The sequence below is a fragment of the Sinohyriopsis cumingii genome, chromosome 12, assembly GCF_028554795.1.
Source record: "Sinohyriopsis cumingii isolate HCF-2022 chromosome 12, ASM2855479v2, whole genome shotgun sequence".
Lineage (NCBI taxonomy): Eukaryota > Metazoa > Mollusca > Bivalvia > Unionida > Unionidae > Sinohyriopsis > Sinohyriopsis cumingii.
Window position 1 is genome coordinate 33,931,461 of NC_142972.1, and position 144,179 is coordinate 34,075,639.

Genomic DNA, 144,179 nt, shown 5'->3' on the forward strand with positions numbered 1-144,179 from the left:
ATACTTAAGTATAACTGCCTCCGTATTGCATTGCTTAAACGTATCACGTATCCAACGCTTCCTGCATTGCCCAAGTGGATGATGAATGTAGGTTGTCATCCGCCCGCGTACAGGCTGGTTCATACCCCATCTTGGGTCTTAAACCGTATGCCACCTCCGCACCCACTTCCCCACTCATGCGGAGATCATTAAGGTGTATATTGTAGCCATCTGCATGGGGCAGCATCATTCACATTATCAGTTTTTGCTGAATTCTAAAGTTTTATATGTCTTGCTGAGATGGTTAGATGTGTCTATTTCTTTGAGGAAGATTAGTACGGCCTCGTTGGTTAGCTTAGGGTTGGGCTTGTTCTGGTATAATAGCTCAGGAAAATGTTTGCCATGATGTTTCCTTTGCTCTTCAGATGACAACCTTTGCATGTTTTTCATTGTTCATTTACTCCAGATAGTCTAATGATAGTCCTGTGTGACGGAATTTTTTAAGGGCTTTCCACCATGGGGAGCGTGGTTTTGCAGTTGTGTTGATACATGTTCCTGTTTTGGGTGCGCTTTTTGCGGCTGTTGCATTTATTGCTTCTAGGATGTTGGTGTTATGTGTATCGATATCCTCGTCTTATATGTCTGCTATGGTTATGCCGGCAAGTAAGGAATTGAAAGCGTGCCAATCAGCTTTATCTAGTCTCCATCTGGATAGCTTTGATGAGGTGGTTATTGGGTTTGTGCGATTTATGGTAATATGTGTTGTGAAATTGTCGCTATTTAGTGTGGTTTCTCTATTTCCCAATTAGTCATGGTTGCGAAATTGGGAGTGCAGATTGTTAAGTATAGTGCTGATAATGAACAGTCCTCTGGGATAATCCTGGTTTTCGTTCCGTCATTTAGTATGACTTAATTATTTATTGTATACATATTCTTCAATCATTGAGCCTCTCCTGTTCAGGCGATTTCCTCCCCATCGCTTACTATGTGCATTGAAATTGCAACATAGTATATACTCATTTGCTGAGCTTGTTAATTGAGTATAGTTCAGTGGGGAAACAGTATATGGTTTACAAGTGTCCTAAATATTGAAACTTTCAATTGAGATTTGTTCGATGTGGATGAGTATCGCTTGATTCTCTGTGGCTTATGGGTTTTCTGGATCAGCTTGAGAATTTGAATGTTGAACATAAAATGTATTTGGGAGTAGATCGCTGACAAGGATGACTAGACAACCCCCTTTGTTTTCGTTCTCTCTCATAATGAATTTACTGATAGAGTAACCGGGGATTTTGGGAAAGTATTTCGAGTTTTGGTGAATTAAGGTTTCTTGGATCTATTATATCGATTTTTTGATTGGTCTTATTATGTTTCATCATTAATTCTGGTTCATTCCTGTTAAGCCTCTGGCTATTCCATTGCCAAATTAAAGTTTGTTTTTCCTAGTTTTGTCCATTTGTATATATATCTGGGTTATATGTATGAATAGATTATATTCCTCATATCTACTGGATGGAAACAAGGTGTTTCTCCATCAAGTCTAGTAGCAGTTTTAAAAAGGGGAAACATGGTATATGATCATTTTGGGTGAGAGTTGTGATACCTGCCAACAAGTCTTTTAGGAAGGAAATAATGGTGACTTGTGGAATGGTTTTCAAAGTTGATAACGTTGGGTTACTTGCATTGCCTATGCCTTTGTCACTTGCATTGCTTGTCGTTTTATTATTTGTTTTGTATCCATGTTCGTATCTTAATTGGTTGCATACATCCTGTTGTGACTTTATTATGTTATGAGAGTTTGCATTGGTTGTTTTAATGGGGGTTGTTCTACCTGTTTACCATTCCCATTAGCCGTCATGGGGATTGATCCTTTTGTCAGCTGGCTTTAAGAAGTGTGGTTGGGGTTGGGGTTATTTGGCCGAACGGGTACTGTTTACCCTTCCTGCTGTGTGTTTTGGAGGCGGGTTTGAGCTCTGGTCTTTGGGTATGTCACATTCTGTTCCATCACGATTCGTATGATTTCTTTTTCTTTCATGGTGTATATGCAGTTGTCCGAAATGGGGAGTGAGGTTCACTACAATATGCACATGTTTGGCCTTTAAATGTGCAGTTATTGCTATGGCTACTACCACAAGTATCACATCTTCTGAATTTGCATTTATTGGCAAAACGTCCCCACAATTTGCAATTGCTGCATAATTGAGGCTTGTTTATCTAATCTTGAAGAGAGTAGGAGTAGCCATAAAAAGGACAAGCAATGGGGACTGAAATGAACTGTAACATTATTGCAGACAACACAACACATTTAGTCCGTAGTCTAAATGCACTAGATGTATCAGCTCCTTCAGCTATCAACTCTTGAGCGATCTAGTCGTCGCTTTCGGTGTTGCGTTTCACATTGAGCTTAAGAATATTTTTATAGGAATTATTATATTTGGGTCGCTTTGTTTGGTTTGGCATGGTCTTTGTTTGGTTTGTCTTTGTATATGATTCCTTGTCCTTCGTCTTGTTAACGTCTTGTTGTTGCTTGTTCGGGGAACGTTATTATAGTGCGTTAAGCCTACTTAAGTTTATTCTGGTTGGACTGATTTGTTCGATTTCCATGTACATTGACACCTGTCTAAGGTAATGCACCTTACAATAACATAGTTGGTTTTTGGTCTGATCTTTTGGAAGGCAGCTGAGTGACATTTCTTCAGGGTCGACGCAATGCTTTTAGTGCTGAGGTTGATGGTTTTGGAGTTACCTCAAGTGATGAAGACGGTGTGTTCTTTGCTATGGTATGTTCTCTTACTGTGGGTTCGTTTTTTGACGGTCGAGTTGTTCGTTTCCATATTTTGGTCCCTTTCTTCTTTCGTATCATTAGTTTTTTGAGGTCTTGGTTTAAACGTTTCTGAGTTGGAGCATTTAGTTTGTCTTATTGGTTTCATCGGTTTTCGTCTTTTTTCCTTTTGGTATTCCGTTGATTGGATGTTTCCTTTTTCCTTGATATGTTTTCTGGACCGGTGATTTGTTTTTTCTTGGAGGAGGAAGTGCATGTAAGAGGAAGCTTGTTTGTTATTATGTTCCTTGTAACCTAATAGTTCTTCTATATCTATATCCTTTGAGAGTCCTGGAGTTTGACTGGAATGGAATACCTTTGGTGTGGGACTTGCCTGGGCTGGGTTTATTATTGTCCTTGTCCTTGCTCTTGATCTTTGTGTTGTCTTTCATTCTGTTGGGATTATTTTCTTGTTGCTTAGATGGTATCGGAAATGCATGGTTTTCCTCATTATTTGTGCTGCGGCCAGTGTCAAGAACGGATAGACTTTGACGTTGTGCAATTTATTTATTTGCTGATTTTGAAAAATTGGTAGTGGGGGGAGAGGATTGTATGGGAAGGTGGTAAAGGGAATCAGCATTATGGTGGGTATATTATTGGAGATTTAATTGGGCATGATGATGAGTTTAGGTTAGACATTAAATAAGGGATGGGTGTTTAAATTAAATGGGAAAGAGGTTTTCAGGTAAGTCCAGGAGTAATTTATCCTCTCCCATAGTGGTTGATAGCCCAACGTCCGTGATAGGTGGAGTGGAAAGTTCTGAGGCATTCACCTCCAAGGTCGCCATTGTATTGTATTTGAAGGCAATTTGAAGGAGATTTTTCCTCTTCTGTGATAAGTTTATTTGTTTCCAGGCCGCTTAAAGTTGGCATGGATGTTTGGGATGTGGTAACTGCTGGGGTACTCAGGTTTGTTCCTAGAGTGCTTTGTATGGGAGAGGGCATTTATAGGAGTTTCTCGTCAGCCCAAAATTTCCATTCCAGTTTGAAGCAAGACATCTTTGCCTGCTCTCAAGAAGGCTTCTTTGGGACTTTGTCGATGATGACATTTTGGAGAAATTCTTTAACTTGCGTCAAAGCGGCATCTTTCAGGATGTGCAAACCTCGTGTCACCATCAGTTTCAAAACGGGTTCCGCTGAGCGAAACGCAGATTTCAGCATATCTCTTAAACCATGTCCTTGCTGTTGAGCGACTCCTCGGTATACAGGATACATGACTTACAAGTCGCTAGAACATCGTATTCGAAAATGGAATTTCACTTTGACTTTCCCTCTGGAGAATGAAATATTTTGTCCCAGATCTCCTTTCATAGCAATGTTGACACTGTTGAAATAATACGACTTATTGACGGGAAAATAGTGAGGATGTACAAATTCGCGGTGAACGTCATATGTGTTTCTACCTTTCCAGTCATTTGTCGTGGCCGAATCCGCTTTGAAAGGAATGATTCGCAGTAACGGTGAGGATGTGTTTTCTACCACGTTGTACTCCACCACATCCGAGTACACAATGCTCAAATTTAATCCTTGGTTCAGTTCTACAGAGCAACGAAACAACTTCGAAACATTCAAGTTAATTGTGATAGGTGGTATGAGTCGACCCTTGATCATCTTTAGGTCTCCACCAAAAATTCCAAACAATTCAGGACTAAATGGAATGGACAACGTTTTGGCATCCGAACAGTTCATTAGCAAAAGAGTGCCACTTTATGGTACTCGATGGTGATATTTCCTTTCGTTTCGTTCAAGGCTTTGCCAGACAACGCATTGGATTTAAAGGAATCCTTGTCCACCAGATGTTGACCGTAAAAATAATAGCCTGCAGGAAATTTAATCATATAGATGTACCGTGGAGTATTGGGTGACACTGGTCTTTTCATAGAGGATTTTCAGTTTCGTTTACATTCAAGTGGTTTTGCATTTGTCGTTTAGATCTTCGACCTCGAAAGTGTTTGATTTTTGGTGATGTTTTTTAATTGTGTTGGGTGAATCATTTCAACCAAAGCCACTTCCCAATGGGCTTCGTGATCCAATTGGATGGCCTGAGGTAATTTGGCCGTGAAACAGCACAAAGTATTGTGGAGAAACACATCCATGGAACTGTCACTGGGTAAAGTTAATAAAAGATGGTTATTCATAATTCCATTCTTTTGCTGTCCGAGGAGTCACTCAGGTCAGATGAGTCTCCAAAAGATGGTTGTTGTTGTTTTTGTGGTGACTGTTGAGAGGGTGACTGACGTTGGCCACAAGACTCCTATTATTACCTTTAGATTATTTCAAGGAAGGATTGTGCAGAAGGTAACCGATGCAACTGCTCAGTAGAAAGGTCGACAAATGTGTGTGTCCTTATTGCAAACTCAAATTGGCAATAGCAGCACCCAAGACACATTACACCCCAAAGATTTGGCAGAAAAGACGATTTGCGTTTTAGGGGCACATTCTCCACACCACACACACAAGTTTTTTTGTACATCTTGCAGCGAAGACATCGGAGAAGGAATCTTCACTGTTGTTGCTGAAGCTGTGTTGAAGGGCATGATGGTCATTTCCTTTTATAGACGATTAATTGATAAGCGTCGATCCCAGAATCAAAACTGGGAGGATAGCCTTTCCAAAGTACTTTGCCTTCTTTGACTCGACGTTTTCCCACTTTACGGATTCTTTATCGAGAATGCTTTCGATGTCGTATACTTCATCTTCTTTTTTTGGTCACTGGTTATAACTCCGGCAAGTAGAACATTCCTTTTAACACTCCTCCGTTCATGTCTTCCAATTTATAGACGCCAGGATGACGGCCACGCACTCGTTCAGTGACACGAAACAATTCTGTGGTCCATTTGGGTAAGTAACTTTTGTAGATAGTGTGTTTGGTTTTGCCAATGCGCACAAAATCTCCCGTTGTCAACACGACATCTTTCTTGTGGACATCAGTTGTCGGTGACGTGCCAAACAGACGCTCAAAGACTGTCACCTCGTTGTCGGGAGTCACTTCTTCGAGGGAACATCCGATGCTCAGATGGTAGGATTCATTGTACGCTTTGACCAGACATGGTAAGCGTCGATTTGATTGAGAGTGTGTTGATACGTAAAATATGTCAACATGCGTTCTTTCAAGGTACATCGAAAAAACGTTCCACGATGCTGGCTTTAGTTTCGGGATTCTCGGTGGTGAAAAAATGAATGTCTCGCTTCTTCAATTCTTTTTGGAAAGCTTGATTCAGAAATTCAGTGTCTTTGTCGGCTTTTCATCAAAGAGGGTGAAGACCGCATTTTTTCAACACCAGTGTTAAGACTCGCACTAACTCGATTCCAAATTTGCTTCCAAACGCAGAAGCACCACCCAAGGAAAAGACGTCGATGACACAAACCAAATATATGTAGCCACGACTGTTGGCGGCAAATCAGAGACATCGGCCAAATCGGCTAACCATTGATGATCGATACCCTCCACTCGGATGCGACTTCTGGAAAGTTTTCGTCGAATTGGTTTGTGTAAAGTGTATGTGGCTTGTTTTTGTAACCATCATTGCACTTGAGGTAAACGGACACTTTTGAGTCGGGTTTTGGCAGCATGATACAATTTCTGAAATCCTCTGCATCCCGCAGGATGGGCTTGATCGTAGTAAATGCTGCTAACAAATTCTCCATCAGGACTTTCCCTTTCTCTTCAATAAGTCACCCACTCTTCACTAGTGCTACTCTGTATAGGGTGATGTTGTTGTTTGGAAACGGCTTTACGTATCCGACGTGCCACGGGAGCATAAGTTGAGGGTAGTAGTGGTGGGGGCGGTAATGGGACATATTTTGTCTGACTTTCTTTCTCACTTCTGGTTTCCCTTCTTTTTTCCCTTAGACATCATCTTTTTAACCCAAGCTAGTGTTTGGTTAAATGGGGAAGCAGTCCTTTCCTTTTCTTTACTTGTTGCGGTGAATGGGGTGGCTTCTGTGGGGTGACATCATTGTTTGTTCATGAGCACATACACACTGATGACTTGACACATGTCCTTTTATCTGATTTTTGCAGGTGTATTAGAGTAGTTCGATGGGTTTATAACCACTCTATTTGGCGAACTCTTTGACTATGGATTCATATAATCCTCCCCTTTGGTTGCTTCCCGTTTTCTTTAGAAGATTGGGTCTTTTCTTGGGTGAACGATGTTGGGCTAGACGTTTATTTAGATGTGGGGTCAAACGACGACACTGTCCTTTTCCTTTTCCTTTTTTCGGACAGGAGAATGGTTACGGTGGTGTGCACTTGTGGCGGGTGACATGATTTTGCATTCAGGAGTACAAAAATCACTGATACCCATCGTTTTCCCAGGTGTTTTTTATAGTGGAATGCGTCGCCATTGATTGTCGGTCCTTCGTATTATCTTCGTGGCAGGCATCACTAGTCGTTGAGGGGTTCGCAACGGACTAAATTGGGATAGTTCTTGCTTAGATAAATCCAGTAAACTCTGTAACATACCCGATCTCTCTTGGATTTTGATTTTTGGGGAAGGTACATTGTTAGCAGCTGCCTTAGCAGCTAAAGAGAAGGAGGGTGTCACCGCCAGAGGAAAAGTTCCTGGAGGCACGGGTTTCCATTTTTTAATCAAATTAGGAAAGACATTTGTCAAGCTGGGTTTGGCTGGCATCACGATAAACGGGGAAGTGGAAGATCTGAGGTTACTGGAGACACGGTCATCATCGCAGGTCGTAGCTTGGGGATGTAAGGTAGCGTCCTGGTCGCAGTGCCTCTCTTGCGGGCAGAAGCTGATTTATGGGGTCTTTTCTTGGGACTTTTCTTTTTCTGGAGACTTTTGTTTTCTGGGACTGTGACCTAGTCTTGACAAAATTACCTTTAATTCTGGGAACGCTTGGGTCGGTGAGTGACTCGTTGTTTGGATGTGACTTCTGGGGCATTCCATTTTAAGAAGGAGCAAATGATGACACATCCTAGAGAACCACTACCTCTACGTTTCAAAATGATTTACTTTTTGGTTAGAGTATCGATGCCGGGATCTTCCAGTTGCGTCACTGCTACTTTGTTTCTCTCAACAAAGCGTTTGGACTGATGTTGGATGTTGAAGTAATTGACGTGCATTCACCGTAAACCATCGTAAGTCTTCTCTGAGACTGGCGTCTAAGACACGGGTATGTACTTGTGGATTTTTTTTCGTGACTGATCCAGTATAATGCATGACTCAGTTTGACAGGAAGATGATAATGAAATGACCTCATTTTGATGATGTGTGAGACAGACCAAAACTGTCCGAGGTTTTTATAGATTTTTTAAGTCGACTTGTACGTGTACACACCATGCCCTCCCTCTTGGCACCAATGGTGAAACAGATCGGGGATAGTGGGTTTTAAATCCACGAGTAAAAAGACGTGAGGGTTTTTAGTGGAATTGTCGTACGAATGGGTCAGCCAAGTAGTTCCTAGCTGTTTGGCAAACACTTGAAGTTGCGATTTATCACCAGCGCTTTTAAGCAAGACAACGTAATTAGCATTAACACTGATGGTGCGATGGGATTTAGTTTGCTGAAACACATTTAGGGTAATGTAAATGACACTGGTATTACGATGATGCCACTTGTGCTTAGACTACGGTGTAATTTCTTCTTCGTGTTCTCCAAAGATGTCGTTGAAGATGACCTTACGGGTTTGATTGGGGTCAGACACGATCCCGGAATGCCATCAACAAACACGATGGAATCTCACTGCCGTTCTCGCATTAGCTTTTACGCCGATTGCCACTCTTTGTAACACCACATGATACGTTGAGGTGGACGATCCAACAAATGATTTTTATGTTCGATCAAACGTTTGACAAATTCAGTTTTGCCTGAACCACTCGGTCGAGCAGTTGATATGTTAAAGGGATGCCAAGATAAAAGGCATCCCAACTAGCACCATCTAACCTTTCGTCGATGAATTTGAAAAGCGGAGGAAGAGGGAGCAGAGACAGCAGAGGTAACCATAGTAAAGGTGATGTCACTTTTGAAACGAAAACACACAAGCCAAGAGTTTTTATTTTTTTTCAGTACACGTTTATTCCAAATATTTAAGAATTGAACACGAAGGTTTAAAAGCCAAACAGCTAAGTACATCAATAAAATACACATTAAAACAAAGTGGAACATAAACAAGTCACTGAACAACATGTTGTGGTGTCCTAGGGACACTAGGTAATGCTCTTAGAGTCTCTAAACTTGGCACAGTCACACAGGTGTCCTCCCGACATGGCCTTTCGGGGGTGTCGATGTCAGTGATGGTCCTGTCTTGAAAGAGGTGGCTTTCCTCGGTATCGAGTTATTCTTCTGACACTGTGTCTAACACAGGTTTAAAAGTTACCCTTTTCACTGGGCACTTTAAGTTCACGTTTTCCTTTAAATGCATAACACAGATATTTGGCAACGTAAGCCACTTGTTTTGCCCATGCATCGAAGCCAAAACTTTCCCAGCCACGTGCATCTTTCCAGTGGGAGTGTAACCAACAATCTATACACAAATTTTCATAAGCATCCAGAGTTGCTAAAATTTCACAAAGAAACATTTCTTCAAACAGAGGTCGAGAAGAGTTAGTTTATCGTGCTCTTTAATGGAAACACCATCATGTTTTTGTAGTAAGTAATGTTCGTAAAGCATCCACAAGGAATGGGCAGGAAAACGAAATCCCTGAAAGGAAGTCACTAACACACACACCAAACGACGTCTCCAATTCAAATGACACAATTCTCTTTAAAAGTGTTGGTATTCCTCCACTGTCTGAATAATGTCATTGACTTCCTTCTACTTAATTTGTTGTATCACTAATGATAGAGGTCGTGACATGGTAGCAGGGATTTTATACCCTTTTTGTTGGAGGATATAACTGTACTTTCTGCACACAATTGATCGTACTCCAGTGGCGAATCTAAATTGTTTAGTCACTAACGTGCCCACCACACACCGTACAGACGCTTCCTTTTCAACCAAGATTAGAATTTGTAAAAGATTTGTGTAACCCTCTAAGTCTTCCTCTGGATTCTGTTGGCGTAAGGTCCACCTTTTAGTAAATGCAATCAGTAGCAAAACAGTCCTACCGGTCATTGGGTACTTGATCAATGTCTGACCACTGGAACGTCTTCAACATAATCAGTCCTCTTCCAGCATTTAGGTACCAGTGGTTTAAACATTGGTGAGGTAAATGGTGATAAATTCTCGGTAAATGCGTTCTCTCAAGTCCACATGCCAACCACGAATGTTCTCTTGTAAAGTATCCATGGAGAGATTACTTTGGTCCCACTAAAGGTCAGTTGTGACAGTGCGGAGATCATCGAGCATGTTCCAGGTAAGCTGAATCTTTCTGCTCCCACTAGTCAAGCGAGGCACTTGACTTTACCACCTTCGCACAAAGTAGATAATTCCGGCTCTGACTAGGGGTAGGTCCTCCCAGATATTTAGGCCACTTTCCTTGGAAGGTTTTGAATCAACCTTTCAGACAAACGCACATGGAACGAATATTATTCTTTCACAGGTTCTTTTCAATGAGGGTACTGTGAAACGCGAAGTAGTTTGCTCAGACATAGATGACATCCATAGCATGGTAGCCGCATGGTTTCAGTTTGAGGAAGAAATCCAGTAAAGAGTCCACGATGATGAGTGGCATCGCTTTCGCATCCGTCAGGTTTGACACACACATCATCAGTTAGGTGTAGTAGTAGTAGGTTCTATGATGTTGTGTTGAATCGCTGAGGTCACATCGTACGGTATCCGTGCAATCGCAAGGAATAGCACCGGACTCAACTTGAGAATGATTGAATTTGAATTGTCTCTATCTGAAAGGATTGGTCTTTCTCGTTTGGTGTTTGTAGTTACAATGAACTGTTGGCTTTGGACGTTTTCACTTTTTATATGATGACCAATATAGTTATGTTAGTACGACAAAGTGAAGTGATTGGAAGTAGTACTCGCTTCTGGTACGCGATTTGATACAGTTTTTCTAAGGGTCGAATGACGATTTGATGTGTGGGTTAACATACAATATTGTGAGGTTCGTAGGTGGTCACTTTATAATGTTGATCCTCTCCATCTTGCAAGGCTTCTTTCAACACTCAACAGTTCACCACTTGACTGATGCGATGATTTAGAGTCAATCCCTTCACTTTACATTCGCTGTGCACTTCTTGTTGAACTCATTATTCGTAACCGTGATGTTTTGGACCGCCGCTAGCAAAACTTAGACTCTTGTTGTTGGGGTTCTCTTTTGTCCAGGCTTCTAAACGGCGCCCATCGATGACAGTGCGACGGTAACCAAGGCAGTCGATGTAGGTGCAACAGTCCGTGTCAAAATACAACTCAAGATCTCGTAACAGGTGTAAGTCTTCGGACAATTTTAAATGAGCGTGGGCTCTCACGTAGGCTGCAATGATGGCATTTCAAAATTCGTCGGCCTGTACAAAGTCCAGTTCTTCTTCGCGATTGACAAAGACCACGTATTCACGAATGATGTCCAAGTGTATCATGTATTTGTTTTTATCGTGATTCATCTAGAAGTATCGGTAAGGTTCTGTCAAATACTCCGTGTTTTGTAAAGACAGTCGTTCTGCCATTTTCTCCCACAAACATTGTAACATCACTTTGGCAAACGATCGACTTCCTTCGTTTTTCTCATGTGATCTAAAGTGGAATCTTCCTGCTAAAATCATTTCTCTTTAAATTTCTTTTGGTGTTCGGTGGTTTGACACAAAGAAGGATATCCGCTGCCTTCTTATTTCAGTTTCAGAAAGGCATCCACGTTGTCTGCGAAAATGTCTGTCTGAGTCTCGTCAATCTTGCGGTAATGTTCTCTCATGGGAACGTGGTAGCTTTCGAACAATTCTAACAGTTGGCATCCCAGGTTCAGAGCTTTAAACAATTCCACGCCAACCCACACTCCTGTCGAGGACCGTACTTCCTGAATGTGATGCCAAAGATAGTCTTGGTTGCACGTTTCGGCACAAGTACCACACAAGGGAAACATTATTTTTCCTTGGCAATGGTGGGGTAAAAAGGGATGGTGCAAGTCCGTGGGAGGCAAGATTTTATATTTAATCTAACCTTCGCATTCTCGATTATTGTCCAATTTGATGTGTTTCGTCAGCAATTATGAGTGCCCTGCGTAAGTGACAATATTTACACTCGTAAGAATACAGTGAGCTCGTGTCCAGATATTTGATTTCGTCTCCTTTCTCCTCGTTGGTGTAGTACAGCAAACAGGTGGCATTCGTTTGCCCTCCATATAAACTGTTCAGAGGGTTCAAGGGTCTATCAGCCTTTAACTTGGTTTTCAAACGGTGGTCGTGCCAGTGTTCCCACATTTCCATGACTCGGTATCTTTACTGTTCTAACTTTAAGCGGCGTTGAAAATGGTCTCGTACAAGTCTTGCATGGTAATTTATACAAAGATAATGTTTATGTTACGTTGAGGACATCAGTGAAATAAGCAATTGTTACATTCGTACACGATCTTAGGGTTTTCTAAGTCCCGGCCATCAATCCATTTGTACTTCCTTGTCGGATAAGTAATGTAGCCAGCGTAGGGCATTGCGCGACTAACGACTTTTTACAGAATTGTTTTTTATTTAGAACGAATGACAGCCAGGGTCGTCTCGAACATGAATCGTTTGCGGTAAACTAAGGAACACGCTCTGGCAATGGTGCATACTTTTTTCAAAGGATCGATCCTTCCCTGCTCTATCAACAGTTCTCGAACTTTTGTAAAACGTCCACGTTCGATCCACAATACTTTAACATTGCATCAAGTGTAGAAAGCTTCTCGTTGTTCGGTGCGCATGCAATCGGGGTAGTAGTAGTGAGCATCAGGCAAAAGTGGTAGAATGGCATGTTCATTAGATTCGGTATTGAACAAGTGCGGAACATAGCCTTTGCCCATTTCTGTCATTCCAAACATTTTAGGCATTCGGCTCAAAGTCATGGCCAAATAAGTCATCGAATCTTTAAACCGTACCTATCCCACTTGCATATAAATAAGTTTGGCTCCATTTAAAGTGAGTTTAGTACGTTCGGTGCATTGTTTCGTATAGTATTACAGAAGAAACTGTCCTTAATATCCCCAGAAACTGTGAGCCATTACATCCATAACGTTCGATGTCCACTTGAGTCCACGTCTCGTCGATAGGGTCTAAAATCCATTTAGTGAAATCGGTCAGCGTGTTAGGTCAATGAAAGATGCTTTCAGGTCCTCCATGAATCTTGCTGCATGGAGGGTAGCAAGAAAAGATTGGTTCTTGGATGCACTTTTCGCAAGCTCGATGAGCTACGCATAAAATAGAAATGTGAAAACTGGTCTATTGCATGCATTCGAAATCAAAATAGATGAAATCGCATCTCTTATGGTCATCTTCTTCCTCCTCCTCCTGTGGAATTGGTATTGAATGGAACATTCGTGTCCCAACTCCACGATCTGATGACAAATGTGACATCGTTTCTTTCCTGAACATACGTGAGCCTTGGTACTATTGGTACGTATGACTTCGTATGTATCACTTGTCTACAAGGAGGCACAATTTCAGGAGTTGGCAAGTACTTTTCTGGTGTGGACCTTGCGTCTTCAGATGTTGTTGGTAATGGTTGGATTGACAAATTTTCGTTGATAAGCCGGGCAATGCACTCGTTCATGACCTTCGTCAAGACAAGGTTTAGAAGTCAAACATCCCTGGCATTTCGATCCGCAATGCTTGTCTTGCTCTTGATTGTCATAGCCATAGTCTCATTTCTCTCAGTAATAACAGTATCCGAGGAATCGGGTGATACTGGTAATAGGAACGAAATGTTCATCGTGATGATAGACATGAATGCATTTTCCGTCTTTGAAATATTTGCTTCTAAACAACAGAGGTCCACGCACTTCTTGACGATGCACTTTGAGTGTGTACAGTCAAGAAGTCTTGCAATTTTCGCATTTCAGGAATGCCACAGGGTGTGTCTTTGGATATGCCAGTTTGCTGTAACAGGAGTTCTGCTTCTCTTTGTTGTTTGGCACTGTTTACTTATTGAAAAGTTTGCCAGGCTATTTTCAAGTCAGCCGTGTCATTCTTGTCGGCATACGTTCGTCACAACAATGGCACGGGCTAAACACATCTTTCTTTAAGTGTTGTTAATTAGGACGAGGCTCCTTTTAGTGCTACGAAGATCGTGCACCAATAACATCTTTTTGCGTTCGGTCCCTTTGGGAAGAGAAACGTAGGCCATTTACAGTGTCGATTTTCCATCGGTGATGTGAAACTTGTCGTTGAACTGCTGAACGTGTTAAATATTGTCGATGACTTTGGAAGGTGTCAATTCTGATGATATGATAAACTCGATATAAACTGGGTGCTTCAGACTGTCGTGATAAATGGAAAGTGTCAAACCATCGTCTTCGCTGGCTTGACATTGCCGTTTCGTGTGGTTAACAAAGAACCCACAAAGCGATACGTCTAACTTGAATTTATGAATATCACCGTGCGCGTGTAGGCTGTGATTCTAAACTTTCTAGACGAGCGTTTATCCGTCTTTCGAATATGGTAGTAGATTTTAGGTGTCCCTGGTGGTGGTGGTGGTGGTGTTTGGTTTGGCGTAGACTCTCCCGGTGTGGATTCTGGCTCACTCATGTCATCTTCAAAATCGCTATCCTGGATTTGAGCCAAGACTTCAGCTACTCGGCGATAGGTCACCTCTCTGCCTCTTACTTTCTTCTCCTTTCTTAACAAAATGGTGCGACCGTTTCATCTTTATAGCCATATGTCAAATGACTACATTTTAAACGCCACGCTATATATAAATGTAAGGTCAGTATCTTCCCTATATAAAGGGTCAGTGTCTTCCCTATATAAAGGGTCAATGTCTTCTCTCAAAGTATTCATTTCACTCTCAATCCTATCAGAATGATGGAAGAGCCAACACAGATCGATCTTCTGATTAAAGTTATTGTGAGGTGTCATAATAAGGTTTTCTTCAGATAAGCCGACGGAGTACTCCCAGTCCTTTTGAGATAAAAGGCAAGATACTTGCTATATCTGTTGGAAGAAAAGATATTGGTCTTCAGAATGTCCACAACGTCAAAGAAAGACAGGCATTACTAGAGACAAAGGACAAGATGCCTGTTATCATTGTCAAGAGAAAGGACATTGTTCTTCATACCGTCATAAAAAAGAGAATCGACCCAAAAGCCCAAATGGAGTAGATGTAGAGGTGTTCCGAACAGGATTAAGCGGTACCCTTACAAAAAGGAAGAAGAACCCGTATCCGTAAAGGGACGTAAAGTAGACGAGCAAAATGTGAAGAAGAAGAAGAGGAGGAAAAAACTGTGAGAATCAATACATTTTAAAAAATGGAGAGAGTGAAAGGAAAAGAAGAAGAAAAATGAACTTTTTAAAGTGACGTTTTGTGAAATTTGATTGTAATTTGTACCAAAGAATATCAGAAATAAAAACGTAAGTGTCTCTTTGTTTTGATTTTATAATAATAAGGACCTACACTCACGCACTCACACACGTATATCATGGGGCAAATGGTTTTAAGTTTTATTTGATTTTAGCAAACGTTGAGTAGTCTCTTTTTGAGAGAGTTGGTAGTCCTGAAAAGGACCGTTGGGTATTGTTTTTTTGTGTGTTTTTCTTTTTTAAACAAACTCAAGAACGGGAGATAATACGCTTCAACTACCTTTACAATTTGCCTAAGGGCAAGAACTACTTCTTGACCTGCTACCTGCTGTCGATGATTTGGTAGAAATCACTAGTGTTGGTATCTCCGGAGTAGTGGGAGTGTGGACGGGGTTGAACGGTTTGGCTCGGGTAGGTCTCTCTCTTTGGTCGTAATAAAGAAATCTGACACATTTGTTTCAGACTCCTTAACTCTGCCAAAATGTCTAAAAGTACCATGACCGTTTGACTTTCACTGTTCTCCATCTCTCCTAGACCTTGTATCTTCTTTCTCCTGTCGTTTTATTCTGCTCAAGACATGTGGTGAACATGAGTTTGACATTATTTTTCACTCTGATTGTACAAGTACATATTTTCGGACTGTCATCTTCTCGATCGTGACAAACGCATATGGTCTAAGTGCCAAACACACACACGGTGAAGATCGTACCAATTGTAAAATCTCTTAGAAACGATCGAATGGAAAACGAAATCATCATAACCGTTAATTCTTTTCATGAAATGTACCAAGAAAGCGTACCAGCTGCTCACTCTTATCCAAAACTATGTAGAAGACGTAAATGTCGAAGGTATGAGTTTTCTTTTCACAAAAAGATTGCCACTTTACTCGACATGATTGTAGGAGTCATCGAAGTATGCAAGGCCTGGAATTATATTGTACGGGTACTTTCAGTCGAATTTGTCTTTCTTTGAATTGTGAGTCTTCACAAATTTTCTAGCAAAGAAATATTATGACCAATCAATATAGCTACATAAACGGTAATTGTTTCCCTTTAGATAAACTTGTTCTTATCACCTTGAAACGGCCTTGTTTTCAGAGGACTGATAGCAATATCTACTCAGATGTAACTCACGATAATGAAATTTATACAAATTCTGTTTGTGGACATCACGATTGTACATCATTTGTTTTAAAACTTCGTTTACAAATAAAGTTCAACTTAATATTTGATAAACTCTGCACAAAGGCTGAATAATTATTATTGTTTAGAGATAAATCAATCTGAATTCATAAAATAGGTTAGAAATTTAGATTGATATTTTGATAGATGCTGTTAATTTTTGACTCAACGACTAATATGTTTCCTAATAATTTCAGTCAAATATTAAATGAATAATTAACGGCTATTAAACAAGGAAATAAAGCTTATTAATCGAACGATATATAGGTGGATAGATATGCATATTATGATAGAGATATAAAGATTCAGATATATTTGCATATAGCATTTCGAATATAAAATACTGTCATAAACCTTTCTTTTAAGACTACATCTTTATAAAGGAAAGAAAAATACGGAACATCATCTCTTGACAAATTTGTAAATCATGCCAATTTTTTTAATCTATGATATAAAATTTAATCTCTGGGAATGACATCTTATGGGTACATAAGTAAGTCCAACTTATGAAAATATTAATTAGTGCAACCGTAACATCTTCAAATACGTGAATTGACCCAATCTGACGAAGATCTCATATACAATATAATGTATTGGTCAGCATAAACACATGATGTACTCTATTTTGCCGTCAGTTACTGAGACGAAATTGGGATATACCATTGATGTTATATAAATTTGATGTAATGAGAAATATTTAAATCTAATTCTAGAGAAAAGTTTTAAAGACAAACATAATTCGCAATCCCTTTCCCATACTGTTGCAATTATATTAAACAACAAAACATACGCATATTCCGTATGTTTGATGGATGTAACGTAAACAATCGTGACAACGATTTCTTAATTTCGGACTGAATTTAAATTCCTATTGCAATCCAATTAATCCGTGAAAATCATTGAGTGGAATAAAACTTTGTGATTTGAAGAATGTACAGATGAGAGGTAAATATAGAATTAAATGGAACATATTTACAGATTTTTCTCGAACATGTAGAAGACGGGAATATAAAATAAAATTAACATCATGAAAAAAACACTTTTATTTTTGTATACAGTCATGGAATAAGCAACCAATGAAATAGTATTTTCATTTCAAAAGGAAACAGTGATAATTGGAAAAAAGAGTATTATAGATATCATATATGCATGAATATACATTATCTCTGTCACAAACATTGACGTTTCAGTGCATTAGACTCATATGATATATAACTATATAAGGCAAGTCATGACATTAACAGTATGTTTACGTTACTTTACTCTTGTCTGAAAAAGAAAATTTTCAACCAGACTGAAATATTGCATACAGATTGTAAAGTTTATTGGAGCAGATATGCATTCAGAAGATAAAATACCATAGGCTAACCAACACATTACAAAGGAAGTTCGGTTAAATGGCTTTATTTCGATATATATTACCAACCTAATTCATTACAATCTAGACATTATTCTGTTTTCAAAGGCAGCATCATTTCACACAGTATACTTGGTGGCCTATTGAAAAAAGTCGTCTTTTCAAAATAATCTTAGGGATGTAAAGACAAAACAAGTTGGGGATCAAAATAATAAATGGGAAAGAATTTACGAAGATTTAGAATAGACAAAAGGAGCAACAAAGGAATGCAAGAAGGGCGACCCATTCGAAAGGAGAAAAGGGGACTAAAATATATTTTCAGTCGAATTGTAGGAACAAAAGTGTATAATGGGCTAATATGGCAAGACTAAAAACTGGCCAAAGAGTGCGTTAGTTGTCCTTGAGACATATTTTCTTATCGATACAATATTGAAGATTTGTATCAGCATGTAAGTATTGTATATATCCACGCTGTATCGTCCAGTCTTACTATTAACATTTGATGAAAATCCTATTCAACGGTGGTGGGGCTGGACGCAGCGGTCCTAGAGATCCATGTTTACCGGCATCAGCTGCAACGATTTATATAAATAATTATTTTTTTATGCAAAGAAGCATAATTATTGTATCGCTTGCAGTAATGTTATCTATACTTTTGTTAGGTTACAATGGCATTTTCTGTCTTTATTGGATATAAGAGAAATGTGAAAAATATTTGCTTGCAACTTACGAAACTTCTTATAGGAAGTGAATTAGGTATGACTTTCTTAGGAAAATGCACATATATATGTGTATTCGAAATTTTGTTCTTCTTTGTGTAAGCTAAGAAAGTATCGTTTTGAGTATAACTATTCAAGATTGGTACCATGGGTTCATCAAAACGTCTAGTTAAAGGTATATCAGAAAGAAATAGCTAATAGCTGTTCTACGGCAATTAAAAAAGTTAATTTAATACACAACAAATGGTTTCGAGGACCATTTTAACGTGACTTATGATCGAGCAAGACCTTCAACCTAACGTTGCTGTCCAGTATGCTGGACGTTACTTTACATCAGATTTTGTACCACCCGAGAATATTTAGTTAAAAAATAGTTTCGGTAACCAGTGAACTCACTGAGGTCCAACTTACCATTGAAAACATATGGAGTTTCACAGGACATACTCGCAGTCGAATCGGTTACTTTGTTATTCCTATGATCAAAGAATAAAATATTTTTAAATGAAAATTTATAATTACACTGGTAAGTTTATGACCCAGAATACTTCTCCACTAACTGCCGGCCTACCAGCCATATAATGAATGCTATGTAAGTATGTACAAACATGTATCGACGTATGTATGTTTGTATCATATGCCAGGACAAACCATACAATCAATTATTTTTATCATTTGACGACTTAGACATATTAGGTTATATAAAACTTTCTCTATCCATCATATATCTGGCAATCTTTACTGATAAACTTTCAGAGTAGTTTCCTTTACAATTTCCGTTTTCTGAAAACCGTTAATGGAATCGAAAACTTTGGTTCCTACTTACTGATTAGGCAGTGAGTATTTAGTGATAATTTCAATATAATTAGCTATATCCAGTGTTATCAAATTACATTCTCTCTTTGTTCTTGCGTCTCACACAACCAGCAATGACCAAACACGTGGATAGAACTGCAACTGTGAGTAGGATGAATATGGCAATGAACCAAGGGAAAACTAGAAAAGAAGAAACGTATATCTCTCATTATAATACTTTTCTAATGTCTTAAATCTGAAACGTGTCTTCTTGTATATTAACTTCAAACTGTTACTTGGGAAAATGCTAACGACCTGAATTATTCCATTATTAATCGACACGTTTTGTTTAATCTGTAATATTCTTTATAATGGTAGGAAGGTATATATAGGTAATACCACTTTCACTTTGAAACCAGCAATAACTTCTATCGATTATATCGTATTTGACACAAAGTAACACGATATGTATGCATCACAATTCCTATAACAAATTTTACTGCCATGGGGTATAACTTGAAAACAAAATGTAACTTATGCTAAACGGTTACTTCGATCATGCAGCATTCTAACTGACTCATGCGGGATGAAAAGTAAAATACAAACAGCACAACGTAATGAATGTTTCTCTCACTATACCATTTATATTTCATCTCTTAATTATTTAAGTGAGAAATCTTGAAAAAAGAAAGTACGTGAAATATTTTTGAGGGTTGTAGAGATTTAAAACATGACAGTAGAAGGTATAGTATTATATATTTTCTATATCTGTTATATAACAAAATAATTTGAAAATCTATAAATAATTAACATTTCCAGTTGATTTTTAAATACCATATGAGCAGTTTTTCCCGCCAAAACCTTGTAGGCAGTCGCAATTGTAAGAGCCATCGATATTTATGCATTCGCCACTATTTTCACATGGAAAAGTCTCGCATTCGTTGATGTCTGAAATTGTAATAAGTCGGTAAAATTGAGATTCTGCCAAATCGTTTGCATAATGAGACCTTGCCGCTGATATCGTGGCAATGAAGGTTGTATGTGTCATCACAGCATTTAAAATTAGAATATCATTTTCATAGCAGTAGTCGTGAGTAAGCACAGGATAATTGTCTTTCTTTATTCAGCAGTGTTAGCATGACACAATGTTTAATATCGTTAGATATTAACGCATGTGATGAGTTTTCATTACTCAAGCCACACCCTAATCAACCAATAAAAATTACAACCACAAGATATCAAGGTGAGGAATTCTTAAGAATTATCAAATTGCATGCTTATTTTGAAGAACTGACGAAAACGAGAAAATTTTATATGTTAATATAAATGGTCAACATCACACCGAAACATTTTCTGTATTACCTTCTGAGCAGTTCTTTCCTTGCCAACCATTTAGACACGTGCAAAAGTAGGAGCCCATGGTATTGGTACAATTGCCATCATTCTGGCATGGCACACCGTCGCATTCATTTATGTCTGAAAGAAGGTATCTTTAAATGAAATTTCAAACTGTGGCAAGTTTTAAGTAAGCTTTCAAATATATAAATGTGCGAAATGTGTATTTTGCTCATTCTGTAAACATAATTCGCATTCCCCATATAGATTCTATATTCTGAAATAATTAGTAGCAACATGTTTGCATTTAATTCTTTACTGGACTCATAACAACTTTTGTCAATTATCATTCAGAAACATTTGCTGTCAGAAATACAACGCAAACAAAACAAAAGCAAACCCTGAACTATTATTTACTTCAAAAGATATTAATGTACAACATAAATTTGATTTTTTTTTAATAATATTTATTTGATATTAACTTTTAAATTACACTTAAACGAAACATATACATGCAAATTATCTGGGAACTAATTTGAAGTTATGTTCCTAAAAAAACAGAAAGACAATTTCGTCTTTCATGTTGATAATTTATAAAGTACCGTTAGTGCAATTTTTTCCTTCCCAGCCAATGTGGCAGTGGCAAAAATAAGAACCCGGAGTATTCGTACAGTTGCCTCCATTTGCACATGGTGAGCTGTCACATTCGTTAATATCTAAAATTGTAAAGGACAAAAAAGTTTTGCTACAAATATCAGATAAGTGAAATAATCTTCTCCAAAAATGTATGTAAAATTGACCATCAGCTATTCGAGGCTGAACATTAACGCAAAGCAGAACATCTACAACTGATTTTTGTACAATAATATTGTATTTGAGCAAGACGAGAAGACGAGGCTAAATTGGAGCTTTAAAATGCCATCCAATAGACAGCTTTACTTCATTTTAGTGGGATAAATATGTGACGATTATATTAATGTTGGGATCATTTGTTACCTAACTGCTGAAATAAAATGATATTTCAAATGAGTGATAATAAACATTTTGGAAAGACCTGAATCACTAATTAATAAATGAATATGCACAAAAGACTGTAAATGCTAACAAATGATATTGATAAATATACTGCAAGAGTGATGGACAATTACGGAACCTATACTCAAAGACATAATAAGGTAGAAGTTGTTTTAGGGTCATATAATAATATAAATAACATAACATATGCGCTTGGAAACATAGGGCTGCAATGACATACTAATAACAAGAACATATAGTATGGTAAACATTCTATTTTCATGATGCAGACGGGCAAGTTTAAATGGAAAAACAAATTGAAAGCAGATGTATACACATACAAATTCTTTACGAATCTTTGGAGAATGGTAGGTAGTAATATATGTTAAATAACGCTTATCTTAGTACTTGTGTGAATCGAGTGGAGGATGGGTAGATTTGAGACACATTTATGAAAAATTTAGGACGTTGGTACTTTGGAACTGTATACGCACCATCGAAACAATTCCTTCCGGTCCATCCTTCGGCACAGTTGCAAAGGTACGAGCCTATGGTATTCAAACAACTACCACCATTATAGCAAGGCAAGCTGTCGCATTCATTTATGTCTGAAGATAACAATTTATATAAGAAATTACAAAACTTTTACCTCTTCACATTGCATGACATATATGCATGTGTAATAATATATGTAACAATATCACAGATCTGTATGCTTTAATTTATTAAATTAATCATTGCAATTTTACAATATAAAGGGACCTAAATATTGAAGTTGGGTCATTGTCACTCACCGTAATTACTGCAGTTGACAAGATCATTAAGGGCGCAAAATGTTAACATTTCTCTTTGGTAACAAAGCCGTTTGAAATCTTTCTTTTTATTTATATTTTAAAACATCCAAAACATAAATCTGGTATTTCATTTAGATTGGCTAATATCTAAATCAAAACAATTAAACATTAACTTGGGTATAGGGCTAATTAATATTGTACGTGGTAATTTTCGAAAAGCAGTTTCACAATATTAAATCAAAGATTTGCAAAATTTGTAAATGTTAAACCTAGCAATTGTTATTTTGTCACAGCTTATTTTTTTTTATCAATTTCTGTCTTGACTTTAATATTTTTGTCTTTAAATATGGATGTTGGACCTTTGCACACAAAAACATTAATAATAGATCTTAACCTAATTCTGAAGGTAACTTAGTATAGCGTTTGATCGCCATATGTCCATGTTTTAAAAATAATTTCTGAACCGACATGAACATTGAACAATTTGCAAGCATAATTTTATGGTAATGATTTTTTAAAGGCTTTGGTCTACACATATGTTGTTTGCTTAGAAAACAGGACGTTTGGGGTAAAGGCGATTACTGAAAAATGCTAGTAGTATGGATTGGGTCAATTATTGCAAAATGTACGAAAGTATACAAATTCACGAGACCTGTTAGTTATAATCGGGATTTTATGATCTTGTTTATTTTACCTCGCGTTCAGTCAATTAATAACCCATCCATATAGCTGTTTTACTCCGTAAAGACATTAATGGGGGTGCTGGGGAATAATATCATTCAAGGAAATCAAGGTATAACTTAACGATACCTACTTTTCGTCAGGGAAATAAAGCCATATTTAACAATTACACTGAGGTTGCGATATTTTCCTGACTGAAGTTAAGTCATCAACATAAATATTTGGCCCAATAATCACCTACTAAAGAAATGTGAGCTGTCTTTTTCCTGAGTAATTTATCTGAAATGTTAACGTAATTTTATTTGTATCTAGTTGTGTATGTCTAGTTGTGCATTGAAAACTTATTTGATCACGAATCGGAAAATACAGGCATGGAAGAAATGTAGGACATTTTGTATATTTTGTCGACAGCTGACGGGTTTAAGTACATCAAATACCAGTTTTCCTTAACAAAAAGAAGACTAAAAAACACACAATTACCACAACTGAACCAGTATGGTCAAAAGATCTCAACGTCGATTTTTAATGAAACATTTGATATTGAAATATGAAGATATGTTGCAATACAAAACCATTTTGACAGCGGACTCCATCAAATCCATGACGACACGTGCAGGTATATCCGCTTGCAGTGGTAACACAGGTCGCTCCATTCTGACAAGGGCTGCTGGCACAGTCTTTAATATCTAAAATAGACGTAAAATGTTGAACTGATGCATGCTAAACAAACGATTAAATAAATTGTTGATTAGATGTAGAGCCTCGTGTGTTATTGTCATTGAATTATTCTTCATTATGTACGACAGCTTTTAAAACATTTATATGCATACATAGCAATAGGCAAATGTTTCCTCGTAATTTCGTCTGATAAGACAAATGCCATCTAATAAATAATTCTGGTAGACGAAACATGAATGAAATTATCACAGAGACAGGCCACTTCCATGAAAGGTGGCTGTGTATGTTTGTGTGTGTGTGTGTATGAAACTAGTATCTAAGCATGAGTTCTTACGCATTTGTCATTGATTTGTATTAGTTTGTGGATGAATCAAATCATTTACCTTTGCATGTGGTGGAGACTGCAGAATTCACAAATGAGACAAGATTTGCTGGCTGGTTCACATAAAGAAAATACGATGGGTCCGAAGCGACCTGTTGAAGATGGAGACTTGGAGCGCTAATTCCTATCCCTACAGAAACAGAGTGTAACACCTGTTAAATCATTGCTATGATTGATTTTGAATAAAGTTTCGATCTTTTGAACTTTAATTGCAAGAGTAATACTTATTAAGATAAACATACAAACATAAGAATTAAAAATAAAGCATAATTAAAACCATGCTTGCATTATGTTCTCGTTGAAATGAAGCAGCATATTGACATATAAAAAAGTATTTGCATAAAGCAAGCAAAATGAACAATTTTGGCTTTTTGCTTAGGATATCAATAAAGTGTAATCAATCCTATGTAACTATACAATGCACCAAACAGTTCAGGTAAATATTTGCTAATTATGAATTTCCAAAACAGTTTTGAAGAAAAGCGATACAGTTTTTTTTTAAATCCCCACAATTTCTCCTATTGAATGAATGTTACCCTTTTAATACGTCAAACTTCACTGTTAAAATTCCAACATTATTCGAAACAATCAAAATAATTTCTACAATGTGATGACGATTAAACTTGAATAAAGTACATACCTATGACATATAATCTGAGAGATGTGTATGACGACTTAAGGAGTCCAGCGATCGCCAATGTTGCAGATTCATCTCTGGAACCACCGTCCGTAAGTAAAACGACATATTTAACAGAATTTGATCTTGCCGTCCGGTCCAGAACATCCTTTGCACTCTGCAAGCCAGCATCAATGTAATCGATATAACCACTTTGAAATGTAATGCTTTGAACAGCAGATATGATGCTAGATTTATCTGAATATCGAATAAGGTCAAATTCAATTGTAGCTCTGAATGTATTGTGTCCGAATTGGACAACACCAATATGGAAAGCATCTCGGCCAATTATCACCAAATTTGTAAATTCTTGTACAAAGTCAAGTTCATTCTGGAATCCCGCGTTTCCTATGCTTCCCGTTGAATCGAGTACAAATACTACATCTATAGGATCCACCGTGCACGTCCCTGTTTCAAAACATAAATAACTTAATGATGGTTGCACTTCAAGGTCTGACAATAGGCAAAGGTTGTTTTTATATTCTTATTATAATGTAGTCGAAAAGCATGCTAAAGCTTAGCTTGATTTTAATCAAAGTTAGCATCTTTGTTCACTCCAGTCATAGAGAAAATAGCGACATTGGTACGTCCATAAATCTAAACTTCGTTACTATTTATTATTTACATTGAAAGCATTCTATCGACATAAATATATGTTACAGATTTAGCACAACTTTATAATCTAATATTTTGAACAACTAGAAAATGATAAAGATGCTTGACTTACCTGTAGCAGTCCTTTTCGCTATAGCATGATCATCATGTATGACATCACTATGCTGACACAGTTTCCCTGCCCATCCGGGTGGACAATTACAGATAAATCCTCCGGGTACAGTGATACACTCTCCTGCATTTCCACAAGGGCCATATTCACACAGATCAACTGGAAAAGGCGGATAATGTATGTATGTATGTATGTATGTATGTATGTATGTATGTATGTATGCATGCATGCATGTATGTATGTATGTATGTATGTATGTATGTATGTATGCATGCATGCATGTATGTATGTATGTATGTATGTATGTGTGTGTATGTACAAGTGTGTGTATGTATGTATGTATGTATGTATGTATGTGTGTGCGTGTATGCATGCATGCATGCATGCATGTATGTATGTATGTATGTATGTATGTACGGATGTATGTATGTATGTATGTATGTATGTTTAACAAGCCCAAACATACTATGTAATGTCCAAAAGCAAATCAATTGTTTTAAATTACAGTTGTAATGAATGTTACTATCTACTCTGCCGGAAACATTATCATTGTGACTTATCTATTGGGTCATTTTATTCATTTTGACAGCTTTACGTTTGCTTTAGGTCGAAAGGGCAGCGTATTCCCGTCAAAAGTATACAAATGGAAGGCATCCAACATTGAACAAAGTTAAACAATTTGTCAATCTTTGAACAATATGGAATGATAAGAGATGGAATTTACAACTCTTTTATCACAAGACATTACAGAGCGAAAGTCAACAGTAGGATTATAAGTTATGCATCACATACATTTACCGTATTCTTTGATATTGTTTGCTTCTGACTTGTGGTCTTGAGGAGAGGGACGCAGAAATCCATCTGATATTTCAAGGCTTGGAAACTAAAATCAATACCAATCAAATGAAGAATATATTTAGGAACAGCATATAAATATGCAAATAAGAATAATATACATGGCACATTGTAGACGTCAAGGGAACAGGAAATATATATACAATATTGAAATACAAACTCAACTGTTCTTAATCTATATCTGTATAATATTTTACACAAATTATTAAAGTAATGCACATAAAATGTATTGGTATGTGATAGTCGCTTGCCAGAGAAATTTGATTTTTTTGTCACGTCGGTAGATTTTCTTTTAGACGATTGCTTCTCGACGTATTGATTTTATACACCTACGTTTGATTTATCATTGTAAATTAGTTCATATTTATTCGACATATCCACATTTCCTCTGCAATGGTACTCTTGCAAATCATTCCTAAAGACCTCCCAATCTTATCTTTGTTTTTCATATTTATCACCCGCTTATCCCTAACGTTAAGTGCACCTTTTGTGTTTCTTTATGTTGTTGGTTATATACCTACTGACTTTATATTTAACCTAATGCATTAGTCAAAGAAAGAAAACGTGGACCATTATGGAGATACAAAAATGATAAACTATCTATATTCACACATTTTCTGTATCAAATAAATATTCTCTATTGACCCTGTCTTTAATATGGTCAAGATGTCATGCTGTCACAGACATATCCTTATATGATAAATGTTAGATCATTTATGATCGTTAACAGCTGTACTCGGAAATTAAACATGTTTACAGAATTTATATATTTAGATTATTTAAAACAAAGCAATTGTTTTTTAGAAGCTCTGCCCCAAGATAGAGACTTTTGTCTAAGAAACCGTCAAAGCATGATATCATGGGAACTGTTCAGTGACATACCACACCAATAGACGCAAAGATTAATTGTAAAGAATACCAACCCCAAAAACGTCGGAAGATTTATGTATAATTTTTATTTGGGCATTTTAGTCTTTCTTTCTTTCTGGGGTATGATGCCATCTCTTGCGATTGCTTGATAGAGTGGTCTAAACAGAAGATATTAATGTATGTATTTGTTATACAAACTGTAGATATTAGTTATACACCATGTGTGAAGTCTACAAAAGCATGTATATTATTTCATTTCATCTAATTTCTTCAACATTGTTTAAGTTTATAAATTACAGCTATGTATAATTTAATAGTTTCACTCGTGTACCTCATAAATTAGGAAATGTAAGCCTTTGAATTGAAGTATATTGGCTTGCCTATTAAACAAATCAAGAATCTGGTTACAAGATCAATTATCGTCTTGCCTATCACACATAAATCGCGCATTTATATTTGTTGTTGTAAAAACATAATATGGCGTCACATACCTCCTTTGGATAACCAGTTGGTTTCCATGAAGACACTGCTCCCCAAATATGACATCCTAAAAAGATGTCTAGCATGACCAACCAAACAAATATAAATTTCATTCCCATCTGTACCTTTTGCGTCTTCTCGAGAACTATTTTAAAATTAGGTTCAAAGGCCTTCGCGTATATTTATATGAAAGGGCAGATTTATATTTTCACTAACCAATGCAGTGATTGGTTCTTTTTAGAATGCATAACTAGCAAATAACTAGCAAATAGGAGATGAACAAGCATAATAATATATGAGGACTTCCTTCTCCAGATAGGTATCAATATATAAATAGCTATTAGTGATGATCGTGTGTATCAAATACATATACGCTCGTAAGCTGACAAGTACACTAATATAACCTTCACTTATATGCTTCTTAAGAGTAGGCTGTTTCCTTGAGTTCCTATTAGTTGGCTTGTGGATTCATTTACTTAAGAGTGGACATTGTGTATTTTAAGAAGTAAATTTAACTAAAATAATACAAAAAAATGCTCTATTTCCTCAGCTCCAAAACATTATTCTGAACTAAGTAAATACACTGCTTGCGTGTCATCGAGTAAACCAATTTACTTGTTGCATGTCATAATTTATGTTTCAATACTGATTTCTTCAATTAGGCATTATTAATAATAAGTGACATACTACAGATGGGCATGCAAGAAATCATACAAAATATGTGAAACAGAAAACGGAAGCAAATGAAATAAATGCTGATGTAACTGTTATACAAGTTTACTTTAAAAGGTAGGAAGTTGAAATATGGCAGCGAGCAATATAAGAGGTTGATACTACTGAGGGGGTAAACTGAAGCAGATCCTGCATAAACTATTATCAATGCCATTTACTGATTGTTCATTTCATGATCCATATTGATTGTTGTTTTTTTGTGTTTCTCAATTGTCATGTGTCATCGAGCTCTGAACATTTTACGAAGGAAATATTGTGTCAAGAACAACTCGTGCCGATTAAACATCATCGTTATTCTTCTCTACAAATGCTTACCCACTTTGTCTTCATCTTTGCTGTTATCACTTTCTTGACGTTCTTTGTTATCTCTGTATAATCGGGTAGGGTTGAATCTGATTGTAACTGTAGTTGTGAAATTTTGTTGTTGTGTGGAATGATAATATCCATATTCATGACCACGTCTTTAGGTATCAAAATATATACTGTCAGCTGACGAAGAATAATCCAGCTTCACTCTTGAAGTATATATGGACTGTTTAAATCTTACCATAATGTTTCTACCTGAGGCCAAACAACGTTTATCAATCAATAGTTCCCTTGTTACCGTCATATGCCTTGAACAATTGAAAAACAATCTGTGTAACATTGGTTCTACTTGCAACCTTTGTGCCTGAAATGCAGATTATATATCATCTGATCCTTTGATACAACCTCGGAGCATTTTATTCTGCCAGACCTTAAGTATATTACAGGAAAACATATACCCAGCCTGTTGCCTTATCTTTATCTGTCAATGAATTACTCCTGGTATCCGAAATTTTAATTTGAAAAAACAACCATAAATGTCCATGTCCCTTTTGTTTGCAAGTAAATGCTTTCTTGAATTGTCGTTTAGATCACTTTTTACCAGTAATGTATAATAGCATTTTACATATCATTATCTACTATTTGTTATATTTGCTCTTCGTTTATCTACGGTAACGAGTTAGAAGGATGTTAAATTTATTGCAGATCAGATTATGTTACTTCATCCCTGTTCCGTTTGTGACAGGATGAAGCCACTATGACATTATAAAGCGAGGTTTCATTAAAATAATCTGAAATATGTAAACAGATTTACTCACTATGAAATAGTATAATGTGTTAAATTCAAGTAAAAATTACAATACTGGCCATTTTCATTGATTTTTCTCTTAATCTCGCCTGACAGTGTGTTCTGCGTATGTTCAGAGATTCATGACTGTTCATTTTATAATGTCGGTAAGACTGTTAAATAATTTCTATACAAAATAAAAGATAGTTTAGCGTGCAAACATTGCACTCTCTCTGAGTCAACCACTTAGGTAATACTTTAGTTGCAATTGTTAGTGTATACGGTAGACGTATGCATGTAAACAAAAGCTTCTACTGACAAAAGATGATAACTAAAAACGCATATCGGTCAATTCCGTTACCTATTTGTGGCCTGTCATTGACCGGAACCAGTAATGTGGTTGTTGCGAAAACCGAATAGATAAAAATATAGTAGAGATTTCAAACGCTAAACCTAAAAAAGAAAAGAGGACAGCAAACCAAAAAACTGGACATTCCATTTTTTATGTTTCATACGATACCTTTGTAAAAATGAAGAGGAGGTCAGCGGTAAAGATTGTAACATTTATTTGGATTGTACATTGTTCAAATATATTTGCTTACCAACTTTTAATCTACGTTCTGATTTGATGCATCCAATGCTTCAGATCAGCTGGCAAATGTGTTTGATTTATCACGGGTTTTGAATAAATGTTAAACAAGTTCAATGTCTACGTGACGGAAAGGACAAAGTGGCTACTAATAATCTCTAGTTTTGAACAGAAGTCAATTCACAAATATAGTCCTATTAATGACTCAATACTAATATCAACTCAAAGTTGTCATGAAGAAAAAATTGAATTTCTAGTTGTTTTAAAAGTTTCGTCTCTGTACTAGTTTATGAAGTATTTGCCTTAAATTCATAGTATTGAGTCGAAAAAAGCCCACTTCAAGAGAACAAAACGAAGTGAATGCCTTATATATGCAACGCAAGTAACATTTTTGATGACCATAACATGCAAAATCTTCACGTGCAATTGTTAGTTTGTAGTCCTGAAGAAGGCTTTTCTTTAACAGTTTGTAATATATCATCCCGAAAACCCGCATTATATTAACACGTTATGCTGATAAACAACCAGGAAAGGCAACAAATATTCCTTGCATTTTACCTGATCATCAAATAACCCTCAAGCAAAGTCAAAATGTTAATCAGCTTACATTTTTATCGATTAATATCCTCAATCCAAAATAGATATGAGGTATGCTAATACTTTTTTACACTACGGGGGCTCCTTTTTCTTATTGGAGAACGATGGGTCTCAGAGTTGAAATTTTAATCCGTTTTGCAAGTGAGCATGTGTTTTTATGTGTGCATGCTCATGAAATGTCACTTAGCCCTTCAGGCACCAGTCAGAAGAAGCATTTATAACAAATGACAATTATACAGTTTATTTTGAACTTATGGACCAGGTGTATCACCCACCACCGAAGGCAGGGCATAACATTTGAGAGAAAGGAAACAAACAGTAACGGAGAAACGTCCTACGAAATACTGCCAATTTGCTTCTTCGGGAATCTAGAGACAGCGTTTTAATAATGTGTATTTCACCTGAAATTTTATGCTGGTACATTAAAACACGGACTTCAGTATCCATAAATTGAGAGTCGTCAAATCGTCAGTTAAGATCTAATGATAAGATTATTTTATGCTTAAGATTAAACGAGACAGGCTATTTCAATATATTCCGATTTTTATTCTAGCAATGTATAGATGGTTCTCCACCTATACAAATAAGTATCAGTTGATACGGTATACTAGACTTGAATATTTGTTATATACATGCATTTTTTCAGGCATGATGTTAATGGAATGGGACATTGGGGATATATTTCATTAAACAGTGGAATATAAATTAATTCAAAGAGTAGATTCACAAGCAAAAGGCAAACCAAGGCCAGGCGTGTCTACATAAATAACAACAAACCAAAATATGGTGTAAATAATGACATCCAGGCATTAGTAACGCTGCCCTAGCATGTTGTGAAAAGTAAACGGATTATAGAGGTTAAGAAAGAATAAATTATTAAAATTAAACCAAGTGAAGGCATTGGGATAAAATTAGAAATTATTGAGGCAGTGACAATGTTAATACTAGTGGTAACTCTTGGAGAAATTTTGTAAACATATTCTGCCTTGAGAAATTGATAGTATACATGAAATTAACTACAAATGGACATGAGCAGTGTAACATAGAGGAAACGGTGAATATGAACGTCAATTACAATCACTAAACATTAAGCACATATAGCAAACAGAACGCAGAAACTTTTGCAGCGCGCTCTTAAAAGAATAAAGTGTTGGATTTTGTTTAATATCGTTGGGAATGATACTCCACAAAACTGCTGCAGAATGGGTAAAAGCAGTATTGTATAGCGTCTTGTTGAATTTTTAGGCAAATGAGGATTATATTTCGAGATAGACCACAGATTGTGTGAATGAATATAGGAAGCTGGAGACAGAAAATCTTTAATATATCGTTGATTTTCGTTATCAAAAGATAAATGTATGTCACAATAGCTGTAAAGAATTTTATTCTATAATTGAAAAGTAACTACTGTAAATTATTGAATGTATTAAAGGATGAATAGTCTCTTTTGCAATAATTCAAACGGATTATTTTGTTGAGTTTAAGTATTTAATTAGGATTAGTAGCATCAGTTTTGCCTGCTATGGAGCAACCAAAATCAAACAAAGGTAATATGTATCCATTATAAAAACATTTTGACACAGCTTCTGACACATTCAAAGACAATTTATTAAATGAGGCTACTGTGCATGATACTGCAGAACACACGCCTTCTAACGATAAATGCGTGTTAGTAATCACGCTTCGATGTTTTTTTTTTGTATGTTATTTTATTTATTTCTAAGATATCCTCTAATGTTTGCATTATTTGCCTAGATTCTAATGTCATACATTTAATATGACTGAATATTTGTTTTGTTGCTTTAGCACCACAGTATAACAGTATTAACATACGTCTTTGTTTTGTTCAAAATGAAGCATTGTATCATTCGTAACGTATACAAGTTGTGTCTTCCGCAATAATATCATTTTCGGTGGCATTTATATGATGATGTAACTGATCCAACAAAAATGGAATCTCCACTTTTGACATATTGTAAATAAGCTATAACATTGGCTATAGAAATACACCTTTTCCTTCCTGTTAGGTAAGATTCAAACAAAGGAAGCGAATTATGAAAGACTGTGTATGGGTGCGTTTATTTCATTAGTATTTCAAGATCTATTTAATCGAATGCTTTTTAAAAATCGTGGATTTGTCAATGATTCAAGTAGAGGACTGTATACTTTGAGTGAGATTATATATTTGTACAATGTCACTGCAATTACTTTTTCGGTCAATCGTTTAATCATTATCGAGATCATCCATTAACAAACGTTCTAATCTAGTTAGAAGCAACAAATAATTCATTTTCAATTCCGAATTTAGTAAAATTCCAAATGGGACCGTGGGTTATACAAAATAAATATCGGGGATATATTGACAGGAATACTAAAGTGCTTCCTTCTGTTAATAATTATGTTGCAACGATAAGCTGGCTAACGGTGAAATAGTATATTGTCCTTGCAAAAGTTGAAGGGAAAGTTTAAAAGGGATTGAAGAGTGATTTTGGTACAACGAGATTGAGACTTTAAGATTATGTCAGTGTGAGAGCGATGAATAGCTCTTAGCCGTCGACACGAAATAACAGCCTTAACAAACAGAAGTATATCAATAGCCGGACCAACAAGCAATAAAATGACAGCAAGAGTATCTCTCAAATGTGTCTAATTTACTAGAGTAATGATCGACCACCTTCTCAGTGACCAAAATGTGTTTGATAGGGATCAAATGGGTCCTTCCTCATGTTTTCTGAACAAATATTCCAATACAATAAACATGAAAAATATATGTATTGCCATTCCTTTAGCACTGTTCTTTTGTGCTTGTAATAATCTTAAAGTTCAGCTAGAAGTATGATTTGTAGCAGATGATGGCAAACACAGAAATTCCTGTACTAATCGTCCATTTTCTAAAGTAACTGTGGATAATATTTTGCAAGACACTGTGGCTGACACCTATACCATTTTTATCATAAGCACGTACCCTTTAAATCAACGAAAGAGCAATATATACTCCTCCTGTAAGTTTTGGTCAGCAAATAATGCAAACCTTCACTGCAATTGCAATTGTGGCATATTCGACTTTTAATCTCCTCCTAGTATCCCACAGGGAAGCTGCCGAAAATGTATACCTCTATCACAGATAGACACATGATTGCATAAGTGCGTAGTTGGGTACAATCTCTTGCCAGAAGAGATATATATACGGACAGATGGATGAAAGGACGGACGGACTGAAGTTATTGCAACACCCCTGATATAGATATAGAAATAAATGTATAAATTCAACATGATATCAGTTATGTTCACCAATTATTCATGCTCCTCTGGTAGAAACATTATCCTCTCAAACTATTCCTGTTAAAAAAACAATTTGTCTTTATTGGTATGTCATTTATATCAATGTTAATGGTGCGAAATATAAAACAACTTCTGGACATTTATATACAACGAGGTCCCAGGTGGCCGAGTGGTCTAAGGCCCACCCTTTACAGATCATCGACATCTCACCTCTGTCCTCCTGGTTAGAGTCTTGGCTTATCCAACGTAGGAATGTGATAAAGATAGCCAGTAGTTTCCCAAGGGTCTGTGGTTCCTGCAGGGAATTTCCCGGGCTCTTCCTCTAATGCAATATACTGGCTGCCGAACAGACTATCATATGCTGATGAATAGCGTTAAAACCTACAAAGCAAATAAGCAAACATCTATGTACAACCTATAGTTAACAAAAGCAAATACGTAAGACTGAAGAAATCAAACAAATCTCTTTAAACGTCCCTGGACAGTTAAAGGAAGTTCTGAAAAATGCTACCGGTATAGGCTGAGTACACTGTCATAAAAATGCGTTGATGTAAAGGTATATTGTATAAAGTGATCCATGCTACTTTTAACAACTTTAAAAGTTTCCTGTTGGCATGTTTTGAAAATGTATCAGTGTATTGATAAAATAAACAAAGCATACTGTTTTAATTCCATTAATATTGAATAAATAGTTCATATAAAAAATGAGTGAGATAACTACTTATAAATTTCTTTCCAAAACATGACTCATTTTATCATTACTAATAACTGAACAACCACAATAATTTGTTCGAAATAGTGCGGTCTGTTGTATAGATCATATATGTGATAAAATAACAAGGTCCCTTTTCTTCTCTTAAATATTCATCATCAATAAACAATTTATATAAAAGTATGGCTTTGATGTATCATGCCGAAAATATATATAGATGTATATATTACCTTTTAATAATAATTTACGATCTTCATTTTTGGATGTTGTGTATGTATTGGTATTCTGTTTGTGGTTTCTTGTATCGTTTGACCTATGTAAAAGGTTTCAAATCTCATAAATATCTATTCATCAATCACATTTTATAATTGCAATCCATGTTCTGTTTAATTTTAAATATCTTACCATTGTAAAGGTTAATATAGTTTCTTTCTGTTACATCAGAACCGGTATTGCATCCTCATATTCTTTTTCAATAAAGTTAAATTTAGACCTGGTAACAATTTGTTTAAAATATTTTGGTTGTCGCTTCCTATTCATCAGCTTCTTTCCTAACGATGTCTCATTTTATCACCACTTTGTAGTAATTGTTCACGTGAACTTGATCTTATTAGGCTTCTTTGGGTGGCAACTACAATAATTCAGTTTAATATTGGGTTAATCTTTTCATAGTTGTCTCCCTTGATTGGCTTATTTCTTTCGCAGAATTCCCTTCCATATTATTTTCCCTGCGTATTTAGCCTGAGAAGATATTGCTATTCCTTGAGTCTCTGTTCTTGTGTATCTTTGTCTTTTTGCACTAATTATTATATATTTTAAACTGAGATATGAAATATATCAGTGGGAGCAAAATTATATCGCAAATGATGGTTCAACTTTTGTCGCCAAAGAGGTGAATTCACATTCGGAACTACTTTCTCTTTCCATTTAGTTAGTAAATGTACCCTTATGCATGTTATTCAGGCCTATATTTCCATATTTAGGCCTATTTCATTTGTCTTCATCTTTCACATCTCTTCCCATCTACCCCATCTCCCTCTCTCCAAAACATCACCTATGAACAGATCTTAAAATGTGTCAAGAGTGTTAATTCTCCAGTATACATATGCAGTCAATGAGAAGTGATGCCCAAAGATGAACTCCAAAGAACAAAATGTAGACTTCAAATGTTAATTTATTTGAACTACTCTCCACATTCGTTATGCAAATTGTTTGAGGCTGAACTTACATGATCTGTTGCTATTCGATATAATGTCACATATAAAACTACTGTATACTAGTTACACTTAACAACAAACGGTACGCGCTTATAAGAACAAATCTTGATTACAACTACTGATAAAATTGTTCAGGTGGCGATTTTAACTCTCGCCACGATCATAATTATGTCTGAAAATGGTGGAGAAATCCGGCATTGGTTCGAGTTGATTGCGAACGGAAATAAAGCGACGATCGGAATTTAGGTGTAGCAATTCAATTGTTACCGTAATAAACTGCAAGTTTGTCAACACACGTATTAATGCAGATTCAAAACCAAGTCCTTGGACGCATACTCACAGTCATTTTAATCTGTGGTTTAATTATCTTGCGCCCTGAAGTCTGTTGGACCGTTTTGTCATGTTTATATAGGATCTATACCTAAACAATGTTTGCTGCATTAATCGGCACAATAAATATCTCAACAAAGTTTAAAGTCTCTTCTCTTTCGTATGAAAACAGTAATTACTTTGACAAAACTAATTACTTAAGCAATATATATGACATCTAAATTCGCACAAGAGTTCTCTTCTAAAATTATTGTAAAATTTCGGAGTCTTTTTATCGACATAGTTAATTTCAATGACACAAAATGGAATAAAATCCATGCGAATCGAACAGTGATGCCTTACACACACACACACATACACACACATACATACATACATTCATACGTACACATTATATATATATATATATATATATATATATATATATATATATATATATATATATATATATATATATATATATATATATATATATATATATATATATATATATATATATATATATATATATGGGTTTTTGTAGTAGATGTAAGGCAATACGTCGCGAGTGAAGAGGAAACATCCATAATTAGAGAACATTAAAATTACTAAAAGTTCAGAAAGGCAGACTTAAGCGCATCTTTTATTGACACGGGTGTACTTCAAAAAGTCATAACCAGATGTAAGTAGATATTCAAGTTTCTTCATAATTACTGGCCATCTTCCTTTCCTGTTTTCTTAACGTTTTGCACAAATTTCTACACATATTCTTTAACAGATTCTGTTTTTATCTTGTTTCTTTTCTTTATTATCAAATTTTCTCAACTTGTTTTTCACCTTTGAGTTTGGTATTTCCTTGATTACAAGGTAATTTTTTAATTAACTGGCTTCTCATTGTGACTAGTCAAGAAGTTTAATTTTTTATTTACAAAGATCAATATTAGTCCATATATATATATATATATATATATATATATATATATATATATATATATATATATATATATATATATATATATATATAATTTTTGTATTGTCAAAACAAAACAGCGACATAAACTGATTTCGTTGATTCTAATCCTTCCTCTTCAACACAAATCATGTCCTTGTCAAAAATTCCGACAGTTATGAAATCACATATATTTCAAATTTGCGCCTATTTGAAAACTATGCTTCATCTATGTTACTTAGCTACTTCACAATTTTAAGGACTCCTGATCGACTTTGATGGACCTCTAACATTTACTGTTATCTCTGTCTGTCTCTCTCTCTCTCTCTGTCTCTGTCTGTCTGTCTGTCTCTCTCTCTCTCTCTCTTACCATCCGTGCATTGTAAGATTTAAATATTTTTTACATGGTTATATGCAGTTAAAATATATACTGGTAATTTACACTATAGCATAAGGACGGTATGTGAACTCAAACATTTGTGTATGTTGTTAACAAAACACAGGTCTTATAATATTAGGCATGTGATAAATGTTATGTATATGCACAACGCTGATAAAAAGTATCATTCGTTGGTTATACATGGAATGAGGGAATAAGGAATCGCAGCAAATAAATATTCTGTGTTGTAGATTGTAGACAACAATACACTTTAAATTACTTTATATTTGGTAAAATAATAGAATGTAGTTCCGGGAGAATAATTTTCCAATCAAGTTGATAAGAAGCTTGGTCTATAACATTGAACATGATCTATGACATTTATGTGGGCCACCTGGCACTTTCGGATAGTTTATATACGGAAGTCTTCTTAGCTTTTCGATAGTGTATTTACTTTTACTGAATGAAGTATTAATAGCTGTCGTATCGCTGTAAATTTTCTTCAGAAGACCAAATAGAAGTTATATTATCAACGAAGATGTCGGTGTGTAACTGTTTCGCTCTGATGCTAAGATCGACTGTTCGTAAGAGGCACTTACAGTACGGATTAAGTACCGAGGTCTTCTTCGCCCTCATTCCTCTCGAGGGGCATTTACTGAATTGAATTACCTGCATCGAGATCTTCAGTGTTGTCATAGAGATTAAGTGTTTACCTTTTATAATAAATTGTCTTTACAGGACAAAGCAGCTTGATCAGTAGCCAGCAGAAAATATAACATATGTAGGGATATGTTAATAACAGAAGTGATGAAATGGGTTAAAATTCAAAAGATCCTAATAGCCGACCAACCATTGACTTGAAATAGTTGTAGATATTGTCTATATTGTGTTATGAATGGCATCGATTTGACACTCGATAATGGTTAGGCTGCTTTTATCACGTAAAGTCCAATGGTTTACTCGAATATGTATCGTCTATTAGTTTGTGGCCTTGAACTATATCAAACGACGGTCATAATTAATTAGAAGCTGTTTTTGTAACAGAACTGATCATGGTGCGATTCCTTGTAACTTTTCCAAAAATGTTTTTTTTTCCCAAGTATTGAAACATTTAAGAAAAGAAAAGTACTAATACGACTAATAATAATAACAAGTTATCTAATTAATAATTGCTAGTATTGTGTTTGCATTACGCTTCAGACCAAACAAAATAAGAAAATTTGAAATATTTGAATAATTATTATATCAGGAAAAATAAATCAGGTTGTCTATCTATTCTTTCGCTTATGTCTAACAAATTATATTGGTATAAATCAAATAGTTTCTTCCTAATATTGCTTACAAAGTTTTTTTCCAAGAATATCAGAGTTTCCAAATTGTACAAATGTTTAAAGTAATAAAGAGACTTTTAAGACATTTATATGCAAATTCAAATGTTCATACTATATTTCACTTGTCTATTTACAATTATTACTGTTTAATCATCCTAACTAGGTGAATTTTAATTCTAATCGAGGAAACGATGAAAACGTATTTCTGTAATAATTCTAAAATTATAATAAGGCCATCGGCGTAAGCAGTAAAATAGGTTCGCTATTCATTTTGACTTCCTCGGACAGAATTGTGTAATCATGCTAGCGAATTTCTTAAGACAAATGTACTAAAACAGATATATTCCTTATCTGTCACTAACTCATGGATCGACACAGCAACTTTTCTCCGCAACAAACTCCACAAGAATTTAAGGAGATTACATTATAAGAAAATGCCGCAAAATAAACTTAGATCATTATTAGCAACAACATGTGACACACAAATACCTTAACGGTTGGTATTTATGTATTGCAAACTCAGCGAAACACCTTACCGTCATATCCTCTTTCCCATCGCCGATTTCATCATATGTCAGTGATAATGATTATCGTCATGATTTATCGTTATTATTATCATTATTATTATTATTATTATTATTATTATTATTATTATTATTAGATCATTTGATAGGTCACATTATTTTCCATTTGGAGTGGAGTGAAGTGGGGCTTGTTGGACGAATAAGACATAATATAACCACTGTGTAAACAACCACTTGAGGTGAGAACTAATTCTCGATTGATATCTAGGAGTGTGAGTAGTGGTTAGCCCTTAGTAAACTCGCTTATCACAGTTACACTGCAAATCCTAGCAATACCGTGTTATTTGAAAACAACAAAAATGTGTCTATGATTGTTACCCTATGTGATTAACTCCAATTATAATTTAGGATTTGTAGAGCGGTTTTACATGGGTTTTTTTCCTTAACACAATAATAAGACATTTAGAAAGAATATATATATATATATATATATATATATATATATATATATATATATATATATATATATATATATATATATATATATATCGTACCAGCAGTAAAGTTAAATATTAGTATCATTGTTTATTGACAACCAAGCAGCTAACGTAAAATGAATTCAGTATGAGAAGACTCAAAACGCAAAACAAGGTGCATTAGGAAAAACTAAATCAACTTGTCCATGCATACCTTCATTACGACCCAGAATAATGTAGGCATTGGGAAAAACTAAATCAACTTGTCCATGCATACCTTTTATTGTTGAGTTTAATTATAGTAGCGTTCGCACAATTGTGCATGTGCCACCTTTTTCTGACTGCACCACAGCCTGCTAGTTGTTCCTGGGGAAGGGGATGGTGCCACCTCCCCCAGGCTTTTATGGATTCAAGGAACCCTGATAGTTTGGCCTCAATCTGTGGGTCCATAAAGGTCCCTACAGTTGAATGGTTGGCTGTCATTAGTGGGAAGGGGAGCTCGGGAACGGTCCTGCTTGCTTTACATCGCTGGTTTCTTGTTGCATTTGCCTTTTTTTTTTTCGAGATTTTTTTTTTTGAGATTTTTTTTTTTTTCTTCTTCAAAATGTTCTAAAAGGAGGGGGGATGTTCTATGCTGTTTATAGAGGTTCTTAGTAGAAATCATGTATGAAGAGAGATTTTCAAGGTTATTATGGTATTACTAGTCGAGGTGTTTAGGGTATGTTTCCTACGTTATGTTATTTATAAGTGTTTAGATATTGCCTCTTTAAGTTATTTATTAATTGATGTTTTTAGAGATTGAATGTTATTTATACTTTATTTAGCAAGAGACCGGAGTCCTAGCCGATTACACGATTCGTTAAGGACATCTAGGACAGGAATCCTAGCTGATTACTCGGTTCGTTAAGGACATCTAGGACATCCGATTTTGCGGTTTCCTTAGTTTTTTATAGGTGCTTCGTAAGTGAATTATTTATTAATACTTTTATAAAATTGAATGATATGTTATGGTTTTTTATGTGGTGGCTTCTACATTTATTTAGCTAGTTACTGGGTCTTCTGGTTTTGTGGGGATAGTAATTATATTTTGTTCCTAAGTCCTGCTGAGTCTATGAATTGATTTATATTTTTATATGCTGATTGTTTATTTTTATTAGAGTCCATAAGTAACTCTGGGTATGTGTGTGGTAATCCAATCTCTTTTTGGTTTTTGATAAATATTTTCCGAGTGGGTTGGTATTTTGGGCATATATTGAATACGTGGTGTAGATCTTCGGTGGTGTGGCAGTTAAAGCAGTTAATGGTTGCTGGTTTGGGTCCTATAAACCTTCCAAAACTGCTTGCTAGTTTAGTTTTTCCAGTTATTATCCTGTTTATGGTTTTCTGTTCTAAATAGGTACCCTTATGTAGCTGTATGTTCCTTATCTACGTTTTTTGGGGGGTTTCATGGTGATTTTTCCCTTTTGTGGAGGAGTTCCAAAACTCTTGCCATGTTTTGTCTATATATGTTTGTGCGAAGCTTATTGCTTCTGTAGAGCTATAGTTAAGCTTGATAGAGTTTTGATCTCCTAAATTGGTTTTTGCAACTTTGTCTGCTGTTTCGTTGCCAGAGATTCCAATGTGCGACGGTATCCACATGAGCTCGACTAATTGATGTGCTGTGGTGATATCGTCGATTAATTGGCATGCTCTGTCGAGGAATTGTTCCCTAGAGTGTGTATTGCGATTTTGGATCGATTTGATAACGCTTAGGGAATCGCTTATAATGACTGCTTTAGGTATTTGGTTGTCTTTGATCCATTGTAGTGATTCAAGTATAGCCCAGAATTCAGAGGTGTAAATGGAGCAATAGTCAGGTAATCTGGATCCCGTTTGTATATTGAATTCAGGGATGACTATTGCTGCTGTTGTTCTTGGTAGGTTGTTTGTTTTTGATCCATCGGTATATATTTTAACATAGTCCGGGTATTTTTGGTTGATTTCGTTTACCAGTACAGGTTTTAGTAAGTTTTCTTGTCCTTCTTTATTGCCTAATTTGGTAGCTTCAATGTTAATCCTTGGTGGTTTTTGTAACCATGGTGATTTGTTCTGGTCTGTATTGTTTGTTACCTGTTTTTTTAGTAGAGGTATCTTTTCTCTTAGTTCAAGGATTACTTTGCCACTTGGTGTGATAGGTATGATTTTGGGTTTGAAGACAACTTTACACTTATTTATAGCTATTTTGGTGGGATGGTTGTCTGGGTGGCTATCTAATCGAATGGAGTATCGGAGGAGCAGTTCTTGCCTACGTAATTTTAAGGGTAGTTCTCCTGTTAGTGTTTGTAGTTCTTCTAATGATGTTGAGGGGAGTGTTCCTGTGCATAATAGCAAGGCTTTTCTCTGGATAGTGTCAAGTTTTTGTAGTACAGGCTGCTTAGCCGAGTTATATGCTTGGCAACCGTAATCCAGTTTTGATCTAATTAGGCTTTTATATATCGTGAGGAGGGTTTCCTGGTTGGATCCCCAGTCAGTCCCTGTGATGTTCCTGAGTAAATTGAGATCTTTGTTACAATTCTGGGTGAGTTGTTCAATGTGCTGTTTCCATGTGAGGTGGTTGTCAAAGAACATTCCTAGGAATTTTACTACTGTTACGTATTTGATTAATTGATTTTGTATATAGAAGTTTAGATAGACTAGGTTGTTATTTCGTTTGGGGGTGAATATGATTGCCACAGTTTTTTCATGAGACATTTTGAAACCCCATTTGTCCGCCCATCTCCCTATGTTGTTTAGGCTCTGCTGGATTTCTTTAACTACTGTGTTATTGGCAGGATTTCCATTCCTCCATATGCCTCTATCATCTGCAAATTGTGACAAGTTTATTTTTGTGGAGGCTACATTGGGGTCAAGGTCGTTTACCATTAGGTTAAATAGTAACGGACTTATTACACTGCCTTGTGGTGTTCCATTTTCAAGTGAAAATTCTTCCGAATGGGTGTTGCCTATTCTTGTGGTAATTTTCCGGCCTGTGGGGAAATCGCCAATCCAGTTGAACAAGCGTCCAGTTATTCCAAATTGGTTTAATTTGGCCATTAGTCCATTGGTCCATACTAGGTCGAACGCTTTTTCTAGGTCTAAAAAAACCGCTATGAGGTTGCGATCGCTTTTCCTATGTGCGTTAAAGCGAGTTTGATGTCTGTTTCCAATCTGAGAAGTTGGTCAGTTGTGGACCGTTTGTTCCGAAAGCCACATTGATTTATGGAGAGTAGGTTATTGGTTTCTAGGTGGTGTTTTAACCTATTTGCGATTATTGTCTCCATTATTTTGCAAATATTGTTTGTAAGGGAGATGGGTCGGTACGAATTTATGTTGTTGGGATCTTTACCTAGCTTGGGAACTGGTATTACTATGGCCTGTTTCCATTTGGTGGGTAGTTGGCCTTTATCCCATATCCTATTAAAGAGTTTGATTATGGCTATTGTTATATTGATAGGTAGTTTTTTGTAGATAATGTAACCTAACTGATCCTTACCAGGGGATGTTTCGTTTTTGGATCGTAGGGCTATCTTCCATTCATGTACTGTGATGTCGCTATTTAGGTGAGATTCTTTTGTTCCTTGGTCTTGAAACATTTGAGGTTGGGTTCCCTCCATTAGTTTTTTGTGTTCTTGAATGTTGGGGCAGAAAGGGGGTGGACTAGCAATTTTTTTAATAGATACACTAATCTACTATGAAGTAATAGAAGTACCCCCTAACCTAAACATCAATAATAGCATCGAAATAATGTCAGTAATGATAAATATAGGAACCACAAACATTCAAATAATAAACGCATACGACCCGGGGAGACCTGCTGCCCTACCAACCTAATCTCACTAAAGGCAATCACTAATAACAACAACAACAATCTAATGATCTGTGGCGACTTCAACGCACACAGTGAATTATGGGGAGGTAAAAAGAAAGATCAAAGAGGAAAAATGGTTGAAAAATGGATAACTGAGAAAAATCTGGTCATCTGAAATGACGGGTCGAACACTAGATTAAACCCTGAGGATGGCGCTCTCTCAGCCATAGACCTAACCATCACTACCCCAAAATTGGCTCAAATCACAAATTGGTGGGTGGATCAGGAAGATACGTTAGGAAGTGACCATTTTCCCATCACAATGAATACTCAAACAAAAACTCAACACATTCCTAACGAAACCCCACCTAAATGGAGGTACCAACAGGCAGACTGGGACCAATTCCAATTATTACTAGCTAGAGTAAATCCAGATAATTTAGAAAGCCCAAGTATTGACATGTATTATGATAACATAACAGACACAATTTTAGAAGCAGCTAGCCGATGCATAACAAAGACAACTAATATCCAAAATAAAAACACTGTACCATGGTGGACTAAACAGTGCACTATAGCACATAAAGACAAAAAAGGGCCTTAAATAAATATAAAAGCACCAAAAATTCTATCTACTTCCAGCAATATAAAGATAAAGAAAAAGCACTAAAACAAACTATAAAAACTGCTAAAATTAATCTATGGCAAACCTTTTGCTCTAAACTGAGTCTAAAATCAAACTCAAAACAAATATGGGACAAGATAAAAGCCATAAAAGGGAAAGCAACTACCTCAGCCCCAAAAATTAAAAATGCCATAACAAATAAAGATAAGGCAGACCTCCTAGCGAAGCATTTTTCGAACATGAGTAGCAACAATAATCACACCAAAAACTTTCATGCATACCTTCATTACGACCCAGAACAGTGTAGGCATTGGGAAAAACTAAATCAACTTATCCATGCATACCTTCATTACGACCCAGAATAGTCTAGGCATTGGGAAAAACAAAATCAACTTGTCCATGCATACCTTCAATCCTAATTTACATTTTAGCAATGTAACTAGATATAATCAAATAGCAAATTAAAATCAATCTTATTTCAACTTCAGACTGAATACCCTATACATTGTCTTGCCTTTCTCATTTTCGAGGATGTTCCTTGCTTTTCTTAACCTTAATGCTTTCTCATTTTTCTTTTCTATGTAATGTATTAACTTAAAATCAATTTAATTATCAACATATGTATCAGCACTTTTATCTTTGTTATTATTGTCCGCGCCGTTATCATTCCCTTTCCTTTACATTTCTTGTACTTTTTTTATTTTTTATATTGCTCTTCTGTATTTTAGCTATATGCAGTTATATTCATTTGGATAAGGCTTATTAAAATATGCAAGTTCATATGCATCCAAGATACAAAATTCACGTGAAATTGTCATGTTTCCGGTCCCTATGTCTGCAAAGGACAATTGATCAATTATCTCTCTCTCTCTCTCTCTCTCTCTCTCTCTCTCTCTCTCTCTCTCTCGCAGGAATAGTGATGAAAATGCCACTCTTGATGGTACCAGAAACCTAAACCTAGATGATGTTGTAACCCTGAGTCTGCAAATGAGATTGGAGTTGACACAACATACCCCACCCCTTGGCCGACCTAGTATTACATTTTAAGCTCTTGTTATGCTAAGCATACTAATTAAAAGAGCAATACATATTATATGAGTTAACCATACATAATTTGATATTTTGAGCAGAAGTATATTGTTTAGTACTAGCTTGATTATATTCAAGTAAACTGAGCCCACATGACTGAAATCTAACGAAAGTTATTACAATATTTTACAAAAAATAATCTCTAAGGGAGAAAACCCACCTTCCGCTACTACCAATTGCACTGTTCACTACTTGATGATACGAGATCTATTATACTATGGACTAAAACGTTTCAGTGAATTTGTAAGTGCAGTATTCCGTAATGTTATTAAATATTCATGCGTCAATCTTAAGTTGAAGTTTGTCTCGCCCACACTTGCACAACCTATACAAGTTGCCAAATAGAAATATCGTGGTAGGTTCTAACCATAGATAATATTGTTTATTTTTATTCTAATAATTAACGAATTGAAAAATTATTGTAGCCTTTGCAATCAAGTATACTTATGCCTAAAACTATATGAATGTACACGCATTTGTGACGTTAGGTCTGTTCTTTACACAAATCTGTTTGAATCGGTGGTTGGGTGTTCATAAAATGTTATCTTCAGACTTCCATATACCAATGCTTTACCATTTTCAAATTAAAATGGTAGCGTTTTACTGTTGCTAAATATGCTTAGTATTGAAGAAAAGTGTAAGAAATACTTTGTCTTTGTTACTAATTGATGGTCATGGGTTCAAGTAAATTAGATTCAGGTAACGCTGTAGTCGATACAAATTAAGTCGTAAGTTCTTCAAGACAGAGATGCCGATAAGACCAAGTTTTCTTGTCTTAGCATAACTTCATAATAGCTTCCCTTGATTTCGTTGTAACGTTGAACGATATTGTATAATTAGGTGAGAGCTTTATCAGAATACCACTAACAAATCCTTACTTTAAGTATATAAAACTGCTTTCAAAATGAATACGTACAATCATTATTAAGGATAAGCAATTAAACGCACCCTGTTTTCAAAGTTTACACAAAATGTATGGACAAAATGAAAAATGTTCACGCATAAAAACAATTCTGTAAGCAATATTAACATTGATGTACCACTCTATCTTACATATCAAGCAAGAAATTTGGTGAAGAAATCCACTTCATAGAACTCCAGCAGTGGGTTAAGAACATGTATGAAAAAGCAGACGTACATAATTTTTATTGAAGGAGATCAATATCTCAGACCTGATTTGCATTTTGTTTTGCCTACTTTGCGTATGCTGAAAGAGTTAGTTTTATTCTCAGGTACGTGTAGCTTTGTAAAATATATGTAAAGATTGGAAACCAGATTACTCCAAATTCTTCCCTTTTTGTCGACGAAATCAAAAAAGCAGGAAACGAAACTTATTCAACTACATAAAACAAAACAGGCAAACGTTTCCAATGTGTTTATAGATATACGACCAAGGTGACTATAACCGTTTGAGATATAAAACATCAAGGCCGACTAGGATCGATTCAAATATGACAATATTAACAAATATCTAACAACACAAAAGTCAAGACCTAGAATCACGTCCTCTTAAAAATGATGGTCCTCCCTAAAAGGTAAGTTATATTCTTCACCTTTAACGCAACGGTTCAATAATCACTTGAGAAGTTGACAAAGTTAAGCAATTTTATTTCTAATAGAGTAAAACGTACTTCACAAATGCGTGTACATTCAGATAGTTTTAGGCAGCAGTATATATACAAATAGCCATGGTGAATTACAAAAGGTTATATAAACGTTTTCGTCTTGTAGAGTTTATGTCCCCATGTTCCAAGTATCTCTTTTCTGTGTAAGCTGGGTAATGAACTCTTTCATGCACTTTGTTCACTTTTAAAATATCTGCTAGAAATATTAGATTTCCAGTTAATTGGAAAGAAGCAAACGCTTATGCTATTTTTTTGAAGGATAACTATTCCATCATTTCTAACAACAGACCGAGATCTTTTCTCAATACTTTTGGGAAGGTTGAAAAGACTGGACTTTAACATCTATATAATCACTTTTTCTGCAAATAATAGTGTTACTCTATTCAAAAATGGCTTTTTACCCAGATGAGACTGCAGTTATTAATTATAATAACTCTATAATATTTTTTCCAAGCAGCTGATGTCGGTAAAGAAATTTGAGCTGTGTTTTGCTATACACGTTAAACTTTTGATCGCATATTGCATATAAAGACTAATACATAGCCTCAATTCCGACATGGAACAAAATCTCTCAATGAGCAATTAAATTACTCGTAGCCCTATAATCTTCTAAAACCGAATCCCGGACAATTTCTAAGAGAATGATACCTTTCTATTCAACCGTGTTAAGGAAGTCTACTTTCATAAGCATCTAGGAATTTTTCTCTTGAGCGACTGCTTATAGCACAAATAAATAGATTATGTAAAGGCAAGACAGAAACTCATTAAAATTATATATACTTTTTTATAAGATCTGTTCTTGAATGTGGCAATGTGGTTTTGAAAAAAATACAAAATGAGTCAGTCAGAATTGTGACTGGTGCAATTGCCTTTCACCATCTTCCTACGTAGGTACAATCTGTTCACGCACCATATTGTGGATTCAATGAACCAGGAATAGGCATGTGCTCCTTGTCTTTCTGTTTATATGTTCTAACTTTGTGTTAGGCCTGATTCACGATTCAGTTGTCTACCTGATGACTGATATTTGTTTCTGAATGATGCCTGCTACTATGTTGCTTCAGCTTATCTCTGTATAGATCCTGATTAAAGAACTGTTGTATTCTTCATTTGATTTTAGTAATGGTTATAGTATCAGTTTCATCCGTGTGGAAGAGTGATCTAAACTGCTCGCCTTTACCGATTACTGTAATCTCACCTCTGATGGTGTGGGTTCGAGTCCCAGGTGAGACCAATTTCAATATGTGAGAATGCTGCCAGTAGCTTTGCGTGGATCGTTGGTTTTTATTGGGGTTTTCCCGGAGGAAGCGGGACATTTAGACCCCAAGAAATTTCAACCTCAAGGAATTTCCCAAGATATTTTGACCGCAAGTCATTTCAACCCCAGCCATGGGACTATTTGACACCAATCCATGTGTTTTTAAAACAATAACTAGCACATTGCTAATGTTAATACCCACTAATCATACAGTTATTCGGTAATGTATGCAATTAAATTAAAAACAAACCGCTAAATTGCAAACAAAATATGTCATCAGTTAATTATAATTAAAGTTACTTTTATGAAGTCTATCAATGCACGCAAATTTGAATGAAAAGAAAAAGGTATGAAACTTAAACGTATCACACGCTTTAAATTTGTATAAAAGAGCCGACAATTTTCGTTACATACCAATCTTTATCCTAAGCTTTAATGAAGGCGTTTGGTATACCTGTGTGGAAATTTTGGATTAATTTATAGTAAATACAGTTTATATTTTGGTATATTATTAAGTGAATTGTGCTACTTCTGACAATGGTATTTTATCCTTGTGTAAAATGCCATGGGCATGTCAGTCTTAGCCAGCATGCTTTGTCTTGTAATAGATGCGGGAAATCGCATATGCGATACAGGTTAGTGTAATGATTCAATATCTTTTTTATTGTGTCTGTCAGTCTTGCTTTCTTAAATATCTGTTTATCTATTTCTGAATTTCTGAGTTGAACTTACTGAGCAACATAGATGTGTCTTGTATATTCATATATTTTAGATATAAAATGATTATATTCCTTCTTGGTTATCAACTTCATACAGTTAGAGAATTTTTTATTTTTAGAATATAATATAAATTATTAAATATCGAATAAGTTAATGATTAGCAAACAATTCTTGCTAATTTCAATATTTCAGACTGACACCAAAATTGTTTGTAGTAAATGCTAAATAATTATTGTTTGACTTTAAATATATTATATATATTATGTTCTGTAGCTTCAAATGTATTTTATTTCGAAATTAATTATTACAGGACATGAAGTTTGTTGCTAGTCTTCTTATAACGAGTTCCTATGGTACTAGAACTGCAAAGTATTTTTGTTCTTTTGATTAAATATCATAAACGAGCTTACTTCTTTAACCTTTAACATTGTTAATGTTTAGCTCCAGTTTAAATCCCCACAATGTGCATGCAGCGACACATGCTTTTGTATGTAAAACTTGAACGGCTGACACAGTGGTCTTCATTGTATTTGACTGATCTTGTTTATAGAACAAACAGGTCACCGTGTTGCATTATTGTGTGATAACACATAAACACGATAAATTAAGCTGGGGTCGAATTGTCATGCGGTTGAATTGTTCTTGGGGTCGAAATATCCGGGTCTAATTGTCCTTGGGGCTGAAATATCTTGGGGTCAAAATGCTTTGGGGTTGAAATATCTTAGAGCATTTTCCGGGTTCTTCCTCCACCAGTTATACTGAATACCATGTATAGCCTATATTGCGATGACAAATTACGTTAAAGCCAACACTGCAGCAATAACGGTAACATATTCAGCTTCGCAATAGTCCATACCGTCAAGATGATTGTATTGATCATCACCATCATCGTTATCATCAATTTACTTTGACAATATTCATGGTTTGATATAGACAAATCTCTTAAGTGTATTACATTTAAACGTGTACTATGTTATGAATTAAAGTTTAATCTGGTTACAATATGGCCCTTATATATAGTACAACAACTACGACGTCTACGTCTACAATAACTCCCAGCACCGCGTTTAACATTAATTCAACTTAACATATAATTAATGAAATAACCATCGGGAGTTGCAGAAGCAGCAGTAGCTGTAGTGTTGTCATTGATATATCGTACGAATTATAGCGTATGATATAATATTTGCACTGCGGCATATAAGACCACGGTTATGTAATATTCATGTATATGATGCTATGAGCTCTCAGAAAATCATGCATCATGTTGCAGAAATAGCCTCACGATATTGGACTTGTGAAAGGAGAGCTTTGTAATTGCGCAAACAGTATTCAGAGTTTCGTTTGTTTGTTATAAATGCAATAAGGAAGTAGGAATCGTTTAGTTAGCGGCGAATAATTATTTATGGCGTTGACTGTTGATGACAATAACACGCTTTAATCGTAAGCTCTGTTTGCTCCGGCAATCAGAGCTAGTTCCATGTGAATGATACTAAAGTTAAGTTAGCCACGTTCAGTGATCCCTGGGTGTAAAATTAAAGTAAAAGTATTATTTATTGGCGGTTACAGAGCAATCTATAAACATTGGTAAGAGGTATAGCTGGGTCAGTAACATTGGAAAGTGCGTATAACATTATCAGGGTCATCTGGTACATTTGGAAATAGCTAGCAAGAGGGCCACTCTCAACAGGATAAATCTGTGTAGGAATTGGATTTAACGAAAACACTGAAAAACATTTCGTGAATGAGACGTCTATTTATAATGCAATTGAACGATGAATGCGTCTCGCACCATACTCATGGGCTAATTGTCCAATAACGGATTTAACAGAATGATGTGCACCAAGGTAAACAACTGATGCAAGAAAATTACATCATGCCTAACTAGAACAAATCATGACACGTAATTTCAACGTTTTGAATAGATAAAACGTTGTATGTATGTATGTATGTATGTATGTATGTATGTATGTATGTATGTATGTATGTATGTGTTGTGGAATATTTCCGAATCTTCCGATTCCATAGCTCTCGTAGATCGGTCAAGGATCTACCAGGCATAACCCGCTCCTCCCAATTTGCCGAAAGATCCCGCGTGAGCCTTCCTATTCTCTTGTTGACCCATCGGTCCCAAGGCTTTGTTCACTCACTGCAAGTAAACAGATACCGTCCACTGAGTCAACGTCACCATCGACAGCAGCATACGGGTTAAACGAAACCCACGGAGATATACGACTCCCCCATCCAAATTCAGCTAACATATAATAACTACGACGTGTAGTACACGAGATACGGTCAAATACGAATCCAGTAATATATACTACTCATCCGTGCACATGAATTGGCTTTGTTACACATTACATCAAATATATCTTACAACTCTATCACATAAGACCGGAGATAGAAAATAAATTAATTTTATATTTCACGTACCAATGCAACTGAAGTCTGCAACCGTAATGTTGACAGCTTCCTGACAAATGTCATTGCAAAACCTCGCAATATTTCAAGCACTTGCATCACCTAGGTCATATTGTTATTTCAATGATGCACAGGCACTTCTATGTTTCCGGCATATATGATATACAATATTTTGCAGTGTTTTTCTGCTTCCTGAGAATTTATATTTTCATGTAGTTAATATTCAAATTTTCTAGGACCCTATTAGGATTTTTATATGTTCTTGTTATTTCCTCAAGCACTGCTTAGAATATCATCTAAGTTAAATACACGATACATACAATAATGCCAACACCAAAATATTATATCACCAGTAATCTTAATATATTTATTAAACCAAAGTGGGATACATCACATTTGCAAAGAATTCTCTTTCCAAACACTTTAAGTCTGGTAAACGTTTTGGAGGCCTTCTTTCCTTAAGAAAACTAGTTTCTGTCCTACAAACTTTTCAAATGTGTCTTTGGAACGTAATCGTCAAGTTGCATGACTGAGTGAATTAATTAGTTTTCATCCATACCTTTTTAAATGCATGATAAAATGATTGAATGTGTTGAATCTCTAACCATTAGTCTTAATAGTCATTTTAAATTTGTTGCACTATCCATTGCAAAAGAAAGTTCAATGACTGTTCGAAGATTTCGCATGAATGATTTCCCTTAGCGACCATGAGGTACCATAAATCAGTGAGAGGCAGAGCAAGATATTGTATTGCTGTAACTTTACAAAACATAGATACGGATCTAAATGATCAACTAGCATGTATTGTTTTACTGATTATGTGTTGTCGGTGAAGTTTACTATATTAGTATTGATTTTACAAAAATCCAGTTTAATTCCAAAAAGAATAAAACAACGTAAATGAAACCAAGAAGTACATTTAATTGCCGTTCTTAATTCTTCAAAATAATAATGCTAATCACCATGCAATAGTGACATGAATTTTGTTAAAGCTTATTCCCAATTCACCGTAACAGAACAGCTATCTACAGACAAAATATTATGTTGGAATTTTCATTATGATCTAATAACATAGTTGAATCAGCAGCGATTTTTGAAGTGTTTTAAATTGTTTATATTTACACGATTTATATATGAATTGATTTTTAATGCATAACTCTAGAGATATTATGAATAGGTGTGGGAGATGGGTAATCCTGTCTAACTTCATGTGGAGTTTTAACTAAATCTGATAATGATTTATTATTTAGCACAGAAATATGTATATACAAAGACAAAATGTTTGAAACCATTTTAAGCCTGATGGACTAATTTTAAAGATTTCTGTAAATATGGAATTTGATCATCTTCATTTTCCTCAGTCTAATTAAAAATGTCTTTCATGTAACCTCAAATGAATCAACCTTTCAAAACTTCAGACGTGTGTAAATACAAATTGTTCCATTATGAATGTATTTGGCTGTTTTGTCGTTGCCTTCATCTGCATTAAACAACGGCTTAACAATTCAGTAAATAAACCAGATTTAAAATTAATGATAAAACACAGTGAGATGTTATATTGCTTGCACGAAATGTTTATCATCATCAACCTGCAGTGTTTGTACATTACGTCCCGAAGACTTCGGGTCCACTATGTTGTAGAAAAGCATGAAGGGCAAGAAGAGATGTGTGAAGCCTGACAGACTGCGACGTTTCGAGCCTGCACCCAAGGACACCTTGGATTGCTAACGTATTAGGGAGCATCATGATGGTCCTCGAACCCCAACCACCTCCGTAAAACATTACTCATACGATTCATACTGTGATGATTATTTCCCTTGAATTAGAGGTAAAGTTTCCGTTGCTGAATTATCCACAAAGATTGATAAGGTCACAGATGGGTCGCATGTACAGGAAGCTAAAATACAGTTGCTGATCCCGGGACAATTTTTGTCCATACGTTCTAATAGTCTGTATCTAATTGGTCCATATTCAGACAACCAGTTTACGTAACTCCGCCGCCCACCCCCTTATGTCATACCATGGCTTTCAGGCTTGTTAGAAATGGCAGATAATATATCAGTCGGATCTTGATCGTTCGTATCTCTACTCGTTCGTGCAGTACGCCACGATTCCAGTTCCAGACCAGGACATCATACCTCTGGCCGACTGTACCTATTGTCTAGTTCCTTCGGTAAGCCCTTCCGCATACAGGCCGACAGTTCCCTGGTCTTTAGAACCGTATAGGGATCAGTTTGACGTGTCCGTTAGTTTCGTTTCACATTCCTGATGGAAGATTGCAGAGCTGACAGCCGTATATACCATCCATCCGGCCCCTGAGATGACCGTCTAGCAGATAGTCCAGTACACTGGCAAGTGGTTCTCGGCTTGTGACATATTTGAACTTAGAGACGACGGTAATGCCACGTCCATTCCTCCTGTAATGTTCTTAGCTATCTCTGAAGTAACGCGGTATGAAAACAACTTGTACATTAACTTTGAGAACCATACATATGTATGATCGGATTGAGTTTAGTTTTTCAGTTTTCAGGACATGTATCATATGTTGCCGAGTTCTCAATGCCTACTATCACCAACTACGAGCAAAGTCTATAAGTTGAAGGCTTTAGTCGATTTTAAAGACGTATACTAGCATCAGTATTTGATTCAACTGATGCACTTGGTAATGAAAAGGAAACTATCTGACCACTCGTTATATAAAAGCAGAGATCCGATCATTTAAAATGCAGTTCTGTCTGAAAAGACAGCTACAAGCGATCTTTTGTCACTCTAGTATAGAATACAGTTGGATACATTTGCCACTGAACTGCTAGCATTGATAAAAACATTTACAATGTGGATAACAATATTTTTACATTTCACCAAGTTCGTATGTAACACTATGAAAACATCCCCCAATTTAGACCTAGCATCGATAGCCATTTGCGACAGGACGAGATACCAGGCAACGATCATGCATCTGAATCGATGACCAAGATTGCATATGTCATCTAAGCCATTATATCTCTAACGTCCTTTTTCAGCTGCGACGTCGGGTCAAGAGGCTGCGAAATGACTGTATTTGCTTGTCCTCAATCATTCCATAGCACTTCTAAGTTCTGCGTGCTAGTGCTGTGTGCAAGCCGTTAGTACTTAGCGGTCGAATTGAAAAGGTGTGAAACCATCCAGAACATGACCTGTTTCTCCAACTTGACATGCCATCTGTACCTGTGTTTTGGTCAAATCAATCTCATAATCGTCATATAGATATATAGGGCCGAATATAACTCCAAATAAATTGTTTCTACCTCAGTCAAATTTCAATGGGCAACAACCCATTCGGGTCAGGAGGAAATCTAGTAAAGGAGATAAGTAACAAGGTTTCTCGCTCACCAAGGCTCCATAAACAATAGGTGCCTTGCCTCTCGGACAGCCAACAGTTTAGGATGAGACTTCTTCATTTTCGCCAGTATTTGATGTATACTTTGGCAGAAACGGATGAACGATTGCGATTGTTTAGGAAGGGGCATATTCACGCAAATTCCTTCTATTCGCCTACAAATAAAAAGCGACCCGATTTCGAACTGCCAAAGAAAAGCAATCAAATTTCCTGCACTCCAATTCGGTCAAAGTATTAGTTAACTTTATTAACAGCGACATCAGTGTATCTCGAATGTATCTCGACTACATACTCCAAAAACACATCGTAAGTACAATTGTTGTGAAGGTCATCCGTCACTTTCAGATTGTCGAGACATTTTTAGTGATCTAGGAAAAATCAGAACTCAACATATTTGAGCCTTTTGTCAACCTGGGTATGTAGTTTCTGACCCGTTTAAATTTGATATGTTAACCTCAATTACGCGTGGCGTGGAGTATCGAACTCGGGTCTTTCAGCGACAGAGTTTTGCAACTCCTCGGTTTGCTGTAGCGCCCGATTATTAGTCGATTCAATCGGCCTAGACAGACCGCAACCAGAAGTTATGTTAAGTACATCCTTGAGTTAGCATGGCTTATGAGCCGACCTGTTGTCATGCTTTACAACGTGAAGCGACATGTTGGTGTTCCATCTGCATATCATCACACGGAAAATGAAGGCTATAGTCAACACTTTTCATTTTAGGATGGATCTACGGTAAAGTGGACATTTCTATGTCGGACAACTCTGTAGTGGTGATCTAAATTCTCAGTTAGGAGGGGGACAAAATCATGTTACCTACGCTTTCTGATTCACACTAAACTCTAGATTTCATATACCTAGAGTTCCATTCAGTTGGTCTTTCATCTGATTGGTCTGCTTTTAGGTTGCCTAGTGATATACACTTTTCTTACAAGATGCAATTCCATGCTACTTAAACTGGGAAAGGAGTGCAGACAATTGGGACAATTCCCTCTTCCAATCCAACCCATATCCGATTGCTTTGACAACAAAAATAAGGCAGGAATTCAGGGGTCGGATCTCCACAATTATTATGATGGCCCCTCCCATATAATCTCCAGCATGATCAACCCTGCTCAAACAAGGGTGGTCTCGGCTGTCTTATCCCATGACAAGCTTCTTCAAGCGTGTCTCTTATCGGGGAAATCGTGAGGACAAATTTCAAGCTACAGCTGTGGCGAAAATCTCAGTCATAGAAGACCATCCCCGTTGTAGGCTTACAAACAACACTGACTCGTTTTCAGTGACTGGTACAAGACCCAATAAATTATGGTCCTTTTGAACGCCTCCTTTCAGCAGTTGGCTGACGTTTTGCGCTAGCTTTTGTAAGATAAAAGAGACATCTCTAACTGCTATCTAAAGCTACTGCCCTACGATATATGACGTGTTCATACATTTAGGAGTCATTGGTAATTATAAGGCTCTACCGTACCTATTGGTTAATTCTGATATTAATAGGCCAGAATCTTTCATATGTTTCCCAATCTTGGAAGGAATATATTGGAGTTTTGGACGAAGTTCAACAAAGATCTGTTCGAGCCTTTAGCCAAACCGTTGCTGAAGATGTTATCATAAGAGGCATGCTTTCTAATGAGTGTAGATTCGGCATGCCGAGTGAGTGAGTTGAATGACCTTTCAGTGGACCAGAACTATACCCAGTCCAACCAATTTTCAATGTGTTTTCTTCAGGTTGAGTTCTCTGTAAATGTAGCCAAATGAACATTTTGATATTTACTCGCAACATATATGTAAATTAAGAACTCTTTATGCTGCTATGTTTGAGTTATCATATAATCAGTGCTGAAGCTGCTTATTTCAATTGTATCAGCTTTTAACGCAATATGTAAATCTGCATACTTTCTTCAGCAAATATCTTGTTTTTGTCTTGTAATTTTGAAAGTTATTCTTCGACACAACCAGCTTTTAAGATTTTAAACTGCCCGAAAACCTCAAAAGCATACTACTTTAAATGAAGATCATAGAGCACATTAGCACAAACATCGATTATATATATGGATAAGAAGACACCGCATGTCTATAATTGGTCATCATCTTGTTGGCTAATGTTATGGTTTCTTGAAAATAAAAGCCAAAATAAAATGTTTATATAGTTTCCTTTGAATCTGAAAATATTTCACGATTTTCTCTGTTCACGCTTGACAAATTAAGTTGCATAATTTTCACTTTTCCTTTAAAAGATTAAAATATAAATAATGCTGATAATTCTTTTCCAATTCTTACTTAATGTTTAATTTACCATTGTTTTTATAATAAGTTTGAGATGTTGCATGGAATTATAAACTGAAACAAGTATCGATAGGTCACGCAAATTCGTTAATAAAAATAGTGTCACTTCCCTTTAAACCTTCAATGTTACATCCATGCTGTAATGTATATCATACAGTTTTATAAAATAAACAACACATGCACGTAGAATATATGACCGGTATCGATTTAATGCTTCATCAGACTGAAGTCAAACTGAATTCAATATCATTGCTTACGTCATAAATATATAAGTGATTTAATGTTTGTTAATTTTTTAAAATGTATTTATATATTTAGTTTTTATTTATTTTATAAAGTGTGCATTATACGTAATAAAATATTAACACAACTTTATATATATATATATATATATATATATATATATATATATATATATATATATATATATATATATATATATATATATATATATATATATATATATATATTTATATACATATATATATATGCATATATCTGATATTGTTTTGTAACCTTTATCTGTCTATTACGGATACGGTTGGATGGGGCGATTGCAGTTTTGGAGGCTTCGTTTGGTGCATTATTTTCCTTCTACTTTGACGTTCAACGAATCATTTTGTATAATGTTCCTAAGCAAGCTATACAGGATGTACTCGCATTTGTTAATCGTTATAATTTTATTACGTATGGCCGTTTAAGAAAGCTCCATTGACATCAAACTCTGGCAGCAGAAACAATCCTGGTCTCGCAAGTATCACTACGAAGTGAGTACTAAGTGGAAAAATTTCCCATCAATTTTTTTCCGTACAAACGTTTTCCGTCTTCGGAAGCCTAAGGACCTACATCTGTAGGCTAAGGTGAAAACCGTTGTTCCTCAGCTCAAAACACTTTTAATAGATTTAATCCATTCTAAGTTGAAGCACTGAATAGTGTCTGAAGAATTACGTTCTTGTACATGAAAGAATAACGCTATCATGTTTTCTGGCCATACATGATGTCATCTTCCAAAAAGGGCGAGTCCGTAGTTTAAACAAACGTTTATTAAAATTGAGTGATGCACGCTGTTGTATAGATTTTGATTGATACAATTCATCGATAAATGCGGTAAGCAAGCTCTTGTTTGAACTTCGACTTGAGATATCTATGGTTCTTCATTCATACTATAGAAAACAATAATATGATAAAGTTAGCTTCAAGGAAACGTAACTACTCTTAAGTTTCTTGTATACATTTCTTAAAAACGTCCTTGATTTAATAATTACTCGAAACTACTGTGGTAACGATTTAGAGTATGACGTATTTGAACTATGCAAAAAGAATGATCAGGAAGCACTGGCAGAATAAAAACTTTAATGTTGTTGGCAAAGAAGTCAGCAAATACTATTCTTTGAACCAAAATTTTAAAAAACGTTTGAACAACGTACAAATGTGGACAAAAGTTAGCCAACTAAACATGGCGTTTACTATTGACCATTAGCTGAAGCTACAACATACAGTCATGGATAAACGTTAAGCACACAATGTAGGTATAAATAACGAAGGATAATTACGTACTGAAGTCGCCATGTAACCATATGTGAGAGAGGTATGAATTTTTGCCCCTCTCTTGTGGAAGAGATCAGTACTCAGATGTACCAAAACTGAGATTGCAGTGACTTTGCATTATATGTTGGCAAACATTATAAATAGTTTAGTAGCAGTAGTACATATTGTATTTATAATGATTTTTGTGTTACGAACTCTGAATCACGGTCCGAAAGAGGGTGCATTCCGAGGTTAACATGTAAGAGGGACGTTGTGATTTGCCACAATCTGCAATTGATGTGACTACAGGTAGTAGTAGTAGTAGTAGTAGCATCCTGTCATAATGTTTTAGTTGAATTTAATTTGAAAATTACCGAGCTAAACAAATCGTAAATGAAAACAATTGTAAGAAAATAAATTTAAATATTGTTTAGAAATATAGAATTTGTAACAGACAATTTTAAAAGCAACGGAAATTCCGTATAATTTGCATGTACTGACGGGCATTCTTTGTAACACATTATGAGCACAACTATACTCTTATACTTTTGCCGTCAGTTGAATGGTGTTTAATTGAATTAAGGGGTATGACTTTGAAATAAAACATGGTATAGGCTTTCTCCACAGTCTTACAAAATAGTTCCTACAGTTACTTTAGACAATGGCCGTTTTGCCCAGGAATTTCTGCGTTTGCCATCCTCTGCGACAAGTCATACTTCTATGCACATTTTAAAATTATTACTGTGCACATGTATCGCCAATACTACTATTTATCATGTTTATAAAACATGAAGGACGTGCATACTCGATCCTTTATAAACGGACTTTAGTCACTGAAAAGGTTATCGATAATTAATCGTGTAAACTCGACACATTCGACAGTCACTCTTGAATCGTTTTGTTGGTTATGTGTTCCTTCTATTGATATATGAACTTCTGTTTGATAAAGAATGTTTCCTTGTTTAAGATTTATGAGCTTTCATCACTAATATAGTCTTAAAGGCTTAAGCTGTTTGCACTGAAACCACTTTTCAATCCCAATCAAGTTGTATCGGTAACCTTTCTGAAGAACATATACTGAGTCAGCATTATCCAGCCAATCGATTCTAGAAAGGAGTCTTTTAGTATTCCTGTCTATATGAACCTAAATTTTGTTTTGTATATTGTACAGTTCCTGTTTGGTACCTTGCCAAAAACTGAATATGAAACTGGACTTATCTAATACTTTAAACTATAGCTCACAACTGTTGTTAATGGGTGATGAATATCTTTACAATTTCAGTCAACCGATACAGTCCACTACTAGAGTCATTAACAAGTCGATGATGTTAATCGGTCACATTTATTCTATGCACACTGAATTTATACTGCAGATATTCGCCCCAAACATATTTTCGCAACGATTTTTATGTTAAAAACACAATACACAAATAAGCATATAGCAGCAATTGTGCTATATATTTCGTTGATTATGAAACTAAAATGCTAGGATCCTACAACGAATCAGAAAATAATACTGATATCAACAAATTTTTGATATAGTTGTTGAGTTTTGAAACCGAAAAAAAAATATATTTACTTTGATCAAATACGTTGAACCAAAATATTATTTCCTTGCTATTTATTCTACTCTCTGACAGCGGAAAAGGTTTTAAACGCAGACTTTGTTTCTGTTAAAAGTGATTACAAACACCTTGCAAAGATGTGTCCCGATAATATGAGCTCAAAGGCCGACATGGGAAACGTTATAAATTGTCATACTATGCCTCTAACATATCCTTTTCATGTAAAGTGAATATAGTTAACACGATGTCATAAATATTTACATATTTGTAAGAAGGTCGTGCGACATATGTTTATCTTTACTAATTGAGCCAAAAAAGATACAATGACCAAGCCAACGGGTGATGCAAATAGAAGTGAATTGAAACTCAGATTCATAGATCCCGGTGATCCTTTACAATTAAGGGAATGGATGCAGCTCTTTGACAATTTGTAAATAAATGATAATGCCTAAGTGCGTCAAACGTTTGACGACAGAAATATTACTTGGAAGCCATTATAATATGAACAGGAAAGAAGCTAATAAAGTTAACAACTATTGAAAAGAGTGGTACTCAAAGAGCTAAAAATATCTCAGATTTATAAAAAATATATTGACCTAAGAAATATATTGGAGGTCAGCAAACAACATGTAGCTCACACTTACGGTCATATAAATAATCAGTCCCTGTTCTCCACACTAAATTATCATGTACGTACTAACAAGAAATGCACATTGTTTTAATATTTTGATTGAACGTAGAATCAATGTGTCTGGCAGGATTTAAAATAAGATCTCGAAACACTATGAGAAGTTGTTAGCTATAATAGAATGGAACCAGTAGCGTGATTAGTAGAGGAACATACGCTAATATCTCTTGGAATATTTGATCCTGACGAACTAATTAAAATAGGTTTCCATTTAACACGTGCAGATTTCGATGAATACAGAGAAAAGACACTTGGCAACCTAGCTAAAAAGTTGTGCGACAATGATTGTTGACTCATGACTTCAAAAACAAGGATGATGATTTTAATCTGGATGCATCTACTCATCCCGAGGTATCTAACTACCCTGAAAATAAGATAAACTTGAAAGATCTATTCAAACGCAAATTGATGGCGTTTCTTTTTGTTTATTATGTGGGGTTTCCCGTTTCTTTTGTTTTGTTGGGGGTAGGTTGAGAGATTATTTTTGGTTGTTTTTTTTGTTGCTTTATTTTGGATTGCTTTTTTTCTGATTTCCCCAGTTCGGTATCTCCCACTCAATTAGATTTTGTTACTAAATCTCTCTCTTATTATTCTCATCTCTTAGGAACAGTTTTGAATTATACATTTTACTTACCATGACAAACAGGTCGTGGTTAGAAAAATATTTACTGATGATCGAAACAGATCACCTAAGATGCAGTTAGATTAAATACTGTATGATCTAAAGTTGCATAAAAATTGTCGTATCCGTGGAAGAAGTGTCCTCCTATCGAACTGCAAAATCAGGTGGAGATGGTCGAATAAGCCCAAAAGAACTCTGTTGAATCTGGTGACAATGGGATACCTTTTGTGTTATTCCAAGTTACAGCCAAAGCCTTGTCAACGAGAGATCACTGACGATTTTTCTGCTTAATGTAGTGTGTTAAATAGTGATCTGCTGGTTACGTTTGATTTGAATTATGTAAAGGGTGTGGAATGCATGCGAAGAAGTACTTACGTAGGTGAGTGTCGTTTCTATAAATTTCCCATAAGCTTAGTTTCATTAAATTCATGCTATAGATATAGCTATTATTCTTATATCCGCTGGTTTGTTTTAGATGTATCTGTAGTCTCGGGAAGTTTCATTGTATATAAACCAGGACGCTCAGGAAACATAACTATAGTTGGGGTAATTGAAATGACAATATTCCATTAAAGGAGTTTCTTTTGCTCTATGTTAAGCACAAGCACTTGTTTAATTAAAACTTGTGCACATATTTTAGTCAAAGTTTACATTGCTATCAATTTTAGTGAAGTCATAATTGGAGACGGAGTGTAACTGTAATCTTAAAACAGACATTTAAATTAAAATACATATGATTTTCATGTTTTTTCAACCGAAATCTTGTATATGTAATTTCCAAATAATAAGCTATGAAACTTTGATGTACCTGACACGGTTTCGATGTCTAATTGTGGTGAGGTTTTCTGCAAAATTCAAGTAAAGTTAGCAAGCTTTATGACTATTTCAATAAGTGACATGACCAATTATATCTATTTAATGGATTTCTTTTTTGCCATTGAAGAAATCTACATGCCCTTATTAAACTATTCAAATCTGTATTTCCTTGTTCTATCCTGATACAATTTTTTTTCTTTCTCCTTCTCTCTCTCTCTCTCTCTCTTTCTGTCTATGAGAATGAACATATATTGAATTGTATTAAGACTGATAATCTTTTGATAGATATATATTTTATCAAGGAAGCGCCATTGAATAGATGTATAGAAGTGAACTAAAAAGAAAACAACAACAGGAAAGCTTTAAGCATCAACTTCTTAATTTATTTTCTACTTGAAACCTGAAAGGCATTAGTGACTGAACTTACTTGAACTCTTGCTATTTGATATTATGTGTAATCGATAAAGTATTGTATGCCTTTTACACTTTCTCGCAAACAGATATAAATCTGAATTAAAAACAGTAATAAAGCTATATATTTATCAGTTCTAACCCCTAATAAAATCCACATTATGCTTGAAAGCGATGGAGAAATCGGGTATTGATGAGTGTGATTGTCAAGCGAATTGAAAGTTCATTAACCGCAAATTATTGAAGAATTTTGGAACTTATTTTAATCGTCTTAGTAATGCAGCCGTTAGTCGCATTGGTTTAGAATGGTGAAGATAGAAAGCCCTGACTTACAATGTGTAATAGAAAGAAAATCCTTCTTTTCAGTCGATATAAATCAATATTGCTGCCGTAATTAAGTGGGAAATATTGTATGGTCAGTAGTGTATCCGCTTATAGTATCGATACAATTTTTCATCTTAATCATTACAAATCTCATATATCATTAAACTTAAGTCTCTCTCTCTCTGTCTGCCTGTTTCTCGTTGTTTTTCTCTCTCTCTCTCCCTCCCTCTCTCTCTCTCTCTCTGCAAACACTAGTATGACTGATTTCGCTGTCTGTGCAGATGAAGCTACTAACGTCGGTATGACAGCTCTGACCGTGGGGAAAAAAAGCTTTTAAATAACATAAGAGATCAAGAAAAACCAAAAATAATACTTTCCTTCAAAAAATTCACTTCGTCCGCTCTTTGCACAACTTCCCAAGGTCCAACATGGATATTATAATGTCTACGCGTTAATGGTTTGACAAGACAGTATAATGAACTCGAACGTTGCATAATAATTTAAATGTTAACCCACAGTTTTCAAACAAAACGCAGTTAAATTAATCTAGTAATATTCATTCCGTTAGCAAAGTACACTATGAACTCTTCAATGTGTTAACATATCCAACGGCATGAAATGGCAAATGCTAACTTCCAAGGCATCGCTGGAAGATCTTGTCAAATAATCGTTAAACTATACAGTGCCCATGTATACACTTATTAGCAAATGTATTGCATAGTGATCCCCAATACTTTGCATATTGAGTCATGAAATACGATGATGAGACTGTGCGCATTTGAAATCACCACAGGTAGAATGGAACAAGTCGATAGTGGGTTAGGTTAAGTTTTAATGACTCTTTCATTTTATTGACCATATTATGCCATTAAAATGGAAGCTAAGTGCATTTCTCAAAGACACACCAAGGCAGTTTTCCCGAACGGGCGGGTTTTCAATCCGCGACCCATTTGATTATGTCTAAGACAATATTAATTGACCTACGGTGGCTCCCTACAAGTAGGTAAGATTTGTGTGTACTTCTCTTGTTGTGCTGCATGTTTACCTTTACTTCGGACTTAAATGTCCCATAGCAAAATAGACACTGTTTCAAGATTAAACTTTAAACATTATGACTGCATTAAGTTTATCACTTTTGCTAGCACCCATTAAATGTAAATTGTATTACGTTTTTTTTATTATGTACCAGAGAAGCAGGCTAAATACAGCATTCTGTCGAATGTTTCTTCAATTAATATAATCATAAGCGTGAGATAAAAGAAAGATCTTTACTTGTAACTGATGCTATAAATGTGAAACACAATAATGTTTCCTGTCAGGTCACTCCTGTCATCCTTTGTTCTTTTCTTAAGATTTTGTTGTTTATAAATGATGTTACTAATTTTAACTTGATACCTTTTCATAAATGTATGTGCATGCATAACTTATGTTTGAAAACAATATATAGACAACTGTTTCGATTTCATTTTATGTAAATTAAGTCATTGGTATTTGATATGACATTTTGGTATTTATACAATCGCACATTTCACTATTAAATTACACATGGTATATGCGTCATTGCGTGCCGAAATGGAAAACTTGCAATATTATTATTGTTTGCCTCATCACCTAGCGTAGATAACTGCACTTTTTCAAGATAGTTTATATAAAAGATGTTCCATTATGAGATAAATAAATTTCAAAACTCTATGTTCATGTTGTTATTAAATCATATTTTATATGTTGAAAATATTGCTTGCACAGTAGATAATATATTCAACGTGTTTAACTAACAATTGAACTCTCAGAAGAGCCTCTCAGTTTAAAAACAATTTTCACCGGAGCACGAATTATTAACGACTTCTTAATTAATGTTTCTTTATTTAATATCACAATGCAGCAATCAATTATGAGAATATTTTTTATTCATAATCTTCACATTCGTGGCATAATGCAATACAAAAATATACAATGTACATTAACAATAAATTTGTGAACAACTTTTGAACTTTCTTGAATCTACCCTCAAAACATTTCAAACTGCCATCATTATTTTAAGGAATTTTATGAAAGTAATTAATTGTCTTTTTTTGTGCGAACTCAGATAATTTTGATGTACAATCTATATTTCCTACATTTGAACATAAAATATGTCTTTCCATTTTTTAGCCTAATGCTTCAACATGTACAGCTATCCATCTTATATTAAATCATTTGTATATGTTTGTATCAGAGACATACGAATAATCTGTTAGTGCCACCCCACAGAGGTTAGGAGTGTCTGCTTTATAGACATATAGAGTATACATTGTAACAATCCCAGAGTAAAAGCATTTGTTTAGCTCTTCTAGTTAAACAGGTTAAATAACTTTTAAAACAAAATAAAAGCCTTTTAAACCTTGAATATTATTCAACAACATGATCATTTAAAAGACGATAAACAGACCGATGATACGTCTCATATTCATGTAGTAGGTTGCATGCTCGCATTTTAGGTGCCAAGTTCCAACCGGTCTATTCCATTTGTAATCCTGTCATTATTGTATTGTTGGTATTCTGGTATCAATGATTTATTGAAGATCAAGCTTGTTATTGGCGGGGCTGGACGCGAGACTCCCAGAGATCCATTCTTCCATCCTCCTACTGAAAATAGTAATCATGTTTAATGATTGTGATCAATGTGAATGGAAAAGTGCACACATTTGCATATCCAGTGTCGACAAATAACTAAATATACACAAAGTCTATATTTTCTCCTGCTATGTTATTGACTAAATTCCAAATACAATGTTCTTCCATTCAGAAACATAATTTCAATAATTTCAAAATCATTTTTTTCTTTCATGATACTTAATCTATTAATCGTTAAAGACTACTTGAACCTCATAGAATACAATTTACTCTAACTTAATGCCTTAATCGACGATAAAATTAGTGTCAAAATATACAAACAACATACCATTGAACTCAGACGGTGCTTCACTGTTAAGAGTCGTTGTAGAATCGCTCACTTTGTTAGCCCTATCATAAAATGAAAAGTATACAATGCATTAAATGTAGGAGCTAAGTTCCCGTATACAAGCAAAAGGAACATTAATTATATTTTTTGCATGGACGAAGTTGTACCGTGTGTATTACACCATTAGTCAGTAATGTAAAACATCTCGATATTGCACCGTATGTATTACACCATTAGTCATTAAGGTAAATGTCTCGAAGATATTCCGTGTGTATTACACCATTAGCCAGAAATGCAAACCATCTCGATGTTCAACCGTTTCTATGACACCATCGCTCATTAATGCAAACCGTCTCGAAGATGTGTATTACACCATGAGGAAGTAATGCCAACCGTGTCGATGTTGAACCGTGTGTATTACAACATTACCCAGTAACGTAAACCGACTATAAGAAGTTGTACCGTGTGCATTACAACAATACTCAGTGATGTCAATCGTCTCAAAGTTGTACAGTTTGTATCAGACCATTGCACAGTAATACAAACGGTATGTACAGTGTGTATTGCACGATTAGTCAGTAGTGCAAACCATCTCGAAAATGTCCAGTGTGTATTGCATTACTACTCATTAATGCAAATGTCCCGAAGATGTAGTGTGTATTACACTCTTACCTAGTAATGTAAACTGCCTGGAAGATGAACCGTGTGTGTAACGCGCCATTACTCAGTAATGCACACCGTCTCCAAGATATACATTGTGTATTGCACCAATACTCAGTAAAGAAAACCATCTCTAAGTTGTACAGTGTGTATTAATATATAACTCATTCATATAAACCGGCTCGAAGATTACTTTGTGTATTACACCATTACTCAGTAATGTAAACGGTCTCGAAGGTTTATGTTTTCAAATTTATTAGTAAACCATATGCTATTAGGTAAATCTGCCTTTCCAAATCTTGGCTATTTGATAGTAATAATTATGAGTTAGCGGTCGTAAGTTCGCTAACCCAAAACGCCATGCATTGTTCAACAGGGCAGAATAAAGAGGAATATATAATTTGTTTCTCTTTGCAAGGAAGATAATCCATAAGCGTACAACATGTTTTATAAACCTTGTCTTTCTGTATATACCGGCTAATACGATGATGGATAGCCGAATTACAAAATTAGAGATTCACAACATTTATACAACTATTTGTTACCATCCTATATTAACTATGTCGATTTAGATTCATCATTACATTTATGTAATTAAGAATGTTTTCTGATATAATTGTCTTGACCAACATTATTTTATGTTACAATGATTACTGAGAATAAAAACACACACACACAAAAAACAATTGGACATATTTGCATTTAAAAAAAGATACCTAAGGAAGTTTTGAAAAAAGTAAATCTATCATACAAATGAGAAGCGATTACCTTCTCTTCCTTCTTCTCACAATCAAGATGATTAGTAGAGCTAGAAGCGCTAGTAGAAGCAGGAGTAGGGGCAGTATTAGCTCTAGTTGAACTGAAAAAAATATTTTCATCACCATCATCGTATGACATTGCTATACATATCCATTATGATAGAATGTAAATCTGCAATTCTTAGATAGGGCCAAACAGTTTAATATGATTGGCCATGTGGTAAATCTTTTATTCATCGCTATTTATCTATAATGTAGCTAACAATCTCCAGTTGTACTTAGCTCATTTTAGAGGGTAAGTGTATGGAACAGGCATTGAGCGAAATAACTTCAAGACGTTTTTATCAAGCAAATATATTTTTTCAAGTTGGACGTATAACATTATATAACTACGCAATATTTCTAGTATGATCCTTTTAGCATAAAAAATAAATATCTGAATGATTTCCATGTATTGGATTGCAGTATGTGGAGTTTAATTTTGGTTGATTTTGGTGTATGTGGGCAATAGGACCTTTCCAATATTTTTTTATTGCTGCCATATACGTTGTATTCGTTCTTGCAAAGAACTACAGGAATGGTTTATTTTTAGGTACGACTTTAATTTAAAAAATCCTGAAGATGATGACAGTGCAAGGAAAAAGAAGTCGAAATGTTTAAGAAGAAAATGTGATAGTTTCTATAATTAATACTTTTGTCATTTCCCCGTATGAATGGAGTGTAATACCTGTATTACAGAATAGTTTTGTAGTAAGTGGTTATAACTTGATAATGATTGTGATTATGATGACAAGAACAGTGACGAAAGTGAAGAGAAAAAGAAAGAACAATATGGTGCTTGTGATTACTATGACAACTGATGACGACGAATACCGATGATGAAGAAAAAGAAGGATCAGAGAAAGGAAGAGGATGATGCTGTGGATGTGATTACACCGACTATGTTGACAAAGATTACAGAAGGAGGATATGGAGCATGTGGTTAAAGAAGATACAAGAATTGGACGTTTTATATATTTGAAGCATATCATACCATCCGCGCAATTCTTTCCACGCCAACCAATTTGGCATTTGCATGAGTATGAACCAGCCATATTTGTGCAATCTCCATGTTCACAAGGGGTATATTCACATTCGTTAATATCTGAAATGCAATGCATGAAAATAATAGTTTTCTTCAAAGTGAGAATTCAAATAGACATAAATATATATCATATCAAGTAACAGAGAATGAGTCTCCAAGATTATAAGAAACACATCTACATACTTTTACAGCATTTACGATACACATAACAATGTAGAAATAAGTATAATTTATTTGTTACTTAGAATGTTTTGGGGAAAATCGGTACATTTGTACAACGGTATTCATAGTGCTACCTAAATTATCTATATAATACAAAAGACATTCCAGTCACAAAATGGATTGAGCATACTCAATTAATAATCAGTAAGTTCTTATAATTTAATCATTGTTTTCAAGGAAAGAGAACTAATAGTTTTCTTTTTGCTTCGCCCAAACAGCTATATTCTATGTTAATTCTAATATTCGATTATTTATTCTATCTCAGAAACGTTTTGAATATTATACAGTAAAATCAGCAATTTATAATCTATATTTATCTAAATAATCTGTAAAATTTCGATTTGCCATGCACATCAGGAATAATTTACAAACCAAGTTTTTAGAAAGAAAATGCGTTTATCTCAAACGCAATCTTTCATTCTTAATTTACGTATTTCTGCAACTGGCTTTCTGAGAATTTCTTGTCAAAATGAAACATGATGACATAAAGTAAATGGCTACAAATTTGGGCAATAACACAATCATAGATTTTCCTTGTACCCTCTGAACAGTGTTTCCCGTCCCAACCATCGGAGCATTTGCAGAAGTAAGAACCATCGGTATTGATACAGGTACCGTCATTTTCACAGGGCGATGAATCACACTCATTTACATCTAGAATAGAATAAATATGACATGCAATGCTATTTCTAGTTTCATCAGGAACTTTCGTACCTTATGTCAAAATAAAAACAAGAAACGTACTCAAATATTTTTCAGGAAGTATATACCAATACAAAAACACGCGTAAGAGGCTAGTTTATTCTTTCATGAAATAGATATAACATGTTTGAGGATGTTCTACGGTTAGTGTCCGAAGATCGTAACCACATATGTGAAGCTACATAGGTATACAGATCAGACCGTGTCGGAACAAAATCAGAATTATACAAATCACGCAATGCTGTTGTTATCGAATGATGCTGATGATGCATGCTACCTTTTAAACAATTTATGTGATCACTGTGAATCTAGTTGTGCAAGAAACATTCATCATACACATTTATAACATTTGGACGAGAATAATGGAAGTAACATAACAAATAATTACGATGAACAGTTTCGAGTAATGATCATAAGCGTCAGCAGAAACGAACAAATTAGTTGGTACAAAGTAATGAAAGGATATTCATGCCTTAAGTTTATTCCTGCAATCTTTTCAAAATTTCAAACCAATTAGTAAACATTTCAACACTGTTTTGAAAAGAAATAATCATGACCTACATTAAAGTATTGCATATCAAAAAGTGCTACATCTTTAGATCTTTACATCTACGTCTTTGGCTTGACTTGTTTACTGTTTAAAACAGACGTTATTCCTGCTTTCAAAACATTGCGCTGAGAAAACACACAGACTAATTGAAGATGGCGGACTGTTCAGATGGACGTTGCAGTGCTTATGTGCAAATCATGGATAATTCTGTTTATGAGACTCGCTCCAGGAAGAAATATACTGAACTGGAAACAGAAAATGAAGGTGATTGTACTGTACATGGGAATTGTGGTTTAAATGCTTTTTATGACGCAGATTTGGTGAGTGATGAGCCTGACAATGCGAACAAGGCAGATCTATGCTCGCAACCTCAGTACACGAGTACACAGAATGTTGATAATACATGTTTTGACAGAGATGCCCAAGATTCGAGTCACCGTTGTAACAGCCCAACATATCAAGATGTCATATCTCAGGTTCCCAATCAGGACTATATTAGAAGACTTGATCAGGAACTAGATAATCTACCCAGAGACATGTATATTGAGAAATTGCTAGAGGTTTCACACGACAGTGAAGATATTGTAACCTGGTACAGGTCAGTTTTATTTAGTAGAGCACGAGGTTTTCCTGGCTGTCCATCTGGATATTTGGTTGTTAGAAAAAACAGAAATGGTGTAAGTAGTTTAATAAAATATGCAAGGGATTGTTATTCTTTAGCTATATTTATAAAAGGGGATCCTTGCGAGATCGATTCTATTTTTAGCAAGAAGAAATCAAACCCTAATGTACAAGCTGAACATTGTGAACATGACGATGAACATAGCTCAGGGCAAGCAGAACAAGTGATTAATTCAGCAAGACTCTCGCTAGCGGAAATCAAGAGTGATTGCGGTCATCTACAACAAACTGTCGTTTCGCTCAGAGAAGAGATTATATCTCTGAAGGCAACCCAAATCACATTGGTGAATATGAATGACCTTAATGCATTCCGTGCTGATGTAAACAATAAGGTACAGGCACAATCTCAAACAATAGAACTGCTCCGTAATGAGATTACGTCACTGAAAACTACTCAAAGCGTGTTGATGAAAGAAAATGAAACTCTCCACACCATCACCGAGCAACTTAGAGTTAAGCTGATGAAATCTTTGAGTAAACCCATGTCTTATGCGGATGTCGTTCGCACGAATAGTCCAGCTGTAAGTAACCTATCATGTAGTCCCAATGGATGTGGTGATAGCTCTCCATCAGTTGCTGCTCAGAACAAGATTCATGTGTCTAACTGTTCATCTTCCGTCTTGATCGACTCTAACAAAACTGGTTGCGATACACACTGCCGCCTATCAAGTGAATCTCAGAACAGAACTGCAGTGTCCAACTGTTTGTCTCCCGTGTTGGTTGAGGCTGACGACTCTACACCACGTACAACGGCAGTGGAGTCACGAACCGGTGTAACGGCCCAAACAACTATGGAAAAGAGTGGGGTCAGTGCTCTGCAAACTCTGGTTTCAAAAAGTTCGGATATAATTTCACAGACTTTCGTTAGAAGACATATCGCCCCCTTCGATGGAAATATCCCACAGATTTATAAAGCCAGTGTTCATCCTGATGTGACAAATGTTGTACGCACACCCATTCAGAATCAAAATAAACTGTTAACTTCGACTTCGACCAGGATAGAGAACGCTAGGCATCCGATTACTAGCAACAGTAATGTGAAAGGTATAGACTTGAAAACCCCTCCTAGCAAGATACCTACCGTTATTGGGGGTCAGGTAGAAAGACCTAGATCATTTGGTAAATCAGGTTTAGAAATAGGTTCAGAGAGTATTGTTGGACATGAGGATGTTGATGACAAAAATGAGAATGTTGTATTTGAAGGTGTAGTTAGACGTAGAACAAGGCGCTTTTATGTGGGTGGCATTGGCGTCAAATCTACTGCTGAAGGCCTCGGTAAATTCTTGAAAGAATACGATATAGATCCGTTATCCATAAAGTTTATCCACAGTAGACGTAATTGTCTATCGGCCAAGCTGACTGTATATAATTCAGACTGCGACACTGTTGAAAATGATGTAACATGGCCAAAAGGTGTTTATGTAAGAAGGTGGTATGGGAATCAATCTTGGCGAGACAGGTTTAGCAATCGCGATCAGGAGGCAAATGAAGGTGCAGGATGCGATATTCTGTGACTAGGGTGACAGTTAATTGTTCATAAATTTGCCATTATGTTCTGTCGTAAGTTAATGTGTTTTGTCATCTTTGTCATTTTAGTCCTGCTTTCACGATGCATAAGTATTAATATGCCTATATTGCAAGTTAATATGAATCTTAATATACTGACCTGGAATGTTAGAGGAATTATGTCCTCTGCTCTTAGCTTTAGGGCAATGCTGGATAAATATAATGTTGACGTAGCTTGCGTAACTGAACATAAACTATTACAGCACATACTTCCATTTTGCGATACTATTCGTTCTGATTATAAATGCACTGCTAAGGCAGAGGATATTTCCTCTAATTGTATGTTAATAAAATGTGGTAAAGGAGGAGTTGCAATCTTCTGCAAAACTTCTCTCATGAGATATGCTAACTTTATAGATGAAGTTAATAGTGACAGAGTTGTTGGCATAGAATTCAAATTTCCTGATATGCAAAATGTATATATTTTTTGTGTATATATGCCGACCCTATTATATGGCATAGATTGTTACAAAGCGCAAATTGAGTTGATTCAAAATCTCTATGATCAGTACTCACAGCTGGGGACGTGTATTTTACTGGTGATTTCAATGCAGTAGCTGAACCAGCCACTTTCAGAGATTACAAAGATAGAGTATTTCATGAGTTCTTGCGATATAATAATCTAGTGAGTGCTGGACATTTAATAATATGCACTGGTTCCCGCTATACGTTCACCCCAGCAAGAACGATGATTGATCATTTTGTACTGTCGGATCAATGCATAGGTAGATTACGAAGTGTGCACATTGTTTCAGATCACGAAGAGCACGCGATATCTGACCACCTCCCTATCCTTACTTCCCTTCGTACAGTGACCTGTGGGAGAGACTTCAGACAGTCTATGAAGAGAAACAACATAGCCTGGAATAAATTAAACGCTGATATCTTGAAAAACTATCAATCTGAGCTGGACCTTCGCCTGAAAACTTTAGATATAGATACTATTTCGGACAATGTTGATAGCTTTTACCAGCACATTGTTAATGCAATACAGCAGTCAAGCGACATCGCGCTTCCAAAGTCTAAATTCAATTATCATGCCAAACCATATTGGTCAAATGAACTCAAAGAAGCACATAAACTTCAAAGACAAGCTAGGTATACTTGGATAAATGAGGGAAGACCGAGGGGTAGTCAATTTAATTCTTACAGAGAATATAAAGATAAGAAGAGAGACTTTAGAAACGTTCAAAAACGGGCTGTGGAAAAATATATGGGGGAGGTGTATGAAGAAATTGAAAAAGCACATGAATGCGATGTAAGACACTTTTGGAAAATGATCAACATTAAGAGAGGGAACAATACAAATTTTTGTCAGGAACTATCAACTGATGGAGTTTGTGTCCGTGATGATGATTCCACCGCAAATGGCTTTGCTAGATACTATGAGGACATTCACACGCCGAATTTAAACCATAGTTTTGACGGAAACTTTTATGAATTTATAGAGAGAGAATTAAATCGGGGTCTACAGGACGGAGTAAGCCATATCGAGGCCTTACAGACCAGTATCAGTTTAAATGAAGTAAGAGAAATCATTAAAGGTCTAAAGAAATCAAAAGCATCGGGCCATGATCAAATTTGCAATGAACATTTGATCTATGGCAGCGACTACCTCATCGAGTGTATGACAATTTTATTTACTCGGATGATTGATCAATCTTACATACCTGTAGATTGCAAAAAAGGGTTAGTAATACCACTGTACAAAGGTAACAGAAAATCAAAGAACTCCCTCGAAAGTTACAGGCCTGTTACTTTACTGCCTGTTATCTACAAAACCTTTGAGAAAATTATTCATGAACGTTTGGTAACTTGGCTCAAAGATACTAATTCTAGTATACCCAGTTCACAACAACATGGTTACCAAAAAGGTTTAGGCTGCACAACAGCGAGTTTTGTGCTGTTGCAATCAGTACAATATAATGTAAACATGGGTTCACGGGTTTTTGCTGCTTTTCTTGATACAAAAAAGGCATTTGATACCGTGTGGCACGAAGGACTGCTTTTTAAATTATTCACGTTGGGAATTACGGGTAAATCCCTTTTGATATTTTTTAACATGTATACAAATTTACAGAGTAAAGTTCTTGTAAATGGGCAATTTTCAGATTGGTTCTCAATTGGCCAAGGAGTGAGACAAAGGGGTGTTTTGTCAACCTTGATGTACACAATATTTATAAATGACTTGCTGCTACAGTTAGAAAATAGTGGATTTGGAGCAAAGATTGGATCCTTAGCTGTGGGAAATCCAACCCTAGCTGATGATATTTCACTTTTGGCTATATATCCTAGCAATCTACAAAAGCTGTTAGATATAGCATACGACTACAGTAATAAGTGGCGATTCGAGCGTAGTGTTACAAAGTCATACATTATCATTTTCGGACCCCAATACAAGAATTTTATCAATATGAAATGGTATCTTGGCCCGTCATGTTTGCCGGTCACCGATTCGGCAACACACCTGGGTCACCGGATTAACTCAAAGCTGACGTCGCATGACGCAATACTCGATGCATGCAAGAAAGGGAAAAAATCTTTTCACGGTCTGTTTGGTATTGGCATTAAACCGAATGGTTTAAATCCTTTGGTTGCTGCAAATGTAATTAAAAAGGTAATTTTCCCTTCAATGTTTTATGGAAGTGAATTATGGTGTAACATTTCAAAAAGTGACCTCGCTTTATTGGATAAAACTCTGAGGTATTTTGCCAAACATTTACAAGGTTTTCCAATACATACAAGATCAGACATTGCCCTGGGAATGCTAGGATGGACATCAGCGCAGTCCGAAATTGATAGAAGAAAATTGATGTTTTTACACAGATTGTGTTTGATGCCTAACAATGTACATACTAAACGTGTGTTTAACGTTGCGTTATTTCACTTCATTCTGAGCGGATGCATGTCAAGCTGCGGGTTAATTTCAAATTTATATTATACCTCAAAGAAGTTTGACTTGCTCGGGTATCTAACTGATTATTTACATCATTCTGAAATTCCAGATAAACATAATTGGAAAGAAATTGTAAGGTCAAAAATTGTTGGTCTTGAAAATAGCCTCTGGAGAGTTCGTATGTCTAATCAAGCAGATTTTGATAGATTCTCTTCGATACACGAATACTTACGACCTGCCTCAGTGTGGCAGTCGGCTAAAACTAGACAACACACTAAGGTATTTACATATGTAGCTAAACTATGGGCTGCTGTTCCACAAACACAGCTTGATATGTGTATTAGATGTGGGAATGTTTATACAGACTTGATACTTCATTGTTGTGTTAGTTGTCCTTATATGTCGAACTTTCGAAATTCTTTCTGGGATTTCCTTACTGATAAATTTCCCCTGAGCCTGCACATTACGTTATTTAATGCAGAAGATGAGCTGCAACTACAATATCTTTTAGATAAAAGGTTACCATCAGGAGTAATCGACAAAGAAAACTCCAAGTTATTCGTCCTGTATGAAGCATACTTTGTCATGCAGTGTGCAGCTATCTTCTGTAAATAAGGTACTGAAACTTGCAACTTATGAGTTGACGAACACTTTGTTGATTGATATTGTGTAAGAATTTGTATTCCAATATAGAATATTTTTTTTTTATTTTTTTTTTATATTTATTGATTGTATTCAGATGATTTATTCTTATATCATGTAATCTTCCATGGAAGGAAATAAAGATGATGATGATGCCTTAAATTTATTCCTGCAATCTTTTCAAAATTTCAAACCAACTAGTAAACATTTCAACACTGTTTTGAAAAGAAATAATCATGACCTACATTAAAGTATTGCATATCAAAAAGTGCTACATCTTTAGAAACTTTTAGCAACACTCCAGTCATCCTTACGAATAGCCTGGCAGTAGATAAAGCAAATAATTCATACTTAACTTCAAGTATATCATACGACAATGTTTACGAAGCAATGTCAGTTAAAGGTGTCGTACATGCTAGCAAATAGGCGTGTGTGACATACAAAATACTCCATTAGGTTTTGTGTAAAGTTTATAAAAAAATTTGGGGAGATGTTTAATCATCTAATATTTAGAATACATCTGGAACAAAACTTGTAATACCATCATTTTTTATTTAAATAAAACACTTATACAAATTATTATATCTTGTTCAAACGACGTAATAATAGGTATGGACATTATTTTAAAACGCCTAAGCATTTTACTTTTAATATCAGTAACAGCGGCACAAACAAAATGAAATTTGGTTTTGGAAACACGACATAAAGAAGAAAAGAGTAAATCCATATAATTATTAGCATGTTTTGAGACTGCATATTGTAATGAGACTTGTTGCAAATGTACAGCATATACAAGCCATGAATTAACATTTTAATTACAGTTTTAGTTTCGTATATAGACAGACAGACAGACAGACAGGCAGACAGACAGACAGACAGATGAAAAGTGACCGAAAGGATGACAGATGTACAGAGAGAGAGAGAGATAGAGAAAGAAAGAGAAACATACACACCAACTGAACAATTCTTTTCGGTCCAGCCCATAGTGCAGTTACAAAAGTACGAGCCGTATTCATTTGTACAATTGCCGTCATTTTCACATGGATAGAAGTCACACTCGTTAATATCTGTAGTTGGAATTAAGAAGGCCGCAATTGGTACGATTACAGATTTTATATATATACTGAAATCGCAAATGTGTGAAGAAAGCACACGAAAAAAATCTTCTTAAACTTGCAACGCAGAAACTAATTTATATAAAACGTATTATAACTCAATGCCGTTCTATTTTCAAAAGACAAATCTAGTAGTAAAGATTAAATTAAAATAATATTTTACTTGAAGAAATCGTATTTATAAAAATACTATGTGGGAAATATTTTGTTTGTAAATAATACAATTTAATACCAGGATAAGGTTTACGTTATCTCGTCATTTCCATTACCTATTGTGCAGTTTTGACCGGTAAAACCAATTAGGCAGTGGCATACATATGACCCAAGCGTATTCGTGCAGTTACCGCCGTTTTTACAAGGAAAAGTATCACACTCGTTGATGTCTGTAACGGAAATGAAGTTATCTCTTTAAATTTAGAGTCTCTTTATAAGCTTATCTAAATATGAAAACATTCTCTCAGACTTGTTGCGTTTATAAAACGTACATGTTTTAATTGGGTGTAACCAACAATGTGTCGTCTTGTATGATACCAATAAACTTATAAGGCGTAAACATTACTGTTGTACAAAATGAATAAAAACTAACTACCAGTTTCTAAACGCATTTTTGTTTAATCACAGCTTATACCCAAGGAACACATTTGTGTTCATATCTTTAACCATTTCAGTAACTTACGCATATATAGATATCACTGATAAATTTCGACAATAAGAAAAATAGCACAGTATCACTGAGATTAGCAGGTTTTAATTTCATATTTATTCCATTTGTTTCAAAGTATGAGGGAGAAAGAATATCCCTAAGTTCATGTTACCTTAAAGACAGGCAGAATAATATTATAAAATTGTATCATTTGGATGGGCGCGTGGGAAGGTAACTGAAAGCAATACAAATTTGATCAAATAAAAAACTGTTATGAACAGTAATACATTATTCATGATTAAGTTATACATTTCGTGCATTTAATAATCATATCATAATACTATGTTCTGTTGACCTTTTCCCATATGCAAAAAAACCTGCTTTTATCTAATGCCTATGTAACTATTACATGCAAAGCCTGTGTTTTATACTTTTGTATTGTATGGCTGCCGAGGTAAAGATTAATCCAAGAATAACAAAGAAAAAGTTTATCCTGTCCTATATTCGAGTATGAAAATATGAACGCAAATGGAAATGTACAAAAACTAGTGAAAAATAAAAATCATCCAATGCACAGATTCCGAGATTTATATCGTAATTAAGTTTGTGTTCAATTTTACCATCCGAACAGTTCTTTCCGGTCCAGCCAGTTGGACAATTGCAGGAGTAAGACCCAAGTGTATTCGTGCAAGTGCCACCATTTTGACATGGAAAACTGTCACATTCATTAATATCTGAAATTGGTCATCAAACAGTAAACAGTAAACGTCTGTACCATATCCAGTTAAATGTATTCACCAAAAGGAATTAGTGAAAATACAACTGAATAACGGTAATCAACGTTTCAAAGGAATGCACAAAAAAGAGGAAGAATTCATTATCATGGAAAATTATTGTTAAAACCTTATATTCCTTGCATACAAATATTTTCCTTTTCAAGGTGGATTGCTTAAATTGTACTCTCATTTAATTTCTTTTGGACTAAAACGTGACAAATATTTTCAATTCAGCTATTCGAATTGCATGTTTGTTTGGTTAGCGATATTTTAACATACATTGTCTGCTTTTGATACCGACTGAACATAGTATCACAGCCTGACAAGCATCGTTTTCATACAATCCTAGGAAACCAAATTTAGATATGTAAGATAGATATAATATAAAAAATTATGTAAATACCTCCTTTGACGATAATATTCACACATCTCTCTTCACCCGTTAAGCTGTTTAATAATAATAATAATAATAATAATAATAATAATAAAAAATTAAAAATAAATTAATTAATAAATAAATAAATAAATACATAAATTATGATAACAAGGAAAAGGGGGAACGATGATGACCATGATGAAAAGGCAACAAACGATGATAATCGTAATAATCAAGATACCCAACATTAGTTCGGAATCGATATGTGTGCAACAATGAACAAAAAATCCGTAGAACTGGGCAAATGATTATACGTCGTATTTTACATTAAACGATACTTAAATTGGTTGGTCATCTTTTTAGCTAACAAAATTATTATCTGACATATTTTCAATATTCAAAGGAAAGACAATTTATTAGATAAATAATCAAAAATCATTACAAGGAAAAAAATATGTAGGATGGTAATGGTCATAATCTGTTATTCATTTCTAACTTACCCAGATTTATCACTGGCAGAGAAACAAAATACATAGGTCTGTTGTGCGAACTTCAGTGGAGGATTCCAGGTCACATCAATGTACCAGGCTCCGGGTACACCGGGAAAAGGTGTCAGGACGGACTTGGAAAATCCGGTCGGAGACAAGGTTGTTATCTCATTGATGCTGAAGAATTAAAGGCGAAAACCCATTCAAATACTACACGCTAACGGAATGAACTGTATTTCCTTTCAGGAATATTTCATGCCTTTAAAGACAAAGTTGCTCTTATACAATGTTATTTGATAAGAAGTAGGTAAAGAATCAAACAGGCAGCATGCGATCCTCAAAACTTTTAAAAGAACGTTAACCGAGTACGAATAAAATAGCATGTGGACGTGACGGCAATGTTATTGTTTTTGAAATGTATTTCAATGCAACAATGTTTAAGTCCAAACTTATGTAGTAGGTGATATGTAAGAAATGTTTTCCGTGAAATGATTTGTTCTAAGTGTGAATATAGTCGTTCATGTATACATACAATTTAATATGAATTAAGATTTGGAAACTAAATATTACTCTGTGTTTGGAACTCTGCTTCGTGCAACTATTCGATCGGCAAATGTACCGCTTGGGCTTACAGTCACTATATCACGATCTGGTCTTGTTGGAGGAAGAAATTCTGGGACTTGGTCGCATCTTAATGTACTGCTGTAAACGTATATAAGGAACTGGATCGGTACACTGCTTAAAGGTGCTGTCGATCCAGCTGTAAAGTCTTCCACCTGTATTGCCACTGCGTAGTAACCAGTTAAACCAACGGCATTATAAGTCAGTGTGCACGTAGTCTAGATTTGAAACAAATGCATGGGATATAACAATTTGTCAAAGAAATATTTGCACAATTTATAGGATTGCATACTGATGTAAGAACGCCTTCAAAATTAAATACTTTCGAGCGATGTTTCGTAGAAAGATACCATTTTTGTTGGTGAGGTTATTTTCACTAAATGCCCACTTCATATGACCGGTGCACAAAAGGGAAGATGTAAACCACCTAACTTATTTCCGACATTTGGAATAATTTGTGAAATGACCATAAATATAATATACATGGAACTCTTTTATCATTGCATAATGTCAAAACAAATTCCATAATATTTCCGTAAAACTTATATTATATCTATATGATTAGGTCGCATTATAGTAAGACCATAACTGCATTCGTATGAGAAAAATACGAATGGTTTAATTGAATGATTTAACTATTATACCATATAATACAATTGTGTAGACACCATACCACAAACTTCATCTAAGAATTTGGATAAAAGATCAAAGGTTATACCTTACTGTTAGCAGCCCATATTTTCATGATCGTCGACACATATCCACACCTTTATGCAGAAGTTTTGTTGTTTATGCGACTCAGAAAGTTTATCGAAACGAGTCTTGAAATACATGCACAACATATGATTCGGATTATGAAGGCAGTGTCAACTCATAGAATAGTTTCTTTTGAGGTAATCATAGTTTTAGTCAAATTGGAATTACCTCATCTAGTACAGCTCCAATGAATGCCTTGCATATACTGGCACATTCATTCAGCGTACTCTCTGCCCACCTGCATCGAACCTGGTCACCATCTGGATCTGAAACTGTCGTGAGACGACAAAGATAATAATGTGTAATTAACTTTATTTCATTGCACAGATTGTTGCTTCCTTTTTATTATTTCAAAAGGTGATAATCTGGCTTAGATAGAATCATATAGAAGCATGCATAGATACATATACGTAAATAAAGACAGACGTATATACAATAAAAACACTGTAGATCAACTTGCACGTCAATACTTTTTGCGAAGAATGGGAGCGAGATGTACCTGGTATCCTTATTTTATGCTGGCATCCATGTATCAGTCTCACAACAGGAGAAAGGTCGATTTGAGGAGCAGAATTGACTCTCCCAGTATCAGAACGAGGTGCTAAATTTGCCTTTACTCTAAATTCCCAGCCGCCGGTGGATCCAGCATGAACAAGTGATATCCAATCTCCACCTGTAAATCTAAATTAGATACATTGTGTCAGGAATTTATCTTAAGAAAAAACAACTCAACGTACTATAACAATTCCGAGAAACAAATAAAAGAGATTAAATGGCATCTTTGCAATTCGTCCGTTTCTTTTTTCATTAGAACGTTTTATACCTAAGTAATATATAATTTATATATGACTATTTAATAATACTCGAGACACAATGTTAACTTATATGTATGCGATCATTACGTGACTACTTCTTTGCAACAGAGGATATTGTTTCCTACAATCTGTATTATAAATATTCCAGAGCAAGTACACGTGTTAGATATATGCATTGATTTTGTTAACGGTGTGCAATAAATATTATCTAATCACCCAAACTCGTAGTATGAACTGCTGGACGGAAACTTATATACAAGACTCCCTCTTCCGGTTGTCCAATCTTCTGTCACACTGTAGTCCGTACAGTAATAATCTAAACTGCCAATTGTCCCAATGCAGTTGACAAAACAGCTGAGAGATCCAGATGAGAGGGGCTGCCCCGATGAAATGGTGGTTTGGTCACAGAAATTAGTGGACCTGGTCCAACTTACTCTGTAGGAAATCTCAATCTTAAAAATGAAGTCAGCAAATAAGCACATAGAAACATAATTATCGAAAACCAATTGTTTGAATTACTGGTTTATGCAATTCATTAGCATTCCAAATTATATGAAAGTACACTTTCCCAATAATCACTTATTTGTAACAATAAAGACATGTAACAATGTTCAATCTAACCTGCCATCAAGGTCATTCATAATAAATAGGTATATGATTGCTTATACTTTGAACAAACTGCTCTAAGCAATTGTAAGTTTAATTTCGGGGCATCCAGGGAAAAAGATTTATTAAATCAGTTTTCATATGGTCTATGACGGGAACAAAACAAAACATGCTAGAACATGTCGTTTCATTATGTAGCGACATTATTGACATGCTTACATTTCAAGTGAGGTTTCAACATCCTCGATTACAAATTTTAATATTATTTAGGCGTATGTTCGGTACTAACTTCTTTCTGAGCTCCGTAGTATGAAATTCCGCTCCACAACATATGAAAAATGTTCCGAAAAATATACCTATGTGCACGACCAACCCTTTAATATTTATTTTTTTGCACATTAACACGAAGATGCGCAAACAAATGTGGGAACTTTGTCACATCAGTTCATTGTTTTCAATTCAGTTAGTTTTTATGCAACGGTTTTGTCTTACATCCTATGATTATGACGTCTATTTTCGTGCGCCGTTAAATTAAGACAATTAATACAATAAGTGCCAATACATTTGTTTGTCTCTATTAATAAGACATGATGCACGTTCGCTTTAGAAGTATGATGAGTAAAATGAATAAGTGTTATACATTTCGTTATCCAAAGAGGTGGATAAATATTTTTGGGGATTAATGATATTTTTCAATAATTAATAATTCCTCAAAGTTAATAATTTAATATATGCAATGGAATCATTTTTGCTTGCATCCTTGACAACAGATATTCGGTAAGGTCGTTAACATTTTAGAATGATAAACTAGGTTTCACCTGATAAGTGAAACGTGCCTTATTTGTCTATGTGAGGATGATATATCGTTGACAAAGTTGAATCTCACATACCTCATTGATATTACCGGTAGGTTTCCATGAAAATAATGCTCCCCTAAAATGGGATCCTGAGCAAGTGGTCAGAATAGCCACCGAAACTAATATATACTTTACGTACATCTGTACTTAATATACTCTCCTGAACTAAACTTGAAAATTTGTTCAGTGTACCCTCTGTATTACATTTATATATCAGACAATTAATAAAAAAGAATAAACTGAGTTTTCATTGGATCGAAAACCACTTCCTGATCGCTTCTGCAAACTAATATATATTTGTGTATACCTTACTCATGTGATAAATCAATGCTACTTATAAACTGATCTAGCCGGAAATATATATCCTTAAATAATAAGATGTAATAAAGGTCAGACGATATGCTATTGAACTGCGGAGTTACATTGGTATGAATTAGAGAAAGAAATTTAACTTTCATTTTAAGACAAACAAAGAAATAGCAATATATTGCTTATCTAATTAGTCCACTGCATATTATCTGATACTGAAGTATTTTCATTTCAAGAGTTGTACGTGACATGATGTCATAAATATGATATCCCTGTTGAAGATATCTTTGCATGTAAACTCCTTTTAAATATTTCAATCTTATCTTTTGAGGTCATTAAATTAGGTAATTTCTAATTGTATTTCTCTCTTGAACCGAGAGATATTATTTAATATGGCGAACTTTTATTGAAAGTAAACTCGCTATCACAAATGTTTGGGACTCGAACAGAAAGTTAAATTTCACTTAAAAGTAAATTCAATTTCATATCGTTATAACATCGCCCGCATTCGCCTACGTTTTAACAGCATTTTTTATATATACACACAAATGTCCTATTGAAGAATGCAAAACTGAGTCACATATATTCATCTGATGAAAGTTAATATATCTGTTAGTGAAACAAGCTGACGATATTGGCATTTGACTCATTAATGTGAAATAATACAGGATTTAATAATGTCTGTAAATATAGTTTTATCTCAATTCAACATTTAAAGTCGTATTCATGTTGTGTTATTTATGCAAAACAAAAATGTGAGGAAAGTAGTCTCATTTTTTGCACATCATTCAGCAAAAGTTAATAGAAAATAGAAAAAATAATAAAGCCCATTCATATTCTTGTGTAAGATTTTCATGAAATACTGATCGACTCAGCGTGCCATTTACTGAATGAAGATATAATTGCATTAAATCTGCCGAACAAAGATTTCTACAATATTAACTAAAGGGCTGCAATCATGGTAAAAAGGCGATAGAGACCTTATAAGCACATGTCCTTGATATCAAATTATCGCACTCAAGCACTGATTGTTTTTTGTTCCAGTTCTCCATTTTACGGAAAAAGAACACAAAATCTAACACAAATCACGTGCTAAATAGACGAAACTAGTTTGCATTTATAAGTGTCTCCGTTTATAACATATATAAAACTTATCGGTGACGAATCAATAATTCATTAGAAAAATGGAATTTGAGCACACACGTCTCATCGACGGATACTATTTACATATCAGTTGGTCGATTTACAACCAGTCTCAACTTGCTGTTGTTTCTATATTCACAAGGTGTGCGTTTCATAGCAAACGACATTGCCTTGGAATGACCTAACTTGTTTTATGTCTTCCTATTTGCTATACAAATGCACACTGTCTTGACGTTCAAACTATTGTTTTACAACAGCCGTATAATGATAACAAAAGTTGTACAAAACATTACATACTTACTCGATGAAATATTTATGTTATTCACTCAGAATGATAATTTTGTTTTCATTTAATGCTCATACGTCAAACGTCGCTAATGTATATAACAGATTTAAATAGCTTGTTCTTTAACAGTTATATTAGGTGTTTACCGATACGTTGCTAATGTCTTTTGTGTGTAGTTTGGCATATTCATATTAGTAACCTAATATTCTTTCCAAACTCAACATAAGAAAACACATATTTGAAACACGAGCAATTCAGTTGATGGTAGGATTGTTGTTTTCAAAATGCACATTACAAGTTCATTTTTATCCAAACTGCATTAATATATGAAAAAATAAGCAAAATTACTAATTTTATCGAGTGAAATCATTAAATGACAATACCAATTTAAAAGCAAAATAAAATCGGAAGCAGAGTATCATATTTTTTCTAATTACAATTACAATTTCAGAAGCGTATAAAAAGACAAACAAAACATGCTTTACTTATTCAAATAATTAGAGGGTGAATAGTGGTGAATGGCTGGGAAACTACTGAAATTTAATAGATTAACAAGTTTTTATATGCAGGTTGTGATAACGACCATATATAGTGCGAAAATAAAAATAATAAAAGCATTATTCATAATTCAATGCCAGGTCTCCTATTTACTCGCTGTGGGACTATTTTTTTTTTCTGCACAAAACATAAAACACTGTTCTCGCAATATTATTCGGCTTCATGAAACAATTTCGATTTTCATGTAGTTGATATTCAGATTTTCTAGTACTTCTAATTGGATTTTTATAAGTTATTGCTATTTCATCAAGCACTGCTTAGACTTCTACAAATGTAATGTCGAGAAATTTAAATTTTAATAAATTTCATTCTGTGTAAGAATGACGTCATCGTCCTTGAATTTACCACACATAAAATAATACCAACTATTCACACTATTCTTTAAGGAAAATAGTTTGTGCCTTACAAACGTCTCAGAAGTGTATCTATGATATAATCTACAGGTTGAATGATTAAGTTAATTAGTCTTCATCCATGTGGGCCTAAGTACATGGCAAAAAAGATTGAATGTGCGACATTTGTAACCATCGGTCTTAATAGGTAATTAATATTTTGTCGCCCTATCCACTGCAAAGAAAGTTAATTGACTGTAGAAGATTTCGCGTGATTTCCACTAGCGGCCAGCAGGTATCATACAATTGAGAGGTATGTCAAGGTATGATATTACTATGACTTTACAAATTATATATATTGAATGTGCGGCATCTGTAACTATCGGTCTTAATAGGCATTTTAAATGTGTCATCCTATCCACTGCAAAGCTGAATGACTGTTGGAAGATTTCGCATGATTTCCACTATCGGCCAGTAGGTACCATAAAACTGAGAGGTATATCAAGATATTGTATGACTGTGACTTTACAAACCATAGAGAGATATTTAAATGATCACGTAGCTTTTATTTTTACTGACTCAAAGTTCTCTAAAAAGTTTACTTCATCTTTATTGAGTTTACAAAATTGCAGTCTAATTTCGGAAATCACAAAACAAACGAACTTGAACTTCGTTCGTTTTATTGCCGTCCTTAATTCTTCACTACAAACTCTTTTGTACCAAGCGAAAACGATGGGAGTTTTATCAAACATAACTCCCAATGCGCAGCAACGGAAGACGCTATCATTAGACATAAAACTGCGTTGAGAGAATTTTCATGAGTTAAAATAGTTGAATCATCAGCATATTGACTTCTAAAGCATATTGAATTTTTAATATTTACACGCTTTACATCTAAATTGTTTTTATAGCATAATTCTAGAGATATTATGAATATATGCTAACTTCATTGGATTTGGTAAAACCGAGACCATGTGTTATTATTTAGCAAAAAACTAGATATACATCGTGATACAATGTTGCAAACTGATTAAAGCTTTATGGACTAATTCTGAAGACTTCTTTATATGTTGAAATAGTATCATTTTCCTTTCATACATCTATCATGTTTCTTTAAAACGGCCTCTCTGTGTATTCTAAGAAAGGTTTAGTCCTCTTTCCAAACATTTAAACGGACAAATTTTCCATTAATGAATGTATCTTTTGGTTGTGCTATTGTCGATGCCTTCAGTTAATTTAAACAATGGCTCCAAAAGACAATAAATCATATAACTTTCCAACCAACGAAGACACTCATAAGACGTTGTTTTGCTTGCATGAAGTGTTCATCATCTTTAACCTGCAGTGTTTGTGCATTATGTTCAAAGTACCTCTCCTCCACTGTGTTGTGGAAAAGCATAAAGTGCTAGTGGGAAGTCTGACTGAGTTATGCGTTTTGAACCTTCAAGGCATCGATTCCTAGTTTACTATAGGACGTCTTAATGGTTCTCCCTCTACCATAAATTATGTAAAGCATTACAAGTACTATTACCACTGCGATGATTACGTCCGGCGAAATGGAGGACGACTTGAGTGCGGAGTTGCCGTCAATGTATTTTCTTGAAAGCTGATAGAGTCACAAATGCATCTCCTGTACAGGAAGCGACAATGCAATTACTTTACTTGAGACAATATTTGTCAGATGTTCTGGAGCTAATGGCACAATGTTCCTATAATATAGGTATCCTAGATCTTTATATAGCCATCCATTCATGCAATACGAAACTCCTACGACTGCCCAAAAGCCAGTCAAACCGTCTGGCCAACTGCTTATATTGTCTAGTGCTGAAGTTCATTGGTAAGTGGACCTAAACATGGATCCGTTTGACCGGTCCTACAGGTTCTCGTTACATTTCTGAGGGGAGATTTAAAGCCGACAACCGTATATACCATCTGGCTGTCATCTGTATGATAGTCTAGTAGACCGTCCAGTACCCTATCCGGACGTGCATACCGGCATGTTTGGTTACTTAATCAAATGTGTCTTTTGATGTGGAATCGTCCATCTTAGGGATAATATGACACATTCTTAGGCATATAATTGACGGACGGGCATATGGGTTTTAAAAAAATGTATTACTTATTTCGGTTCAAAATCTATATTAACATCAAACTGTGGCAGTGGAAGCAGACCATTGCGTCGCAAGTACCACCACGACGCGAGTGCAAATTGGCAATATTTTCCAGCAATTTTCTTTCTAACTAATTTTCCTTCTTCGGAACCCTAAGGACCTACCCCCATATATGTGTGTGAAATACGCTTTTAATAGCTTCTAACGTTAGAATACAAAGCAGTGATGAGTGTCAAAAAAACTACATTCCATAAATAATTGCATTCGCATGCTGATGATCATGCAGCTGAATATACTTGAAATGATGTCATTCCTCTTCCTGATGGCCCAAAAACGGTGCGTGCGTGATTTACAGTTTGTTTAATAAAGCTGAATAGTTCGTTCTTTTGTTTTTGACTGATAAAATGAATATATAAAAATGGTAATCGAACGCAGTTTTGAATTTAGTTTGATAGTTATATGGCTATTCAAGCACTATTATCAGTATTTTATTGTTCTTCCTGATTTGTAAATCAAACTAAATCAAGTTTCAAGATAACGTGACTTCGCTGGATTTTCGTCTATTAACGCCTTGAAGCACTTTCCTGATTTGAAATAGAAAGCACTTCAAATCACAAAGGTGCAGATTTAGTGGCTGACATATCTTAAATATAGATAAAGACCGAACAGGAAGAACAAACAAAAAATAATCCGACTGCCGATAATATCGAATGCATTTTTTGAGATTATTACAAATTAGATTTATAGTCCTCTACAAATAGACTGGACTCTCTTTTAAATGACTCAGAACAAAGGGGTGGTAACATAACTGCAGTAATCAACACCTGGACGGCCCCACATACCAAGCTGGAAACGTGTATTCCGTAAAATAGCTGTCGAGAACATACGGACGTGTAAACTAAAATACTTCTTTTGATCTGCAATTCTCTACATTGATTGTATAATTCTAACATAGTGCATGTTCCTTGGAAAATTTGAGGATATACACACATATACACTTTATGAATTCTCTCAGACATGCACACACACTTCATGAATTCTCTCAAACATACACACACATATACACTTCATGAATTCTCTCAAACAGTATTAAGTTAATTTCATAAATATCACTGATTAATATTTTAAAGATATAACATTATCTTTTAAAAATTGTATCTACTTTATAATACATTAATGGATATAAATAACATTTGATACGCTGATAGGTTCATGTCTTCAGTTCTTACATTCAGATACATAAGCAATGAGTCCTTTTCTCTTCCTATCAGTTGTAACAACTATGCACAAAAAGTTCTGGGAAGCTTACCAAATGACTTAAACTTTATAAACGATATTTGTGCTTGCAAGCAGGTATGTCTTCCACTGATGAAATTTATAAAAAAAATTGAACGACAATGAAATGTATCGAAACAAGTAATTATTATATTAATAAGTCAGTCGATCTTTCCATGCATCCATCAGTCAGTGTCGGCAATTACATTTGGTACATGCCAAACGGACTTATTTATGTCTGTCTCGAGAAGATTTGTATCAGTAGTGGGCAAGACCCATTCAACTTATACAATGGTGTTTGTGCTACCATTTTTGTCTGCATAAGCAGATGACTTGATTAGATTTTAAAGTCATTACAGCAATCTTTTTAACACATTTTAACCTGACTATAATTTGACATTAAAAAAACAACATTGTTAGCAGGATTAAGCGTGAACCAATTGAGGCAGAAAAATGAAATTTAATAGTCATATTTCTATTCGTAGTTAGATTAACTGATTAAGTTTCCTACAAATTCCATAAATGTGTTTCTTTCTTTACTTTTTAACGTTTTTAACATAATATTTTATTTTAAATTTTGCTGTACCTGACAGTTTCATGATTCTAAGACGTAATCAAGATAGTTACCTAAATCTGAGTTCAGAACGTGACTTTATTTAAATGTCAGGGTGTTTTCATTACGAAATATACTACATCGCATGTCAAGTCACATTTGTGTATAAAGATATTTGTTAAATAGTTATTCATTATTGCTTTATTATCAGTCTGTATAATTATTTATTTAAATTATTCATTGGAATTTCAATATGGTCATTGACGTTTTGGATTAAATCACTCATTTTGGATTATTGAGGATTCATTCAAACACATTCAACCTTTTTGGAATTCATTCCGAACATTCTATGCTTTTGAACTTGTGATAAACCATTCAGCTTTACGCGAAATTTAATTCACAATACTGTACGTGTCATTTGCATGTCAGTTTGTATTCTAGAGCAATAAATTATTTCTTGAAGTTTACATAAACTGATTGTTTAACTTCTTATATGTTACATATGTTAGCACCATAGGATCATATCACAGCTACAAACTAGAAATAAAGACATGAAGAAATTGTAATTGCAGTTATAATTACAATGAAAGTTATTTTTTTACATAAAAGTATTTGTGAATCCGCACAATGGTAATAGTAATGTTTCATTTGTTGGTTATGTGTCGAATGAGAGAAAAATGAATCGCTCAGTTAGCGGTGGATAATTCATCTGTTTTGTATTTTGTTCCTGGCGATATTACAATTTAATCGCAAGTTATATTTACTACACCAATCGAAGTTAAGTATTACTCAGATTACGTTAGCCACGTTCTTCGGTATCCATTTTTTAAGTTAATGTGAAGGGAATTATTTTCGATAGGCTAAAGCATAATATATGTATCATTTGACAAGAGGCATAACCGGGTCAATAACACTGAACGGGGAATTTAATATTTATCAGGGTTACCTGGTACTTTGAGATATAGTTCTTCAGGAAGCGGACTACGAAATAAGAAATAAATATATTGTCACTTGTCTATTTATAGGATATTTTATGTTGGGGAATTGGTTCCAAAGCAATTCCTATGAGACCTCACAGTTGATAGTATGATTGCATATGTTCATGGGGCACATACCGAATGGATTTACTTGTACCTAGGTATGCATTGCCCTCGTACCGCTCAGAGGACACATACAACATGAATGTATTTTGACCCTAGTCTTCAGAGCTGTGTTGTAGCAAGTAAGTTTTCTCTTGCAATAAAATTGTGTCTAAAGACTATCTAGCCTTGTCATTATCCACGAAAGACGTTGTTATAACTCTTAGAATATACCATTAACAATGACGGTGGAAATCAGTTGAAATTCAAAATATCATCATAACCAATCTATAATTTATTTTAATTAATTGTAGGTATTGTCTTTACTTTGTTATGGATAATATCAATATCGCACATTCAATAATTTTAATGACGCTTGTATGCCGTACAATTGCAATGGCAGTAGCTGGTACAGGAAAGTAACATTTCCATTGGTCAGAATGTTACCATGTGATCAAAATGAATTTCGTTCATTTCTGTATGAACTGTAAGGAGAACTACTTTTCCACTTCTATAAATAGAGTCACGTGTACAGCATAAAATAAACACTGCCAATGAAGGCAGACACGAAGTAAGCATTAAAGGAAAACAACATTCTTACATTTTTTATTAAAAAAATTGAATAAATTTGGCTTCCATTGGTTGAAGGACTGGTATTATGGTAACCTTATTACTATTAAGCAGGACAATCCCAAATGCTATATATAGCTACGTAACAGAAAACCCCCAAACATGTATTACTACGCTCAATTAAGATTTCTAATTTTTAATGATGCAAACAAAATAACATAACGAATAATTGAAATTTGAAGTATAAGAGTTTAACGTTGTTTATTATGAGCTTATCATAGTATAAACTGTCAGTTGCCGACTCACACAGCTTACATAACGCCGTTCGGGCGTTATTTGCTGTGTGAATCGGCAACTGACAGTTTATACCACGATAAACTCAGACAAAACAACGTTAAACTCTGACATAATCCAATGGTCGAACCGATATGGGTGACGAAGCGACGATGACAATCCCAATTACAATACGTATCACCCTTTATACCTTATCTCACAAAACTATTTTCTCAAATAAATTTGAGTAAAATGGTGAAACCTTAATGTGCACATACAACAGCCATATAACTAGCCTACAAAATTCCGGTCCTATAATCAAGGTGGTTGAAGAAGCGATGGCAAATTAAAAACCCCTTTTTTGAGACACAATTGTAAGTTGTTTTTGTTGTTGTTGTTGTGGGGCTTAACGCCATTTTTCAGCACACGATAGGCTATGCATGGCGGCCATTATTAATGGTGGAGTAAAAACCCGGGAAAACCCTGGGAAGAACCATCGACCCACGAGAAACTACTGGCAAGCTTTCTCACACACCCACATTGGCCGAATCCTAGACTCGAACCCACGCAGACAGGGGTGAGCTGGCAGTGATCCGTAACGGAGAGCGCTTTAGACCACTCGGCCATTCGGGGCCCACCACAACTGTAAGAACTTTATCCATAAATAATCATTAAAAAACAAGGAAAGTTTTGCTGCGCATCTATCATTCACGCAAACCACATATCTAGCATATATAGTTACAATACAATTTCTATCATTCACGCAAACCATATATCTAGCATATATAGTTACAATACAATTTCTATCATTCACGCAAACCACATATCTAGCATATATAGTTCCAATACAATTTCCAAAGCACTAAAGAAGAAGAAGAAATAACGAAGGAGTTCCTTTAATGCGTACGTTTTGGACAATTTGCAATTCAGTATCCCCAAAATCTCTCCCAGGAAAATGTATTGCGTATTTGCACCATCAATCACGAACCCTACAAAGCTTCAATGAAATATTTTAATCGGTGTGGGAGGAAGAGCATATGTAACATTTGTCATTGATTGTGAGATCGACAGGCTGATGAACGAACTACAATGTACACGCTATTCGCTGAACTGCAGCGATGATAACTTCCAAACACATATCTAGCCTACAAAGGTGCAATCCTCTCAACAATGTCGAAAAAGAATCCATGACCAAAACATTGCCAAAATACATTCGTAGACGACTATTTCTCAAACGAAATAGCTGCAAAAATGTGCCAATGTAAATAGACAAAACGTTATTTCGTATTTATGCCAACTACTTTTCCAACACACTCAGTTTGAATAATAGATTCAGAGTAGTGTAAATCGAGAAGCAATAACTTGGTGAATTTCCCAAGTACACCTTTTTCTGGAACATTGTCAAACAAAAATGGACCACATAAAAAAAGCGAAACCTGATATAACACATCTACACAAAAACATATATCTAATTACAGACTTCAACAAAAGCATATGGCAAATTAATGACCAGTAGTGTTCACTACCCGAGTTATCAAAATATCTCTTTACGACGAATTTTCAAGAACATTGTCAAAGCATGAGGCAGAAAAGCAACACTTTTATTTTGCATCTCAATGAACATGAAACCTAGCTCTCAAAAGTCCCTCTCCCAAAAAAACTAAGCAGAGTTGGAGAAGAAACAACGACAGCCGAAAGACTGATTTACGGAGCCATCGACAAATCACCGTTTTTGCACAAGTAAGGAGAAAATACATTATGTTCATTAAGCTCTCGATAACTCGTAACCTCAAATCACATAATTAATTTATTTGTGGGATAGGAAGATCGAATCTACAAGGATAAACATGAAAGTTTAATTTATATAACATTGTTTTCAGAACTGTAAATCATACATATATAAGTATAGATTTGGAAATGAACGATTTATTAAGATAGTACATAGATCATTCAATAAGCATCCCTTAACATACTGGTATATTGGTATTTCTTATCAATGTCACGTGGCGTCTGGGTTTGATTGGGTTTTTGATTTACATAACGATTACCCGGTTCTACAAATAAGTTTATAGACATCATGTTCCTGGTTCTCTTATGGTGAGTGAATGCATTGCAGAGAGATTAAGATTTATGAACATTAAACAAGTGAATAAGAATAAAGCGTCTCATCCGCTTCGTCATCTTCAATCTATATTTCAATACTACTTACACAACTCTTATAAAATGATGCGATTCTCAGCATCGAGATAAATATATTCAACATATAAAGAGAGATAAGCTATTAAAATTGACTTGAATTCCCTTCTGGTTTTACTGCAACAGATAAGAAGGCACATTTGATTTTCTGTAGCTTGTTAGACTGCATTTAAATAGTAACCCTCAAAGATTGTTACTAGTGCTTATTGAAACAACGGAATACAAAAATATTGGTCAAATCTAATTACTTTCGCGTATTATTTCGTGTGAATGCTATTGGTGAAATAGTTTGTTCGACTGTCAGTAATGCAAGGATTGACACGGCTTTTCTCACCAAAAGAAATGTATATTTTAGGACAATTTTTGCTTTATGAACCTGGTATAGTGTGACGGAAAGTCATTTTAACATCTGTATCATGATTGTTTTATTAAACAAGCTTTTATATTCTATTATATCGATTTAAAACGTTAGAAAAAATTATGTAGAATATAATGTACGAGAACTTGGAACAATTTATTCAAAATTGAAGCAAACCAATGGGGTCGTGTTTAGTAACAGCATGTGGCACACAAAGACCGTTCCAGTTGTTAATAATGTATTACAGATTCAGCGACAGTCCTTACCAGCATGGCTTTAGTTTTCTTTTTCAATTTAATCACATGACCATAATGCTTTTAATATTCAATTATCTAGTTATGTGCGACTCTTCTGAACTTCATTTTGCTTCTTTATATCTTCATTCTCCTCTTCCGACACCTCCTCCTCATCATTATTGTTATTGTTATTATTATTATTATTATTATTTATAGTATTATTGGTAGTGGAGGTGGTGAAACAGCATTAGTGGTAATATTAGTAGTAATCGTAACCATCGTGGTAGAAGTAATAGTGGTTATACTAAGCAATCTGTATACCTTTTGTTTTAGAACAAATATATAAAAGATTGGGGTTTCTTTCAAGAAAAGAGAAATACTTTATACAAACTAACTAAATGGTTTCTTGATATCAGGGTCTCTCCACTAAACCTTTCTCAACATTTCTAGTAATAATTAGTGTACCAGACTGGAAACTATATATATATATATATATATATATATATATATATATATATATATATATATATATATATATATATATATATTGTTACTTTCATCAGACTACTTCCTATTTAGATTTGGAGACGATTCAATTTTCATGACGGTGGGTCCGATTGATGAATACTATCAGTGCTTATCACAGTCCAAAACAACAGCTCGATTTATGAACTGCCTAAGATATGTGTGTGATTTGTATTCCTAAAGTTTTAAGAATTTGTCAATCATAACGTTACGATGTATGCAGTGTGGTAGTTTATAGTGATATCTAGTTTTGGGGCATTACGCCGCATCCGTGTGGAATAATATCCCACCCAATCACATTATCTTTACACCAGGCCGACCAGTCCAAACACTAACCTCTTCATCCTGAGCTCATAGAAAGGCAGTTGTTATTACCATTGTATAAGTCCTTGGCTTGGCTCAGTCGGGGTCGAACATGGTGGATCCGAGGCGGACGCTGTAACAACTAGACCACCGGAGCGGTCGCCTTAAATATGCTTTCTTCAGAATACTCAGAAATTTATAGAACATATGATCAAAATTGTTTGTTTGATTCTTCCTGCGCAACAACAGTGGTAATAGTGGTAGTCGTAATAATGGTTGCAATAGCAATCTGTACACTTTAAACAAAAGATATCAGAAATATACAGAATTATATATATATATATATATATATATATATATATATATATATATATATATATATATGTGTGTGTGTGTGTGTGTGTGTGTGTGTGTGTGTGTGTGTCTTAAAAATATAAGTATAATTCTATAATATCCACTTTGATTGCTTACACAACTTCCTTGGGTCCGTTTGATGAATATGACCAGTGCTAATCAGTGTTAAAAAAGCCCGATTTATGAAATATCTCTAGACAGGCTGTGTTGCTAATAAAACTATATTCGCTGAGAGGCTATCTGTCTATGATGTGTGGATTGCTCTGTATAAGCGCGCCTATCGCACATCAAATGTTAGTAGTATATGGGGACGATATAGCGACAATGGGACTTCTATGTTAAAATAGTAACTTAACATTATGGCGACAAGTGGAATTCAACAAGGGTGGAACTGTATAGCGACAAGGGAAATTAAGGAAAGCGACAAGGGATTGGGACTGTCTAGCCACAAGTGGAATTGGAGATGGGTGACGTCACCGTACTGTCGTCTGGGGAAACAAAGGTAACGATGTTGCATGGGGCTAACCACAATCGGGAGGAACAGTGCTGCAAAGGTCTGAGCTGAATACACGCTATTCTAGGGATAAATACAACAGAGTCATAGATACAGAGATATGGCTAGAGAGATAGACATAGTCATGCAAAGATTTCTAGACATAAATCTATCAAACAAACAACTTAACAACCGAAAAAAATAATGTTTATGCAAGAGAGAATATTCATCATTTCGAGGCTGTTGAGTGGATCTGAAAAGGGCCTTTGGTTTTTATTTTTGTTAACACTATTCAGTTAACATGGCGTGCAATGCACGGGTCTTCTTCCCTTCCTCAAACCTCGGCTGACATCTGGACCGTAGATTAGGACTCGCTTCAGAACAACTTTGCCTCTCCACATTGATTCTGTGTTTCCAAAGGGCCGTATTCGTGATCTTCGTGATAACCCATGATTATTTGACATACATGGGATAGTCCGGGTTGAACAGCATCGAAGATAGAAGGGTAGACGATTCAACGTTATTCCATATCTTGTGCCGAGAAAATGTGAATGGAATGAGGTGAACCTCGGTTTTTTATAGTTTAAGAACGAATCGAAACGGATTTACTTCATTCACCAATCCTAATACTTGTTAAAACGTTCAGTGACAGTGGGGAGTCAGTCTTCCAATCCGAAGAGAGGCACCTGTGACGTCACCCATCTCTTAGAAAAGAGACTACTTAATGTTTGCCAAAATCAAATAAAACTCAAATTCTTTTTTTCTATGATGTAATTTTGTGAGTGATTGAGTGTAGGATCTTATTAAAAAAATAAAAACTAAGCTACTCCTACGTTTCCATTTCTGGTACATTCTCCTGTACAAATTACAATCAAATTTCACAACACATCACATTATAAAGTTCATTTTCTTCTTCTTTTCCTTTCACTCTCCTTTTTCTTCTCTTTTTTCACGGGTATGGGTTCTTTTTCTTTTTCGGATGGTACCTATTCCTCCTGTTCCAAAGTCCTCTCATCCTACTCATGTAGTTTCTAATGGCGGTTCCCTTTTTTCTTAGGTCAGTATGAAGACCAATGTCTTTTCTCTTGACAATGATAACAGGTATGCTGACTTTTTATCCCTTTTAATGCCTGTCTTGCTTTGACACTGTGGACATTCTAAAGACCTATGTCCTTTCTTCTGATAGATATTGCAAGTATCTTCACTTTTATCTCGAAAGGATGGGAATAGTTTGCCTGCTTCTCTAAAGAAAACCGTCGCATGACACTTAGCAAAGCTTTTATCAGAAGTTCGATCATGATTGGCTCTTTTATTTTTCTGATAGAACTTAGAGGGAAATAAATACTTTTAGGGACGACACTGACCCTTTATGTAACATGTCTTGAAACTGTTGTTTTGGGGCGAAGATTTCACAGACGGAGAATACATTCACGTCTATCATCACGATGATCATTTCGATTCCATTACCAGTATCACCGGATTTCTGGGATACGGTTATTACTATGAGAAATGTGACTATGGTTATAACAATAAAGAGCAACACAAGCATTGTGGGTGGAAATGTGAGGGGTGTTTGGCCTCTAAGCCCTTTCTTAGCGAAGAACAAAAACAAGTGCATTACCGAGCTCTTCAGCGCACTATAGTCAGCCCTACCTGTTACCAACTACATTTGAAGAAGCAAGGTTCACAGCAGAAACGTACTTGTCATCTCTTGAAATTGTGCCCTACTTGTGGACAATCCTTACGTACGAATAGTACAAAGCTTCCCGTATGTTCAGGAAAGAAACGATGTCACATTTATCGCCAAATTGTGGGCTTGGAACACAAATGCTACATTAAAAAATACCAACCTCAACAGGAAGAGGAAGATGACCAGACAGGCATTCAGGATCAAAATGTATGCGTGGCTCATCAAGGTGCGGGTAGTGCATGCAAAATCCGATATTTTATCATTGCCGCCACTGGAGGACGTGAGAAAATCTTTCGGGGACCTAATACGCCGACCAATTTTAGCCAGTGGATCTTAGACGCTATCGACCAAACGTGGAGTCAAGAGGCAATCAAACTTTCCGGAGATTGTCATCGCTATGATACGGTGATAGCTCACAATTTCTCGGAATACAATGGACAATTTCTTATCAACTACTATACGGTACAAATAACCGAACGTCCTAAAGTCACTTTTAACGGAACCAACCTCATTTCCATCCATATGGTACAAGTGAAGTTTCAAGATTCCATCAGTTACTTCGCCATTATTTTGAATCGAATGCCTGCAAGTTTTGGAGTGACAGAAAGGACCAAAGGCTATTTTTCCGCACTTTTATAATACCGAATCCGATCAACATGCTATCCTGCCACATTTGCCTTATGCTCACTACTACGACCCGTACAACATGCAGACCGAACAACGAGAAGCCTTCTCCGCTTGGTAAAACACTCATATCTCAGACCCCTTCGACTTTCAGTAAAAAATGTTAAAGTATTGTCGATCGAATCTGGACATTGTTGTGGAAAAAATTGAGAATTATTCACGGAGCACGGAGGGATCAGTCATTTAATAATAAACCTGCACCATTTCCAAAGCTTGTTCCTTAGTATGCCGCAATGTCATTCGTCATCAAACACCAATTTTGTCAAACTCAGTCAAAGCTCTACACTGGCTACCTTACTTCTACGACAAGAAAGACAAACAGATCCAACACGCCAGAAACGAATGAGGTGAAAAACTATTGGAACGTATTCGGTGGATGGCTGAGACTTAGAAAACCCTAGGACCTTGTACGAAATTAATGGTTGCTGATTTCACATTTGTTCAACCGGTTACCGTCAACGTGACACTAAAAAAACGTTTTTACAATTTACCAAGGAAGACATGTACGAGGCAACTTTTTAGCGTCGATTGCAGTTAGAACCGCAATGATGCCAAGCGGTGAAAATGTAGGAACACGCTGATGACCAACGTTTGAAAACAGATCCCTAATTTATTCACATCGTGGAAAGATACAAGTTGGTGGACGGTCTGAACCAGAGGGACAGTTTGTATCGAGGAACGACGAATGCCAAATGTTTCCTCTACCACGCCAACGACGAGAAAGGAGAAGAAATGAAATACCTGGACGTATTTGCTGTATCTTTACGTATGTAAATACTGTCACTTCTGCGCAGACACACAATTGCTGAGGAAACACATCGACGTGGACAACATTCAACAATACGATGGACTGAATAAATGTAAAGTCGTGCCTCCCACGGACTTGTACCATCGCGTTTTACATCACCATTGCCAATGAAAACTGATGTTTCCGTTGTGACGTACTTGAATTGAAACAAGCAGCCAATACCAACTATGTTAACAGACCCTCGAAGAACGAACCTTGATAGAAACGTGGGTTAGCGTGAACTTTTTTCAAGCTCTGGACCTGGGATACCAATTGTTACAATTGTACAAAAGTTGCCACTTTCCCAAGACAGAACATTATCACAAGGGTGACGAGACTCAGAAAGCCATTTTGGCAGACTACGTGGATGCACTGGACGCTACTCAGTCAGGCATTCCAAAATTCCCTGACGCCATAGGAAGGACAAGGCAAAAACAGACGACGATAGACACACCTCTGGAGGACTTCAAGCACACTCAGCGCTATAAAGACAAAGAAATGAATGACCGTCAGAGAATTGGGATTTCTTTATTATTAAACAGAAAAATAATGCACCGAGAGTCTTGCAAGTGTCCCAAGTCAAAACTAGATATGTTTGTCATGCCACCCATAGGATGACAATGCAAGAATCCCAATGGAAAGAATGTCATCCCATCTCATCTTTGACGACCTCAACCACCATCAAATTTGAAATCAAAGGACAGCCCGAGGATCACATCGATCTGAAAAGCAGTTACTTGTACCTAAAAGTCAAAGAGATAAAAACGAATGACATCGCTCGGTGAGCCGATGCTAGAGTAGCTTTGGTCAACAATTTAATGCAGTGCTTGTTCAGCGACGTGGGTTTGTACTTGAATAACAAACTAGCCAGCAGCAGCATGGATACTTACCCTTACAGAGCGTACCTTGAAAATCTCTTGATGAAGGAAAAAGATGCCAAGAACACTCATATGGATGCTTGCGTAGTATGGAAACTTGACACCGCAGGCGAGGAAAAGTTTAACAATACAGTCGTAACTGAAGCTGACTATCATGACAATGTTGGCATAACGACCGTCGAAATAAATCCTTCAAGGGCGTAGTTTAGATCAGATGATTGTTGGAATTTGAACATGTGGTTGCCAGAAAAGTATTTGCTGAACTAGTTAGAGATATCCACCTGAGACTGAATCCCAGGAGTACCGTATTTTATGTGATGGCCCTTGCCAACTAGTACGAGATCAATGTGAGAGAGGTGAGATGGCAGTGATCCGTAACGGAAAGCGCTTTAGACCACTCGGCCATTCGGGTCTGTGATAAATAACCTAGCTGATTCTCGGTAGTATTAATTTATGATTGGTAGAACACAAAACCCTGCAAAAGTTACATTAATATTAAAAAAAAACAATGCATCGACCGCTGGAACTCCTCACCTAATATCTGCAACACCCATTGCAAAAGAAATTCTTCCCATGCGAACTCCTAAAATTTTTAAATATTTATATTCTGTTTAGTACTTTTTGTAACGCTAAAATACCCTGTCTCTTTAAGTAAATCATCAATAATTTCATCAATTTGTTTGGCTCATGGTATACTTCGAGTAATCAGGTATTAAATCTTAATCAGGTGCAAAGAAATTGAAATCAACAAATCAGCATTTGTTCGCTAGCTGTCAAGTAATGAGTTTGCTTCCTCGATTATCTCAATCTAAATTATGACACTTTGACCTTCATAATCTCATATTATGGAGTTTCAATTTGTTTTTGAAGCTAAACTTTTCAGGACCTCTTATTTCATGTGAAGTTACCTACCCTGTTGATTTAGAAGAAGAAAAAATCTTCAGTTTTACGTTAAATAACTTATTTGCTTTGCTTACTAACATTCGTCTAATTTGTAAGTAAATTACAGTTTTCCTATACTTTTTATGATTTGTTGTGAATTTACTGTCATACTCGTTGCTGGTAAAGTGTATCCCAGTTATTTCCTGTCATTTTGTCATTTTGTCTTCATATATGTTACATGCAGATCAAACGATATCTTCTATAGATTCAAAACAAAGTTAATTCTTTTTCAAGTTGAATTCGATCCATTTAAACAGGGTAAAAAGATTAACAACTAATGTCAATTCCAAAAGTCTATGATTTGTTTCATAAACACTTCCAGACCACTGACTTAGTGAGAAAGTCAAATGTTAGGGGTAACGATCAAATGTCAAGTGGCCCAGAGCATTAATAATCTAAAAAGGTGACCGATGACTTTCAAAGCAAACAATTGGGAATGGCTGCATGTTAGCTGAAACTTTTCTTAAAGTGAATGAAAACTGTTTAACCGGTATGATCTGGATGAAAACGGATTTTGGAAGAGCAGAATCGATCTAAGCTATATAGCTAATCGTACAGATGTGACATTATGTAACCTATGAGATCAGTACTGAGCATATGTAGCTTTAAAAGAGACATTATTCTTCCATCGCTTAAAAATGTTCAAATCCATGCAGAAAGACTATTGTTTTTAACCCTTCAGTAAGATGCTATAGTTACGAATATGTTAAGACAACAGAAACTAATTCGGCTTAGAGAAATTGTTGGCTCAGTGCGTAGTTTTGTTTATAAAAACAGCTATACCTTTAGGTCTAACTATGGACTACACGGTCCATTTTCTTACATAATCTGATTTTGGCATCCGTTTGCATGTTTCAAGTGGGGTTTCTTATTATATCTCTTGAAGAAGTACTGCAGACATTCGATGAGCTTACAGACAAAAATTAGTGGGCTTGATATGGATTTGTAACCAGTTACAGGTCATCAGTGCATTAAACATATCAAGCAGTGTTGTTGTTGACATTTATATATAATGTTATCAAATTTGCACAACCACCTTGCATATATTAGGTAAACCTAAACTTTTTTGGTGCATTCGTATTTGTACCGCAGTGAAGTCAACACAAATAGATTTGGGAGATTTGAAAGCAGTCTAAACACGACTTTTAACATAATAACGTAAAAACAACAGAAACTATTTGAATTTAATAGAATCTACGAAACCTTCCACATTTATGCTGAGACTGCACCACATATCAAATTAGAGTTAAAACACGAGAAATGATTTGAATTTAATAGAATCTACGAAACCTTCCACATTCATGCTGAAACTGCACTACATATATAATTAGTTAGGACCTCCAATTTGAGAGAAATAAAGCCTAATCATGTTCCTAATTTTCAGTGGAAGGATGCTCGTGACTCCAGACAAGATTAACAACAAAGGAAAGCTAATGACGTTCAACATTGTGAATTTTCCCAAGTAAGGAATATCTTAGAGACGAATAAGTGTCCTATACTGCTTGGTTGTTGCCATCACATATGGTGGCAACGTTACTTATTTCTCAAACAAAACATCGACGATAACATCTCTTTAACATATTCAAATACAGAGTAAATACTAGAAGGAGACATTCACTATCGCCATGCGTAAGGCACTGGAAGAAGAAAAAAGAGCAGTATTGATCTGGACAAAAGCATGGAACGTACTGATGCAAATATTGCATACGTTAACATTGTTCAACTGGATATAAATTAAACGAATATATATTTCTTTGCCTAACATGAAATTATTTTCCCCATATTTATGTTTAAAGACCTTTCAAAGGCAACAAAAGTTCGTTCTTTCTCTAACTAGTGTCCCTTCTGTAACCCTATTTTATACCAGAAGGAATGGTCCATTTAATACCATATTGGGTTCGACTTGAGGTAAAAACAAGGTTAGAAAGTCATGTGTCCCAACATGATTGTTGCATCTTGACCACCCTGTCCAGTCACCGTAGATTCCTTCTCCTGATCACACCTTAACTCCAAACAGAGAGCCCGCTACATATTCGCATTGAAGAAGGATTGCATTTATACTTGTTTCATCCCTGCTGTGTTGGTTGGGTTCTATCTGAATGGAAATTATGGCAATAAAATAATGTTGCTTTTAAGCAAAGATCAAATAAAACATTTGGTCGAAGTTATTGTCTAAATACGGCTTGTGGGTCATATACTAAGCTGACCTTTACCTCTTATCCTCTGACCTTCCCCCTAAAGTTATTGGTCCACCGGCCCTCAATAAAAAGGTTTTCCTTAAAGCATGGGTCACTGGCCTACAAAATGTTTTATGAAATCAAACCTTTTCGTGAAGAAATCTGTGTATGTTATAGTCAACATTCTGTTCGACACACCGTAAAATCTGGGACAATTGTCACATTTTTATGAAAAAGTTGCATCGACAGTCACCATAATTGTTATGAAAAATAACCGTGCCGCTGGTTATTAATTTTATGAGAAAACCTGGCTCTGATAGTCAAATATTTGTGCCAAAACATGTGCGTCTGGTTCTCAAAAACCTTTATGCAAAACCTTCAGACAGTTGTCTTCAAAGTTGTATCCGAAAACAACTGGGGGATATGTCATCAAATGTTTGCGGAAAAAAAATATTTGCCAGTGATCATCCGATTTCATTGAAAAAGACTAAATCAGTGATTTTTTTTAAAATTGAATTAAAACCCCAATTCCCACATAAGATAGTTGGAAAAAATCTGAGCTACACGTACCTTCAATTCACTAAAAGACATAACATAAGATAACAGAAAGTATCTAGTTAATACAGTGAGTATTATTTATTAATAGGGTCTATGTACGCCATATCATGTAAAAATGTATATAATTTAAAGTTTAGGCCTAAACATATATCTCGTTTTAAACTCAGATCTATGTATGTTTCATATTTAGTCGGAAAAAAGAAGGTCAAGGTCATTATACCGAGACAGAACATGCAAATCAGACATTTCCAACCTGTGGTAAAACCAAACGATAAACTATGCGCATGTTACCTATCATAATTATGCCAAACAATGGTGTCATATATGCAGGTTGTTTATGCTATACGTTTGGTAGAAAGTAGTAAACGTGAGCTTGGTTTTCAAAAATTCTGAAGGTCATAGACACTGAACAAGAGCAGTAAGTAATTGACTTACATTACGAACAGAAATGTCCATTAAATATTAACTACATGCGGAGACAGATCACGCAGTGAAAAAAAAAATCTTTCACAAGATAAAGAACCAAGGACAAACTCATGCCGATTCCCCAGTTCCAGGCAGGGATAGTTTATATGAGAGTTTATGAACAAATCTATCATAAATACAAATCTAACTGACAGTGATGGATACCTATTGAAAATGAAAACTACAAAAGGTACAAAAAGGATTTTAATTAAATAACGTAAAGTTTATGATATTATTTTTGAAACAAATATTTATTAAATTTTCAATCTCTCAGACAATAAGGCGTATCTAGTAAAAAATATTTCATCGATCTCATAGGATTAGAACTGAACGTATGTTAATGAAAATGACACATGAAAACTTTATTGATGTATACACTATATCACATCACCGATCTAGAGACGTGTCGCCAAGTGAAGCAGTGAACCTCCCATCAGTTCCAAAGTATAAATTAGTTTATCCATCTACCATACCACAGTGCATATGGCGCACCCAAATATAAATCGGGCAGAAATTCAAGATCTCAAATTATGAGTCTACTTTTCCTAAATGATATCTTCCTAATTTCAAGCAAGACATTTGTATAATCAGACAAGTAATATCTGGACCGAGCATTATTTAAATTATATATTCAAAGGGAGATAATATGGGAGGATTTTAATTGTTTACAAGCAGGAGTTGTCTCTATTCAGCAATTAGAATAGCATAATTAATACGGGAAATATTTAAAAAGGATAACAATAAATAGAAAAGGATATGTGATAGTAAACTGGAAAAAAAAATGCCTATTTTAATAGCGGAGCCTGAAGAAAATAGTGTTGCCTTAAAGTAGGTACTCTCTTCTATAATGCTGGAATCACTATGGTTGTTTTATGTAAAATATACTTGCAGTGGATGTTATTATCTGGAATTTTAGTAATCAGTTTAAGTCTATTAATCAACAGAAATATAGTAAACCTACATACACATGATGGACACATTGAACAAATATAATTAAATTTGAATAGTTTATAATAGAGGAAAATCAATGGATGCAACCAAAAAAAAAAAACAATTACCTGTTAATATGGCAAAGCTATAAAGGATGTTTTATATTCTCTCCCGATAATTTCGTAATTTAAAATCCATAGAAAAGACTGAAAACAGTAATTTTTATCTGCTCTGCGGAGAACAATTCAGTTGCGCGGAGATGTCTGAGCAGCTGCCCAGCCACGCTTGCGCCCAGCTTAGAGGGAACGTTGGTCGTTAGTAGTCTTAACTTTATATAAGTGCACTGTAGATGTGGGCAGAAAACTAATATATATCATCCTTGTGGGAAGACCGCTATGTATAGTATTTAGTATTCAGTATTCAAAGGTCAAATCTGCCCACAATATGAATATATCTGCCCACTAAGTAAAATATTAATTATGTTACCAAATAAGTATATATACTGAATCTGAACATATATATAGTTATTATATGAGGAAAGACACTTATATATATATAACTTTTGATTTGAAATGTATGTTAGATCACTGCCTTCCCGTAACCCACTTTGAGGATGCAATCCCACAACCCACGTCAAACTAGTATATATATATATATATATATATATATATATATATATATATATATATATATATATATATATATATATATATATATATATATATATACATATATATATATATATATATATATATATATATATATATATATATATATATATATATATATATAGATATATATATAGATATAGATATATATATATATATATATATATATATATATATATATATATATATATATATATATATATATATATATATTTATATATATATATATATATATATATATATATATATATATATATATATATATATATATATATATATATATATATATATATATATATAACTACAATAGGTACAATTAAATGAAGGATTTGAATTTAATAACGTAAAGTTTAAGATACTGTTTTCAAACAAATATTTAATAAATTTTCAATCTCTCAGACAATGAGGCGTGTCTAGTAGAGATATTTCATCGATCTCATAGGATAAGAACTTAAAGTATGTCAATGGAAACGACACATGAAAATGGATAGACATATTACAAAACTGTATTGATGTATACAATAGATCACATCACCAATCTAGAGACGTGTCACCAAGTGAAACAGTGAACCTCCCATTAGTTCCAAAGTATAAATTAGTTTATCCATCTACCATACCACAGTGCATATGGCGCACCCAAATACAAATTGGATATAAATTCAAGATCTCAGATTATGAGTCTACATTTCCTGAATGATATCTTCCAAATTTCAAACAAAATATTTGTATAATCAGAGCAGTAATATCTGGACCCAAGATTTTTTAAATTATATATTCAAAGGGAGATAATATGGGAGGAATTTAATTGCTTACAAGCAAGAGTTGTCTCTATTCAACAATTCCGATAGCTTAATTGATACAGAAAATCTTTATAAAGGATAACAATAAATAGCAAAGGATATGTGATAGTAAACTGGAAGACAAAGACTGTCTATTTTAATAGCTGGAGCATGAAGAAAATAGTGTTGCCTTAAAATTGGTACTATTTTATATATGGCTGTAAATAATATGGTTGTTATATTTAAAATATAATTGCAGTGGAAGTCATTACCTGGAATTTTAGTTATCAATTTAAGTATTTTGAACAAAAGAAATATAGTAAACCAGCCTTCAAATGATGTACACACTGAACAAATATAATTAAATTTGATTAGTTTATAACTGAGGAAAATCAACGGATGCAACCAAACAACAATTACTTGTTAATGTGACAACGCTAAAAAGGATGTTTTATATTCTCTCTCGCTAATGTCGTAATTTAAAATCTAGAAAAGACTGCACACATTCCAAACAATTTTGAGCGAAAGAAATATTACTACGTAATTAATGTAAAATATACTTGACACAAAAATACCAAAATATCAAACATAGAAATTACGGCCTTCTCTAATTTATATTAGAAATAGAAGAGAACTTACGATAACAGCGAATGAAACTAAAATATATTGTTGCGAGAATACCACAAAACCAGTTTAAAAGAATACAAATTAAATGAATACAAATTTGAAGCTGGATAAGAAACTAACAAACAGTTTTCTTTATCAAAAGAAAATGTACCCTTCTTATGAAAGATGGATAATTTGCGATTCACGATTAGTAGAAGTCCAGTTCGATTTGTTGATTCAACGAACCAGGGGGCCATGATAATCAACATTATGCATATTAGTATATAATTAGGAAAGCAAAAAACATAATTAACACAACTGAGATAGAAAGCAAGGTTGGTGAACCGAACACAACATTTGATCAGAAAACAAACATAAGCACACACTGTTTTTTTAACACAAATCTTATAAAAGTTTAGATGCTGATAGTTTTATACAAATGGTACAAACGCCATACATATATTTACCAAACTGGATTAAAAATTAATAAATCATCCGCTAATGTAAGGGAAACAGCAATAGATGGTTTCTGCATACAATATAAGCAATTTTTAAACCCACTTTGCGATAATTCAAATACTGCATAAAATATAACCGTGATAAATATAAGAATAAATGGCAAATAAATGTACGAAATATAAAAATTGAAAATATCTATAATATATATAGCATTGCCTACGAAGTAGCAGCAAGACATGGAAGAATAACAATAATTAGACCAAGAAAAGGAGAAAGAAGATATTTTAACCATTTATGAAGAAAACAATCATTTTTGTACAATAAAGGATTTCTAACACGTATTATTAATCATTATTGTACAATAAAAGATTTCTCACTCGTTTTATCTCAACCACATAAAATACACTCTAAAAAGCACGTTTTTAACAAACTCTTAAATTATTTATTATTCTGAATTAAACTTCCAAGAACTTAAAAATAGTTGGCAACCAAACATCAAATACAAAAGATATAATTCCCAAAGATATGTCATGGACAATCCAAAGAGCACAACATACAAGTAAGGTTTTGCCTTTATCCTAAATCGACTCACAAGGAACAATACGTATGGTAGAATTTTTCAAATACTAATAATTGTGTTTTAAAGATTGAATCTGAAACCAAATAAGGAATAATTATGACACTTAACATTTATGCTACAGACAAACATTGGCGATACCAAAATAAGAAATAAAAATAATGCGATACGGTTAATGAGATTTATAAACTTAAAGGTACCAACGAGGACGTAATACAATAAATAATATTTAAGGTGACTGAAACGAAACTGGAAGAAATATACTAGTACATTTAAAAATTACAGCAGATTTCCATTTCTAGAGATTTTCCTTTGCCACCAGAAAAAAACTCATACATCTTGAATATGCTTTATCTCCAAAACAACTGAAATAGATAAAAGGTAAAAAGGACACTAAACCTTCCGTTTCTAGTTAATTAGGTCTGTAAAAATCATTTAGACTAGCACTGTTCAGTTAAGAATAAAGTCAAAATAATACATGGGATAGTTACATATAATCAAAAGCCGTAACTAAATCATATGTTGAACTTAATACATCTTGAAAGTGACAACGTCTAATTTTATATGAAACTTCGATTATCTCAAATTAGATATGCCTGAAGACTGATTATTTACCAACTTATAATTTTGCAAGAGATGAATCTAATTACATAACAGCGATTAAAACAGCAATTATGTCAAATTAAAGATTCTTGAAGACAGATTATTTAACAATTTATAATTTCGAAAGAGATGAATGTAATTAGGTAATAACTTCACAATAAATAAGGTTTCTCTTTCAGAGGATGATGATACACTTTATTATGATGATAACATGAATAGCTTAACCTTATGGATATTAGGTTAAGAAACTTGCAATCACAGATATTACAGCCGCGCAATTAAGTTTTCAACTATTTCGTCTATAATAACAAATGGTACTGCATCATTTTTCACTATAAAAAAAGCCTTCTGTGGACATTTTATCTGCGTAACAGACTACTATTAATGTAATATTTCCACGAAGATGCTTTTATTCCGTCACTCCAAAAGATATTTCATAATGCCTACCGCTTAATATCTGCTCTGTAAAGTCTGGTTGTTTCTCTTTTCCATAATACAAATTCGCACAAAAGTCTATTAGAACCAAAGTAATAATTTTCTGGTATATGCTAATAAGAGATTTTATTCATTTATCAGTTTATCACCCGGATCTATTAGAATTCCATTGCTGTCCCTAAAATATTATTTATTCATCGGGTGTGACTCTCGATCATGACATGTATGCATCTACGTTTTCTTTTATGTTTATCTTTAGGTTTATCTATTGTTGAAAATTGATTAACTTAAGTTCTGTTTCGTGCAATGTGTTATCATGCATGCTTCTAAAGTTCAGCCATAACTAACGATGCTCAGTATAAACAATTAACATTAGTGATTTTTATCATTCATCGCGGAAAAGTTTACATGTAAATGGTTGATCCAACCTATATCCCTGTTAATAAGAAACGTTAAGTAATCCTTACACATATGGGTCATTAGAGTATGTTGCTGGATTGAAATATGTCAAAAATGTATTTACTTAGCCAATACAGTGAGAAGTAACCGTATCGTATTAGTTTGGGTTCCACCTTAAATCGCTTATTATACGTTTACTTAAGTAATCATGACTCTAAACTCCCACGGAAGATCATAAAAATACGAACATATGTCATTTAGCATCAAAGTGAATTCTGAAAATCTTGCAGTGTCCAATAAACTGAAAAGCTTATGTGTCATGGTTTTGTTCATTACCTGATCCTGATTTTAAGTTTTTTTTTTCAATCATTATTCCTTCCTCTCTTGTGTTTGTTTCTACAGGAGTTGGAAATCACGAGACTTTCAACGTCGCGAAAACTGTATAATGATACAGATAAAAATATCGATACAATCGTAAGAAACATTTAGTTCTTTGACAACTTCTTTACAATATAACGACTCTTTCGTCTAAAGCAAAGTTACAAACAAAAGAGCGAACACCAATTAATTTTGTAACTATCAACTAATTTTGTTCCATAGAACACAAAGTGAAAATTTCAAAATAACTTTTACTATTGTGAATGAAATCTTCAAAAGTCCTAAAAGTTCTATCGAAAGTCCCGAAGTATAGGTACAGAGAATGAATTGCAGCGGTGTTCCAAATAAATTCCAAGTTGGTATGTGTTGATGTGCCGCTAAACTCGAATGCGAATGTTCCAACAGTCTTGATGTATCACGATGATATAATCCAAAATGTCCTTGAACAAATTCACAATAATCCCAAAATAAGTATTTAGTCAGAAAAGTATTGATAAGTACTTTGTAATTCAAGTGAATAATTTAAATAAATAAATCCCCGCAAATAAAAACCGAACACAATAATAAGACTACTCCCCACTAATCTGCCATCTTAATCGAAATTTACATCAAATTGTAAAAAAATTGTTTCTAGAAAATTCGAAAGTCAGAATCAGGGCTCGATCCAGGACTCAAATTTAGCCAATATGTTTATCCTACATAATATTAGACGTGTAGGACTCCTACCCTCAATTATGGATAAAGATCAATCACACAATACAAATTAAATATACATAACAAGAAATTAAATTTAGTTCTGCGTTATCCGTTACAGCGAAAGATACATATTAACTACATGCTGCAATCATAGAAAAGAACATAGGCTGGAAAAGAATGTATAGCAAATTGAGCAAGACTAAAACATTCCACCAGCGTACTTTCCCACCATGAAAGATAATACAATCAGGCAACAGATAACAAATAGAGTTATGATTCTATTGTCTTAAACAAAGTAATAGAATAATGCGATAACGTACCAGTTTTGTAAAACTCAACAAAATTTTATATTTACCCTTGAATTACGAATGAAATCTTAAAAAGAACTAACAGTAGTCCTCAGATTTATATCACGAGTCAATATTTATAGAGTTCCATTTGAATTCCAGTGGTGTTTTAAATAAATTCCAATAATCAATGTCGTGATGTGCATGTAAGCTCAAATGTGTTAATATGCTAAAGGCCTGAAATGTGGCGATGTGCTAACAGTCTTTTGTTGTATAACAATAATATAATCAAAATGTTCTTGACTGAATTTTACTATGATTCCAAATATATGATTTAGTGCAAGAAGTTTCAATGAACACTGCGTAATTCCAGTGAATAATTTAAATAAAAAAATCCACACAATTTAGTATATGAAAACAACAACCAATACTGATTCCGCTTCGGGAGTTAAGACAGAAATGAGTAACTTTTCAAGCAAACAATATTGATATAAAAAGCAAAGACGCAATAATAGCGCCAGAACGTACTTCCGTCTCCTCTATATAACATTCATAGTTGTTAACAAGTTTTAGAATTCCCAAGTGAAAAACTTAATGTCTTGGACTCAGATACAAGTAAACTTGTTTAACACCATAAATAATGATCTGAATATTTAATGTATAATGATAGAGAAAAATTAGCAATATATGATGTTGTTTGCAAAGTTATTGTCACCAGTCCGGTAGAACTAAATCGGTTACAAAATACAGATATACATAAACATGACCATTGAGAAAAACCAACACAACCAACACATTAAATATGCATAACAGTCGCTAAGATAAATGTATCAGAAGCTTTAGATGCTAAGCACATAAGATTTGAAATGAGGCATACGTTTGTTTTATATAATCAGATTAAAAACCTACCATAAGAGCTAGAAAGATTGTTGATGAGAGGAGGAAATGGCTATAAATTGTTTACTGATCAAGACAAAATGCAACTAAGAGTGTAGGTGAAGTAGTATCAGATAAAACAAGTGAAAGAAACACAAGACCCAGAAGTGCAAGCTAAATTAAAAGAGTTCTTGCAAAGTTATTTAAGTACAAAAAGGCATAAATAAGTAACCATTTAGCAGAATCAAAATAGAACAATACTAATAAGCATCGAGTTAAAAATTAAGTAAAGGTTACTATTTCAACAGATATTGACATTATAGCAACACTATTTGGCTTCATCAGAATAAATGGTATCAAATGATTAACAATCTGGTAACCACGCAGCACGTTCGTTTATGAGTTTAAAAAAGCTACGAATAGTACCTACTAATTGGTTTAGCTACGCGCGGCAGTAACGTTGCCCGGTATCAGTGCTAGTTTAGAAAGTTCGCTGTTGGCATCAACCGAGAAATCTATTTCTCTAACAGTATTTAAAGTCACTTCTTTAAGCGTTCCATTAATTTATTTTCCTTGTAATTGTACCAAACTGTTTTTCTGCAGTAACAGCAATAATTAGAAATTGTTTTTTAAACACAAAATGGGATATATATGATAATAAACATGTCTTAATTCAATTAAATGTATTAATCTATATTAATAAGTCATATAGCCCTTACTGTGTTATTCTTATTATGTACTGTTTTCGTATTTACATGTCACTTATTGGTCTGATAATTTCTTCGTGACAGCTCCAGTGGCCTAAGTGGTTAGAGCGGGTTCGAACCCCGCATGAGTCATACCAAAGACTTTAAATAATGGTACTAGCAGTTTCCTGGCTTGGCGTAGGCATTAAGAGGTTAGTGTTAGGACTGGTCGGCCTGTGGGATAATGTGGGACATGATGCGCCCCAAATGCTAGACATCACCATATACTTCCACACTGCAGACTTCTGAGCTATACGACTGAAAAGTTTTTAAAAAATCCAAATCACATAGACACAATCGTTATTGCCCGTTTGTTGATAAATAGGAGGTTCGTCAACTTTTGTTGTTCTAGTAGTACCACAGCTGTATTTAGACCGTGATTTACTAATTTTAGTAGCAAATGCAGACTTGAGTTAGCAAAAAGACGACGTATAACTGCATTTCAGTCTACTTATCTGTTAAGAGGTCTACTTCCCAATCCCTCGTGGAAATGTACCTACAGTAGAAACTGCAACGACATAGTAACAATAGTCACAACCAGAGGAATCAAAGTATCTGCACCCAACGCAATCGCTGCAAAGTCATATTTTTCTCTCAGAAAAGAAGAACATTTGAACTATGAATAATCAATTCATTTTACTTTACCTAGTCATAGTTCTCTGTATATCTTTCCCAACACTATGTGTTATATCAAGCCATACAGCTGTAAAACTAACCTTTTTGGAAGTGAGTCATTTAGGCATCATTCATCCCACTCAAGTCTTACAATCATCGAATATCAATCCGACATTCTCGTAAAAATAATCAATGAACAGGTACATGAATACTTGGACAAAACAAAGATCCTAGGTATTTCAATAATAAAACATCAACGGCTGACAGTTTCCAATTGAATATAGGACACGATAATTTCTGCCGGATATTACCTTTATGCTCAACACGATTTGGAATGCTTTCAACAACTAGTTTCGCAAGGCACTCATGGAAACCAACAGATATATATTCAACAATTACCATCCACCCTATCATCGTCTTAAAAGGGACGTTTCCAACTGACCAACGTTGCATATTACAATTTCTCGATGTTTCTGTGTCATTGTTTTTTCTAGGTAAAGAAACATTATGTATACACAGAAAGCTACCATTAACAAACAACAACAAATTATAATAGTAATTTGAGCATTTTACACTCCGACGTCGTTGAATAAAACAGTGGGAAACACAATTGCTCCTTACCTGAGAGTTATTCCCGCTAAAGTTGATTTTGCCATAAGTGCGAGCGATGAAAGAGAAAACGCTTATCATATTTATGTGGAATTTGTGCATTTCCATTATCTCCTGGTATGTATATTTTACTTTAACAGAGTGAATATTGGTTAAGAAAACGATATATCGAAAAATTATTATATTTTCACAAAGGACAAGTCAAAGTGAAACTACATTTTCTAAAACGATTCTAAACTTAGTTGTTCTCATATATCCCGTGTATCGAGGAGTAGTTGGACAACGACGGTCGAGTTGATGCAGTAAGTCCAAATCGATCTTTCGTCCTTTGGTACCTATATCGAAACTATTTGTCTCTCAATGACTGAATGCTGTAAGAAGAATTGTACTAGCGCAATGTAAGTAAATATACAAAATGTGCTTAACGACAAAAACGTTATTCAGTGCTTGAAAAGAATATCAGTTTGGACAGGACTAGAGTTATTTGAACCCTCTCTACCAGCAAAGTACCTCTCGCAATAAGAATGTCTATCGATATAATATCTATTAAGAGAAATTACACTTCGTCAAAGAAAAGGAATCCCTTATCCTACTAAAGGAGAACAGAAGGTCCTACACATAAACCAATCTAAAACTGTTGTATCACGAGAAGGGATATTGCCCTTCATGGTGTCTTCAATACAAAGGAAAAAAGAAGAAAGAGTTAAGGGAGGAGAAATAAGAGCTTTCATCAGAACAAACAAAAGAAGAAATGCCTTTGAAATCCAATGCATGACAGCACCGATAATGATTTATACAGTATTGTGATTCTTATTCACGAGAACATATCAACGCAAGTGAAAATCAAAATATCTTATATCCCTTTTAAATTGAGTTTGCATGCAATTATTTTGTTGTTTTATAGTATATAACGTGTGTTGAATTTTGATTATATGTACAAATACGACTGAAATATATAATCAGTACCACTTGTCACGTGAGTCTACATGTGTGTACATAGTAAATAACGTATCTTTAAGTGTAATTATAGTTATAGTTTATAGTTTATAAAAGGCTGAGTGCTGGATAGTGGTACTGAATGATTGTTAATATAAAGTTAGAGGTTAATCATCGATACTATGCCACTAATTTTACACCCTACTTTTACATATCTATTTGTAGATATGAGTGATGGTCAGTAACACTTGTATTAACTAGTATACATGAATGTAAGTTGTTAGACGCGGATACTGTTCAAAAATAATGTATCGGTTAGTAGGGTGGGTATCGGTTAGTAGATTATTGTAGGAAAGTCTGTATATTGGTCAACAGGTATGGGTTATAATCAGCATTGCAGGTGATTGTCAGAAAGTGTATAGGTCAGTAAGGGTATCTTCAACCTATTGTCATTTTAAGCATTTTATTTACCCATGTCCCCATCAATATTTCAACATGGCAGGGTACTCACTTCTTCTAGCCACCTAGTTCCATACTAATGTTATATTTCCCTCGCTTCGTCTCCATTGGTGATACTAATGTTAACCCTATGGACTCTTAAAAATGGAATCCTAATTGTCCCCGAAGGATACAACTTTCAAGATGGAGGACGTATATTAATTTCAATTGCAACACAACGCTAATTGTATCCAAGTATGTTATTCTATTACTACTTCTCTAAAATCATAATGAGGTGGGATAATAAAGACACTACATGTGTTTTATGTTTAATTAAATGCTTAAATATATGGTAACGGTACCGATCATTCAGACAGGCATGTTCGGGTCTGAAACTGATTGTGAAACGTATGTATTGATGTTAGTATCCCACGTCTACATATATACGTATGCAGCTAAATCTAGATCCTACAGTTATATAGAATATTGTTAAATAATTTTGCCAAATTTTCATGAATTATAATTGATTGCTTTATATCTTTTCAGTGTATCATAATCATTAAAGTTAAAAGAGCATATTTAGAAAGATATCTACTAGACTGTTTTTAAAATAGACTTTTATCTATTTTCTATATATGATATCTTTATTTCAGAAAAATGAATCTGATATTTCTTTATCAGCCGGTGCACTACAACGTTGCATCACTAGGCAAGGTATTGATTGGGTGCTATTTTGGTTGCTTCGGATTGTTAAGATGAAACGTACATGATATACAATTTTTCAAACGTACTTATTTTGTTATTAAAATGGTGGGATAGGCTCTGGCTTTTATCCTATATCTGTGCTGTGTATGTGACCGTGGGCAAGTAGTTCAGAGAACGATTGAGACATGTTTCTCTCATAACATAAGAATACTAGTGAAGCAGGTTTCTGTCAGACAAAATAACATCTTATTACAACGAAGTCACTTGTGTTATATAATTCAGGAGTTAGTAAGACAAGTTTTTCTCATAAAATATAGGGGATTAGTGAGACTGGTTTTTCTAGTCAAGAAAACTTTGACGACAACTCGTTACTTTGTCTGAGTTAGTTAGGCACGTTTCACGTATAAAATATAGCGTTTTAGTGAGGTTGGTTCTTCTCGTCAGGAAAATTTTGACGACAACTCGTTACTTTGTAGGAGTTAGTTAGGCACGTTTCACTAATATAAATTGGAGGTTGATGCCCCTGGGTGATAGCCAGCGAGTATGGGTGAAGGCCAAAAGTTAGGTTAAAGGTAGAATTGTAGACCTACTATTACTGATCCAAAAGTATACGCATGATAATAAGCTAAGCAACACATGAGTGTATCCACCAAATTCATAACATTAATTTAAATCAATTTCACGGTAAATGAGCAGATAAATAAACCCCACCACGATACGAGAGACCAATGAGTGGGGACATAAATCTCACCAAACGAACTAAATTTGGATTAATAAATTCAGATATATGACAACAATCTATACTATACTGCCATGCCTTTATTTCGACGTCAACTCCTTTCATCTTACACGAGATTATGAAAATAGTCTCTTGATACAAACATAGGCGCTTGATAAGTTTACAAATATATGTTCTGTAAAGAGATCTTTCGGAATGCTTTATAAACTCTCCCTCCCGTCTAACTCTCATATGTATGCCCATTTGTTTGGTATCTCTTATTTCTCATAAACACATAAAACTGAATTTGATTTCACCTTCCCGGGTCAAAAATTGTGACTGATAACCAAGTATCGTAGCTTTAAGACAGAAGCACAGCGTCATAACACAAGGCAATTTTGGATTCTAGTAAGAGCATATAGAATCGTAATATGTAAACCAGGAAGTGTGGTAAAAACATAGAGTGATTTTGTATTTTCTGAATGTATGAACCATAGATTTCACAAACCAAGTATAAGCTTCCGTTTCTGGAATGTCATTTAGGTGGGGTCCATTTAGATAAAATATCATTTGTCTCCATCCCGCCTAAAGCAAAAGGAATGTTTTTTATATGCAGCTGTGAAGTTATGTTCCCATTAATTGGAAAATATTTTGTATGTATTTCTTATGTTTTTTTGGGAGATGAGTGTCTCCAAATGGATGTCAATTATTTATAAGCACTGTTATAAACGTTGTTTATGCTCACTCAAAAAATAATATTTTCATAGAAATGATAATGATGCATTTCTGATGACATTCTGCGATTTTTACATCGAAACTATACAGAGTACAGACATACCTTATGTGTCGTAAATTAAACCGTTATTTAAAATGGAGAAAGAACTTGCCCTAACAAATGGGTGTTTCAATTATTACTTCATTATATATATATATATATATATATATATATATATATATATATATATATATATATATATATATATATATATATATTCAAAGTTAATTGAAACCTAGCTAGTGATCTTATCTGTAACACCTACATCAAGAATTGGATTTTCGATCAGAACGGTAACTCCTTTCTGATATGGAAAAATACAGAGTAGAAATGCTTTTAAATAACACTCGTCTCGTTACATCGCAAACCTTCCGTATCCGGACTATAACCGAATATGCCTATAGACTTGTAAACAGCGATGGTCCTTTCCAGAAAGATCGACAAAACATACAGAAATAGTTACTGTTGTATCTCACGTTAACAAACACATCTAGGTGTCTTTAAATTTATTATTCCAATCATATTTTGTCTTTTACCGTTCGATTTTGCTTCGGTGGCGGGTGGTGGGGGTGGGTGTGGTACTTATAGTCGCTTGACACTGGAATTTTATTGCCACTTATAACCAGACACAACCGTTCCTGTGATCTCTTTTCTTTCTAATATAAAAAGAGGCTCTATAGAAATCGATGGTTAATAGGACTGATTATCGAAGTATGCCAATAGTTATTTTTCTTTAGTTGCAGTACATGTTAGTTATTTAACCAGCCATTCATTAATCAATTCGCCCATGTCTCCATATGAACATCGTCCCATTGCCACCTTCAGAAACGTTCTTTATTATAACGTAAATCAGAGCATTCTGTCATTTCAAAACACTATCTGTTTTTGATTGTTTGTTTCCCCTCTTGCATTCTCTAATTTAATTTTACATGGCTTTACCAGCCTCCATACTTAAACACTAACGCATATTACATGAAATGGCTAGTTTTTTAAGAAAGGTATCTCTTTATGTTGAGTTATTACATATTAATGACCTGATATGGGAATATTTTGAATTAATTTGTATTTATTGGGCAAGGCCAAAGTCAAAGCTCTATATACAGGGTACTAATCCCAGGTATCTATGTATCGTATCTTCTTTATGCAGAAAGATGAAGTCATCAAATTCAAACACTATTTAACTGAAATTGATAAAGCTTGTAACATTCATTTTCTTATTCTGAAACAAATCAATCATGTAGTGAGGCGATCAGCATTTATTCTGAGTGTGGTAGATGTCTCTAAGAATCTCAGTTTTGTCATCAGTAACTAGCGTTTGTTACGCATCCCCGCCAAAGCTGGCCAAAAATGTCGTTCTTACTTGTTTGTTCAGAGAAAACAAGCTAGGACTCCTGCATTTTAAATGCTCTTCTTATGGCGTGTCTGCTTCAATATTACTCTTTCGATCAACTTTAAAGTTTCTTCGTCTCTTTACGATATGAGTCGAACTTCAACTATTTGAAAACTAATAGAAGGTAATCGCAGCGATACTTCACAAATCCTGCTAAATGTGGCGAGATCAGATTCTTATGAAATGGCAGTCGTTGAAAATAATTGCAAAATGATAGATAAAACTTTCAATCGTATCATAAACAACGTTGCTCTCTTAGTTGTGCGGAAAACAAATACATTAGTTGTAAGTAGTTAATTGTTGCATTATCAAAGATCACATTTCAAGGCAACCAATATTGTGATGAACTTTTCATTTATATGCTCTTTCACCTGTTTAAAAGGTCCAATCATACTGAAATTGAATGAAAATGAGTTTCGGATACGAATTTATGGGGATGTAAAGCAAAGGTCTATGTACGGTCGAGACTTATAATACACATTACACGTTATGTGTATCAAAAGTCAACTTGTTAATCGAATAAAATTTACAAAATAATTGAAGATATAGTCTGCTAATTATATGAACGGTCATCTACTATTGACTAATTTTAAGTTATAGATCACCTTTATCTCTTAAGTGTTCTATGAAACGTTTCCATGGCAATGTATTTCGGTACTTCTTTTTTTCCAAATCCTGTACTAGAACAAACAAGGGTCATCATGAACAAGTTCTTTATTGTCTTCGATGTAGGAGAGTTACTATCATGTTGATAAATTATGCTAGTGCTCGTGCACCTATTATTAGTTATTGTATTCGTCTGTGGACGGATAATTGAGCAGGCCCAATATGTTTGTATTGTATCTATTTTGATGGTTCTCTGATTGGATGCATGTAAAGACATTTTTATTTGTAATATCATAACATTTAAATATACGTCTAACGCTTAGCTTTCAATAAAGAGTGAACGTCCTAGCAACATGTTCCGTCATGTCAACAATGCATTAAAGAAATGATTTAATTGAAGTTTGGTCTTGAAGTTTGCTTTCAGATCCTGGACCGCTTCAGTTGCCTAAGTTAATATAGCGTCCACTTCGAATGCGGGAGGGGATCTGTTGAACCCCAGCCAAGTCGTATCAATGACTTATTAAAACAATGGTACTAGCAACTGACTCGCTTGGCGCTCAACATTAAGAGGTTAGTATTACAACTGGTCGGACTAGTGTCAGGATAATGTGACTGGGTTGGACATCATGCAATATGCCTCAGTGCTAGACATCACTATAAATTGCCACATTGTAGACATCGTAGCGAAATGACTGAAATATTTTTATAGCGACGTTAAAAATCCAAATCACACATACGTGCGCGCTTTCAAAAATATGGATAGCATGGATTAGTGCTATGTATGGCCTCATTCTATGGATGGCAATGATTATTATTTTATGTGGTTATATCATATTTATGATAGTAATTAGTGTTACTTTTGGCTACATAGTATTGATCGCAGCGAATAGTGCCATATGCAGCTTGATAATAAGTCGGTTTAGAATGGACTTTCACACTCCATTTTGTTTGTGTACACACGGCGTAGCTTACCAGCATGTATGACATGTTATTAACTATGTTAAAACTGCGACTCAAAAGTAATTGTTTGATCTGCAACTCTCGAGAATTTCCTTTTGCATTACTTTCATTCTTTTATTTACAATAGTGTAGAATAGTGTAGATATACAGTTGGTGAAACTGCTTTCCATATCAACCGTGTGCTCATGTCTCTACAAACGTTTCGCCCCTTATCTCGGAACACGCTCCAGATGGCGAAACGACTGTATCGATCATGTACTGCCTGTCAACGATGGGTGCCATATTTTGTCTTAGGTCTCACTGGACCATTTATCTGGAGAACTTTCATCGACAATGACCTATTGCAGAAAAATGACAATAATTTTACACTGAAGAAACAAATAACAACAAACTAATATATTTTGTAGAAAGCATGCATGTGAGATTTTGACTGCAGTACTGAGGTTAATTCCTGATGCAACTGGTGGCTTTTATACTGAACCAACACTGCCACCAACACCTCTTTTTACACTCATTTTTGACAACAAAAAGCTATTTTGAATATTATCCGGTCACAAGGCAGCTAAACGAATCAGTATGTGCCTTATGCATGAATAAAGTACACTAGTACTATGACAAATTAACATACTTTTCATCACCCTTCAGCCATCTCGAGGTTTATATATTTAACCCTGTAGCAGACATACCTAAATACGTAAGACAGGTGGGCTGCTCATTTGCAGAAACAGTTCCGCATTTAACCCTCAAAACTAGTCTAACAATGACAGGCAGTCAACAAACAAGCCAGCCTATTTTCGCGCCTAACTCAGAGTAAATCTAAGCCACATTACAGATTTAGCTTCTATGTGAATTCCTTAAAGCAAGGCTTATGATAATTAAATTCATGCACTCGAACTTAAAATATATAAGGTGTCGAAATTAGAAACAATCCATTGAGATCTTAAGAACATATATGAGACTCGGATTAGGGAAACGCTTCTCAGTTTCCAAACGTTAGGCAATCTTGAATAAAACGTAACCTCAACATGTGTAAAATTCACAATCGTCTGTTACCTATGATGTATGGCATTTGTCGATGATCGAGAGCCATGATACAGAGCAAAGGATATGAGACACCTTCATAATTGCATTTTATTTTTCACGCTTAAACATACAGTTGCCTTAAAACAAGTCAATGCCATCATATTTCACAGATAATATAGCATTTATTGTTAATGACGTGTGATGTCAGTGATATCACAAAGCAAAAGTAGTATTATTTATGAAATCTCAAAATGTAGTGAATAAAATATATAAAATAATCCAAGCTGATTTTCTTGTAAAATGACTTCAAAATGTGCATGCCAATTACTTAACAAAATATGTACGATGCACACCTTATATAAACTTACCAGAACTATCTCACTGGTTTAATGAAGAAGGTTAAATCTATACTAGAACAGAGAAATGTGAGGTAGACGAAACGGGAGGCAACACAACAGGTAACATAAAATGTATAGACCAATCTTTGTAAACTGAACGACATCAATCGATAAAGTGAAACAAAGAAAGTATATGCCATGACTCAGCACGTCTGTTCATAAAACAATATTTATGGATAATGTATTTTAAGAACACTAGGAAAGTCACCTTTGCATCGTTTCCACACTAGCCAGTTCATGTTAGTGTTGAACCTGCTGTGATTTAGAGAATACATTTTTGCTAGTGATTGTAACCAGGATAGAGTCAAATCTAAAGCAAACAGAAAATCATGCAAAGTAAAAAAGGGGAAGAGAAATAACACAATGTTAAAGGGAAATCCATTTCACATAACTCCCAAAAACTTGAATGAAAGCTGATACAGATATATTTGTTCCTCTGAAAGCTCATGTCCAGGCTAGCAATATCACTTCGGCTGGTTTACTCCCATACACCTTCAGAGAAAAAAACCTGAACGTTTTATATATAGGTAATAACACTACTACTACTACTACTACTACTACTACTACTACTACTACTACTAATAATAATAATAATAATAATAATAATAATGAGGACTTTAATAGCGCCTAATCTTTAGAAGCTCTATGCGCTTTACAACATTTGACAACACCTATAACATAAAAACATATATAATGATATGAACACAAAAGCAAACACTATGAAATGAGAAAACATGAAAAGCATGCTGCAAATATTTAAGGTAGGAAACATTATTGGGTCTTTAAGTTCGCTCTTGCATTCAAAATAAGTGCGTTTTAAGAGCACTCTTGAATGGGACCAGTGTGTCTTTGAGTCTACTTTCAGTGGGCAATTCAATCCATGTTGCTGGGCCCTGGTATGCAAACGAACGCTGTCCATATGACTGTGTTTTCATAGTTGGAATAATGATCATACGATTGTCAGAAGAGGAGCATAAGTAACTTGCTGGTGTGTACACATGGGTGAGGTAGGATAGGTATGTTGGACTGGAGTCCTTCAGTGAAACGTAGTACAGAGAACAAATTTTGTGTTTGATTCTGGATCGAATGGATGGCCAGTGTATTGTACCCTAAGTATGATCCTAGCAACTGTGTTTTGAACGTTTTGAAGTTTCTGGAGTAGATACTGAGATGAACCAGACAGAATTGAGTCACAATAGTCCATTCTCGAAAGTATTAATGAACACACGAGTGTTTTAGTGGCATGAACTGAAGAAAGTTGCGAATGGAGCTGATGCATCTCAGCTCAAGATATACATCCTTGCATATGTTGGTGCAATGTGACAGTACTGTCCAGAGCAACACCTAGGTGTCGTACTGATTGTCTGAATTTAATATTGGTTTTGCTGATATTTATTGCTTGAGTTAAAGGATGCTAATGAGAAAGTCTTTGTGTTGTGATAGAATGGCCTCAGTTTTATCATCATTCATCTGCAGCTTGTTACATGTCATCCATGATAACACATCAGAAATGCTCCTCTCTACACCTTGGATGGTAGCATCAACTTCAGTTGGGTGGCTAGATTTGTCTGTTTAGTTGTCATCAGCGCACAATTGGTGAGACACTAGATGATCAACTACGACACTTGAGAGCGACTAAGTATATAGAATGATGGGTAAAGGTCAGATAACAGCGCCCTGTGGAACATCACAACATAGATTAACTGGGTATGGAGTATATTCCATTGGCAGATACAATTTTTGTCATGTTGACCAAGTAGGATTTGAACCACAGTAAGGCTGTATCATGAATGACATATACATGCTGGAGACGGTGAAGTAATTTATTATGGTCTATTGTGTTAAATGCTGCAGACAAATCAAGGTGAGTGAGGACTGTAATCTTTCCGCTATCCAAAGCAGAGATAATGTCATTAACTACTTGAGAAGAATCGTTTAAGTACTGTAGCAAGGGCGATATGCAGATTTACATTGCTAAAACGACTGTTTGAATTCAGATGAGATACAAGCTGGGATAGAAAAACCTTTTCTAAGATCTTTTGGGAGATTAGAATCTGGGCGGTAGTTCTTTAAATCGTTATGGTCTAGTGTTGGTTTCTTCAGCAGAGTCTTTACAATGGCAGTTTTGAAATATAATGGCAATTCCCCAGATGACAGAGGTATCAATAACATCAGTTAGTGAAGGCAATTCTGGATCTAAGCACTCAAGCAGCAGTGATGTTGGAATTGGATCAAGTTCACATGACTTTGGTACACTCTTCATCATAACATTGCTACCACAGGGAGAACACTTCTAAATTGATATTCTGGACCTGGTAGCTGGGGCATATTTGAGCAATGAAGGCAGGCCGTTATCGAGTTGTTCTGCTGTAGGAGGTAAGCAAGTTGTTAGGTTTGCTGGGATGTCATGCATTAGTTTGGTTCTATTTATCATACGGAGGTTTCTCTTAGAAGCCAATAGAGGTGGAGGGATTGTGACTGATACGTCAAGATGTCATATAATGCAGAGGTGATCTGATGCAGGTTCATGGGATGCCAGGGAGGACCGTAGAATGTTATCATCAGGTCTTTGAAGAATCCAGTCTATAATGTGATCATGTTTTTGGGTGGGTTGTTTAACTGACTGATTGAGGTTGAAAATATTAATGGAATCTAGGGGTTTTTATGTGTTTGGTTTTCCGAGACACTCAACGTGAACGTTCAAATATCCAACAATAATTAGTTTGCCACCTATCGAATTTCCATACTCAAGGAGATTCGCAAACTGCTCCAGAAAGAAAGATTCAGTCAGCTTGTTTTTTTCTACTAGGAAGAGGACGGCATAGACAGAAAAATGGACTGACCTTTGATCCATTGTGAGTGTCGTTTGGACTAGCTCAAATGTTATGTGGTCGAAATTAAATGTTGTTGTGTGGTTAAGACGTTTGATCATGGAGTTCTTTGTGATGAGAGCAATTCCACCTCCGTGAGAGCTACGGGGGAACGACTTGATGGAGTAACCAGTGGGTGTTAGGTCCGCGCACTTGGGCTCATCGCCTGATGTTTTAGCCTTTTTACCGTCAGGCAAAATACGTCGATATCCGGGACGTTGATAAAATTAACTATATATATGTGCACTTTTCCGGTGGTAGTACTGATTGGGCATTGAATGATGCAATACTCAAAGATATCTCTTGGATAGTTGACACAAAGATTGACGATCTAATAGGGGTTTCAATTAGGTTCTTTAAATTAACAGTCGAATTTTTAAACTGTTGAGCCGGAAAGGGCATAAGGTAGATAACACGGATTCTTCTTCCTGTTTTATGCCGATCAGCAACAACGTTTCTTTTTTCGCTTCTGTTTACATTTAGGTAATGATGAATGTAGTTCCATCTCCTTTAGTCTGGAGCACAATGTAGTGTGTAGAGCCAAGGATTGGTCATTTAAAGCAATTAATGAAGGTCCGTCATAGTATAAACGGGTTGACTGGTGAGTATCACATGATGGCGATTTGTTGAAAAACAAAGAAAGTTGTAGCAGCGGAGCAAGACATCTGAGAAAAAGTCTTATTGTTCTCGTTTCCAAAACAATGAGATGAAGTAACACATACGAACTGAACAGCCAATATATGATGAACACATATATCATGAAAACGGCACAAAAAGTGGAACATCTACTTCAAGCCGGTTAGGCGATAACGGTCATCTTGAATCACTTCAAATGTCTGTAAATGAGATGAAATCTACCTATTGAAACATTATATCATGAGTCGATATGTATGTAAAAGCATTACATTAAGGCACTTATTATTAAATTAGATAAATATACTAAGTATGTACTGGAAATACTGATAAAGGAAATATGTTTGTGTAATGTTTCAATTATAAAACCGTGCACGAAACTTATAAGGCTTTTCGTGTTTATTAGCAGAATGGATCAATGGCAATACCTGATAACTATAACTGTGTTGAATAAACTCCCTTCTTCTACCATGATTAAGAGCTATCAAATATATACGACGCGTATGCTTGGAATACCTAACCATTACATATTCAAGACATGGCGGTTATTTTGAAATGATATATGGCACAGAGTAATCACATTTCACAAGACTGAAAAAAGTGACACGGATTCTTAAGGTCTCACTGGACAGTTTATCTGGTGCATTTTCATCCGACAATGACCTATTGCTGAAAAATGACAATAATTTCACACTGACGATACACAAAAAACCAATGATATTTGTAGAAAGCATGTATGTGAGGGTTTGACTGCGGGGATCAGGTTAACTCCTGATATAAGTGGTGTTTTTTATACTGAACCAACACTTCCACCAACCCCTCTTTTTACATATATTTTTGACAGGAAAGAAGTATTTTGCATATTTCCGTCAAAAGGCAGCTTAAAGTATCAGTATGTGCCTTATCATGAATAAAGTTCACTAGTAATATAACAAATTAACATACTTTTCATCACCTCTTAACCAACTCGATTTTTATATATTTAACTCTGTATTAGACATACCTAAATACGTAAGCCATGTCGACTGTTCATTTTCAGCCCAAGTTACGCATTTGATCTCCAGTGATAGTCTAACTGACAGGCAGTCACCAAACAAGCCAGCCCATTGTCAAGCCTAACTAAAAGTAAATCTAAACCAGGTTACAGATTTAGCTTCTGTGTGAATTTATAAATGCTAGGCTTATGATAATTAAGTTCATGGCTTCTACCTTAAAAAAATAGGGAGGTGTCAAAATACGTACATATCCAATGAGACCTTGCGTCTGAGACAGATCTTAATAGATTATTCCTACTATGCTCTCCCCAGTGCTTGGACATCTGACATGGGTGCCCTTCCTTTTATTCCCAGTGCACTCAGCATCATTCAGACTAACGAAAGTGGAAAACCTCATGATATTCAGTTTTGCTAGGAGCCAAAAGGCAAGTAGTATGTTTCTACACGGAACTGGTTATCTGAGATATAGCCGCTGATTGAACAATAACTGATCTCAATTAAGTCATTGAGATCGCTTAATTCATTTGATAGATATTGATATTTTTCTGAACTCATTTTCGTTCATCTTTATAAGGAAACCATCTGGCAAATACCTTTAGAACTGTCTAGACTTAAAATCATTCAGGTGAATGTTGTTTTAATCGTAAAAGATGTGTATATCCAATCGTATGACTGGCAAATATGCCGATTTGACGTTGATATATAAAGAGAGTTAATTCATTTCTTTCGTTTGTACCTGAATACAAGATCATGACGCGCTCATGTGATGGATAAAATCATTCAGGTGAATGTTGTTTTAATCGTAAAAGATGTGTATATCCAATCGTATGACTGGCAAATATGCCGATTTGACGTTGATATATAAAGAGAGTTAATTCATTTCTTTCGTTTGTACCTGAATACAAGATCATGACGCGCTCATGTGATGGATACATTTTACCCTCTATCTTGATTATCTAATTCGTAAATTTTACACAAATGTTCAGGATACATAAAAATGATACAATTATCAGTATGCTGATTTAAAATTATGAGTACCGGATATTCCTCTATTGCACGCCCAGTTCATGCTGTGACCATTTCTTATTCTGTACAAATAACTCTCCTTTTGGAAAGAGAAAAGTCCATAAAATATACCTGTCTCATTTGTTCAATTATTGCAGTATTATATAATTGGTCTTTGCAAAGAAAAGAAACGATTCAGGTCTTTCTCTAGCATACTAACACTTGACTCAATTACACAAGCAAAAGTAAGTCTTTATAAATGAGTGAAAAATCAATAATGCATACCCTTGTTATGAATAAGATGGCATTTTCCGCTGGTAATAGTCTTCTTTGGTCACCTATTCTGGTCTCACTTTATTTTGTGTTGCACTGTTTATTTCTCCGGTGTCTTGCTGATACATCCAATTCTGCTTTATTCTTGGCTTTTAAAATCGAGATTAACTGTTTTATCTCCCATTTATTTTCATACATACATTAAGATCCAATATTCACAAGTCAAAATTCAAAATGAGTAGAGTTCCAAATGAATTCCAGTGGTGTTCCGAATAAAATACGTAATTGAACTTGCTGATGTGCCAATTACCCAGTTAATAATTATATTTTATTCAAGCTGAGTTCGTTTGCATATCCATCGCTACCACATCTCTCCAGGGAACTAACCATACACTAAAATAATAACGTAAGGTGAAATCAAGTTTTAATTGACATTAATATCATATGGTTGTTGCCAATGTATTTAAGTTTGTTTGTTTTCCGCCCTTCACACGGTTATTTTTGCAGCTACCAGGGGAGTGGAGACAGCTTGAGTGTTTTTGGTTGATAAATTAAAGTAAATGGTAACTTTTTTTATAAATTGGACAGTGTCTCTCTCTCCCTCCCTCCCTCTCTCTCTCTCTCTCTCTCTCTCTCTCTCTCTCTCTCTATATATATATATATATATATATATATATATATATATATATATATATATATATATATATATATATATTGTTACGTGTATTTAACTTGTATTGTGTTCGCTTTTCTTCGTGATTACATATTATGTTTAACTGGTATTATGTGATTGAACTACGTCCATAATCGAGAAGTTAGGCCTACATATCTAATGTCACGTACGATAAACATGTTTACTAAATTTGAGTTCAGGATAAAACTTCTAATATGACCTCGCCGTTGTCTGAAATCGTAGAATATAAGATGTCCTCATTGATAAGTGCACTCTATCCACAAAATTACAATATGTTAAACCACGAACTATTAATATATGATTTGCGGTCATTTAGGCGAATATTCCGGTAAAGCTGCATTTGTTGGATACACACTTTAATACTGACCGCGGTTTAAGTCGCATTAACTCTGTTGTCCCATATTGATGTTATTAAGAGTTATTACCTTCAGAACCAACATCATAACGTTAACAGTCAAATAAGTCGACGATAAGGTCAGATCTTTTCTACTTTAATAGTCTTTGTGTAATAATTTGATTTGATGTAGGTAAAATATAACGTACCTTTTGATATATTTCAAATCCTTTTCACTTTAGTGAGATGGAGAGAGAGAGAGAGAGAGAAAGAGAGAGGGAGAGAGAGAGAGCCCGAAGTCGGTGCAAAACATTGAGTTCTGTTTCGTAAAACAGTTAAAATTAGAGATTAATCGCTGTTAAAATTGTTGCACAATATTGTTTCAGATAGAAGTTTATGAACGTACACAAAGTATGGCAGGTGGGGAGATCGCAAATCTGACCTTTTGTCACAGCATATATATATATATATATATATATATATATATATATATATATATATATATATATATATATATATATATATATATATATATATATATATATATATATATATATATATATATATAGCTCTACAGAATCGTCTGTGATGTTAATCGGGGCAGGGCGTCCTTTTCCAGATGATGTAGTGAACTCGGTTTTCTAATAATTAGGACAGTTTCTTCACAAAGGACATCAATGCGATATCACAAACTCTTTTGAAGAACTACGGTATATCACTCTTGCTACCCCATCCAGATCTCAATGAAAACAGCAGTTACAGCTCCTAGTGGATCGAATGAGTTATTCAGAAATGGAATAGTCACACAATTATCAACAATTACTGCATCGCCTCCAAACATTGCACCAGAAACGTTAGACTGGGCAGCCAACACATTTATACGTTCCTTCAAGAACTTGATGACCGAAGAACAATCAGCAGCAACGAAGACAACTCTTGGTTAAAAGACAGTTATTACAAAATCAAGTTGATAAAACAGTTCGCAAATGGATCCATAGAAAAGCATGTTTGTTTTGCATGTCAAAAACGATCGTTCCCACGTGTCTTACGTCGAACAATATCGTCTCATATATCAATGAAAAGTGTTTCCCAGAACCAGTGAACTAAATTGAATAAGCGATGCATACAGGTTTGGCTAGCATTAATATAAATCATGTACATGCTGCTGATTGCTGACGAGTTTACATATTGTATCGTACAACAAAATCCAAGCCAATCGGAAGCAAATTTCATAGAACTCTGGCGAGAGTAACAGCTATCGATTATGAATGATAAGCCGACTTGGCTGATCTTAATCGGTAGGTTTCACACAATCGACGTTACAAATATATTTTTTGCGTTGCCAAGATATGGAATGTGTATCACTGATGTCCAATAGATCAGACTTAGAGCTCTCTCTCTCTCTCTCTCTCTCTCTCTCTCTCTCTCTCTCTCTCTCTCTCAACATCGTCTTGAAACAAAGTAATGGACATCCGCAGCGATAGCAAATGGACAAAGATACATAATTTCTACAACAGTTCCAGGATGAATTGATGAAACGGCACACTCACTTTATTCATGACTGAAAATCTGAAACAAAAACTGGAGTGGTAGACCGTTTTCTAAGACCTCTGAAAAGAGTGTATTTGTAAATATTTTACACATCGACACATATAATACAATAGCTTGGAACTATGTATTGTCTTGTAAAAAATAATTGTATAATCATAGTATAAAAACATGCACCAGAACAAACTATAACCGCAATGGAAACCGAAGTGCTTGGTTGCGGTTGTGGGACCACCTAGAAACGGGTTCACAATTCTTTGTTCTTAAACTAACAAACAGAAACAAGCGAAAGCCAACACGTTTAATAAAATTAAACACATATATTTCCCTGAAACAAAATTAATATTTCAAGAAACTTACAGTATTATGCATTAAATATAAAATATTTCTAAACGCTCTATCACAAGTCCAAACGTATAGAGTGACTCCAAATGAATTCCAATCCTGAATGTGTTGGTGTGCCAATATTCTTAAATACCATGATGTGTATATTTAATGTTTCTCTGGAAGCTTCGAGTGTCATCTCGTTTTTTGTTTTTACTTCCCCAGCCCAAACGTACTTCTAGAAGGCATTTATAACTTTCAGTATGTGTTTGAACAATTTAATCAATTTTTTATGGTTGCTTGACATTAATACCTGCATGCCATTTTTAATCCACATGACTATCCTAAGTTCTTCCAGACGAAGTTTGCATCGTTTGCTCGTGTAATGTACATGCGGATTGTTTAATATACCATTGTTTCAATTTATCATAAGTTATTTTATTTTTGTCCTGATAAATTATATTCTCATAAATGATTAATATTTATGCAAGTAGATGTATTATATGATAATAATGAAAGATGCCTTATACATCGATCTTTCACAGCTACTTAAAACAATAAACTAGTATCGACATATAAGGCGTCCTTATTGCTAGTCAATATCTTAATGTGTTATTTTGTTTCAAATCGGTAAATCGCGACATTTCTGCAACGAAAGACATAATACCTGTTTATTTGTAGTTTTATTGCCTTTACTATCATTCTTCCTTGGTAATGTAGATTGTATACGTCTTTTCATTTTTGTTTTCCCTATATTAAACAATTAATACAGGCGGTTTATCAACTTCTGCTGCGTCGGTATTTCAATTAGAATTTTCTCGTAATTTAAATAAACTCGTTGGCTTTAGTAAATTATGAATATAATCCACTATACTGCTCTTTTACATTATCATACTGGGGAATATAAAAAACCATTTTCAACACCAACTGAAGAATATAAAGTAACTTTTGAATCGGTCATTGTAATATCTTATGGTAATGTTTCCATCTGAATTAGATCTTTCTTCCTCTAGATTTTAAAAATCAAATGACATTTGTAAGAAGCCTTGAATAGTAAAACAGAGGGTAACACGTGTTCCAGTTAGCGCTTAAGCATCTAAAAAAACAGGACTCACAGATAATCCAGTGCTTTCAGTGGCTCTGTTCCTTTATTTGTTTGTACGTTACCATCTGTAATAAAGCTCTCCATCCCCCGTTTCAATGTCTGATTCCATTTTGCTAATTTCACCAAGTACTATTTTATCCAGTATTTAACCGTCCAGCTCTTTAATCGTACTGTCGTTCATAAAAAACAAACTGCACAGCTAGTGCCATAGGTTCTCCATTTCTTTCGTGGACAGTTTAAGTTCCACGGGCCCATTATCAATAAGGTATAGTTTATTCTAACTAATATATATCCAGGTATGTTTTGGTGTACTATTAAAGCTCTTACAAATTAGTTCAAATTAATTCGGATTTATAACATTTTCATTGATATGGTAATAGTATTGAGCGTTCAGACAGCAGTTTTCTTGTCTTAATAAATAAATGTAAAATATATATTGATGTTATTAGCTTTGTTAAACGGTAATCAAAGACATATCAAACATATTGTATATCCATATATACCCAGCCACTCTATCCAGCTTAGTTGATTTTCACTAAGGGTTTATCTCACACTACGCAGCGTATCGGCTCAATGAATCTTAACCGTCGAATATTAAAGTGTATTTTGTGAAAATGTTTATTGGTATGGGTACTGTATAATATATATTTTATACATTATCGTTATATTTGCTTTTCTATAAATTCTTATTGCAGTGAAAATGCTTTGCATGACAAGAGTAAAGCTCGCTACTTGTTAGTATTTGTAATGTAGATTCCATTATTTGTCTAAAACTTTTCATAGTTAATTATGTAGTTAATACAATTTGGAGGTAGATATGGGGTTGTTAAGCGATGGTCATTCTTGTCCAATATAATTTGGTACAGATGGATTTGTACAGTGGCACTTCTGTTACGAAAGATATCTTGGTGACCTGTGGCCCAGATGTTCTAGTAAAGTATTGTCTACCGTGAGTTCAGGTTTTTCTCACCAGAATTTGAAGGTCAGAGGCCCCGGTTTCACTGCAGGTAGCTCATGTGGATATGTCACGTTTGCAATAACTAAGTTCACAGTCAGTGACCTAGAGTAAAGGTCATTGTTTAAGTGGTCAAAACCAGCCAAATGTTAAATGGTTCAATAGTCTTATCATTGTGAAGGCAAGTAGCCATTTATTATAAAATCGAAATTCGAACGCCAGTGGCCTATGATGTTTTCATAAACATATCAAGGTCAGTGGCCTATGGTAAAGATCAAAGGTAGCGGTAGCCTATAACTTCCCAAAAAAATCGTTGATGATCGTATGTTAACTGATGAAAACTGTTTGACCGGTTTATGTTGTGAAAACCAGATTAAGTAGCACCAAATCAGCGGAAGTGAAGACATTAGAGGTTCCTCATGGGTATGATTATATAAAACCTGTACAGAAAGGAGAGATTCTTCAAATGTTTTAGACTATTTAATCACGGCATAAAAACATTTTATTTTATTTCTTTAGTAGAAGGTTGCAGTTAAAATTCGGTTAGGACAACATCAAATATTACATGATATTTGACAAGTTTGTTCCAAGAAATCAAAGGCTCAATATAGTCCTTATAAAAGTCCGTGGGAAAATTTACTTTAAGTATACTTATAGAATATACGATTCATCCTCCTGTGATTTTGAACTTTGATTCTGATCAGATGTCTTGAAGAAGTACTGTAGATATTCAATTAGCTCGATGAGAAAATAGGAGATATAAATATGAAAGGGTTTCATGTTACCTTATGTTACCAATGTGTGCAACTATTGATGAACAAGAAGAATCCGTACATCTTTTTGGAACAACTTTAGATGCTTTTTTAATTAGAAATAAACTGAAACGCTCCGAGAATATTAAATCAAAATGCGAGGTTTATTAATCTTTTTATAGTATTCTTTATGAAATCCAAAATTATTATTTCCAATCAGCCATCTGATACAATTATATAATATTGATGTTTGCTATCAGTCAACAAAGGTGCATGATTTGGGATGCCATTGTTCTACATATACAGCGGTTCATAGGCCTACGGATATGAATTGAACGGGACGACTTGATTGGTAGGACAAGTAAAGATCAAAGTCGCAGTATCTTTATACATAATTGTCTCCAGGCCTGTCCTAAATGAGAGACTAATACCAATTCTTAACTTCAAACATCGTCTCTCCTTACCCAAAGGTAATTAAGACACAGTAGACAGCTTTCAATGTGTTTGAATTGTTTCTGGAACATTTTGCAGAACGTAAATGTAACCTTCCTTTGAATTTTTATATGAAACGCACAGACTTGATAAACCTGGAACTTTGTACCACGAGGGTTGCACTGATATAATGTTACCATGTGACATTATTTGATCATGAGGACAACACAGTATTACATTAGAGACGAGTTACTTATACCAGTTGCGTTAATACTTTCGTGTTTCTGCAGACATTGTGCATGTAATATTTAATATGTCGATCAACTCTTGAATGCTGCTTTGTTAAAAAATATAACAATATTTTAGCATATTTAGTTTTGTTCAGCTCTGCATTACATTATGCTAAAAAAAAACATATCTTTATTTATGGAACATTTTAGGTAAAATGGATACTCATCTTTCTGGTAAAATAGGAATTCATATGTTAATCTGATAGATCTAGTAAGGAGCAGCGCACAAATCGAAATATTTAATTACAGTTATAAATTGGTCGTCGCAAACAATCATATTAAGATAATCACTGCATGAAAGAACACAGTGTTGTTAGGTATATAACGTACATGACGTTCAGCATATATCTCATGCATAAAGTGAGATAAAAATGATTCTGCAACCAATTCTTGCCAAGAAAATATACTAAGGAAGGTACGAGCCTGTTCATAAGGTAATTAATACCAGTTTTAATCATTTCATATAATGTATTGGTCAAAAACCTATTTCAGTAGATTTTCTACTAAAATAAAAACTTGTTTTCAGCGAAAGGTGAAGACCCACAGATTCATCTCATACTCTTTATTGATCTTTTGCCTCTTGAAAAACATTTAGGACCATCTTCTATTGAAAGACGCTTTTTGCTATATATAAAAGAACTACTGTAATGTTTTGATTGATAATCAAAACTTCATTTAAAACCGTATTTAATGCACAACAGAAGAACATGACATCATTGAGAGCCTTGTCATCTCCTTTATACTGAGGTGCCTCTATACGCATCTGTATGCCAAAAATGGCGGAGTTTATGGGACAGCTCTCACTCCATCCTCCATAGGTGCCCCACAATCCTTGTCCGGGAGGATGGGTCAACTCGTACAAGTTTTTGTCGGATGAAAAATATCGACACATGAACTTCACATAGTTTGCTGCAGTATCGTCTTTGTGCGGTTCCTAAACCATAATGACCAAACACAATTATACGCATTTTAAATTGCAATAGATAAATAACAAATTATATTCCACAACAAAAATGTGTCTTTTATATCTTTCTCACTCAAACACACGCATAAATTCTCTGACAACGTTTTGATTGCACAGACGACTGTAACATTTTGTAAATTACATTCTCCTCCGGCATTATAGACAGATTTTTATACCTACTCATGTCTTTCTCTGTATCCTCGTGGGTGCGTTCTTACTGATCTACAAAAAAATGACTAACGAAGAAATCAATGCAATTCGTCTTTGGTGAATTTGGGAACAGCCTGAAAGCTACCTTTCTATTTGACAAGCATATCGCAAATTAATTTAACGTAAATTTAATACGTCAGAAAGGATTCGAATTTAATAGAATCTACGAAATATTCACGAATACGTCAATGCAGAAACTGCACTTCAAACATAATTGGTTCAGACCCATATCCTGTGCGAAAGCAAGCTTAATTATGTTCCTAAGTTCCTAAAAAATATAAATCGTTAAACGTTTGTTGCGTTTCCTTGTAGTACCTAAGCAAACTTTTCGATTTAAATATGTTTGTTCTCATCTGTTTTCGTTTTAAATAAATAGCTGGTAAGTAAATTGTCTAAAGCTCATGCTCTTGGTTGTAAACCGGGTGAAGGAGACAGCTAATAGTGTTCAGCATTATGATGTTCCAAAATATGAAATGCATGATAGACTATCACGTATCCTATATTGTGCGGCAGCTGCCATCATATTTTTGGTTGTTTTTTCTTTCACAATACATGGACAAAAGTGCTATATTTTAAAAAACTTCAAAGAAAAACTACATATGGAAACGAGTCAATGACTATTGCCTTGCAAAATGTTCTGGAGGAAAGGAGCAGTTCTGATTCTGAATAAATGGACTAAAACCACTGATGTCACAATATTATTGATGCAGATATTTCAAGCAATGAATCTAACTTGATTAACGTTTCTTTATTTCCATGTAAACTGGTGTCATCAACGTTATGCTGATTGAATTCTGAGAGAAAAACAAACTGTAAATGAAACGGATTTGTTATTCAACACAATTTTGATAAGAAACTTAGCCGAAGTAATACTCGAAATACGGGTCATATGCCATATATTAATCGGACCTTCACATTTAATCTCTTATCTTCACTCAAACCTCTATCCTTCATTCTAGGCCACTAATCCTTATATATTTGTAAAACAACTGTATGATTAGTTTTTAATAAACGTTATGAAAGTAACTAGGGCTACCAATTCTTCCGTCTGCAACCTTTCATAAAAAGAACTTGTACGTTGCAGTCGCCACAGTTGTATCAAACTTTTCTGGAATACCTGAGTTAATTGCCCTCAAATATTTTTGATAAACACCTGAACTAGTGTTCCCCAGAATTTTATGAAGACAACAATCATCAACCAGTGCTCATAGAAACTGTATCATCCCCCACCAAAAATGTTATTGAAGCAACCTAGAATAGAGAACTTTGAAAATAGTATGAAACTCCTCACTGATATCCCAAATTATATTAGAAACCAAAGCCACGCACACCTGTTTACCAAAAAGGCAGAAAATAATAACTTAGTGCATACCGCTCATTTTAATGAAGAAAGCAAAATTAATCTTTGTTTTCAAACGCCTTTACAGAAATACATCTCTGGAAACATCTAATCAAACTCTTGAGATTATAGCTCAAAGTAAGGTGTTCAAAATGAAACCATAATATGGACAGATTAATTGCAAAATTATATTCATAGATGCGATAGTCATGTCATCGATCTACAGACATGTCGCCAATAGACGCAATATGCCTGCTAAAACGTCAAACGTATGGATTAACAGATCACTCAAACTTACAACAATGCCTATGGAAAGCCCACAAATAAAAAGGAAAGAAAGTCAAGATCTAAAAATATGTCTAAATTTGTAAGAAGAAGAGAATATTATGATCGGAAGATAATATTAGGCGATACTACAATATATAAACTATGATACTTTTTTATGTCACGTGTTCAGGCTGTAATAAGCAGTAACACAAGACAGAGTGAAAACAGCAAGCTTTGAAAAAATAAAATAATTTATTTCCATGGAAAAATTCTGTAAAAATGAAAAAATATGAACTTACGGTTTAATAGAATAAAATGCAAATATTATCCAAGAATAATCCACGAATAAAACTTGTGTAGTCCAAATAATAAAATGTTCTACGTTCGAATTCCGACGAAGAATCCAAGATGGAAGACGATGACATATGCTGCAATATGTAGTGTTGAAGGTTACAGTTCCTTGTAGAAACAACAATTGTCACTCCGGTTTCGGATAGCTGAATAAAGTGTTATACAAAATTAACCTTGTTCAACAATTTTACATGAGCACAAGTATTTTCCAGAAAAATAACAGTATTAATACTTTTGAATCTGCGTAATTTGAAACACTTCCAATCCAAGTAATTTGAAATAACTCCAAACAGCACAACATACAACTTCCAGTGCAACAGCCCAGCTTCTACTGACAATAGACCTTCGTTCAGTTTGATAGAAAACAAAACACTTGTAGACTCTATCGTTGTTACAAACTGACAACGGAAAAGAGCACATAATCATTTCGAGATGTTCAACATTAAAATGACAGCCTGCATGGAATAGATATTAAATTTGGTAAGACGCTAGTGACGGTATTTGGGACTTGTTAATGCAAGAACTATTTATCCTCGTATTTCCGAATTTATTTTTTGAATATTTGCACGGGGAAAGTGATTTGATCTCCATCCACATTCTTGATTTGAATCTTATACATAATTTCTACAACAGCTACTTCATAGTAAGCCCCATTATCAAATAGTTGAGGTATTTTTTATTGTGAAACAACATATGTTGTTGTGGAACAAAAATCCATAGAACTGTCATTGGGTAATCTTATATTGTTAATCGTTCGATGGTTCCGGTCTCCGAAGAATCAATGATTGTCAAAGAAGAATGATTCTACAAAAAAAGGTTTCAGAAGAGAGCTGTACTCTGATTGAATTTGTTCTGTTAACTCGCGCTGGCGATACTGCCGTTGTTGTTGTTGTTGTTGTTGTTGTTGCTATTGGTCTATTTCAAAGAAAATAATCAACATAACTGCTGAATAAAATAATCCAGTTAGTTATCGCCGTGATGCAACCTCAAAACTTTCAAATAAGTACTCAGTTGGTTCAAACATTATAAGACTTGGCAGAAAAAAGACGATTCGATATTTAGGAAAACGGTCTCCTCATCACGCTCACAGTGAGTGTTGTTACTGAATAGAGGAATTCTGAGAAAGAGATGCTGCTGCAGTGTTCAACGGCTTGGTGATAATTTCTATTTCTGTTTATTTTAGAGAACTTTTGAAGAGGCAATGCAATAATCGAAACTGTATAGATATCCTTTCCAGCGAACTTCCACTTCTTGGAGTCGACGTTTCCTCACTTGAGTGTTTTACGTACGGGAATGATTTTGATACGAGTTGTCTTTCTTCATAGTCACTCGTTGTAACTGAGGGTGGAAGAATGGTCAGTCTAACACTAAGCTATTCATACCTTCTAAATTAAGGTTTTGTTTCACCAATGCGAACTAAATCGTCTTTGCTAAAAATGTTAGTACTTTTATTATGCCACCGACGTTCAGTAATCGCATTACTTTCACACGCTAGGTACACTAACATATTTGCATACTATCACACAAGACAATTACTTATAATGGAGGAATTTGGTCATTGTTTCACGTGGAAATCATTTGCGAAGTGTGTCAGTTCCATGAAGTCTAAAATGGTTTTCTCAAGGGTTTTGTATGTCTGTATAATCACAAAATACTTAACCTTAAAATATTAGTTTATTTGTCGGTATAATAAGCATGACCTCTAATATCCATCGCATATTTACAGATAGGCAGAAACGTATTTTTTTAACACGTACAAAGAATTCATGTGTCTTGCATAGCTTCCTTTCTCTGAATCTTGTTTGATGTATTTGGACGTCTATGAAGATTGTTTCTTAAGTTTTTATTGTTTTCAATATCAAACCCAAAATTTTACATTGACAAAAAGCAAATTTTACCAAATAAAATTGAAAATGGTAATGCAAATCCAAAATGCAAATTCCAAGCAATAAACTGAAAGTAAAATCTTGTATAAGTCATATTTGAAAATAAAAAACTGCAGCAAAAGATAAGAAACAAATATTAGAAAATCGAAAGTGAAAATGAAAATTAAAAAGAAAAATTGAAAATGAAAAATTGAAAATCAAAAGTTGAAAATAAAAGTTTGAAACTATCACGATTTAAAAAAATAATTTAGACACATGTATACTGTACAGTAATCAAATAAACGAATTGAAGGGTAACCCTAAAACTTGTGTGGAGCAAGATTTGTGATGTTGATCTGAAGTTGTATGTAGCAGGAGTCGTTGATAAAACGGTTTCTCTTATTTTTAAGCCTTTTTACAGTAAACAGCGCTAAATTAATCATCTGAATTTTACTAGTATCAGTGTGTATAAAGGACCGAACGTTTTCTAAATTTGCATTTTTATATACAAAGTTGGGTATTTTCTTCGTATTTTTCCATATAGCGGACAAGTAGTAATAAAAGCAGTAATAAAATGGAATTCATTTTCATTATTTACGTTACTAATTTGACACAATCTTTCTTCATAGCAGATACCTTCATATCTTCTGGTATTACCTCTGGTTGGCGTGTTCCCCACTCTAAGCATAGTGGTTATACAACAAAATTCGTTACCCCCAACAATTCTATATAGCTTTGACAAGTATATTGTACTCTCAATGACCTATAGATGTGCAGTCTTTCCATCGACTTAATCTCATCCTGCAACTTTTGCATAAATATATATTTCACAACTAGGGCCGAATAATCTAAGAAATATATTTTCATCATTTACTCCCCAAGTATAAAAATTCGTTTTATTCGAATGCATTTTAAGTTGACTTAGTCGCTCCAAGGATATATTTACACAATGACAAATGAGCTTGTTCAATATCATTGGCATCATAAAACCCCCAAACCTCAGCTCCATAATTAAGTATGGGAGCTATCTCCGCATCAAGCAGACGAAGCAATCCAGTTACGGGTAATATGCCAAATTTTGAAAGACTTTGTTTCAATATACGCCCAGCCTTCAGCGCCTGCACGGATGGTATTTTCTGGCGTATATATGAAGAAAATATGCATCCTGAGTACTTATAATGATTCAGTCTTTACCTCTGTATGGCCATAGTACCACATTTCGTAACTTCTCAAATAGCCACCTCATCGAAGTACAACAACTCTTGTTATTTTCATATTCACATTTTATTTCCACTTAAGGCAAAATGTATGCAACCTCTTGAGCATATTTTGCAACTGTTGTGCATTGTCTTCAAAGAAAATTAAATCGCCGGCAAACAACACTGAAAATAGTTCTAAGGTTTATATAGATACGCCTTTGTTCCCTTCAGCTAAAAAGGGTTTCAAATTATTCATACATAAAAGGAAAGAGTAAAGGCGATAAAATACAACCTTAGGGCACGCCCAAGTGGCACATAAACACATTGGTAATACGACTGTTGAACAAAGCATGTGTTTGTACATCAATGTATGTTGCCTTAATTAAAAACTGAACACAACAATACAACTGATTATGCTCCGAATATTAAGGCAAGAATGAATAATCATTATATACACAAATTCATATACCCCTTTACCTGCCTTCGATCGCAATTAAAATTTCTTGAAAATACTCTGTCAACTTAATAGGAAATTTCCTTTCTCCTGGCTTCTTAGGTCAGAATGTAATTTTAAAGGAAACTGAAGTAAATATGTTTAACATTTCTAATAATCTGAATATTTAATCTGTACAATTATAGAAATATTAAACACACACACACACTCACACACACACACACACACACACACACACACACACACACATATATATATATATATATATATATATATATATATATATATATATATATATATATATATATATATATATATATATATATATATATATATATATATATATATATATATATAACTTATAATCATGAAACGGGGGTAAAATACACGTAACAATCTAATGCAAACAGTACTTATACGATATAGATTTCTTGTAACTACTAGTCACACAGAAATATGATTAATGATTCTATTCGAAATCTTATGAATGATCACATTTCCCCTTGATGTGCTTGATGTCAATATTGTATTCCTGCAATTTCAAACCTTAACAATCTCTTATTTGTGGTTTTCATCTTGCCAAGGACATTAATGGGACTGTGATCACTATTTGCAATAATCAGAGAAGGAGCTGAAAGCAATATGACCGAATCATATTTTATAAAGTGCAATGAAATTTTTCAAAAGCCTCATGACTTTCAGGGTGATGGGCAGAACATTTAAATTGTTGAATGCCTAATTTATGCCTAACTTGCTGGAAAATTCAAGTCATAAAACACCACCCCTGATCAGATTGGACAGATTTGGGAAGGCCATATTTTGGTAAAAGAAAAACTAAACCTTATCAAGCTCTTAACATGGTTTTGATATCCCTTTGCAAATTGTGGGGACTCGCACATTATATAGTAAGCAAGTATTGGTTGCCTGACTAGGTTTTTAAGGTAAGGGGCCGACAAAGTCTACCATTATTCTGCAAAATGGTTCGTCAAATGAAGGAATAGAATAAAGAGAATTTGTAGTAAAGTCGGGATAAAAACCTCTTGATTTAATCCATACGAGGAGCAATAATGATATCATCAAAATAAGCCAAATAAATGTGGCAGCTAAATGAATAATTTCTTGATCAACATCATTCTCAACGGCTTTCATTACCATAGCTGTAGTAACTGAACATGCTGGGTATTAATCTGAGATTTATTTTTCAATAGGATTGTCTTTCTGATCAAAACAAGGCTTGTCCGTTACAATCGCACGATCCCCACCCATATCTTTAGCTAGTCATTATCTATTATAAATGAATACTCTTGATGGATATAAACGTCACTACTCTGAATGTCACCTGTCCTGAGACTAGGTCTGATAACAATCTTACGCAATGGAGATGAACATTAACGAAACCGCACTCTTCTCTTTGAATAAACACTTTTATTTGAAGATGTCTTCTCAGAAAAAAGCAAAGAACCCGGTAATATAATACTATGACAATCTCTTGTGCCCTATAAAAGTTTAATAAGGATATAATTGGCAGAGTTACCAATAAATGATAGTGAATATTTCGACGTGAATGGTATATAATGCTCAATACTAAAGTCAGACTGGGGTTTCTTTGTCCCAACAAATGTTTTCAACACATGACCATGATCTTGATCTCTTACAAATAAGAGTATTTGGAATAGCTCAGTGTTGAGTCTTTTGCTTATTTTTCAAACTGGCGTATCAGAAATAACGTGCCATTTCTTATTGCAATAGGTGCACGTAGGAAGGGATATTAATGTCTTCTCAGGCTTGTTTTAGTCCAAAAATATTATTGAACACGTGGTTATTCCAGTGAATCATACTTTGAATAAATTAATCAACCCAAATTTAAAACCGAGCACAACAAAAACATTGATTGTGCTTTGAACATTAAAGCAAAAATCAATAATCATTATAGTAACAAGTTTATATAGCCTTGTATCTGACCATGATTGCAATTACCATTTTCTGGAAATACTCTGTCACCTTAATAGGACAATTCCTTTCTGGAAGCTTCTAAGTTCAGAATCAAGAAGATATATTCAACACAAACTGAAGCAAATATGTTTACAACTAATAATGATCTGAATATTCGATCTATACTCATAGAGACATATTAGCTATGTATTGTGTCTTAACAATATACATGTCACTGAACATGTGCGCCATTACCTTGATTTTGGACAAATGTAATATATATATATAGGTATATTAGATAATATATATATATAGGTATATTAGATAATTACAATAACATTTTAAACAAATATATATAAGCCAATAATTTTCAAGATGCATGTTTTGCTCGTCAATTTAACTATCTTTGTAATTCTTGAAAGTTTAAATTGCATGGTATTTTATGACAAAGTAACTCTAGAACGCAAAAATAAACATGCACAACTATTGTATTGCATCGCAAATTGACAAGAGGCCTGACGTGCATAAAGTTGGTCTATATCTGAAAATTATGTAAGTACAAAAGAATCGTGGGCAAACGTAAAACGATTTGAAAAATAAAGATATTATAAGATAATGTATCGATACTTCTGTAAAAGTCACGTAATGTACTGGCTAGACTGATATTTCTTATCAATGTTACATGGCGTCTAGGTTTGACTGCGTTGTAGTTTCACATAATGATTAGCTGGTTCGACAACTACATTTACTGATGGGCTCTTTCATGGTTTTTTTATCATCGAGTGGCTGCATTGAAAAAAGATACAGACTTAGGACGTGTGAATAAAAATATACATCAAGCCTTGAAGAAATGAGCAAAAGTAGATGATATGGATTTATTCACATTTATTTTGTATATGTATGTATATATAGGTAGGTTCTTTAAAATCCATTCTCTTCGAATGACAAATTGAAGTAAACTTTCGTACATGAAACACATGTTAAACTAAAACTAGATGTATTGTACTGGTAGAAAATATAACGATTTATGACTCTTACGTCTTCAATGTTTTGACCAAAGGATAAAAGAGACGATATAGAAGTTTCATTTACGTTGTCAATTTTTATACTTATATATATGTTCTTTGCGTTGCATCCCTGTTGATCGACAAACCAAAATTAACACTTTGTAAAAGAAGGTATGTAGTGGTTGTTGTGATTTGGAATTTTAACGTAGCTTTAAAACAAATTCAGGCATATCACTACGATGTCTGCAGTGTGGCAGTTTAAAGTGATGTCTAGCACTGGGGTATCATGTCGCAGCCATGTAGCATGATATTCCATCAAGTCACATTATCCTGACACTAGGCCGACCAGTCTTAACACTAACCTCTTAATGCTGAGCGCCAAGCGAGGCAGCTGTTAGCACTATTTTTGTAAGTCTTTGGTTTGACTCGGCCGGGGATCGAACTCACGACCTCCCGCATCCAAGGCAGACGTTCTATCCACTAGGCCACCGGAGCGGTTGTACTAGAAAGACATGCCATCCTTTCATAAGCACATTATCAATCTGATCATGTATGTCACCCCAAGTCATCCAGGCCAATGACATTTGTTAGGAATAGAAAAGACATACACTCTAATGTTGAGAAATTACATCATGGTTGCAAATTATGAGCATGATGAATGAGAATAGATCATTTCAAATGATAGATTGTAATCAACTCAAGGTGGCATGTGCGTCTATTTACCATTTTTAATATATTTTATATGGACGCATTCTAAATAAATTATAGGTAAGA

The 144,179-nt window shown here is 34.8% G+C and overlaps 2 protein-coding genes across 3 annotated transcripts; both read right to left on the reverse strand.

Annotated features, from left to right (window-relative positions):
- Positions 1-17,468: 17,468 nt before the first annotated feature.
- On the reverse strand, positions 17,469-83,031 carry LOC149786226 (uncharacterized). Of its 2 annotated transcripts, XM_089976605.1 has the most exons (20): positions 82,894-83,031; positions 81,614-81,849; positions 81,082-81,263; positions 80,751-80,854; positions 79,776-80,044; positions 79,218-79,382; positions 78,745-78,788; positions 78,186-78,299; positions 77,192-77,305; positions 76,761-76,874; positions 69,311-69,424; positions 68,498-68,608; positions 23,638-23,751; positions 22,085-22,198; positions 21,179-21,292; positions 20,604-20,717; positions 20,076-20,189; positions 19,340-19,442; positions 18,861-18,922; positions 17,469-18,302 (listed from the first exon to the last, which is right to left on the reverse strand). In XM_089976605.1, exons 1-20 carry the CDS (start codon positions 82,999-83,001, stop codon positions 18,223-18,225), a joined length of 2,490 nt encoding a protein of 829 aa, XP_089832731.1. In that variant the 5' UTR covers positions 83,002-83,031; the 3' UTR covers positions 17,469-18,222. The 2 variants fall into 2 exon arrangements, with proteins under 2 accessions (XP_089832731.1, XP_089832732.1); XM_089976606.1 differs by lacking the exons at positions 17,469-18,302; positions 18,861-18,922; positions 19,340-19,442; ... (3 more) ...; positions 22,085-22,198; positions 23,638-23,751 and adding exons at positions 64,995-65,730; positions 66,047-66,108; positions 67,475-67,565.
- On the reverse strand, positions 24,119-27,855 carry LOC149786227 (vitrin-like). The gene is made up of 5 exons (XM_089978072.1): positions 27,745-27,855; positions 26,321-26,411; positions 25,529-25,687; positions 24,766-25,209; positions 24,119-24,255 (listed from the first exon to the last, which is right to left on the reverse strand). Exons 1-5 carry the CDS (start codon positions 27,850-27,852, stop codon positions 24,119-24,121), a joined length of 939 nt encoding a protein of 312 aa, XP_089834198.1. The 5' UTR covers positions 27,853-27,855.
- Positions 83,032-144,179: the final 61,148 nt, after the last annotated feature.

Bases quoted from the DNA above. Each gene is read 5' to 3' on its own strand.
- LOC149786227 (XM_089978072.1), bottom strand. From the start codon at position 27,852: ATGGGAATGAAATTTATATTTGTTTGGTTGGTCATGCTAGACATCTTT. The intron at 26,412-27,744 runs GTATGTGACGCC...TATTGATTTTAG, and splicing joins CAACTGGTTATCCAAAGGAG to TTTCCAAGCCTTGAAATATC. The intron at 25,210-25,528 runs GTAAGTCAAGCA...GTTTTGAAACAG, and splicing joins AGCGAAAAGGACTGCTACAG to GGACGTGCACGGTGGATCCT.
- LOC149786226 (XM_089976605.1), bottom strand. From the start codon at position 83,001: ATGTACGTAAAGTATATATTAGTTTCGGTGGCTATTCTGACCACTTGC. The intron at 79,383-79,775 runs GTAATATTTAGT...TTAATTCTTCAG, and splicing joins AGCAGAGTTCCAAACACAGA to CATCAATGAGATAACAACCT. The intron at 68,609-69,310 runs GTACAAGGAAAA...ATTGCATTTCAG, and splicing joins CGGGAAACACTGTTCAGAGG to ATATTAACGAATGTGAATAT.